This window comes from Oryza brachyantha, chromosome 2 (genome assembly GCF_000231095.2).
Source record: "Oryza brachyantha chromosome 2, ObraRS2, whole genome shotgun sequence".
NCBI classification, from domain to species: Eukaryota; Viridiplantae; Streptophyta; class Magnoliopsida; order Poales; family Poaceae; genus Oryza; species Oryza brachyantha.
Genome location: NC_023164.2, coordinates 19,688,907 through 19,826,594, shown reverse-complemented (window position 1 = coordinate 19,826,594; position 137,688 = coordinate 19,688,907). Strand labels below are relative to the sequence as shown.

The 137,688-nt window shown below is 42.5% G+C and overlaps 18 protein-coding genes across 27 annotated transcripts in view; 8 read left to right on the top strand and 10 right to left on the bottom strand.

Annotated features, from left to right (window-relative positions):
* The window catches only part of LOC102707287 (anaphase-promoting complex subunit 8-like), a 5,293-nt gene extending 1,956 nt beyond the window's left edge, over positions 1–3,337 (bottom strand). For both annotated transcript variants that reach the window (XM_006648840.3, XM_015834190.2), the window contains exons 1-3: positions 3,120–3,337; positions 2,671–3,040; positions 1–520 (exon numbers count right to left, since the gene is read on the bottom strand). The exon at positions 1–520 is cut by the window's left edge and continues 731 nt beyond it. In XM_006648840.3, the coding sequence (XP_006648903.2) occupies positions 1–520; positions 2,671–3,040; positions 3,120–3,208 (979 nt within the window). In that variant the 5' untranslated portion in view covers positions 3,209–3,337. The remainder of the gene's footprint in view (positions 521–2,670; positions 3,041–3,119) is intronic.
* Positions 3,338–5,888: 2,551 nt separating this feature from the next.
* LOC102707007 (ceramide kinase) lies at positions 5,889–11,899 on the top strand. The gene is made up of 13 exons (XM_006648839.2): positions 5,889–6,089; positions 6,918–7,076; positions 7,204–7,371; positions 7,479–7,571; positions 7,744–7,836; positions 8,371–8,632; positions 8,715–8,741; positions 8,854–8,938; positions 9,337–9,486; positions 9,901–10,002; positions 10,075–10,461; positions 10,969–11,035; positions 11,118–11,899. The coding sequence occupies exons 1-13, from the start codon at positions 5,994–5,996 to the stop codon at positions 11,253–11,255; spliced, it is 1,827 nt and encodes a 608-aa protein (XP_006648902.1). The 5' UTR covers positions 5,889–5,993; the 3' UTR covers positions 11,256–11,899.
* A 1,684-nt stretch (positions 11,900–13,583) lies between these two features.
* On the top strand, positions 13,584–14,983 carry LOC102706729. Its single transcript, XM_006648838.3, has one exon. The coding sequence runs from the start codon at positions 13,729–13,731 to the stop codon at positions 14,656–14,658; it is 930 nt and encodes a 309-aa protein (XP_006648901.1). The 5' UTR covers positions 13,584–13,728; the 3' UTR covers positions 14,659–14,983.
* A 3,690-nt stretch (positions 14,984–18,673) lies between these two features.
* LOC102717868 (putative kinase-like protein TMKL1) lies at positions 18,674–21,917 on the top strand. The gene is made up of 2 exons (XM_006647562.3): positions 18,674–19,705; positions 21,008–21,917. The coding sequence occupies exons 1-2, from the start codon at positions 19,048–19,050 to the stop codon at positions 21,586–21,588; spliced, it is 1,239 nt and encodes a 412-aa protein (XP_006647625.1). The 5' UTR covers positions 18,674–19,047; the 3' UTR covers positions 21,589–21,917.
* A 3,260-nt stretch (positions 21,918–25,177) lies between these two features.
* Positions 25,178–29,655, bottom strand: LOC102706452 (cationic amino acid transporter 9, chloroplastic). Its single transcript, XM_006648837.3, has 8 exons — positions 29,285–29,655; positions 28,505–28,914; positions 27,179–27,355; positions 26,810–27,034; positions 26,536–26,712; positions 26,193–26,429; positions 25,825–25,914; positions 25,178–25,639 (listed from the first exon to the last, which is right to left on the bottom strand). The coding sequence occupies exons 1-8, from the start codon at positions 29,637–29,639 to the stop codon at positions 25,487–25,489; spliced, it is 1,824 nt and encodes a 607-aa protein (XP_006648900.2). The 5' UTR covers positions 29,640–29,655; the 3' UTR covers positions 25,178–25,486.
* A 4,035-nt stretch (positions 29,656–33,690) lies between these two features.
* LOC102706172 (putative lipase C4A8.10) lies at positions 33,691–38,221 on the top strand. The gene is made up of 10 exons (XM_040520674.1): positions 33,691–33,915; positions 34,368–34,435; positions 35,263–35,333; positions 35,420–35,653; positions 36,292–36,455; positions 36,538–36,593; positions 36,688–36,740; positions 36,839–36,953; positions 37,712–37,809; positions 37,971–38,221. The coding sequence occupies exons 1-10, from the start codon at positions 33,785–33,787 to the stop codon at positions 38,040–38,042; spliced, it is 1,062 nt and encodes a 353-aa protein (XP_040376608.1). The 5' UTR covers positions 33,691–33,784; the 3' UTR covers positions 38,043–38,221.
* Positions 38,222–39,309: 1,088 nt separating this feature from the next.
* Positions 39,310–42,863, bottom strand: LOC102717590 (deSI-like protein At4g17486). Of its 2 annotated transcripts, none has more exons than XM_015833343.2 (4): positions 42,561–42,863; positions 41,647–41,934; positions 41,483–41,563; positions 39,310–39,737 (listed from the first exon to the last, which is right to left on the bottom strand). In XM_015833343.2, the coding sequence occupies exons 1-4, from the start codon at positions 42,676–42,678 to the stop codon at positions 39,682–39,684; spliced, it is 543 nt and encodes a 180-aa protein (XP_015688829.1). In that variant the 5' UTR covers positions 42,679–42,863; the 3' UTR covers positions 39,310–39,681. The 2 variants fall into 2 exon arrangements, with proteins under 2 accessions (XP_015688829.1, XP_006647624.1); XM_006647561.3 differs by lacking the exon at positions 39,310–39,737 and adding an exon at positions 40,710–41,365 and having other exon boundaries at positions 42,561–42,862.
* Positions 42,864–44,674: 1,811 nt separating this feature from the next.
* On the top strand, positions 44,675–48,245 carry LOC102717315 (3-isopropylmalate dehydratase small subunit 1-like). Its single transcript, XM_015833916.2, has 2 exons — positions 44,675–45,506; positions 47,970–48,245. The coding sequence occupies exon 1, from the start codon at positions 44,738–44,740 to the stop codon at positions 45,497–45,499; it is 762 nt and encodes a 253-aa protein (XP_015689402.2). The 5' UTR covers positions 44,675–44,737; the 3' UTR covers positions 45,500–45,506; positions 47,970–48,245.
* A 9,420-nt stretch (positions 48,246–57,665) lies between these two features.
* LOC102705887 (ethylene-responsive transcription factor 5) lies at positions 57,666–59,223 on the bottom strand. Its single transcript, XM_040521123.1, has one exon. It carries the CDS (start codon positions 59,134–59,136, stop codon positions 58,144–58,146), a length of 993 nt encoding a protein of 330 aa, XP_040377057.1. The 5' UTR covers positions 59,137–59,223; the 3' UTR covers positions 57,666–58,143.
* Positions 59,224–72,944: 13,721 nt separating this feature from the next.
* LOC102705603 lies at positions 72,945–75,626 on the bottom strand. 2 transcript variants are annotated; one of them, XM_015833385.2, is made up of 3 exons: positions 75,453–75,585; positions 75,073–75,363; positions 72,945–73,757 (listed from the first exon to the last, which is right to left on the bottom strand). In XM_015833385.2, exons 1-3 carry the CDS (start codon positions 75,552–75,554, stop codon positions 73,203–73,205), a joined length of 948 nt encoding a protein of 315 aa, XP_015688871.1. In that variant the 5' UTR covers positions 75,555–75,585; the 3' UTR covers positions 72,945–73,202. The 2 variants fall into 2 exon arrangements, with proteins under 2 accessions (XP_015688871.1, XP_006648897.1); XM_006648834.1 differs by having other exon boundaries at positions 73,133–73,787; positions 75,453–75,626.
* A 3,436-nt stretch (positions 75,627–79,062) lies between these two features.
* Positions 79,063–80,422, top strand: LOC102717038 (ethylene-responsive transcription factor 1-like). The gene has a single exon (XM_040520723.1). It carries the CDS (start codon positions 79,130–79,132, stop codon positions 80,006–80,008), a length of 879 nt encoding a protein of 292 aa, XP_040376657.1. The 5' UTR covers positions 79,063–79,129; the 3' UTR covers positions 80,009–80,422.
* Positions 80,423–87,830: 7,408 nt separating this feature from the next.
* On the top strand, positions 87,831–90,554 carry LOC102705322 (protein ROLLING AND ERECT LEAF 2-like). Its single transcript, XM_040520722.1, has 3 exons — positions 87,831–88,613; positions 88,994–89,145; positions 89,220–90,554. The coding sequence occupies exons 1-3, from the start codon at positions 88,070–88,072 to the stop codon at positions 90,219–90,221; spliced, it is 1,698 nt and encodes a 565-aa protein (XP_040376656.1). The 5' UTR covers positions 87,831–88,069; the 3' UTR covers positions 90,222–90,554.
* Positions 90,555–90,613: 59 nt separating this feature from the next.
* LOC102716756 (ubiquitin carboxyl-terminal hydrolase 3-like) lies at positions 90,614–95,957 on the bottom strand. The gene is made up of 9 exons (XM_006647560.3): positions 95,764–95,957; positions 95,459–95,590; positions 95,315–95,368; positions 93,364–93,469; positions 92,755–92,813; positions 92,594–92,668; positions 92,123–92,171; positions 91,944–92,020; positions 90,614–90,881 (listed from the first exon to the last, which is right to left on the bottom strand). The coding sequence occupies exons 1-9, from the start codon at positions 95,812–95,814 to the stop codon at positions 90,795–90,797; spliced, it is 690 nt and encodes a 229-aa protein (XP_006647623.1). The 5' UTR covers positions 95,815–95,957; the 3' UTR covers positions 90,614–90,794.
* Positions 95,958–102,419: 6,462 nt separating this feature from the next.
* LOC102716189 (transcription initiation factor TFIID subunit 4b-like) lies at positions 102,420–110,236 on the top strand. The gene is made up of 13 exons (XM_006647558.3): positions 102,420–102,778; positions 105,182–105,699; positions 105,798–105,893; positions 106,068–106,766; positions 107,746–107,849; positions 107,960–108,047; positions 108,126–108,261; positions 108,359–108,414; positions 108,488–108,544; positions 108,631–108,774; positions 109,383–109,448; positions 109,511–109,763; positions 109,861–110,236. The coding sequence occupies exons 2-13, from the start codon at positions 105,220–105,222 to the stop codon at positions 110,034–110,036; spliced, it is 2,355 nt and encodes a 784-aa protein (XP_006647621.1). The 5' UTR covers positions 102,420–102,778; positions 105,182–105,219; the 3' UTR covers positions 110,037–110,236.
* A 66-nt stretch (positions 110,237–110,302) lies between these two features.
* Positions 110,303–114,142, bottom strand: LOC102716474 (serine/threonine-protein kinase D6PK). Of its 3 annotated transcripts, none has more exons than XM_015833817.2 (4): positions 113,902–114,142; positions 113,535–113,656; positions 112,152–113,445; positions 110,303–111,364 (listed from the first exon to the last, which is right to left on the bottom strand). In XM_015833817.2, the coding sequence occupies exons 3-4, from the start codon at positions 113,360–113,362 to the stop codon at positions 110,488–110,490; spliced, it is 2,088 nt and encodes a 695-aa protein (XP_015689303.2). In that variant the 5' UTR covers positions 113,363–113,445; positions 113,535–113,656; positions 113,902–114,142; the 3' UTR covers positions 110,303–110,487. The 3 variants fall into 3 exon arrangements, with proteins under 3 accessions (XP_015689303.2, XP_006647622.2, XP_040376186.1); XM_006647559.3 differs by having other exon boundaries at positions 113,545–113,656; XM_040520252.1 differs by having other exon boundaries at positions 112,152–113,656.
* A 5,079-nt stretch (positions 114,143–119,221) lies between these two features.
* LOC102715915 (probable enoyl-CoA hydratase 2, mitochondrial) lies at positions 119,222–122,365 on the bottom strand. Of its 2 annotated transcripts, none has more exons than XM_006647557.2 (8): positions 122,126–122,365; positions 121,850–122,019; positions 120,963–121,037; positions 120,593–120,683; positions 120,444–120,495; positions 119,969–120,072; positions 119,758–119,834; positions 119,222–119,583 (listed from the first exon to the last, which is right to left on the bottom strand). In XM_006647557.2, the coding sequence occupies exons 1-8, from the start codon at positions 122,292–122,294 to the stop codon at positions 119,407–119,409; spliced, it is 915 nt and encodes a 304-aa protein (XP_006647620.1). In that variant the 5' UTR covers positions 122,295–122,365; the 3' UTR covers positions 119,222–119,406. The 2 variants fall into 2 exon arrangements, 1 of the variants encoding a protein (XP_006647620.1); XR_001549539.1 differs by having other exon boundaries at positions 119,495–119,583; positions 119,686–119,834; positions 122,126–122,339.
* A 358-nt stretch (positions 122,366–122,723) lies between these two features.
* LOC102715642 (probable enoyl-CoA hydratase 2, mitochondrial) lies at positions 122,724–127,937 on the bottom strand. 4 transcript variants are annotated; one of them, XM_015833840.2, is made up of 9 exons: positions 127,089–127,272; positions 126,830–126,979; positions 126,560–126,729; positions 125,721–125,795; positions 124,483–124,573; positions 124,318–124,369; positions 123,576–123,679; positions 123,426–123,502; positions 122,724–123,291 (listed from the first exon to the last, which is right to left on the bottom strand). In XM_015833840.2, the coding sequence occupies exons 3-9, from the start codon at positions 126,668–126,670 to the stop codon at positions 123,112–123,114; spliced, it is 690 nt and encodes a 229-aa protein (XP_015689326.1). In that variant the 5' UTR covers positions 126,671–126,729; positions 126,830–126,979; positions 127,089–127,272; the 3' UTR covers positions 122,724–123,111. The 4 variants fall into 4 exon arrangements, with proteins under 4 accessions (XP_015689326.1, XP_015689327.1, XP_006647619.2 ...); XM_015833841.2 differs by having other exon boundaries at positions 126,887–126,979; XM_006647556.3 differs by lacking the exons at positions 126,830–126,979; positions 127,089–127,272 and adding an exon at positions 127,660–127,937.
* Positions 127,938–128,130: 193 nt separating this feature from the next.
* LOC102715369 (phospholipase A1-Ibeta2, chloroplastic) lies at positions 128,131–130,116 on the bottom strand. The gene has a single exon (XM_006647555.3). It carries the CDS (start codon positions 129,989–129,991, stop codon positions 128,348–128,350), a length of 1,644 nt encoding a protein of 547 aa, XP_006647618.3. The 5' UTR covers positions 129,992–130,116; the 3' UTR covers positions 128,131–128,347.
* Positions 130,117–137,688: the final 7,572 nt, after the last annotated feature.

Here is a 137,688-nt window from a genome sequence, read left to right as displayed (position 1 = left end):
AATCCACACGGAAAGGATCGGTCCTAAGGAGTTCTTCAAAAATCATGTCAGCTTCATCGAGGTCTCTCATGCTATACTGCACGGTTGCTATTTGGGCCTGAATGTAGTCACTGCAACGGAAGACCCCCATTAAACGTTCATATCTTTTCAAAGCTTCTTCATGCATCTTTAATTCCAAATGTGCACTAGCAAGGAAGAAATCTTTCATCCAGTGATTCTTGAGATTTAAGTTATTCAAAATATCACTACTAGTGCAGAGATATTGTAACTCTAACCAAGCGCTCCAGTTCCAAGGGTAGTTGTTGACAGATTCCACCAGAACTGTTCTAGCTAGAGCTTCACTGCCTTTATCACGTAGAACAATGCCATACAAGTACAAACTAAATGAATCAATAGCACCAGTCCTCCGATGTGTTGAGAGCTCTCTCTCCAATGCAACTAGTTCCTGATTAACAACATTGCTTTTTCCCAGAGATCCTTCAAGCTCGACTGTTTCTTCCTCTTTCCGCTTCTCTCCAGCCTAAAAGAGAAGATAACTATGATCACCATGCATGTCGAATTTCAAAATTCTAATCAAACTATCAAGCAAACAGGAGATAGCTTCCAGTATTTGCAAGATTAGATAAACTGTACAGGAAGATAACCCGTTTACAGAATTACAGGGTCATCCTTCCACGAATCGGAGTATGTAAAGATAACCTTACCAAACACCTATTATTTTCATTAATATAAAATGTCATGCATAGCTGTTATCTAACCCAATACCCAAGCATAGCTAACCGAATGTTAGCTAAGGGACATTCTAAAATTCTTAGCATCTACTACCTCTGTCCCAAAATATAAGCATTTCTAGGTTGTTTGGGTTAAGGTTAAGAAGAAAAGACTGTTGTGCCCGTTAATAAATAAGGGATGGATGGGGGTGAAAGAGTATGTGTGTATAAAATAAGAAGAATTTCAATGGGAAGTGATTGATGGGACAATTAGTACTATGAAAAGTACCAGAAATGGTTATATTTTAGTAAAAGATTCAAATCCCAGAACTTACATTTTAGGACAGAGTGAGTAGATTTGAATTTCTTCCAAATGGTGGCACTTTGCAGATATAGATTTGTAAGAAATGGGTTTTTGGATATCTTCCTCATTGCCAGTTGGAATCTTTGGAAGCAAAGCAACACAATGCTTTGAATTTCCAGGGAGTCATGCCTAGTGTAGATTCTTGGTTCTCAGCCTCCAAGACAGATATTCTTCTGCATAGTTGCAGAATAAATCATAGTTTATCCTCTGTTCTTCCTCAGTAGCATCTTTTGTAATGATATGTCTCCCCTGTTTTATTTTGATATATATAGAATTTAACTGCTGGGCACTCTGCCTAGCAGTGTTCCCGGTCAAAAGAAAAATCTTAGCATTAAAATGTATCCCCATATATGCATGGGGGAATTTGCTAACCTTACACGATCCAATAAGTTTAGGGACTAGTGTATAGGAATGCAAACTGATGCAAGATCGACCCTACAACTGTACATCAGTACATATTAACAGTGCAAATTGCAACTTAAATAAAAAGCCAGCTAATAAAAGGACCTGCTAAAATGGAAATCAGAATGGTTCTAAATTGAATACTTCAATACTGGCCACTATTCACTAGTGGCACACTCCATTTTTAGCAACCAAAAGCAACGTAGCCACAAGAGCACAATTATATACTCTGACATCCTATAATCCTGTTTTTAGCGGATCTCAAATTAAATAGCAAAGAGGAAAAGATAAATCATTTATAGGGGTCCTCAGCCCTCCTTATTACATCAGGCAATCATGTTACTACTATATGTTAGAATCTTATCAGCCCTTACATCTCAATATTAGAATATAATGATTCAAAACCTCATTACAACAGAATCACTGTGAATTACTAAAAATACATTCCTGCGTGCTATAAATTTGTCTAATGTTAAATATTGCAGCAAACAAGCATCTCCCACTTAGTACAAGAGCAATTGAGCATTTCTGTAACATATGGAGAGGGCACCAAATAACTATGAACAAAGCAAATAAGCAACAGTTATGTGCAATAAAGAGTTTGACATTTTTTCAGATTCCAGAAATTTTACCAAATTAGGGTTTAACCTGCCCGTAAATCACTACATCATTATACCATAAGGGGTCAATTAAGACACAAATTCTAGCATCTCACCCTGCCTTCAGTAAAATCCCACTAAATCTACTAACTGTTGTTACTCCATTCAGACATCAAGATACCTATCGCACGTTCAAATCTGATGATTGGCAGATTATTGGCCCAGATTAGTCGCTCCATGCTTCTAAAAAATACAAGTTCTCAATAAACATATGTCTACTACATTGCTTAGACCACTTGTTCCTAGCTACTATTTCGTAAGTTTATCTGTCAAAATATTAATTATCACATTAATTAGGTGCATTATCCATTTCATTCCATCAGACAATCATCGCTTCCAAACGGGGCCTAATCAGATGTTTTACAGGTTGAAAAATGTGAATTGCTCTATTGGCGAAATGCAGCCATAGAAATTTGCAGCGGATCTAGTGAGACATTTCCTCAAACCACCATTTGCTCTAATAAACATCTGCAAGCTGAAACACGCCTGCGATTCTGCGAACACCAAAAGAAAAGGCAATACCATCCAAACTCACCATGTAGAGGGCATAGCACCGAAGGAAAACGGCCTTGCGGCCGGTCTGGCCGCGCAGCACGTGAGCGGCGCGCCGGTACTCACGGCAGTCGAAGTAGGTCTTGGCGAGCAGGTACTTGTCAGCCCCCGCATCGAACGCGTCGTCGTCGGGGATGGGCGTGCTTACGTACGAGACGCCGCCGAGCGGCGTCCCGGCGTCGGCCGCGCCCCCGCCCGGCCGGAGGCGGCGGCGGAAGCTGGACCCGCCGCTGCGGTGAAGGTGCAGAAGGCGCCCGCCGGATGCGGCAGAGCCCAACGAGGATGGGGTGTCCATCACCACCGACGGTGACGGTGTGGCGTCCGGCTCGATGCCGACCAGCAGCTCGGCCGCCCTGCAAGGAGGGGGAGGAGGCGGCGGAGATCATGGTTAGGGTTTTGAGGGGCCCGGTGGGTTTTAGGGGGGGCGCGTACCATTTGGCGGCGGAGTAGAGGCCGCGGTCGCCGAGCTGGCGGACGGCAGCTCGGAGCTCGACGCGGTAGGCTTCCTTGGTGGAGGCCATCGGCTTGCTCCGGGTGGTGCGGTGGCCTCCTTGGAGCAGATCGGCGCCGGAGGAGCGCAGGCTTTGAGTTTGAATTTCTGCGAAGGGGCGGAAGGGGAGGAGTAGGAAACTAGGAACCGCCAAACCGGGCCAGGCTTACGCGGACAACGGAATTTGGGCGTTTGGACTCGAGAAAATGTATGAGCATCGCCAACCGTCTTATATAAAGAACCCGTTCTAAAATTTTAAATATCTTCGATAGACTTATCAAATGTCTCTTCAAGCTAAAATTTTAGTAATTTGATCTTAAATTTACCCTTCAACAAATTAGTTCACACAACAGGTTATCCAAAGTAGTCCTCCTACTAGCCAAAGTTAACCGGCCAAACCAAACTTACCATTTCATGGGCCCTACACATGGGCTCACACAACACATCTCTCCTCCTCTCTACGTCTCTCTCCCTGCTCCTCCGTCCGTCACCGATGCCAGGCCATCGCCATCACCATCGTTGTCCATCTAGACACCGCCGTCTAGATCTGTAGCCCAAACACCGTCGTCGTCCAAGGTCATCGTCGCCGCTGTCTAGACTAGTCGATCAATATTTTATCCATTTTAGCGATCAATATTTAAATTTTAAATTAATTAAAATTTCTCTTTAAGTATTTGATTAACTCGAATCATCAGCACGGTTGAAATCACAAAAATTGGTGTGCCTATACTATGATGTAAAATTTAAATGGTAGGAATGATTATATTTTGAAATTATTCGAATGATTGAAATTATATAAATCAGTGTGCATATATTATGATACAAAATACGAATGATATAGGTATTTATATTTTGAAACCGCGGGAGTAGAATTTTGTCTCAAAATCATCCTCCCATAGCATCTTAGTCACTTGCCCGAAATTTGAGTATCCTTCTCGCTCAGCAAAAATCAGGAATTGAGTGGATTATAAACAGAAGCAAAAGTAAAAAGACGGGGATGGAAGGTAATAAAAAAACAAATTCATTAATGGGTAGGATTATTATTTTCTCCGTATAAATTTTAATAGAAAATTGTTGACTTATTGTTGACTTTTTGACACATGTACGACTATTCACTTATTAAGAGTATTATATAAATATATGAAAATATAAGTTATAATTAAAACATATTTAATAAAATAACATAGTCACAATAAATACTATTTATGTGAATTTTATTTTAAATAAAGTCAAAGGGCAGTAAACGTGTATGAAAAAAATCAACAACTTCATCTATTTCAAATTATAAGACTTTCTAGATTTATCTAAATTCATTCGTGCATTGATACATATATTTTGTATATGTTTCTAAATTCATAAAAAAAACATATAAAAATCTTATCCCCTCTTCATATATAGTTCACTCATAAAGTTGGATTTCTACAAGGTCACGTCATCATAAAATTATAGCCATTCAATCAAAGCTGATCAACTTTAGATTTATCGTCATGTGTACATGGATAATTGTTTTCGGTCCATTAGATCTACTCATCCTACTCAACCCAAAATCCCACCATGAAGACATGCTCCTCCCACCTCTCCGCGTGACTCCTCCCATCAATCCACGTAGCTCCCCTCTCCATGCTGCCAACGTCGGTCCCCCTCACCTACTCCCCCCGCCCTACGGTTCTCCTCTTCCCGTCGCCCTGCACCAACTGCCAGCAACGCAATGTCTACACTACGCTGCCGTCCATGGATGAGGATTCGTCTTCGTGTCGGGCCTCTCGCCTCCCCCCGCGTGGCTCTCCTCTCCCCGTCAGCACATCAGTGGCCTTGCAAAGCATCACACACATCTTTAAGGCCATTTGGAGTCCATGCCCAGTTCAACATAGAGATGCACTGTAGAACGCCTACATCCCTATGTCATTATAAATTGATCCACCCTCAAACATTTTTATTCACATTTAACTCCAATCTAAGCCAAATATCATTCATCATGCAGTACGCCAACCACTCTTGAGACTAAAACATCTCCAAGAATCCAAGACCATCGAATCTCGTCCAATCTAGCCTGAATACAACTGAGACATTAGCGACTACCGGAGATATGTATTTGTTCATTGTGTTTGCAATCCATTGCAAATTCAAATTTTTAACTGATGCTATGGTTCTCATTACAAGTCTAAAACTGTACGCATGCCAATCATTCATACTAATGTTCAAAATTTTAAATTTTCTAATATGTCTGTAGCAATGTGCAGGTATCAACTAGTTATAATATGGTACGGATATAAGACCCCGTTTAGTTCCCAAAAATATTTAGGAGAGGCGTCATATCGGCACGTATGATCACATATTTGAAATATTAAACGTAGTCAAATTACAAAACAAATTTCATATTTTGCCTGAAAACCGTGAGACGACTTTTGGGTCTAATTATTCCGTCATTAGCAAACGTTGGTTACTGTAGCACTTATGGCTAATCATGTACTAATTAGGCTTAAAAGATTTGTCTCACGATTTTCCCTATAACTATGTAATTAGTTTTAATATTTATTTATATTTAATGCTTTATTTAGATATCAAATATTTGATGTGATGTTGGTAAGAAAAATTCTTGGACTAAACGGGGCCTAATACAAGCCAATACCACATCCGGTGGCACGGATGCAATTTTCTCTTCGTCAAAAACGTGCAGCCAGTGGAAGCAGCCAACGCGGACCCAAGCGCGCAAGAACTGAAGAACCCAACTGAAAAAGGAAAAAAAGGCATTCGCACTTGCTCCTCCGGTCCTCCCTTCGCACCCGGAAGGCCAGCACCAGTAACGGGAAAAGGTCATGCAAAGCGACGGTGAGGTGCTCTTCCTGGACGGCGTCGGGGAGGTCGCCGTGGCCGTCGGCGACGAAGGCCTCTCCTTCCAGCCCCTTCACCAGGTACGCACCCGCGCTGCCGCCCATCTGCCTCTCTGCGCACTGCGCTCACCGATCTTGTCTTAGATCCTGCAGATTTAAGTGGGTTTTTGACAGGTGTTTGGAATAATTGTCCTGTCTTGGCTGACTTGTGTACGATAGAGTCAGGAAAATTTGTAGCTTTAGGTCTTGAATTGGAGAGACAGCGGGTAGATTGGGAGGCGGAGACGATGAATAATGTGCAGTGTGCTGATGTTAGAAATTTACAACAATACTGTGCCCTGTTAGAACTCTGAACATAGGTCACTTGTTCACTATTTTAGCATCAACAAGTATCAGGCGATTCATAGAAATCCTGGTTAATTAAAAAGATGTGAGGCTATATGCATAGAGGACATGACAATTTTGAAGTTCCTGTTTGGAATATAAATAGCTAGCCATTGTGGATGGTGAATGGGTGCATGACTCTTTCTGTGAACAGCATAAACATATCTTTTGAAAGGGATAACGTCGTTTTATGTACCCAATCAACAAATAGGAACACTAACAGGGTGTTTATGATTTGTGAAGCTATAGTTTTTTCCACCACAACACAAATTCACCATTGGATGACATCGTCAGTAAAGAGCTCCAAACTACAGCCCATCGTCAGTAAAGAGCTCCAGACTAATAGCCAGTGTGCAAAGACATAATCATTGAATATGACATTTTTGACATTCATTTAACTCCTATCAGCAAGGATAGTGTGATTTTTCTATTTCCTCAAGTCTTACATTCTGTACTCACAGAATCTATCAGTTTACTTTTACCATGCGCCTGTGTGGTTTCTGCTCATCATGCTACACATTGCAGGAAGTGAGTTCTTCATGTTTGTCATCTATCAGAATGCAGCCTAAGTTGGAAAACAAGCTTAAGTTTTCAGATGTTTATGCTGTAGAGCTGCTTGATGTGGGTCCTCTGTATGGACCTTGGAATACAAAAGCTGTTGTTCAAGGCAAGAGAAATACTGAGGTTATAACAACTGTTTATTTACTTTGCAGACTTCATTTTCTGTAATATCCGTGAACACGTTTGCCATATGAAATAATGTGTTATATAAGCTCTTTCAGATGAAAACAAAACGTTGTTGCTCATGCAGATGAACCGATTTGTCATTCATTCAATCACAAGATCAAGAAAAAGACCATCTCCATGGGTACCTTGTGAATATATTTTTGGTCATAAAGACTTGAGAACCTGCAAAACTTGGGTTGAGCATATGAATGTGTGCATAAGTAAGGAACAGGATAGGCCCAAGAACCTCATGGTAAATAATATGTGTTTTTCTACTCCCTGACATAGCATTTCGACTCAGACATATCGCTCAACTTTGGTCTTATATTCTTGCGTCAGCTAATATTTCACACATTGTAGGTATTTGTCCATCCATTGTGCGGAAAAGGTACAGGATGTAAGAATTGGGAAACAGTAGCTCCATTATTTGAGCGGGCAAAAGTAAAGACGAAGGTAAACTTCTGCGAATGGAAGTATGAAAAGCTATAACAGTTAGAGATAAGCATATAATATGTACGACTGATTTTCTTTTCTGATGATTTTGTGGCATTAACATTATAAGTTTGTTGTTGAAGAACTCCTGAAAGCTTCAACTCCTGATCACCTCATGTGCACATTGCTTCAGGTGATAGTCACAGAGCGAGCAGGGCATGCATATGATACTTTAGTATCTTTATCAGATAAAGATCTCAAGAAATTTGATGGCATAATTGCAGTGGTATGTAAATTTGAGTTAATCTTTTGTTCTTATTCGTTCAAAGGAATGTTCTCCCAACTCCCCTGTATTATAGGAAAGTACTGTGATGCTTATGATCACCTCTTTTTGACAACACACAAAAGGATTGTGTATTGTTCCATTTGATATTAAGCATCGCAATTACAAGATGAGTGCTAGGCCATAGATCATTTAGTTATGATCCACAATCGGCTGCATCTGGCTACAAGAGCGTGTTTATATTCTACTAATTTATTGTTTCTTTTTTAAAAAAAAAATACTTCAGGCTAGTCCTAGTAAAAGTATAAATCTTGGTTAAATTTCATGGAGAACTGGAGATTACTTAGTACATGCCTGAAGATTTTATATGGCTGTATAAACCTTTCACTAATTGCTGCTAGAGAAACAGACAAAGCTTTTATTCTTTACTTTGCGAGAAAAAAATTCCCAGTCTTGATCCACTTTTCAACTTGTTCATAAATCATAAACACACTGAAGTTCCTTGTTCTACTCTGATATCAAAATTGTACATTTTAGGGTGGTGATGGTTTATTTAACGAAATTTTGAATGGGCTACTAAGTACAAGGCACATCAATTCATACCCCCCAACTCCAGAAGGCTTCGGATATTTCGGAAGCAACATGAAGTGCCAAGATCATAGAAATAATGATCTAAGCAATAGTATGTCCACAGGAGATGATGCAAATGCCATCTTCTCTGGAAGTTCTAACACACCTGATGACCATGAGCCCCTTCTTTCAATCGCACCATCGACAGGATTGGAAATTTTGTCATCAAGTATGTCTTTGATTTCACATCTACCTCATATTATACAAAGAAAATTCTCTTATAAGTAAGTTTTTGTGTTCCTTATTTTCAGATTCTAGTGATGAACCATGCAATGAAGGTCAGTGCATAATCCTAACTCAGTCTTCTGTGTTGTCTTAAAATTGCTAAACTTTAAGGGTTACTGACTCACGTAGAGTTCCTATTTCATGTTCCACTTTATGCTACTGCAGTTCAGGTGCCTTTGGTCTCCTTTCCAAATAATTGGTTTAGGCTTGGAATAATTCCTTCTGGCTCGACAGATGCTATTGTTCTCAGGTATTGATCAATTATTTATCTATTCTTACTGATTTTTATTGCTAGGATTATAACGTTTATTTAACCTTGGCAATTCAATTCTGTTAAAAACTATAAATATGTTCCATTGCATGCAAGTTGATTATGAACTTATGATCCTCTATCATGCTGGACAGTTTATGTTCAATAGTGCCGGATATTTGATAACCCACAAACCTGCTAAAATAATATCAAGTTGATCCTTCGACGTTGGATATTTTCTTCTATCAATCTTTAAATCTGTTGAACTCCAGGAGCACATGCTAATATTAACCATTTGCTATCTTGTGATGACAAAGATGAGTTCAATGCTGCATACAAATTATTGATCATCACTTTCAGCTCTTTTGTGGTTGTTGACGCGCTGTTGGTTTTTGCAGTACAACTGGGGAGCGAGATCCTATGACTTCTGCTCTGCTTATTATCCTCGGCAGAAGGATATCACTTGATATAGCTCAAGTTGTCAGATGGAAAAGTAGCCCATCAGCTGAGATTTTACCAACGGTTCGTTATGCTGCTTCATTTGCAGGGTATGCTACTGTCTCTCAGATATGATATAAAGCTAATGCTTATATTTATTGGGAAGGGCATCATGAATTTGATATCTGATCACATTTATGTTATATGTGGCTGTGGCATTGTGCATTGCCAGCATAGGCATCCTGTGGCAATGTTAACATCAGCCCATAAAAGGGCTTAAAGTTGTGGATAAATATACAGAGCTTCAACCTTCAGTTGAAGTCACTTTTGAAAAGTTAATGCAAGCTAGATTGTTAAGTTATTAACCTTATATCAGTCTTTTAGGAAACATATTATTTCCTTGTTTCTTCCTGCACATCACAGGCAGTCATGGATTGCATTGAACATATATTTTGGATATGACCATCTGCAAATTTCCTCTTCTGCATAGCTGCTGAAACCCAGTTGTTTAAATCTGATTACAGATATGGATTCTATGGAGAAGTTATAAGGGAGAGTGAAAAGTACAGGTGGATGGGCCCTGCGCGATATGACTTCTCTGGAACCATGGTGTTTTTGAAGCACAGGTGATTAACAGTGAATTTGTTCTGGTATCTACCTACTCATTTTGAAATTAACAGTCTCTAGTCGTTTTTCAGATCTTATGAGGCACAAGTGGCTTTTCTTGAGAATGGAAACACTAATTCACTTACAGCATCGGCAGAGAACAATGCAAGTGCGGTCCAAACACTGCAGTATCATCAAAATAGACACCACAAAATCATCTGCCGAACAAATTGTTTTATATGCAAAGGAAGCTCAGCGTCTGAACACAATTCAGAAGATGATCTTTTGGACAGTTCCAGAACACCTTGTGAGAATCCAAAATGGGTTTGGTCCAAGGGGCGTTTTCTCAGTGTTGGTGCAGCTGTAATTTCATGTCGTAACGAAAGGGCCCCTGATGGTCTAGTGGCTGATGCACACCTATCTGATGGTTTTCTTCATCTTCTGCTCATTAGAGATTGTCCTCTTCCCTTTTACTTATGGTGAGAACTCTGTTACAAGAGGTCCAGCTTCTCGCATGGTATACTATGTTGGAAAGGTGCTTTTCAGCAGAAGATAAAAAGTTAACTTACCTTAGGAATGGGAGTGGGTCAATACATGGATATCCATTAGCCCAAGCTAGCTGAACTAAGAGTCACATAAGTGCATGTTTCGTTGATTTAGTTGAACTAAAGTGGGTTAATGGGTATCTATATATCGACCCACCATCCCTGTTGACCTATTTTTAGACTGGTTGCACTCGAGTAACTCAAGACCATTGCATAGATATTGTAACTCGAGTAACTCACTAGAGTGAACATCACTGCACAGGTATCACATGTGTCACAGAAATAGGAATGCAAAAAAAAAATGACTACTATATTTCCACTTTTATGTAGTTTACACAAGCTAAAGAATAATGCTAAATTCACTCAGAAATCAGTAGATTCGGTAATTATCTCCATTTGTCGAGTACTCCTATGTTCTTACGCGTCCTGACTTAACTGTAGGCATCTAACACAATTTACCAAGAAGGGCTCAGATCCTCTGAGCTTCAAGTTTGTCGAACATCATAAGGTAACATTTTCTTTTCTTTTCCTTTTTTCTTTCTTTTACTTCCATGTTACAATATCCAACCATGATCTTCCGATTTCTGCAGACAGAAGCATTTACTTTTATATCGCCACATGACGAAAGCGTCTGGAACTTGGACGGAGAACTTTTTCAGGCCTCCGAGGTATCTGTCCAAGCCTGCCGAGGCCTTGTCAACCTCTTCGCAGCAGGACCGGAGGTTTAAAGCAATGCGCCATGAAGCTGTTCCCTGCAAAAGGCCCATGCTGTACTCCTGTATGCTGTACTGTACAGAGGCCCCCTGGTCGGTGTGCTGAAGCTGTGTTTGTGGAGAAATGGAAAATATAGGTCCTCCAGATTATGAAGCGAAGAAACCTGGGCTGCTTCAATTTTGCCACCGAGAGTAGTTTTGGTTAGAAACAGCGAAATGCTGTACTACATGCTGCTTGATCTAGAAGTGATTCCGATGTCCGGATGGAGTAGTGTGAGCATCTTTGATGTACATCAACACCTACCCTGGGGCAACAATAATATTCTTGGTTGAATGGTTGGTGGATCTGCAGATGGTCGCAGTTTCGTCCACCTTGGCATAGCTGCACCGTGCTCCGTGTGCCGGCGGAGCGTCCGGGTCTCCGGTTGGCCGTGTTTTCGGCTGCTGCTGCTGCTAGATGGCTTCACACATGGGCTTGTAGACAGTAGACATAAGCTTGTATTGAAACAGAGTGCTCTTAACTTGTAGGGCTACGTTATTTTTTTCATTGTCAAATCTGGATTATCACGGACATATCTTCTAAATTTCTGAACAGTCTGTTTTGTTAAAAAAAAATAGGCAAAATTTGATATGGGGCATCGAAAAAACGTGTAATTAGCCAGTGGACACCGTAAGATCACGAATTTGCTGTAAGACATCACAAAAATATGGTAATTAGCTGGTAGACATCCCGACCATTATTTTATTAATTTCGGAGTCAAATTTTAAAAATGGCGAGATTGCCCTCAGTGGCCGGGTCACCGCCGCCCTCGCCGTAGCTGGGTCGCTGCCACCACCGCCTGCTCAATCGCGTTGTAGGCTAGGATTTGGGTGTGGTGCAATGTCAAGACCGACTGGGTCTGGTTCTACCGACTCGGCATAACAGGTTGGCCACCGAGGGTAATCTCGTTATTTTTAAAAATTTAAATTATGAAATTAATAAAATAATGGCTAGAGTGTCTACCAGTTAATTACCATATTTTCATGGTGCCTTGCAGCAAATTCATGATCTTACGGTGTCTACCGAGTAATTACACGTTTTTTATGCCCTGTAGCAAATTTTGCTAAAAAAAAGAATAGAAAAACTTCTGATCTGATATTTCTAAAGTAAAATTTTAATGTTACAGTAATTAATTCGGTCGTTCATTTTTCTCAAAAAATTCATCATAAAATCAGATACTCAAAAAATTATCATAAAATCAGATAATAAGAGTGTGTAAGCTTGGATTGAAACAGAGTACTCTTCACCGGTGCCTTTCCCTCTCAATTCGGGTCCTACCTTGATTGATCAGTGTGTTGAGCAACCGGGAGTCCGGGACTGCCCAGAGTACAGCCGACTGAAACAGAGCATTTCATGGATCCACTGTAGGAACTAGGCGAATAGTACTTCTGTAATATGCACGTCAGCAGCAGATCAGCCAGACTAATTTTTTTTTTCAACTGCGAGGGGGCGACCGGCCGTGCGAATCATTGCGGCGAGCCCCGGGGGAATGATCGCCAGTGATGGCGGGTGTCGGCCGCCACGGAGCAAAGACAAAGCGACCGCCGCGACCGACGGTGTGTCGGTGTGCCTTTGTAGCCAAGCGTGTAAACTTCCCCTTAAACCCGACGAATCGCCGGAGTGGCCCCCATGCCGTCGTGGCCGGCGTCGTCTTTCGCTTTGCGCTTCTCTCGAGAAATCAACCGGTTCTATCTTTTGTCTTTCTCACAGAACAATCGCCCCTCGCATGCCAAGATCTGCCAAAGAAACGATAAAAACAATGTGCAAAAGAAGTTTTGGTTAGCTTTATTAAAGTTCCATCTCCACATTTTCGCTTATACTTATGTGCAAAATTTAAAGTTTTAACATTAAATTTAGAGTTTATTTTAGATTTTTTTGTCAAGGTTTATTTTTCAGTATTGGTTTTTAGCTCACTAATAATAGGTATATAAAATTTTTAGTCACAAATATACCATTCGGCAATCCTTTCTTTCAAGCGAGGGATGAAAGAGATTTAATTTATTGACACCTGTAAGATTGATGTTCGATTATTTGACATCAGGACTCACCGTCATCGAGCTAACTCATATGTCATATATGACGAGTGTCGACATAAATAATTGAATAATGAAAAAAAAAATCAAATTATCAAATTTATCAGCCGGATACAGTAACAGTGCCGTGTGGACGTGATTAATTATGCCAAAGTGACCACGCGGACGAGAAGAGCAGCCTTCCAAAGTTGAAACCGCGACGTGATTTTTTTTTTTAATTCACCGTTGCTTTGCAGCCAAGGCTTAGCCGCGTGCGTCTCCTCGCGGCAAAGCAAGGGATCCCGGAACAGTAGCAGCAGCTCGACCGGTTGCCGCCAAAGCACGGCGACACCGGCAACCCCGGGGTGAGTCGTGACGCGCAGACGTACCACCTTCTCGATCCGCGTGACCGCGCGCGTCCGCGGGCGAGCTAGCAATGGCCGCCGTCGACGCAGCCGCAGCGTCTCCCAGCACGCAAGCTATCCGTGTCGTGGTGGCGAACGGGAAGCGGGCTTCCTCGGCCCTCGTGCCCGTGGCCGTGCTGCTCGCCGTCGCCGTCGGGGCCGTCTCCCTGCTGCCCTCCCTGGCTCAGGCGGTGTGGGAGGTGCCACACCTGTTTCTTCTCGGTGTCGTCATCTCCTACGGCGTCTTCGCCCAGAAGAACTCCGCGGGTGGCGACGGTGGCGATGGTGGTGGCGGCGGTGGAGACGGTGCCCGGGCGTGGAACTCTCGGTACCTCGCCGACGATCCCCTCGTCGTGGTCGCCGCCACCGACAATGCGGAGAGCGACGACGACGGCGCGTGCGGCGGGAAGCCGCTTTCCTTGCCTGTGCGGAGGCTGAAGCCACCGCCACCGCCGCCGGCGCCGGCGCTCGAGGCCGAAGCCGGCGGCGACGCCAGCGACGACGACGGCATTGGCGCAGATACGGACAGCTCCGCGTCGACGGCAGGGTTCTGGGGCGCCGGCCCTTCGCCGCCCTCTGTTCTCGACGCCGTCTGCAGGTCCCGGAAATCCACTGCTGCCACGACGGATCAGCCATCCACTACGTCGAAGGGCTTCCCGGATTACGGTTCCCCGGTGCCTCCCGGCGACCATTCGTTCAGCGACGACGGCCAAGTCACCGACTGGGACGACGACGACGACGACGCTGACGACATGGGCGCGTCGACGCAAAGGACGACGTCGTACCATGACGACTACAACGGTGACTTCGCCAACGACGACGGCGGCGACATGTCCGTCGACGAGGAGCTTTCGGAGCTGGCGGCCAAGGCGGCGCCGGATCAGGTGGAGGACGAGGTGGACAGGAAGGCCGACGAGTTCATCGCCAAGTTCAGGGAGCAAATCAGGTTGCAGAGGTTGTAGGCTTGCACGTAGCCGTCGACGACGACGCATGCGTACGTGCATGCATGCGCCGGAGTAAACCCATTACACGTACGTGCCATTACGAATGGACGATTGATCATGACATGAACCTGTGAGCAGCTGATTTGTTCATCTGTAAACGTCATGTTTCTTGTATCATTTTTTCTCACTTAATTGTTTTGTTTTGAGACCCTTTTTTTTGTGATTTGATGCCGTTAGGAGCCGGATAAAAAAGGTTGTAAATGAACGGAAAATAACGTTCTTCCAATGCATCCATCGTATAGCTGCGGCCTTTTTCTTCTCGCTTCTGATACGGAACAACGAGTTTTACCGAGCAAAAGGGTCAAGGCGCCTTATCTCTCCACGGTTAAATCACCAAACTATTTTTCTGGAGTTTTGGACTTTTCTGGAGTATGGTATGTAGGACTAAAGTTAATACCAACGAATCATATCAAATAGTCGAACTATATTGCATACAGTGCCGACAAAAGAACCAAATTTCATCTCGGTGCAATTTATATCTATTGCTCTTAGAATTCAAATCCCTCCATAAAAGAGAATTCAAATCGTATTTTTCTTTCCAAAAATAAAAAAATCCCTAACTGATATAAACCATTCACGACATAATTTTAAGAATTTCTGTGATGATTTCTTGGTGAGCAAAAATGTGGCCATCTGTCCTTGTTTAAGAGGAACAAGTATGGTGGCCCGCGCATATTGCTCGGCTAGTATCGTTGTAGTTATATAGGGTATCTTATCTTGATGATAATTAGTTTTTAAGTATTAATTTGAATTTAAATTTTCTAAATTATATATTTTATATGAAACCTTATTTACCAGTATTCTAAATTATACTTATACATAAACTCTTTTCTACATAATATTTAATTTATAATTCAAATTTTAGATATTTATAAATTGTATTTATATATTGTCGTTTTCTCCTAATTTTTTCCTAATTTGTAAACAAAATTTTAGTTATTTCCAAATTGTATTGATAGATGGATTTTTCCCTCGATATCAATTATTTTAAAATTTTTAATCGAGATTTGAATTTTTCTAATTGTATTTACACGTGGACTCGTTTTATTTTTCTTTATTTCTAATTCTTAAGTTGTATTTATAGATAGACTCTTCCCTCAATATCAAGTATATTAAAATTTTTAATCGAGATTTAAATTTTTCTAAACTGTATTTATATCTGGTCTTTTTTTTATAGTATGCCGTGCTTAGAGTCCAGGGAGAGCCTACGCTTGATTTCCTTCCTTGTACCAAAGGAATTTCATCTTTCTCTTGCCGATCCCAGCCCGATTGATTTCTCTTTTTTTTCTTCGATTAATCTCAGAATTTTTAGCCCGTGAGAGAAAACGTGGAGGTTTCTTTTCCTATTACTTTATATATATAATAGATTAACATTATACTTTCGTGTGTGTAACTTGTCTCGTGAATTATCTCTAGTTCAAATTTCTGATCATGTTATCTATAATTACCCTTTCATCCTCGCATTTTTCTTATTTATTGAGGAGCACTAAAATATTTGCTTCTCAACTTTAATCTATGCTAAATAAACTAGAAATGTTTATATTTTGGAACAAATAAAGCACTTATTGGATATTATAGTGTTTGTCCGAACAAAAAATAACAACAATCATGTGAGGATATATATTGTGCTATATCTTTTTTCAATGGATTGATAGTTCACCTCCCTCTAATCATACTAGCTAAATACATACGTTTTGCTACAGAGAAATGTGAATTATACACATATTAGTATTGTTTAAAACTTGTATTTTAGAGAAGAAAACAGAACCAGGACTATTATTAAATATTTTTTATATATAAAGAGATAGTTGGTAAAACAATATATAATATAGTTGTTGGATGATAGGCTCGTGGTCACCACCATTACCATTCTAGCCGTTCTCCGAACCCAATCTATCCACACTCTACTAATTAACTGACTCCATCTGTGGATAACATCGTTAGTTCCATCCCATGCTTTTTTTTGTTTTTACTTTTTCCTAGTGTTGACATTGCAATGACTCCATCCTTACCATCCTCCCCAACACGAATCCTTCGAACCAACCTAAAAATTGTCGTTAGACAATCCAATTACCTAGTGACTCTAGTAATACTACAACTCATCTTATCACTATCTGTGATGAGATTCTCTGACGTAAAGTCAGAGAGACCCAGAGGTTGACATGTGGACCCATATATAGTGAGGCCCACGTATCAGTGACAACGTTCCTCTGACTTTGCGTCAGAGGAACTACGTTCCTGTATACACCACCTACCTAGCTTAAGAGGCAGGCAGGTTAGGAGCTGACAATGATGCCAATAATGATACCTAACGTAGTAACCTAATTCAATAGCTTATTAGAGTTAAAAGGGGGGAGTTGGGCAATATGCGAATTAATCTTCAAATGAATAGATGTATGAAGTACATGTCCACATGTTGTTTAGCAATTATAAATAACTATTGGAGCTTTATCCGACGATGATTGTTCGAAAGAAAAACAATCGATGGAAGTACACCGATCCCTTAATATAATTTATGTACAGTATGCAGGCATCAACGAAATAAATCATTATGGAGAATTTGCATATGTACATACAACGAAAGTCTGAAAGAGACTGTTTATTTAGAGTTTGGACCAAGATTACTTATTGGTAGCAGTTGCTAAAAGTGAGATGTGATGGAAGGTTTCTGCGTTCAAACAACGTAATATAACGCATCCATGCCCATCGACTTTGTACCTCATGCTTCATGAGGGAATACGATTGTACAACAACAAGATAGAAAAGACTGATGTGCTGCATCTCTTGGAAGCTAGTCGGACGCGCGGGCCTGGGCAAATTTCTTTCATCGTTTTGCAACTAGGCAGGTATCTTACGGATGAAATCAACACCGTTCGATGAGATCTACTCTGAGAATTGCACCAAATAACACTATTACATGACCGTTTGTCATATTAAAAAATTATATAATTATTAATCTTGTTGTTATGATTTGTTTTGTTATTAAAGTTACTTTAAGAATAATAGATAGTTTTACATATTTACACAAACTATGGAATAAAACAGATGTTTAAATATAGATATAAAGTCCACAGTATCAAATAAAAAAATAAAAGTATCAAGTATAGTATAGAACAATAAATAAAACACTGATCTCAAGGCTGAACCCAACAACAATGGGGCTAGGTGCGCATTCTTTAGCCAGTTAGTTCCACCCAAAACGAAAATGATTAATCAAGAATTAACTATAAAACATTGAAAAATATATTTATTTGATTTTAAAAAACTTCTATAAAAAAATTTCTTATGAAACATATCATTTAGTACTATAAAATGTGTACTAATATTATTAGGTAAGTACGGGCCTATGTGTCAGTGCATTGGAAAGCTGTATAGCTTGCAATCTTCCCTCGATAATAAAAAACCTAATAAAAGTCTATGAAATTTTGAGGTTTTAACGTGGGACAGGAGCCGATCCCAAGTGAAATTTTATTTTATATTTTTCAGTTGAAGCAATAAATTTGATCAAAAGTTAATCAAAACCTGGCAAAAACCATCACACGCAGGTGAAGTTTTAACCCTGCTATCAGTACACGTTGCAGTTGACTAGTTGGGTGCGCGAGTAGTTACCGAAACGGCTAAACAGAAACACCCACCCATGTAAACCACGGGCCAGCCACGAGCAGCCAACCACGGTTGGTGCCGGTCCCTCCCTCCCACGCCGTCCTCCCTCCCTGCATGTGTCTCGTCTCCGCCACCACCGCCGTCCCGGTCCAATCCAAGCCGAAGTGTCCAACGCCGCGAGCGCCCCGATAGATATAGGATACCTTCCACCACTTCTCCGGCCCCGCCCTCCCTCCCTAACCGCCGCTGCCAATTTCAACGGGTGAAATTTGCCCACTCGCCGTCTCGTCCTCCACAGCTGCGTACTGCTGCTGCTGCTGTACCTACCTACGTACTACTACGTGGCTCCAAAAGAAAAAGGCGAAAAGGGCCATGGGCGGAGCGGAGAGGAGAAGAGGAGCTCAAGGCAAGCTGGACTGAAAGGAAAAAGGCCAGCCTCGCCACTCATCACACTCACACCCAGTCGTCGTCGTCGGCGTCACACTCCCACAGTGATAAAGAAAAGGGCGAAAAGCCTCGAGACGACAAGAATCTCAAGCCACCACCTTCTCTTCTCTTCTCCTCGCCGCCGCTGCCGCCTTCCCTTCCGTTCCCTCCACCCGAGGGGAAAAAGCAAGCAAGAAAGCAACTTGTGCGGAGCAAGGCAAGGCAAGGTGACGCTTTCGTGTGCAGCGGAGTGTACCAGTACCGCCGCCGTTGGCTTCCGCCTCCGTTTTATCCAAGAATCAACGCGGAGGAGCGAGCATGGCGGACGCGGATGCGGCCGCGACGGTGCCGCCGCCGGGGGACGAGCCGGAGGCGAAGGGGAGGAGCAACTCCATCCTGCTTCCCATTCTCGGGATACTGCTGGTGTACCTGCTGTACCGGTACCTCCGCCCGCGCCTCCGCGGGCTGCGGCTCGACCGGTTCACCTCGCGCCTCCCGGCGTGCCTCCGCCGGAGCAGGACGGGCAACACCATGCTGCCGTACTTCCAGCCGATCGCCGACCGCCTCGGCGCGCTGCAGCCGTACCTTGCACCCATCGCCGACCGGCTTGGCGTGGGCGCGCAGAGCGGCGTCGGGCCCCCGTACGGCAGGGCGGACGCGCTCGTGAAATTCCCCGGCGGGGAGGCGCTCTCGGTGGCCGCCATCCTCGAGGCCCCGGGGGAGGTGGTGGCCAAGTCGTCGCACAGCACTCTGTACCGCGCCGCCATGCGCTCCGGGGAGGCGGCGGTGCTGCTCCGGTTCGTGCGCCCCGCGTGCGCGCTCAACTCCGAGGAGGCCTCCGCCGCCGCGCGGCGGGTCGGCGCGGTGAGCCACCCGAACCTCGTGCCGCTCCGCGCGTTCTACGTCGGGCCGAGGGGGGAGAGGCTGCTTGTGCACCCCTTCTACGCCGCCGGCTCGCTCCGGCGATTCTTGCAAGGTTCGTCTACATGCATCTCTGCTTTTTACCTGCCTCGTCCTAGTAACAAATGTGGAACCTTTTCCTCTTCTCCTTCTTTCTCTCGTTTTCTTTTGCAATTTTAGCACTTCTTTGCGGTATTTTTCTTCAATTACTAGCTGCATTGTTCAAATATAGTTTACTATTTACTGGTTATACTATTCGGGTATGGGGATCAAGGTCAGAGTTTTAGATTCAGAGATCTTGGACCTGCATTTTATAACCTTGGGGAGAAAATTTCCACGTACACCACGAAATGTTAGGCCATGATGCATGCTGCAATATCAAGTGTCGTAGTAATCTGTACTGCAGAGTTGCATCAAAAGCACGTTGGCTGCAATGCAATGTAGATATCGATACTAAACTGCCTGTCCAGGATGTATATCATCTTCATCTTCAGTATCTACCAATGTGAAAACTGCAATTTTTTCGCTGTAAAAGAGGTAGTGCAATTCCATTTTAAAAAGCAACAGCGTGCTTTTAAATGCCAAAACTCGCATGAGAGTGAAAGAATATAGCTGGAAATGAAGTATACTTGTAAGGTGCAACAGATCTATCAAGATTTTGTTGCAATGCAAAAGGCACAGTGAAGTTTCTAGGAGAGTTTGAAGACAAGAAAATCAGTAGGACAATCGGTTTCAGTTTTCAGTGATTTGAGTCGAAGTGGAATGGTGCACTGTGCACAGTCATGCTCGGACATCGAAGTGTTAATTCTACTCTATCTCTTGCTAGATTGTGGCACAAAGTATTTTGTCAACTCTTGTGGTGATGACCTTTTCCTCTTGTTTCGCTTGAAACTTGACATGGCAGTGTACTGGTGACATGGTCCTGAGTCCTTATGTTTGTTGAAGTCATTAGTTAACCTTTAGCTACCATAATCATTAGGACACAACAAGTTCCCTGTGTTCAATTAATCAGTCAGGCTTTTGAAGAAAGGCCCTTTAAATACAAGTGCTGCTGCTTCTTGATTGAAGAGAAGAGCACACATTTATATATTTGATATTTCAAGTTAACTCCCAGAATTTTGTAATGGAGTATTTTCAAACCACCGCATTTGTTTCCACCTCTTCAAAAAAAGTATCGTTATACTATGTTGAACCTACATCTTCAGTAAATTATGTTGAACTATCAGTTTATTGAGCTTATGGATGAAAACTCACTATATCAATTGATGATTGAACTTTGGTTAACAATAGTGATCAATAAGGTTTTTATTAGGCATCTTATGGCATTCATTGTGACTGTAGCTAACCACGCACTGGTTTTCTGTTGCTATTGAAACAGAGGGAATTGTTGAGTCACAAAGATGGAATATAATTTGCAAGCTCTCTATCAGTATTGTCAAGGGACTGGATTACCTGCATACAGGACTGGAGAAACCAATCATTCACGGTAACCTCAAGACGAACAACATTCTGCTCGATGCTAATTACGAGTGCAAGATATCAGACTTTGGCCTCTACCTTCTGCTGAATCCTGCTGGTGCCCAAGAGATGCTTGAAGCTTCAGCAGCTCAGGGTTACAAGGCACCTGAGCTGATCAAGATGAGGGATGCCACTAGGGAGAGTGATATCTACAGCTTGGGAGTAGTTCTGCTTGAGATGCTTGCTCAGAAGGAGTCAGCGAACGATATCACGCCAAACCCTCGCGACATCCTATTGCCTGTCTCGTTCAAAAATTTGGTTCTTGAGAGGAAGATTTCCGATGCATTCAGCTCCGATCTCGTCAGGCAGAGCAAGAAGTCAGGGAAGGAAAAGAATCTGAATGCATTCTTCGAGTTGGCAACAACTTGCTGTAGCCCTTCACCATCATTGAGACCCAACACGAAGTATATACTCAAAAAGCTCGAAGAGATAGCAAAATAAATTAAAGTGGGCAGGTTTACCAGCTTGCTATTTAATCAGCTTTGCATTATAGCAGAGCAACATATACAGCAATGATGAGTGGAGCATTTAGCCTGGCCAAGGCTATGAACCTGCTGAATTTGTGCTGGATCATAACCAAAGAGCTGGTATAGCCTTGAGATGAACTCAGAGGAGCTCGTCTGTACATGCACGCTGGGGGTACTCTAGGATCATTGTTTTTTCTTGTATATTACCTGAAACCGAAAAATGTAGAGCTGTTCATAGATCAGTGTACCCCTCAAGAACTGTAACACACTGTTACTGGAATGTATATGTTGTACTTTAATGCATGAGAACACTCCATGTGGCTGGAATGTTCGCCTCCTTACGCCCTGAAATATGAAATTACTGTTGAGATTACGATGCTCCCACCCCTCTCGGTGCATGTGCGTGTGTGCTGCGTATACTGACAACCACAGAAGGTGATTCCCTTTCAATGGCGCCATTGGCTCCTTCCCTGTGCTGGTCCTTGCAAGGTTGGAGATTTGTCATTATCAGTAAACAAATAATTCACTCTGATAACCCTGTAACTAACCCACGATGGTTCGTCGTTTTTGATAGCCTGTCTTAGCGGCGTCTAGTCACTCGTACACTCATACTCCATGGTTTAACTATGTGGTTTTCTAGATTGCTCACCAGTGGCCTCAAACCGATCCCGTTTCTTTCGCCGACACAAGGATACATGTGCGATCATTACATCTTTTCTCATCGTTCCATTTCGAAGTTAGCATCACAGGCGGTGATCGAAAAAAAGCCAAATAATATATTTATAAACAAAAAATAATTTATAAATAAAACTTTTACATATGTATTCTTAGCGATCTAAAAATAAAATAAATGCTAGAAAATAAACTTCGGTAAAAATTTTTAAAATAAACTTTAAATTTAAGTCTAAAATTTAGATTTTGTTTTATAAACATAATTATAGACGAAGAAAACCAGCGTGACAGAATACAAACATCCAAAATACTCTCCCCGTCTCTGATCTGCTGATGGGTACAGCCGTACAAGCGTACAGCCCGGAGTATTAATACTCCCGTATTAATATCGGCACGCATCGCTACCATTCGATCCAGATTTCGATCGACGACATCTTCTTCTTCACTGACCAACATAGCCTTTACTTTGTGTCAGAATCAGGTTGGTGTGAGTGCTAGGAGGTGTCGTAGATGTGCTAAACTTTTTAGTCTCATGTCACATCGATGTTTGGATACTAATTTAAAGTATTAAACATAGACTAATAAAAAAATAATTTTATAAATGAGAGCTAATCCACGAGACGAACTTTTTAAGCCTAATTAATTCATAATTAGCAAATGTTTACTGTAGCATCCCACAGGCTAATCATGGATTAATTAGGCTCATTAGATTCATCACACGAATTAGTTCAAGATTATGAATGTGTCAAACATTTCGATGTGACAGTGACTAAGAAAAATTTAGTCTTTCCAAAAAAAAAAAAAGAGAAGCCGGGTTGGTGAACGACGCACCAGAAGGCCGCGAATCATGCGGTTTTTTTCTTTCCACCGGGTTCGCCACCGCGTCTCGCTCACGGCGGGCCAGACCCCCCACCCCCATCCATCATCACCCCCACGGTGGCGCGAAAGAAAGCGCGCGGTGCACGTGAGCGAGGCCTGTCCCGGCGCAAACGGAAGCAACGCAGCCTCCAAACTCCCATGGCCAGTGCTAGCCTCCTGGCCCTCCTCCAAGCTCCAACCGTGGGCCGGCCGAACGCATCGACCGTCCTCTCCTGCGTCTCTAATTCCAGATCTTGTCTGCACGTAAAGATTGCCATGAACGGACCTGTCTACTTGCTACCTAGCCGTGAATCCATGGTCGATCTGTATCACACCATCTCACAACAACAGGCGTCTTTTTGCTTGGCGAAGGAAAAAGGCAATACAATATGTAAAACAATTTATGAAAGTAACTTTCATATACATGTTCTTATCCGTCTAAAAAGTTAAGACTAAAAAATAAACTACAATAAAATTATTTTAAAATTAACTGTAAATTTAATTTAAATTTTGGCTTACAAAAATAAATAAAAACAAAAATCATCTCTTAAAATTATTTTTCCTCCGTTCTACATTATAAGACTTTCTAATCTTAACTAGATTCATATGTGTAGAAATAAATCTAGACCCCATATAAAAACATATATTAATAAATTGATAAATCTAGATAAACTGAAACTTTTTTATAACATGATATCACGGAATAGATGAGTACTCAACAGAGCCAGTAGAGCCAGTAGTTACTGCCAGCTGAGCACTGGTACTCATACCGTATTGTAAGAGCATGTACAATAGCAGGCTATAAGACAGCTATGAACATATTTTAAAGAGATAAGAGATGAGAGAGAAGAAGAGTATGCTATTAATTTATAAATTTATAGCCAGCTGTAGCACGGACTCTAATACATAATGTGTGTATGACATGTGGGATATGGTAGTATATATTTTATAGGCATGTTGTATGAGTTAGCTATTAAATTGACTATAGATGGATTAGAGTTGGCTATTCTATTAAACTTGCTCTAAGTAAGTGGCAGGTTTAACCACTTGCAAGTGGCAACCTGTGGCGATAGATATGATATCATATGATGCAGGGTACCGGGCAGAGATTAGGTGGTGCGTGCAGTGCGGGCGTGGCCTGGCCGCGCGCGACGATGATGCGTCGCGCATGTGAGCGGCATGTGGTAGGAAGGAATGAATTGATTGCTACGCGCTGGTACTCCTTCCTGCTGCTGCTGCTCCTACCCCTTCACGATTCGCTGCGCTGTGGCTGTCGCTTGGCCGGTGTCGCACTGTTGCTGCCCGCACCGCAGCTGGTACGCGTGTACGGGCGTTAAGTTGGATAGAGCGGCAAGTACCGGAGTTAAGTAACTTAAACTCTGTACCTGCACTGCACGAACTAGTGTATTATGTATAGAACGTACTGCAATTCTGCAATTATCGCTGTCCCAGAATTATTAAGTGTGAAGCTGGTACTGATGTTATTATAAGCCTTTGGGAGCCAGCAGCCCAGCATCGGACGTACAGTACACACAAAATCGCCGTGTTCTAACTGTCCATCATTCAGGGTGTGTTTAGTTTATGAATCAAAAATTTTTAGATGTCACGTTGAATATTTGACTTATATATTGAAAGTAGTTTTCGGACATGAATGAAAAAACTAATTTCATAACTCACCTGAAACAGCAGGACAAGTCTTTTGAGCCTAATTAATCCGTCGTAGCATAGCACATGTGAATTACTATAGCTCTTATAACTAATCATGACACTAATTAGGCTCAAAAGATTCGTCTCGCGGTTTCTCCCTAACTGTACAATTGTTTTTTTTTACCTATGTTCAGTGCTCCATGCATGTATCGAAAGATTGAATGTGACGTTTTTAGGACAAAAAATTTGGGAACTAAACAAGGTTAATATCCCTACCAGAAGTAAAGTTCCTACAGGTTTTTTTCATGCAAATTTCATATATTTAAGACGAAGCACTAAACGAAAGAGAATAAAACAGCATAAATCTATCTTCACCCACGAAAATGTAATAAAAAAGTTCATTTCAGCACACAAAAAATTGGCAAAAGCCTTTCGTTCCTTCTTTCTAGATACAGGAGGGGAACTGTGTGTTCTTTTGGCAATCTTTGGTAACTGGTAGTATAATGATATGGTGCCAGCTAAAATTTCTTCACTAAAGACCGCGATTTACAACGTGTACAGTGTGGAAATATGGAGTGCATGGTGACAAGGCTAGGTTCAATATTCCAACTGGGTTAAAAAAAGGCCCCAGGCTGCCTAGATGTATTACATGGATTTTGGGATGAAGTCAGAGGCTTGCAAATTACAGAACTAGCTCAGGGAGCCTCAGAAGGAATTCCATGATAAGCAACGGCCGGGTGTGGGTGATCAGAACATGAAGGAACTGCATGGTACTGACCATAGCCGGCATAGACCCCCACAGCGAGGAGACTAAGGATGACAAATCTATACCAAGCTTCTTCATGGAGCTGCGAGATGTAATATGACCGCCATCAGTTATGACTCGGGATGATTCATCAGTCAACAGAAGCCAAGACATCAGAGAGGATAACAAAGCTTCCATATTTGTTTCAAACAAAAGAAAAAAGAGCTCGCGTATCTGAATCCAAAGAAAGAAAACACAAATATATCTGAGAAGTTGAATCATGCAAACCTGGGCAAAGAGAAGCATGTTGAAGAAAACAGAGACCATTGGAACGATAGGAACTCCAGGACAAGAAAAGCCAGGTGGATCCACATAGACCTGAAAATGCACGCCATGCAAGTTATTGAATAAATAACTGTACAATACCTTGGAACAGTGAATTCAATATGTACAGTTTAGTTGATTAACAAATTCATGCATGATTGCAGTTGCAACCATCAAAACAAAAGAGAGTGATCCATGTAATCACTCAAATAATGACCACAACATTATAGATCATTTGCTCCAGACTATGGAGCACATCTGAGATGAAAATGAAATGAGGTAGGTATGCAATGATCTGCTAATTAGTACTGGCCATTATAAAAGGTACTCACCTGTCGAAACTGGAGAGCAAAACCAGCAACAACAGCTATGAGAAAAGCTATTATTATGAAGGCAGTAGCATAGCTAAACCGATAGCACAGTCCTGCTACGAAACCGCTAAGAGCAATTATGACCAGGCATAGAACACCCTCCTGCCAGATTGACATACTCCCAAGGGAGTGACGACTGGTGGTCTTGTCATTCCATCGGAGTGTGATTACACAAGCTGATACAACCGAATAACCTGTCTGATCACATAAAAAAGGGGAGAAAAAGAAAACAAACAATTATGTGCCATTGCTGAACTATGATATTTCGTGTTGTAATTGCAAATATTAACTGAATTTTCCATACCAGTGTGCCAACTGAGAGAATATGAGAGAGCTCATGCACATTAAAGAGACCAGCCAAAACTGCTGCAACACAACCAACCCAGATCTGAGAGTGCAGAGGAGTATGCCGCGTTGGGTGTACTTTGGCAAATACTGAAGGTAGAAGTCCATCCCTTCCAAGCCCAAGATACAAACGTGACTGAATTCAAAGAAGGCGACATTCAGAAAGTTGATCAATTTGATTAAGGCGAAACAATCAGCCTGATCAATGATAGATAAGAAGTTGGAAGGTATACCTGAACATACAAACCAACAAGAAGTGTTGTAGTAAGACCAGCAACAGCTCCGATGCTGATCAATACAGTAACAAATTTGAGCCCCTTAGCAGCAAAAGCCTCAGCCAGAGGAGCATCTTCACCAAGTAAAGTATACGGCACCATTCCAGTAATCACCAAGCATACAGCAACATATAATAAGACACATGCTAGAAGGCTCCCTAGGATACCTATTGGCAAATCCCTCTGAAGAATTTGAATGAATGAGTAGAAAGAAAAGTTAAAGCGAAAATCCTATTATCATAATCTGTAAATAAAATGGGGAAAACGAAATGTTATCTGCAAACCCCTCAAATGAACACAACAAATATGAGTAGTTACTGAAAACACCTGTGGTTTTTTGGCCTCCTCAGCTGAATTAGCAACTGCATCAAATCCAACATATGCAAAAAAGACCACTGTAGCTCCTGTTACAACAGCTTTGAAACCATTCGGCATAAATGGTGACCAATTTGATACATCCACTTCAAACACACCAGCAAATACGACAACTATAACAATGACTATCTGCATCAAGGAAACAAGAACACCACTTCATTAGTCTAACAAAGTAAAATTAACCTTCAGTGCATGGATTATAAATTACTCATTAGTTCATTTCTTATATTAAATTTCAGAAAACCCCACATTTTAAAGTCAGATCTGTAGAAAACCACAGATGTTATGACTTGTGGCACATAACCGCCTAACCGGTTAACCACAAGTTTTATGGTCTAAGTGTTTCATAAAACCCCACCCTTATTCAAATCTCAACTAATTTTTACATACCTGTAACAATATTATTCAAACTAGTAAAGATTTAAACCAACAACCTTAATCAAGCTGTTACGGCCCAACCTGAGCCAGCCGTGGCCCAAGCAGCACCACTCCTCCTCACGTATGCACGGCAGTGGTGCAGATTGAGTGGCTAGTCCACGATATTGTTTTCCTTAGATATTTTGATTGCTTTCCATAAGTTTACAATTCAGTTATGGTAGGGTTGTGATTGATTTCCATAAGTTCACAATTTAGTTATGGTAGGGCTTTCCATAAGTTTACAATTTAGTTATGGTAGGGTTGTGTACGATGGGGTTTAAATACCTCAAGACTCTTGGGAAATTAATCAAGCAAGGCAATTATCTTTGTCTAGCTTCACGTGCCATATACAGCTCACGCCTTTTTTCCTCACCACGCTCACACGCCGCTGCCTCTCAGCGCCGCCACGGCTCCTCTCCAGCGTTGGGGTTATCGTCCCCGACCTCCGGTCTCTCACCCCTACAACCTACGTAGCCATGGTAGGACTACTGGTCCTATCATAAGCAATCCATCATTAAAAAAATTACATGACGCTATGCTTTAAAAGTTTAAGTGACTGCATGTTCAACTATAGCATGTTTCGTGAAGTTTTATAACCATAATACCTAGGGTTATGTACCATCATGACTTTTGTGCAACTTTGACTGCAAAACATGGGAGTTTCTTGAATTTTACTCTATATTTCCTGAAGGGATGTAAATCATGCAAAAGCTGCCTTGTGCGTGCAGAAATTTCTATATCATAATTCATAGAACGACCAATGATAATGCTATAAGATAAGCCCGCTTAAACACTTCAAAACTGTAAAGTTATGAATCCTGGTACAAGGAAAAACCCATCTTAGCATAAAAGCGGCCTTACCTTCAATGTAGTCATAAAGGTATTTACAGCTGATGATTCTTTGACTCCATAGCAGAGAATTGCAGTTAAGATGATGAGAAGAATTGGAGCTAATATATTTACTGATACAACGCCACCAAAAAACTCTTCCCCATGACCTATCCAAGTAGGAATATGACCCTTCAAGAGCGGAATTAGCTCAAGGAATTGGACAAAATAGCTTGCCAAGCTACGAGCAATGCTTGCCGCCCCAATATGATAATCAAGCATCAATTGAGTGAAAACCAGGAACGCTGTGAGCTCATTAAATGCCGCATACGTGTACAAATATGCTCCCCCAACCACAGCAGGAAATCGAGATGCAAGCTCAGCATAGCAAAGCGCATTGAGCACACATGCAGCTCCAGCAAGAACAAAACTGATTGTAACACCTGTTTAGAGCACCCATGTAAGTTTTAACAGAAATGAACAAACTGCAACGAAACAATTGATTTGATCAACTGTTAATCACTCGCACCCTGATGAACTAAAATAAGGCAGTATGTAAATAGCCACCATGTCAATCTGCTTATAGCAGATTTAGTGATTAACTATTGACTATGAGCAGCATGATCTGCATGGAAATTCCCTAATGCATGGTTGGCTGGCTACACTGGTGAATTCTTGCAATAGATATGTCATTCAGGTTGCCGATTGTCCCACGGACTTGGCACCAACAAGTTGTACTGCAACCGCGGACCAAGTATCACTGCGCTGACTAAACCGAACCGAACGAGGAAGCGAGAAGCGTTTGGGCCTGACCCGGGCCGGCGTCGCGGGCGACGGTTCCGGTGACGACGAAGATCCCGGCGCCGATGGACGCGCCGATCCCGAGGAGCACGAGCTCGAAGACGCCGAGCTGCCGCACGAGGCCCTCGCCGGAGGCGGCGTGGGTCGCGTGGGCGGAGATGGGCTTACGCCGTAGCGCGGCGGCACAGAAGCCGGAGAGGAAGCCACCGGCAGCGGCGGCGGCGGAGGAGGATGGGGGCCTGTGGCTGGCGCCTTCTTCCGCCATGGCGGCTGCGTGGAGCGGGTGGCGCTGGCGCCGTGTCGTCTTGGCCCTCCGCGTTGGCGCCCGCGCCCAGACGGGGAGGAGTGACGTCGGCTCTTGCGTCATGGGGTGGGGTGGTCGGGATCGGGCTTGCGCACAGAAGATCCCCGGGTTCGGGCTGGTAGCCTGGTACGCGTCGTTGCTGGGCTCGCCTTGTATAGCTCTACACTTGAGGCCCGTTAGGCCATTAGTAGCTTTCTCTCTCCGCGGGAGGCCCATTGATAGCATTTCTGTGGGGGCCCATTTGCCAGCTTTTGTGGAAGGCCTATTGTAGCTTTTTTCTGGGATGAGTTGGGCCCCTTCTCAGAGCAAAAATTGGGCCGGTGACCAAAAATGCCACAAGGCCGTCGATGACAGACCAGCGTTCTTCACAAATGTTCTCTCTCTCTCTCTTTTTTCTCAACATTACAGGGCTGGTTGGTTGCCTAAGTTTACCAAGTCAGAAGTTATGCACGTCATAATTAAAGTACGTGTTTAATTCATACCACAACCTACCACAGTTTCTTAGTTCGTTCAATGGTAGTCATGTTTTACCTAACTTGTGACACTCATTTTTTTTTCGCCACACGTTCTATGGCATAATTAGATGTGACGAGCTTAGTCACAAACCAAAAAGCCCTAATACTACCTATCTCCAACAATATAAGATTGATTGAAGTATTTTGAAAAGATTTAAGGTTGAGATACTAGAGAGCGGTAATTGGCTATGGAAAAGTAAGTGAGAAAAATAAATAAATGATGTGTAATTGGTTGAGATAAGTAGATAGATGAAGGCGTCCTTGTAAGGTTAAACAAATTTCAGACTCTAAATGTTATTATAGTTTTGGACGGAAGAAGCATATATAAATGTTGTAAGGTTGCGTTTAGATAGCAAAACAAAAATTTTTGCTAGTCTCATCGGACGTTTAACTGATGTCGGAAGAGATTTTTAAACATGAATAAAAAACAAATTTCATGGCTCGCCTAGAAACTGTGAGACGAATTTTTTGAGCCTAATTAATCCGTCATTTGCGTATGTGGGTTACTGCAGTACTTATGGCTAATCATAGACTAATTAGGCATAAAAGTTTCGTCTCACGATTTCTCACATAACTGTGCAATTAGTTTTTCATTTCATCTATGTTTAATGCTCTATTTAGGTCTCTAAAGATTTGATACGATGTTTTAGAGAGAAAATTTTTAGGAACTAAGGAGGTGTTTAGATTGAGAAAATTTTTACGAGAAGTGTCAGTCAAATGTTTGACCGGATGTCGGAAAGGGTTTTTGGACATGAATAAAAAACGAATTTCACGGCTAGCCCAGAAACCGTGAGACGAATCTTTTGAGCCTAATTAATCCATCATTAGCACATGTTGGTTACTATAGTACTTATGGCTAATCATGGAATAATTAGGCTCAAGAGATTCGTCTTAAGATTTCTTCCAGAACTGTGTAATGTGTAATTAGTTTTTTAGTTCATCTATGTTTAATGCTTTATTTAGATGTCAAAAATTTGATGGGATATTTTTTTAAAAAAAATTGAGAACTAAACAAGACCTAAACATGCCCTAAGCGTGTAACCCTGGCAGAAGGCCACATCAGTTTTGTCAGGCAAAATCGTCAAAAATAATCTTCTTCTTTCTTCTTTTTTGGCTCGGAAGTCTCACAGACTTTGCCACAAGTCCAAAAGACAACACGCGACTTCCTCTCCTCACAGTTCGACCGAATGGTGTAGCGCACTACCAGCGGCAAAAGCTAGCAGCAAGCAGAGCGACGACCATCGTTTGGCACCCCGATCGATCGAGAGCTAGCCGGTGGTCGGTTTTCAGGTGTTTCAACGCTTCCCGCCGCCGCTGACGCTGACGCCGACGCCGGCGAAAAATAATTAGACACCGAGCCGCGGTTGGCTGGCCGTTGGCAAACCGCTCTAGATTCTAAAAATCAAGCAGCAGAGCGTATACGGATTCGTGAAATCGTGGACATGGCGAAGGACGGACAGCTCACAGCTGCAGTAGTTAGTTTGGCGCCGGGTTTGGGATACCATCCACTACGTACAGAAGCTGGCCAATGATTGGCTTAAGGCGTATCGGATTGGGATTCTCTAGCGTTACTTTGTTTTTAAACGTAGCGGCTGACATGTTAGTTACTAAATTAGAGGAGATTATGTCAGAGCAGCATTCTTCGTACCCACATGCCTTGCCGTTGACGCGGAAGCTAGGAACGGATAAGACACAGGAAGCGAGACCAGAAGATTCAAGAACCCAGCTTGCAGACCATGAGCATGCGACGAAACGGACCCAATCAACGAAAGGATTGGATTATTAGGCAAACACTGGCGTCGATGCCATGCCAATGTTTCTGTTGCCACCCGTAACCTGCCAGGCTGCAAGGACATACGTATATATATCGATGCCCTGACGATGATCCAGCCATGGTGATCAAGTTAAGCAATTGATTCGGATTTCGGAGTATTTAGAGCTAATTTCAGTTGGCATCCGGCTGGGATAGAGGTGATCGGGGGCGGTGACGAGGATGCCAGCGCTGGAGCTGTGGTCGAAAGGTCCCAAACGGCCAACCGAATGGGGACACACCTACGGACCACTAACGTGGCGCCGCGGCCTCGCGATTCTTATCGTCTTCATCGGTCGCTGTCCCCATTTAATCTCTCGTCATCTCGACTTTATCGCGATCGCATCGCCTCTGTCACACGGTCACACATGCAAATTCTTGTGTTAATTAATTAAGATGCATGTGTCCTGTGTGTATGGGCAGTTATAATCTGTACTTTATTTAAAAAGAAACAGTCCGGCTGGGTACCTGTAATGGTCATTTCATTTGCATTACTCGGTAATGAAACGGCAGTTTCGAATCATGGGCCTCATTTTTTTTTGGCTTTTGAATGAAAAATATCAAAAGATGTATATGCAAATAAAAAATAATTTACGAATAAAATTTTTATATATGTGTTCTTAAGTATCTAAATTAAATTTTAAAGTAAATTAAATTAACTGTAATTTTAAAATTAAAAATTTAATTTTGTTTATAAGTACAAACGAATAAACAAGGCTGCATGATTAGTTCGGGTGGAGATGCTCCCAGGCATACGCATGCACACGGACGACATGGAAGTTAAATTATATAGGACGCTGAGGATTCTAGTGACGAGGAGCTAGCTCACTAATTCCAGTATTCCATGGTCGCATTCGAGGATTAGTGCACGCAATTATGTCGTCTTAGCTCGCACACTATATTTGCGTGCACTGAACAAGCGTGGTTGCGATATTAATCGGGCGAATCATATCATCCTCTATAGCTGTCAACCATCAACTCCTTGCAATGCCTTCCACACAACACTAGCTTTTAGTTAATTTGTAGTTTACGGTTCATTAAGCTCTGATAATTTTAATTCCATTCCCCCTTCTTTTTTGCGTCAAGTAGTAAAATTTAACCCAAGAAGTTACTATTATATTGTTTTACAAACTATGTTAAGTCTCCACAGGAAACCATAGAGTTAAGATACACAATAGTAATACAGAGAAGCGTTTTAACCATCGATGTCACTTGTCAGTACTCCATGAAACATGGATTTCTCTGTCAGTTGTCGCTTTAAGTTAATTTATGGTCGAGCTTGCCTGGTACGACCAAGAAACCGCCTAATAACGGGTCATTTAGTTGTGGTTCATGCTTCCACACACTACCAGTTAGAGACAAGTTCGTCTTTTCATATAGTCCACGATCTATATAATAGTTATTAATAAACAGAAGAAAATTTGAAACCAACGTGTATATAATTCATGGTGGTTTTAACTTTTAACTGATGAAAGGGTCACACTAATTTTTCTTATAAGATACCTAGGTGAAAATTCTACTTCACCAAACAATGCAAACGTTTCCTTTTACCCACCTTGTTCGAGTTTCCAGGCCGAAACAGTTGCCCACTTGCAGGACCTCCAACTCACTGACGTGTGGACCCCACGGTCCCATGCCCCACCTGTCAGCCTCCAACGGACAAATCCCCTCGCGGCCGTTTCCGCTCGTCGTCTCCGCCTCCGCGAGGGACTCGAGCTTTCCTCGCCTCCCCGCTATAAGACGCGCCTCCCCCCCACCCCACCTCTCGCCTTCTCGGCTTCTCCTCTCCGCTTCCCGGCCTCCCCTTCCCCCCTTGGCGCGCGCGCGCGCTCGCGTGCAGTGGTGGCCGCCTCGTGTGTGGGGGGCGCCTGGCGCGGGGGTGCATGGGTGACCTGGGAGGAGGGGCCTGGCGCGAGGCGGACGCGGAGGAGGAGGCGGAGGCGGCGCCGGCGCCGGACGGTGGGCGCGTCGGGCCCGACCACCTGGTGGTCATGGTGCACGGGATCGTCGGGAGGTACGGGATGCTGAGCTCGTGTGGCGGGACTCGTCTGCGTGATCCCGTTTCTGGTTTTGATTTCGCAATTTTTGGCTGCTTAGTTGCTTCCGCTCGGGGACGCTCTCTGAATCCAGTACTTTCTGGTTTACTTTTTCTGGTTTACTCTCTGGTTGGCTCGGTCGCTCTCTGAGTTCAGTATTTCCTGAATTCTCGTCAGCAAGGCATCGCTACGCACTTGGTTTATGCTCGTAACAGGCTGAAGTTGAGCGATATCCCTTGTACGCTTGGCATACTTACATAGTGGGTAGGTTCGCGTCTCCGATCAAGCACGCAAAATTAGATCCATGCCAATCGCTTGAGCATCGAGAGCATATTTAACTATTCCAACCGTTGCCAACTGTTTTTGTTTTCCTGTATATCGGTTCGATTGTCTGTTCCATGTATTAATCTCTCTCCATTCATCTGTGCAGTGCAGCGGATTGGAAGTTTGGGGCTGAGCAATTTGAAAAGCTGCTGTCAGACAAAGTTGTAGTTCACTGTAAGCTCTCCCTATTCGTGAGTATGTTTTATCATTTCTGAATGGGGTACGCTGATCAATTATACTACCACTTTTCCATATATACTTCAGTAAGACTATTTTATCTTATCAAGAAAGCAATACCTGTTACACATAGTACGATGGGAATGTGTGCCCAATGGCCATCTCTTATTGTTGCCATAATTTTTGTTTTTCTATTTTGGTGATCATCTGCTATTGATACTGAAACAGAGAAGAACGAAACTTTACCTCATCTTCCATGTTTTTTGGAATATTCTCTCCCTATAGATTTTTTTGAGGGGTAAGGTGTTGCCTTCCAAGTGCATTCTTAATATAAATATGGGTACCATTAGCTGAGCAAATGCTCAGCAGACTACTTGTAAGACTACAAGAGGAACACACGCCCATCTATGCGATTACAACAGACATTAAGCCTTGCGGATCACCCAGACAATATCCTCTCTTGTTCAGTTCAAACAACCATTGAAGATCCTAACATTGCACTCTTTCCAAATCATTCATTGCAACAGGATCACCAAGTTGTGTTGCACATGTAGAATTATGTACCTACCTGAGCAACAGTTAAAAACTTATGATTCATCAAGGGATTATTGCAGATCAGTGTGCTGCTTTTCATATGTGAATCACAAATTGAAATAGGAATTTGGTTACCGTAGTCAATGCACAGTTATATGTGTATTTGTGTTTGCATTTCTGCATTAGAGGTTGGAATCATATAGCACATTTTCCAAATACAGATGTATGGATGTTTTCCTGCTTTTAACCATTTCATTATGGTTACCTTCAGTGATATATTAATTTTGTAGGTAGCAATCGCAACATGTACAAGCTAACTTTGGATGGCATTGATGTGATGGGTGAGCGTTTGGCACAGGAGGTCAGTGCTTTCATTGTGCACATTCCTTATTTGCTGAGTATGTATGTCCTTTTTCCCTAAATTGATGACGAGATTTAACAAGGTAGATTATTGAAGAAACCAACAAAAGACCACAGATCAAAAGGATCTCTTTTGTTGCACATTCAGTCGGAGGATTGGTTGCAAGATATGCTATTGGAAGACTCTATAGACCACCTAAACAAACATCCCAAATTTCTCCAAATCTGAACAACACTAATAGGGGCACTATACATGGGCTTGAAGCAGTGAACTTCATAACTGTTGCATCACCGCATCTTGGTTCTAGAGGAAACAGACAGGTACTGTTTAAACATTGTCTTACTGTACTTATTTCAAGAATTGACGAATCATATAAAACTTTCTAGGCTGAAAGATAATACAATAGCTTATCATGAATTCCTATACTTGCTCAAACATTCATGCTTTAGGCTCCAGCACTTGTACATTTTCTTTAAACTAGCATATTGCCCATGCATTGCAACGGGGTTTTATTAAAGGAATTATGGTTAACGTGCTGTCATTATTTTCTGCATATATCATCTCTTGATTGCTGCATTTATTTGTTACTGATACGTGGGCTATTGATTATAGAGTCCTTTTTCCTCCCAAAAAGTAGAGAGATAGTGAGGTGGTTGACATGTAGGTCCCATAGTCATTTTCCATTAAAAAAATAGTGGGTTATTGGTGGGGTAGGTGGGTGGCAGATTTACCATTGACCACCACCACTACTTTTTGTAGGAGTATAGATTAACCAAACATGTGCTAGTCTGTACTCAGTAATGTTGCTAAGGTTTCTTTCATCAATATTGTGATGCCAAGATCAATCATGCTATCAACAGAGAAACCTCTTTTTCTAAATATACTTAAGGGACACTTTGGTTAATTTTAGGTTCAGGTCGAAACATCATTTTTATTTGTTTTGAAATTTGATATGCAGGTCCCTTTCCTTTTCGGATTTACTGTGATAGAAACTTTTGCCAGCTACATCATTCATTTGATATTCGGAAAAACTGGGAAGCACCTGTTTCTCACAGACAATGATGATGGGAAGCCTCCATTGTTGCTACGCATGGTGGATGATTGGGGGGACGCACAGTTCATGTATGTTTTCCCCGACCAATTGGATCTATATTCTTGGATCATGATTACTCTGACTGTTAAGCTTATTGTCTTCTGGTTTTAGGTCTGCTTTGCAAGTATTCAAACGAAGAGTTGCATACTCCAATGTTGGTCATGATCGTATCCTTTTCTTTTACTACTAATAAAAGACTAAATATATATTCAGTACTAAATATTGTTTAAAATATCATTCCATAACTGGATGTTGACTAAGATATTGTTGGGTGGAGAACATCATCCATTAGGCGAAATTCAGAGCTACCAAAGGTTTACCCCGATGTCTTCTTTTTTTGGTGACTTTGTTAGTTTGGCTTGTATACTGAACCTTGAATTTTCTTTTGTTAATGTGAACCTTGCTATTTCAGTGGACTGATTCAGCAAGCAAGATTTACCCACATATTGTATATGAAGAACTATCCAAAGCTGAAACCCTGAATCTCTGTACTGATGTTGCCGATATGGACAGTTGCATGCTAGAAGGTTTGTATTATGGCTTTGATTTTTGATGGATCAGTCATGATTATATTTAAAATTGCTAAATTTGTCCTTCTGAATGGAAATATTTGTTATGCCAAATTGCAATAGCAGTATTTTTGATAAATATGCAGTGCTGCAGGTATAAACTCTTTTCACTGTTTTATGTATGCTACCAAAATATGATTTATATTTTCCAAATTTGATTGTTTGTTGTTTTTACCTGTTGAAACAAAAGAGATTTGCCGAATGCTACTTATTATGCATGTTTGTATGACATACGATGACATCTTTATTTAGTTATGTTCTTTGGAAAATAGAAACAAGCTATTTCTTCTAAGTTTGCTAAGGCTCTTGGGATATCCAGGACATGGAGCGTGCCATGTCCCATACATGGCCCCCCCTGACTACAAAATGCACATGCTTGCTATTCTTGTGACTTAATAATATTTGTGTAACAAAGTCCATATATATGGTTACAAATGAGACCATGCACAACGACAGTACTCTGATTAGGTCTGTCTGTTTACTAACATGGGTATGGTGTTCCAAAAGTTGAATGTTATGGTTGGACTATCCTTGTTTTCCGGGGTGCTTTCAGTCTTTTATGTGAATTGAAACAATACCATTACAATAGTTTCCTGTCCAAGAGATCATAAATCTCCAGCCATATTATGACCTGATCTCCCCTTATTTCCTATGCCATGTGTTATGTCCTCATAACGGAAGTGTGCATGTGAGCTAACTTCTACTGAAATTTCCAGAACGGCTTTTAAGAGGTCTGAAGCGTGTGTCGTGGGAAAAGGTGGATGTAAGCTTCCACAACAGCAAAGTAAGATCTGCAGCACATAGTGTGATTCAGGTATCTATCTCTTTGGCTGTCGAAGCCTTATTGTTTTATATGCTGTGTACAAACGTAGTTCGGCACTATTTGCTTATAGTTTTCTTTCAACTTTGCAGCCAGTTTCTGTTTGTTGACTTAGTGCTGAGACTAAACCATGCTAATGAATGAAATTTGGACAGGTCAAAGATCCCGTTATGCATGGCGAGGGTGCCGATGTCATAAACCATATGATCGACCATTTCGTCCTATAGCAAAACAGCTCGGATCTCTAGAAACAAGCTTGAGCCAGGACACGTCAGTTGCTAACCGCTGATTTACCGAGCCTGGTGAGCAAGTTTATCGCAAAACCCAGGTTTCAATTGTCTGTTAAACGGCGCTAGAAAAAGAGAAACTTGTAGATACAGAGGAGAAAGACCAAAAAAAAAAAAAACACTTGCTGAATGTCTCGTCGTTCACTATGTACTGTGATAATATATGTTGTACGTTGTTAACTGTAATGGCTGGTATGTCTTGTAAATGCCCATAACTAATTTATTTAAATCTGAGTGTTGACGTGGCCTGCATTGGTTCCAGAAAACTTGGTATGATGCTCCTTACATGTCTATGCATATGCGTTTTGTGAAGTCTGCCGGTTTATACTAGGAATTTAGCTCACGATAGACTCTGGTCGACCGGAGCTGTTGGTCCTTAGCATTTGATAGGCTTAATTTGGTGGGCCGAAACTTCTGGTCCTTAGTGCACGATAGATCGGAACTTAAGCACACAACAGACTCTAGTGGACTACACTTCTAATCCTTTACTGGGACTTTCGGAGGCAGAGTACACAACAAACCCAACCAAAGTGAGTGTATGCCACTCTTTTAAAAAGATGACCTTTGAGCACATGAGGATTTCTGATTCACTGTTTGTAGCCACTCTTTTAGTAACATGACTCCCCTTGATTTATTTTTATTTTCTAAATATTTTTACTAAATAATTTTATTACTAAATCTTGGAGAAAAATATTTTAACTACATGAACCTTTTGCCCACGTCAATGTTGGTGGTGTGGCAAAACAATACTGTCACACGGAGGTTTTGGCATCAACGTCGGTAGCGTGGCAACATTGTCTTGCCACGCCACTGACAATAGCGTGGCAAGCCTGTCACGCCAACCAGTTCGCGTGACAGGGTTGTCTTGCCATGTTATCAACATTGGCGTGGCCAAAAGGTTTATATGGTAAAAATATTTTTCTCTAAGGTTTAGTAATAAAAATATTTATTAAAATGGTTTAAAAAATAAAAAATCACTCTCCTAGGACTCGATGTCAAATGTTAAAGAAAATTTAAACAAGCTTCAGACCTTTCGTCGTCTTTCTTTGATTTGTTCTTCGAGCAAGTTCAATAATCAATAGTATAGCCAATTACTAGCTCCAATTTATTTATAGTCAATCTAATAGCCAATTCATATAATAGTTACCTACAAAACATCAATACATGGTCTCACATGTCATACACAGATTTTATCTTGGAGCCCGTGTGCAGTTAGCTATAAATTAATAACTCACCTCCCTTCTTTCTCTCCTCTTATCTTTTTAAAATATGTTTATTGCTGGCGTGTAGCCTGCTTAACTTGTGTCATAGACTCATACCTATACACCTGGAATTAATTTATGCACCCTGGAATTAATTTATGCACTTATCTCACAGATATCGTTAGTCCCTTAACCGTTTTTGTTATTAATCAACCAAACCCCACTTAGAGGGTTTGATGTACTTTCAGTTCTCCTTCTGTCTAACCAATGTTAGGCGGAATGTTGTAGGCTAAATAACGATGCTAAAAGAGGTCTAGTGCGTCAAATTGTTGAGGATTCTAGCTTTTATGTACTTTTCTCCCTCTTCCTCATGCTCTTCAGCCTGGCGATGGATGTGCAAAGCAGTAAGCACTCCAGGGTGTCATCTTTTCACCTTTCAAATAAAAAAAAGACAAACGATATATTTATAAATAAAAAATAATTTATAAATATAATTTTTATATACGTATTCATAATAATCTAAAAGCCAAGCTGAAAAATAAACTACGATAAAAAAACTCAAAATCAACTTAAAATTTAAGGTTAAAAATTTAAATTTTGTTTTATAAGCGCATACAAAAGCTAAAAGATAGGGGTGCTGTTCACCACGGCCAGGGATGATGCATTGTGACTGAGGAGGTGCTGCCAGGACTGCTCCATATCTTCTCAAAGAGGCAAGCCCATCATTTCGCTTCTACTAATTTTTAACTTTAAATTTAGATTTAGAGTTAATATTAGGATATTTTTATCGTAGTTTATTTTAAACTTTTACTAGATCGTTAAGAATACATATGTGAAAGTTTTATTCACAGAAAATTTTTCAGTTGCAAAGATATCATTTGACTTTTCAAAAAACGCCAAATGATTAGGAAATCCTCTGCTCCGATCGAACAAGTGCCGTTGTGTCTAAGGCCCCGTTTAGTTCCCAAAAATTTTTAACCAAAAACATCACATCAAATCTTTGGACACATAAATAGAGTATTAAACATAGATAAATCAAAAAACTAATTACACAGTTATGTGAGAAATCGTGAGATAAATCTTTTGAGCCTAATTAGTACATGATTAGCCATAAGTGCTATAGTAACCCACGTGCGCTAATGATGGATTAATTAGGCTTAAAAGATTCGTCTCGCGGTTTACATGCCAGCTGTGAAATTTATTTTTTCATTCTTGTCCAAAAACCCCTTCCGACGTCCAGTTAAATATCTGATATGACACGCAAAAATTTTCATTTCACTAAACACTCCCTAAGCATCTTCTCTGCGCAGTTAAACCCGGCAAGGAAGAGCTGCAAACTTTGTAATTTTTATGCAGGGGTTTTTGCCTCTTGTACTGTTCTCTCTGTTTAATTTATAAATTCAACTGCTGGGCCCATAGCCTGGTAGTATTTCACTCAAAAAAAGGAAGAGCTGCAACCAGAAGGTGGAGGGTTGGAAACCGAAGATGCTCCAACCAGAAGGCAGAAGGGTCCTAACCTAATCAACTCAGTACAAGCTTTACGAAGGCTCATCAAGCAATTTTTTGTTTTTTCTCTTACAAAGGCTAACATGATATAGAACCCATATTATGATTCTTATTCCAGCTCTGCCATGACATACAGACTAATGTCATGCAATTGCCACCGAAGTAGCACGGATGACAACAATCTTCAGGACGATACAACAGTCTCACTCTACAAATAGTGAAACAGCAGGATGCTGGAAAGAAGGCCAATTCCTATCTGTATACAGTGTACCTACTTGGACAGCAAACTCTGAAAAAGAAATCAGTATCGCCAATGGAAGCTCTGCTCAACGGTGTTGTCCTATGAAGCCACCTAGGAACACTTCAGCATCCCAAGTGCAGCAGTTGCAGTCACAATATAGCATGTTTTGTAAAAACACGAAAAGACTCAAAGAAGATCTTTGGCTAGCTTTGGTGGTACATCTACAGAATGCAGGTCATTAGATGGTGCTGGCAGCAAGTGCTTGTCCTCCTCATCGCTGTCACTAATTGTGGATATTGAATCCAAATCATCGTCTGGATCATATTTTGAAAGAAAACTAATCAATCAAGCAACAAACAGTACAACACATGTGGCAATGGTTTCTTTTCTGGAAGGAATCAGCAGAGAAGAAAAATCAGGAAGATACTGACCAGTTATCGCACGAAGAGTTGGGACACGCCCAACAGGAGAAACTTGGACACTTTCTGGTAGAAGACAGTCAAAAAATGAACCTAGAGATTCAAGAAAAAAAAATCATTTGCATATGATTTTCACCAATTCATCAGGAAGGAAAAAACATGCTAGCGATACCAACCTACTCTTGCTAGCCGATTCACCCAGCCAGGTATGGGTTTTCCAGTCAAGTTTTTACATACATCATCAGTGAAGTGGTTGCAGTTCTTTGAAATCAAATGATATGAGTTGCCATGATATTTCCCTGCAAGCTTTTCAATGAATGAGCGGAACTCTTCCTGAGACATGTCGGTAGTGCCTAGCCACAGTGACTTTCTATAGACAAAGCCAGGGCAACTTTTCGATTCCACCTCAAAAACACCACTTGATGGGAAATCATGGGCTCCAAATCCATATTCCATGCCATGAACTGCTCATTTGAGACAAAAATGCTAAACAATTTTAGTTCAAACTTATGTACATTTCGTAGTTACTAAACATAAACCATGGAATTCAGATAGTAGTGAAATAGGGTCAATAAAAGAAATTTTCAAATAGACCGGAGTGCTTGATTCAGCCGGATGGTAGAGATAGCGCTATGACTCCTTATGTTCAGTGATCTTATGGAATTGCTAGGCAGAATGGCAAACCACCGTTGTTTTAGTACTTTTTCTCTGGAATCCCGAGAATAGCGATAGTTTCCTTCGCAAAATATCATGTACAAAAATTAATCACACCGTCCCACGACGAAAAATTGTCTCAGTTTTCCTCTTTCCCCATTATTACTGTACGTGGATCATACAGGGAAAAATGGATTCACTCTCCTACCACTCCTACCAATCTACAATTAATTGAAGTGATCATCCATCCCAAAGTAGCCACAAGAACATCTTTTTCGTAATAAAGCATCATAATAATCGATAATTTTGTTCCGAAAAGTAACAAGTATTGTTTTTTTTTTACCCATATGGCATGTCAGCCAATAATACACGACGAGGAATTGGCCCAATCAGCCGCGAGAAGAGGGAAACGGATAAGGAACGCATGCAATCGAACCTTCGATTCCCGAGTGGAAGACGCCGAAGCCGAGCCAGTAGAGGTAATCGTTGGCGGGCGTCAGGTCGTAGACGTTGAGCAGCACCGGAGTCACCGTGCCTTCTCTCCCGGCGTCCATCTCCTCCCCGCCGGCGGCGAAGCCCGCGAGCCTCCCTACAGATCTCGCAGCCGCCCGCCCACCATCAATTGGCAGGGCTAGGGCGTGGATCCATGCGGCGGACGAGGCGTCCAGACGAGGCGGCCACCTTTCCCCCCACGATTTTTTTCTTTCTTTTCCTCTTTTGCTTTGAAATTAAGGAATAATAATAATAAGCGGATTTTCTTTTCACCATGTGTTGCTATGTTTACTCGCTGTTTATTTTCTTTTGTCTACGTTTGTGGGCCTTCGTGATCCATTTGAGGCCCAACCAAATGTTCCGCACGTGGCGGACAGCCTCGCCGAAATTTACATTATTAAGTATTTATAAAAAAACACTTGTTTCAAAACTTATTTAAAAAATAAGTTGTTTTGCTCTGCCATGCCACACCTAAAGACACGGGATCCATCATCCCCGTGCTAGGGCTCGACATGTACCTTGTATGGCCTATTCAGGAGTACAGAGACAAGGGATCTCTACACTGTTAGGATGGGGCAGAGCAAATAGTCTATTTTTAAAATTATTTTTTCAATTAGTTCTTTTCGTAATTTGTTCTTGAAAGAACCAAATAATAGAAAAAGCTCACAAGAGGTCTCTAAATTTAAAGACGAGTTTGCTTTTCGTCCCTTAGTCAAAAATATACACCCCTAAATTCACCAAATCTGTTCACAAAAGGTCCGTCGATAGTATTCTCGATAGTATTGACCCACTTTTTTGACCAGCTTTATCGACGTAGTACCCAGTAGATCCTACATGTCATTTTTTTTATTTTTTACTCTCTCCTCTCCCTTCATCTGCCATCTCTCTCTTCTTCCTATCTCCCATGTTTCTCCAGAGCGCTACCAGCGGGGGCGGGGGCGAGCGGCGTGCAGCGGTTGCGCGGGTGAGCGCGTGCAGCGGTGGCGCGTGCCCGAGTGAGTGGCGGTCGGAGCACAGCGGTGGTGAGCGCATGCAACGTGCAGCGGTGGCGAGTGCGTGCAGCTAGTGGTGGCGAGCGGCCTGCTGACGTGATTAAATTTTTTTGTCGATTTTTGTATGATGTGAATAGCTTGTCTTATATGCTGATGTGATTTCAGGGCTATGTTTGATCTTACCTTTCTGAATTCCGGAAGGTCGTGGTAGTACTGGAAATTGGCGATCCTCTTGAACTGCGAGGCGCCCGCCTGTGTGCAGATGGATGCCTCGGGGTGGTTCTTGCTCCATTCCTCGATCACGTCCAGAGAAAGCTGTGACATTTACAGAGCAACAAAATCAGACGAGCACTTAATCGAGAACGATGCTTGATTTTGTGACGAAAAATTATCATGTGTCTAACTAGCTACCTGGTTCTCGGCGAGACCCATCTGGATGACACCGCCACGGTTGTGCCGCGGGTCGAACGGGTTCATGTCGTAGGCCTTCCATCCGTCGAAGTACGATGAGTTCTCGCCGTGGCCATTGCTGGTGGCCTTCATCGAGAGAAGGTGACTGCCCTGGTACGCCATTTAATTTGGTTCTGGATTCCAACGATAGATCAGAAGCTCGGACCCTGACGACTAGACCGGAAAGGAGAAGGTGGCCTGCTGCCTTCGCTGCACGCCGCTCGCCCCCACCCTCGCCGGAAGCGCTCTTGAGAAATAGGGAAGAGGGGAAGAAGAGAGACAGAGGGGGAGAGGAAGGGAGACGAGAGACTTAAAAAATAAAAAAACCATGACATATGAGATTCATCAGACGTCACGTCAGTAAAACCGGTTAAAAAATAAGTCAATATTTTTAAGAGATCTTTTGTGAATGGATTCTGTGAGTTTATAGGCGTATATTTAGCTAAAGGACGAAAAACGAATCCGCCTTCCGGTTTTGGGATCTCTCGTGGACTTTCTTCATGCAAAAATCAGAAATTTACGCTGAGCCCATCATACCGTTCCGGCCCAAATATTTTATGCCGCCTCGGCCCGTAATGCCGTTCACGGCAAGGAAGGAGAGGGGGGTGTGTAGCCGTCGTTTTTTGCTCCACGCCGCCGGCCCTAAGCCTCTCTCGGTTCCCCACCCACTCTGAACGCTATGGCGGCGGCGGCCGCGGTTCCGGCTCTATGTTTGGCTGAGGCGGCGGCGGTGACAACAGTTCTGGCACCGCGTCCGACGTCGTTGAGGACGTTCAGCAGCAGGAGCTGTGTCGCTTCTATCCGCCGCTCTGCCCTGAAATGCCACCCAAGTCGGCCCCTCACCACGGTGGCCGCCGCGGCTGCGGCGGGGGGCTCGCCCTCGACCGCCGTATTCCACGGCGAGTGCTTCGTCGTGGGGGATAACATCGACACCGACCAGATCATCCCGGCCGAGCACCTGACCCTGGTGCCGTCCAAGCCCGACGAGTACCGCAAGCTCGGTTCTTTCGCCTTCGTCGGCCTCCCTACCGCGGCCTACCCGACGCCGTTCGTCGCCCCCGGCGAGGAGAAGACCCACTATGCCGTCGTCATCGGCGGCGCCAACTTCGGCTGCGGGTCCTCCCGCGAGCACGCGCCCGTTGCCCTCGGGGCCGCCGGCGCCCGCGCTGTGGTGGCCGAGGGCTACGCGCGTATCTTCTTCCGCAACTCCGTGGCCACTGGTGAGGTCTACCCATTAGAGCTAGCGGACACTGGAGCCTGGAAGGAGTGCAAGACCGGGGATGTGGTGACGGTGGAACTTGATAACTGCGTCATGATTAACCACACATCCGGCAAGCAGTACAAGCTGAAGCCTATTGGTGATGCCGGCCCAGTAATTGAGGCTGGCGGGATCTTCGCCTATGCCAGGAAGACCGGAATGATTGCATCAAAGTCTGCGTGAGGGGAAGGTGGGGCATTTCGATCATCATATTTTGCTCTAATGCCTTATTAAGCTACAACATTTCAACTTTGATGGTGGCTCTTAGTGCTTACTGGCAGGGGTGGATCCAGCAAAAAATAGTAAGGGGTCTGACCGGACGATCAAAGTAGTCTAACATAAATTGAAACATGTTGTCTCATATGTTTCAATTTTTCTAGATACACTTGCTAACATATCCATGGAAGAAATTTGTAGGGGGTGGTTCCAGCGCCGATCTGGTAGTATGTTAGTTCCGCCGCTCCGCCGCTGCTTACTGGTAGTATGTTAGTTCTGGAGAATTTAGAGTATCTACCACTAAATTCGTTTACCTTAACTTTTTTACCACTCAATCTGCAGGTACTCTATAATATATCATCAAAATTATTAATTAGTCTATTTGGTACCACTTTCTCTATTTATCATCTATTTAACATTTCTTAATTTCACTTATACAGTTTTCTTAGATTTATAGACATCTTTGCCCTAGGGCCCACCAGTCAGATTAAAAAAGAAAGGATCGATCTGGTTGGATCGGTCTCTCTGTTCAGGCACCCGCCGCCATGACGTTCTTCGTCGGCATGGGCGCCAACGAGCGGACCATCGGCCCACCACCCCGCCGTAGAGCGCCGCCCCACTGGTCCGCCGCCGACCGCCACTCCACCTCCCACGTTGGTTCGGTGCATGGACTCCTGGCTCCCCTGTGCGTGGCGAGAAAGATCGATCCAACCAGAGCGATACTTTCTTTTTGATCTGACCGGTGGGCTCTAGGGGCAAAAATCTCCATAAATCTAAGAAAGTTGTATAAATGAAATTAAGAAATGTTAAATAGATTAAAAATAGAGAAAGTGGTACCAAATAGACTAATTAACCGTCTTGATGATACATTATAGAGTACATGTAGATTGGGTGGTAAAAAAGTTAAGGTAAACGAATTTAATGGTAAATACTCTAAATTCTCGTTATTCTGCTAGGCTGCTACTACGACCCACGGTTCATTGGTAAAAGGATTAACGGTCAGGGAGCAACAGATTTATGTTAGAACAGTGCCTGCTGTTCACCAACTGACACCCCCCTCTTTTCATGCTTATAAACCAAAAAATGAATTTTCAACCTTAAATTTAGTGTTTATTTTGAGTTTTTTTACCTAATTTAATATCGAACATTGACTTTTAAATCGCTAAGAATACATATATAAAAATTTTATTCATAAATTATTTTTCGTTTGTAAATATATAGTTTGGCTTTTTCCATGAAAGACCCAAACAATCACCCCCTGAACTTATATCTTTGAAATGCAATTCATTCTAGTGTAAGTGTGTATGGACAGCTGCCTTTAATATTTTCCAGCTCTAGTGCAATCCTACCATTTACAATTGCTTTTTGTAGGTAACTTGGTTTAGAGTACAATAGTTGTGTGGTTTTAGATATTATTGTTCCCTGAGAGAAATTCTTCCATGATAATCTAGTATATAATGCATAGAGCACTTGGAAATCACCACAAATCGGAACTACTCCAATGTTGGAATGACAAAATATGTATATTTACGTATAACACACTTTGGTGTTGTATGTTGCTCTTGGAATGGTTTGCTGGTTTCCATCTCTAAACAATCTATTCGATTTGAGACTGCATTTCTGACTGTTTCTGCATGTTCTCCTATGCTGATGATTGTCTGATGAACTTTTTTCCACTCATTTTGACATAATGCTTGGCCGAAATTTCAGACCTGAAAAGTGAAACTTGAAACCTTAGTCATGCAGAGATAAATTGATGCAATGTTGAATAGTTCATTTCTTGGAAAGCTGTGGCTTCCCAAAGGCTAGTAATTTTTCAGCAAAGAGCAAACAGATTGAATTTCTCTCCTACCTTTGCTATATCATGAAACAAACTTCAATCACCAAACAGTTCAATCCCTTATGAATTGTTTGAAAGTGACATCTGCCCTTCATCTGAATTATATAACGATCATCCTTCTATGGCAAGGTTGGCATCTCCCTTTATTTTTTGTCAATGAACTTCTAAGGTTTATAGAAGTATTTTACATGTGTTTATGATATTGTTTGTCCAATTTCTCACACCATTCTATTCATAAATTAGATTATTGTGATGTTTCATTGTAAAAACTAATTCCCTGATGTGGAAAGCTGAATCTACACAGATTCAGCAATAAATCTGAACCGCAAATTCAATTTCATGTTATCTGCTGTAACTGGATAGTCATCGTTTTTTCCCCAGTGGTCATTACCAAGGACCATATTCTTTGGATGACCTTGGCTGAATTCCAGACAACCGAAAGCTGAGAGTACCTTAGTTTAATTTCATTAAACATCGTTTCAATTTGATTCGGAATTGGATTCAGAGTTGCACCTAAGCAACTTGCTTTACGTCAAGTTTTTTCTTTCTTTCACAATTTTAATGGCACATGCTGACAATGTGGCATTGAACTTACAGGGAGTTTATTCTGCTGGCAAGATAGTCGAGGCCTCTGCAAGTAGCAAGACTGGATTGAGGATTTGAAGTTATTTCAGTTCTGTTTGCAATATTCCATCAGTTATACTGCTGTTTTGCATAGGTTTTGTGTCTGTTTCTGAAAATAAAAGTTACAGCGTACTGAACTATGATGTATTAGTCCATGTGATCTTATGTAACATGTAATACCCTCATTTGTACCTGCCGAATTGCCTATCTGTTCCAATAATATCGTTTCTTGTCAACTTGTGCCTACAACTCTTGATAGTGTTTTATGGTTGCAGTGCTGGAGCTTTCGATGTGCTATAGCCTGAAGGTATTCGCTTTTTTTGTTTGTTTATGCTCAATGAAAAATATAAATCTGAGATTAACTTAATTTTGATGATTGTAAGCAGAGTACATTTCCGCCATTAATCTATCTGAAAATAAGGCAGTCATTGGAAAGAAATGGTTTATCATCATATAGTGTCAAATAGGAGGTCTTGAATTAGGCCCAACCATGAACGTGATGCCCAGCTACGCCTCATGGATAAAACTGTTTGTAACAGGTTTAGTGAGTGAACTTCACCTATCCTTGAGGCACACCGCACATTTGCTGATGGATCAATAAGATTACAAGAGCATAGAAGTGGATCAGCTCAAATGTGTGGAACGGGGAGCGTTCGCAAAGCCCCGTAGGAACTAATCTTTACGTCTTGTTGTCCGTATATTTTCTGAACTGCTAAATGATATGTATTTTGCTAAAAAAGTTTATATAAAAGTTGTTTTAAAAATCAAATTAATCGATATTCAAGGTTACAATAGTTAATACTTAATTAATCATATACTAATGATATTTCTCCTTTTGAGTACACTGTTTAGTACAACTGGATTATGATCCTATGCAAATCCACTGTAAGTCTGTAATGAAGCCCAGGATGAGACCATCCAGGATGGGGTCATGTACTGTTCCTAAGCATGGCCCATAGTAATTAACATGCTACGACAGAGAGCAACACCGGCTACATCGCAACCATGCACAAAATGTCATTTCGCGTTTTCCTGAAAAAAAAAAGAACAAAAGATGACCTGTAGTATGACTCTCTCGGAAAATTGACTGGAGGTAGTATCATCTTCGAAAGAGAGTGTACGATGTATATCAGATAAAACTTCATGTAATATGCTTATAATATGCATGTGCTTAGAGCACAAGGTATACAATATGCCTTTAGCAGGAGGCAACAGTGGTCATCATTTAAGCCTTTTGAGATAACTACTGAAACGATATATTTACAAACGAAAAGTAATTTATAAATAAAACTTTTATATAGGTATTCTTAGCGATCTATAAATAAATATTAAAATAAACTATAACAAAAAAATTTCTTAAAACAACTTTAAATTTAATGTTGAAAATTTAAACTTTACCAATAAACTTAAGAAAAAAAAGAAGATCGCAAATTGAAGACGTGACGTTGTCATCCCTCTCATACGTGACGTGATAGCTACGACCTTGTTCGTCTGGAAACGGTATACGCCTTGGACGTATGGTCTCTCGCTCTCATACGTAACGTGATAGCTACGACCTTGTCACCTTGGTCGTCTCGAAACGGGATACAACTTGGACGGCCTCTCCGAGCGGCTCAATGTGGATGTAAACTCCCAATTTTCCGGGCCAAGCTGTCGCGTTGCGGCACGTACTACACCAGAAATCTGCCCCCATGCTTACACCACCCCCGCCGCGAACGGTGAACACCCGTTGTGGAACAGCCGTGCACATACCGACAAGTGCGCCAACCTGGTCAGTCGCCAAACCGTACGTGCTATCGGCAGGTCATTTACCGCGGAGGGACCGAAACCAGACCTGGGCGGTGCGGCAATAATCGATTATTGTTGAAAGATCGTGTGAATTTAAAATTCAAAATTCAAAAAAATCGTCACTGTTTTGGAGGTCAAACCGCACGGTTTGACATGATTATCGCTCGGTTTGGTACAATTATCGTGATGATTTTGAAGACGACGATGATCACGGATTCGATCATGATAATCACGCAGTTTGGTGCGATTATCGCGTGATATTGAATACAATGATAATCATAGTTTCGGTCACAATAATATCACACGATTTTCTAGGAATATCGCACATTTTGCTACGACTATTGTGATGATTTTGAATTTTTCCGTATTGGGCCTCAGGAACAGTGAGATTTTTAATTTTTTTCCTCACCTTTTTACCTTTTTTAATTGATTCATGTCTTGTTTTAGAAAAATTCTTCACCACTAAGCTTAGGATAAATATAACTATCACCATGATTTTGGATTTTTTACTATTTTTAATTTTTTTTCAGTTGGGACGCTATTTGATAAACCATATCGGTAAAACCCATTACCATTGACGATACATGCGATTATTGTGATAATACAGTTTTGTGAACCCTGGTTATGAATGATTGGTTGATTTTTTTCCAAACGACATATTTATAAATAAAAAATAATTTGTAAATAAAATTTTATATATGTATTCTTAGCGATTTAACAACTAATGCTGAAAAATAAAATAAAAGAAAAACTTTAAATTTAAATTTGGCCTGTAGTGAAAAATGGGAGCGACACGTGACAACGTCCACGAGGCCGACATGGTCGCGTAACACAGCCACTTCTCAGGTCGCTCACACGCACGGTTAGTTCCTCGCGGCGCGCTCCAGAACAGCGAGAGGATGCCGCCCGAGATCTAACCTGCAACAGCGATGAGCCGCGCGGTGATTGCGTCAAGGATTAGCGGAAAACGACCGGGCCAGCCCGCGCGACCGGGCACCGGGCGGCTGTGCAGATCTCGGCTGCCTGCCTCCAACCAAAACCCGCCGCGCGCGCGCGGCGTACGTGTGCGCGGCAGGCAATAGCAACAGCGGTTGTGCGGCCGCGCGCGCCTTGCCGGCGTTTACACACACCCAGCTATGCATACATCACCAGAAAAATAAAAGGGTTTCGCGGGCTCTTTTCCGATTATTGGTCTCGCACAGGCTCTTTTTGTTGGAGATCGACGAGGGTGTCTGTGTGTGTATACGGGGTTGACCTCGAACCGGCTTGCTAGTTGCCATTAATGGACTCGCAGATTGGTTACTACTGCTACTGTATCGACCGAAAACGATCGACAGCCGGGGCAGTTACTGTAGACACTGACAAGGTCTCGCATGCCGTCCATCTGCATCATCATCTCATGAGTCCGATTTACGAGCGTATACAGCGACTACACGACGTAGCGTCTCGACTACTGCTCACTCCACAGCGCCAACGTTGCGTGAGGACTTGTTTTTTTTTGTTGTTGAAGCTGCCTGCCGCCAAGCTGCAGCTAGTAGCTGACTAGTAAAACTGGTGGCTTGGCATGCACCTGTTTCGTTCTGATTGTCAATGTTGTTGTTGGGGATCGGATGCCGTCTGCCTCTTCTGCTCCACGTTTGGTTTACAGTGTGCCATGCGGCGTCTCTCTCTCTCTCTCTCTCTCTCTACGGAGGCTGGACAGTTTGGATGCATGCACGCGTACAAAACTCGTGTGGTCCGTGATTATTTGTCACACAACAGCGCTCTTGCCAGAAATTATTAGTACTTACACATTTTTTTAGTGTGTACTCCTGAACGTTCTTCCAACGCAATACATGTCAGAGTTACAGCCGAGTAGCTGGGCTTCAACCCATGTGATCATGAAGGGCTTCACGTATTTCACATGCGTAATATTGTCCGTAAATTGTAAAGTGCGCAGACACGTGTAGTCAATCTGCTGCATGCAGATTGAAGCTACCAATCATTCAAGCAGACAGCTCCCGTCCTGTTTTTTCTTTTTTTCTCCAATGGCGAGAGAGACATGATGGAGTAGAAACTGAAGTCAAACTTTACTCGATAGTCTGCTGGGCACTGTACATGTACGGCAGAAGTCGTCTCCTGAGTCCTGATTACAACGTCTGACGACAGTTCATGATCGCAAGTCAACCATTGAATTATTCGTTAGAAGGCAGTTAATCGCACAAGACAGTGGATCAAGCTAAGAGAAATGCACAACAGAAAGTAAAGGACTCCTGGTTAATATTTTTCTTGGCCCTGTGTCTGCATGCAGTCCCTTTCTTTCAGCAGCTTGCTGCAAGAGCTCGTTGTCACCGTCGTCTACTAGCTACGGTCTCAATCTGCCAACGGTGAGCAGATTCTCCAACAAGATTTCTGACTTTTTTTTTTGCAGTTTGACACGTAAAAACAGCGAGAGAGAGATTGGAATGCAGGCGATTTATTGCAGGTTAGCTGCTTCAGTCCTCAGATCGTTATCGCTTTGACCTTGATGGCGTAGCGATGTAGGGAAGGGTTCGGTTTCCTCTCAACTTTCTGTTTCTGAATTGCCTCCGGCATCCAGCTCATGATTATGAAACGAAGAAAGTTGAAGCCAAAATGAAGTGAATTCTATGGGATCGTGCCTCATTCCGGAGTTCAATCTGTCAAACAGTCGCAAAATTACAGTGGTCGCTGACTTTTGCTCCGACAAAATTCATAATGAGAACGTTGAGATAAGGAAGATTCAATCGCAAGAAACTTTTTTTTTGGCGGGGACAATCACAAGAAACTTAGAGTATTCGATATGCAGAAAAATAAGATTTTCACTAGAGCCTACTGGAACGTTGTTTCGTAGTACATAAATTAACATACTCCTGATAATAGTAACCTTCAAGGTGTCAAATTTAATTTCTGTGTACTGAACCATGGTTATGGTTAACTGACTTTAGGCTGTGCTGAAACATCATTCAGTTTTACCTTGAACCGGCTAATGCCTGATTGGCTCTGACCATACTCTCCCCAAGTCCAATGCCGGACCATCAACTTGTCAAAAGGCTGTATGAAATAGCCCTGCTACTCTACTGGTACCATTTGCCATCAGCATCAGCATTGTAGTAGTAGTAGTATATGATATGAAACGTCAAAACTCTCCTGTGCCTCTTTAACTAACTGCCTACGAACGCAGCAACAGCGACAAGGCCAACGCGATCACCTCACCTGCTGCTTCGCACACTGTAAGCAACCAGAGAGCAGGTAAGCTATAACCCAGCTGTAAACATATTTTAAAGAGATAAAAGAGAAGAAAGAAAAGCAGTGAGCTACTAATAATTTAGAATCAGCTGTAGTACGGGCTCCAAGACACAGTGTATGTATGATATATGAGACTATGTATTAATGCTTTGTAGATAACTATTGTATGAATTGACTATTAGATTAATAGTATATGAATTGAAGCCATTAGTTGACTATATTATTGAACTTGCTCTCAGCCGCAAACAGCTTGACCGGTCTGCTGCTGCGGTCAAATTTCAGGGTTTTCTTCGCCTGGTTGACGCCGCTCGCTCTTGATCGATCCGGGCCGCCAGTAAGTTTTTGCGGCTTTTTACGTCGGTTTTTGCTGCTACCAACGTCGTCGTCGTCGACGCCTTCTTTCTGACGACGACGGACGAGCTCGGGGTTGGGCGTATCGAACTTTGGACGTGTTGGTTACGGCCTAGTGTGTTGTAGAGCGATTACTTTTTGGTCAGAGAAATTGCGAGTGCATCATTCAGAGCCCATGCGTCTCTCTGCGTATAGTATATAGCCTTTGCCTTGTCTCGGATGGAGTAGCTAGAGAGCCTATGGCAGCCTGTTCGGCTCTGCTCCATAAAGATTCGGAACCAATTTGACATGTTTTTCGATCTGCATGTTTTTAATATGGTTTTCGCTGGTCTCTTTCACACAAGCATACTCCATGTTTCGACTTTCTCCCAAAATAAACCATACTGTATCCAGAGAAAATTGTACTGGTGAAGGGAATAAGACTGCCGATTCTCTAAAGGTAGTAGTATCAAGCGGCTTTTGCATATTTACCATGAGTTTTTTAATATTACAAAATGTCATGAAAATAATAGTTTTAGTGGTATTTTTATAATTTTTTAAGTTAGAGTATTACAATAATAATTTAAAATAGCATCAAATTTATAACTGTCCCTAGGATCCCCGGTTGGATAGTTGAAGGATAAAACTTCTTGATTCATGTAATGATTATAGGTACAAAGATATGATGATTTATTCTTTAACCAAGTTAAAAACATATAAAAATAATTTATTTAGGGATAGAGGAGGCACGCAACTACAACAATTTCTGTTGGTTTTCCGTAATGAGAAGCAAGCGAATGACCAGTATGGGATATTTTTCCTATGACCGTAATGAGGAAGTACTCAACGCATCGATCGATCAATGCTTCATTTCTTGACCAACATTATGACATACCTCATGCATCGGGATCGATGCATGCGAGCTATTACAAACGAAGTTCTCCCTAGCTAGTTACTTTGATTTCTTCAAACTTTGAGTCGTTGACTGTTGAAATTGAACTTAGTACTTTATGTTCGTTAGAATGATGCAAGGTTACTCTAATCAAATTTCTTCTCAGCCAAAGTACATGGAGACAATGCGTACTTATCCTTTCTATCAGTTGAGTCAGGTGCAGGATGATTGATTGGCTTAATTTTTCAGCATGTTTGTAAACGAAAAATAATTTATGAATAAAAATTTTATATACGTGTTCTTAGCGATCTAAAGCTAATGCTGAAAAATAAACTATGATGAAAAAATGACAGAATCAACTCCAAACTTAAGATTAAAAATTTAAATTTAGTTTTTAAGTATAAGCTGTAAGATCATAAGCATGATTAATATTTTCTGATGAACAATTGGCTTGTGATTTGGTTTATAAATTGAATTTGGTTTGGAAACAATTAAGGTGTTGGTGCGAGTGTGTGTAACTAATGTCAGTCAGGTTGCGATATCTGTGCTCGGAAACGGTTGGTTTGTCTCTAGTTGTGCAGGTGACTTGAGGTCAATATCGATCAATGGCGGTGGGATCGTAACTAGGCTCAGGGAGAAGCTGAGGTCCGGACGATCGAGAATGCCAGGTGACGATATTGAATACGAGTTGGCACATGGTGGAGCAACACCGTGTGGGATGAAATCGTAACGGGCTTCACATGTTGTGTGTGTAAGCGCCGGAAAAATCGGGAAGTAAATCGGATCAAAACTGGATGAGAAAAGGAAAGGAATTTGCTACAGGTGCGGACACTGTAGTAGCGTCGGATATTGTAGCGCATGATACTGTAGCAACCGGATTACTGTAGCGCGTGGCACTGTAGCAACCGGATCGGATTACTGTAGCGTGGCGGGTACTGTAGCAGTCGGACTACTGTAGCACGGCTGATTTTGGCATGTTGGATTTGATTAGGAAAACTAAGAGATAAGTCATATTAGTATAAGGAGTCCTACTCCTATTTGGTGATAGACTTTTCGATATAAATAGAGACCGAGGGGTATGCCCCCGGTGTGCTTTTGTGAGACTTAGTTGTTGATTGTAGATCGACGATTTTGATAGGAGTGCTGTTGGTGCACTTTGTAAATACCAGTTGATGCAATAAAGTCAAGATCATTCAATCTACGTTTTCGACTTTCATCTACTGATGATTTTTTGGATTCCGACGATCCGATCGACGTCATAGGAGTGGCGCGATTCGATGATCTGCTCGGCGGCACATGAGCGGCGCGATCAAGGTAGCGGCGACACAGGAGCGACGTGATCAAGGTAGCAAGTCTTCGTCAATTTCTTCGACAGAGGTAATCCTTTATTCCACGAAAGATTTTTGGGTTTTGTTTTTCCCTACCATTCACCCCCCTCTGTTAGGTTTGTTTGATCTTGTTCGATTCTACGTAAGCAAAAACAAAAAGATGAACCAAGAGTGTTGACAAATGGATCACGGGAGTAAGGTTAATTCACTGCATTTATTTGTCCACGTAAGTATTCGCTCCATTCTCAATGAGATAAAATGTTGCATACTAACATATAAACCTCAATATCTTAATTCAGTATCAAAACTATTATATTTGATATCTGGAGACAATATCAGTATTTTGCATAAATAAAAATGATTTTTATAGTTATATTTTGATTACATATGTTTCATCTAAATATAAATTATATATGTTAGAAAAACAAAGGATCAAAACATGTTTATTAGTGGATCAGTATTTTCTAAATCCCTCAGCTGTTCCCTCGCTAGGGGCAAAAACAAAAGCACCAAAAAAAAGATAGTATTGGCAGCTTCATGTCATCTTCCTTAACCTGTGTTCAGTACTAATCCATGGGACATCATTCTCGATGTAATTAAAATTAAATCATGATCAATTAGGTTATTCCAGTCGTAGAAAGGAACTGATGCTGAGCAACCATGTGGCAGTAAACTCAGTTTGTTATCTGGATTCTGTTTTGACTTATGACGATATTATAACTTAAATATTATGTTACCAACACGTAATCTTGACAAGGGTTGACATGATCGCATTTATGCAGCTTATCAAAACGGTTTTAAGCTTCGTGCAAGGCCCATTTTTAATTTGAGTTGATGTTAGTTCACAAGACTCCATTAGTCAAGTAAACACAAGTATTTTCCCCAGTTCCCCCTCTGTGTGCAGTGCACACCTTTGTCTGTTAATTTCTGATATCATATATCATTAGCTTTTATTTTTAGACGTAGTGCCCTTTGGTCATACATAGTTTGGCTAGTACGTCCGTATGACATCATGACACATGAGGTCTGGAATTTTTATCTTTACAACCTATTTTTTCGCTTCTGTTTATTCTTATAAATTTAAATTTAAATTTTTAACTTAAAATTTAAAGTTGATTTTAGAGTTTTTTCACCGAAGTTTATTTTCAAGCCTTGGTTTTTAGATAACTAAGAATACATCTATAAAAGTTTTATTCGTGAACTATTTTTCGTTTGCAAATACGTCGTTTCGTGTTTTTTAAAAAAGTCAAACAATAATCCTCTTATTGACCACATAAAAACTCATTCAATCCATAAATTAAACATGGTTTGCCGCAAATGTATGCCTTCAGTCGTATTTATCGGTGTCACCGGTTTGAAACACACTTCATTCAGACCACCACACCGTACCCAATAGGCACGTACGTACTACTACAAGATAGACCGTACGTGTGCTTTCTTTCAGAACTACTGGTGACAATTTGGAACTAGCTAATTAATTACACACATATGAACAATTACACACATATGAACACGTCCATGAAAACAAAATAAAATCAAATGGGAACATTGTTTGGAATGAAAACACAGATATTCGACCTTTGCTAGCTGTGTGCATCACACGCGATGACTCATATTGCAGATGAAACCGATGCATGCACACGTATAGTATGTGATAAATTACGTATGCACACGTACCAGATGATGACATACAGGTCTTGCGTGAATTTGACCAGCACTGTTTTGTTTCTGCAGGAATATAATTGGCATCAAAATGGAGACGGTGGAATATAATTTCGATGGGTACGCATAAAAAACTACAACTCTCATGCCAGAGCTAGACCGCGTTCGTTCACCCTTTTTAACACCCTCTTTTTTCACGCGTTCCCGAACCACTAAACGATGTATTTTTTATATTCTATAAAAAAGTTATTTAAAAAACTCATATTAATCTATTTTATATTTTCAATAATTAATAATTATGTACTAATATATTACTATGTTTTTCGTATCAATTAAGTTAACTTACCCATCTCTCTGCCGAACACAGCCTGACAGCCCTAGTCGATCCAAAGCACAGAGAATACATTGTATTTTTCTCGCAAAAGAAAAAGCAAGATACATGGCATTTACAGCATCCATGATGACTAAAATCTTGTGGGTTGTACATGTCTCCTATGTGGCTACTTGAAGTCATAATCAAATTTATGGCACAAAATGGCAAACACAACTGGATAGACATCGATAGATCTGATCCAAAACAAAACAAAAAGAATACAGAAAACAAGTAGTACACATTTTTTTCCTTCATTTAATTTACAATGTTATCTCCCATCCTATACTATTCTCTATTGCTCCCTCTTTATTTTCTGGATCTTAACATCTATGTCGATGCATATATTCACCCGTCACATGCATGCGCTAATTATACTATCTTTTCTTTCTCTGTACAACAGTATACTGCTCCAAGCCAATCCCTGAGACGTGTCCAAAGCAGAAGGCCGTCGAGAGCTAGAAGCCACTTTGTTAATTGCCGTGCTGATCCTAATTAATCATGTTTTTAGGAGATCATTTAGCGGCTTGATTAGCTCACGGTGACCTCCGGAAAACCCATTTGCGGGTGCGGCGAGAGCGGCGAGAGGCTGCCGAAGAAGCATTCCCACTGCTCCCATGCCCAGCTCGACGGCGTCAGCGGGACGAACAGCTCGCCGCCGCCGCCGCTGGCGGCTGCCTCCGACGAGGGGGAGGGCGACGTCGAGGATGATGTCACTGTTGAGGTTGTCGTTGTTGACGCCAGGGAAGAGTTGGCTGGTGATGGGTACGCCTCGGTCTTGACGGATTTTGAGGAATCCCCGTCCCCGATCACCTCGACGTCCGGGTCGGCCGCCGTCTCGTGGCGCTTCCGCTTGCCGTGGGGTGGCGGCGGCGGCGGGGCCAGGAAGTCGGCGCCGCGGGAGCCCACCTCGTTGGGGAAGTTGAGGATGGCCTTAGCGCCGCGCATCCGGAAGGCGGCGCGGTCGTAGGCGCGCGCCGCCTCGATGGCCGTGTCGTACGTGCCGAGCCACACCCGCGAGCCGCGCTTCTTGGGGTCGCGGATCTCCGCCGCGAACTTGCCCCACGGCCGCTGCCGCACGCCGCGGTACTTCCGGAAATCGTTCGGGTCTGCGGCCGCCTGTGCCTGCAGCAGAGCAGGGTGCGCCGCCGCCGCTGCCGCCGCCTCCGCCGCGCCAGCCCAGGCGTGCGACGTCGGAGGCAGCGTGATCGTACGGGGCGGCCTCCGGGGGTCCGACACCGGGGACGGCTCGCCCCCGAACCGTATCATCACCGGCTCCCCCGCCGCCCGGAACGCCGCCTCGCCAGCAGCAACACCCATATACTGATCATTTCCCAGGTCCATGTACCCAGCCAGCATCGTCGGCTGCTGCTGGTGCAAGAACGCCGCCGCGGGCTGGAACCCCTGCTGCTCGGCGTACGCGGCGCCATGTTCCTGAGCTACCGGAAGGCACGCGTCGGGCCCGAGCAGCAGCTCATGGATGAGCTGAAGGCTGAAGTCATCGATGTTGCCGCTGGAGTCCATGGTGTCTGGTCGGCTCGCCCGCTCGCGATGCAGAAGCACAGGTGGTCGTCGAGAGGAAGACGAGAGGGACTCGGGAGTTTGGATGTGTGCGCGCAATTGAATCTGCGAGGAGAAAGCGAGGATGGGGTGATGTACTTATAGGGGGCGGCCGAGGCGGCCGGAAAGAATAGTTTTATCCTTTTCCGCGTTCCGGCAAAAAGAGCGTAATTAGAGAGAGTTTTGCACTAACATGATTTGACGAGCTACATGTAGGCACTGCTTATAATTACTCGGGCCGTGTGATATGTGACCCGGGCGGAATGGGATGAATTTGTAATAGTTGGATTAGAAATAGATGTATTAGATCTGATTGCTACAGTAATGATACAGTACTAAAAATATTGTAGCTAAAGTATTTGCGTCGCATATTTTTTCCGTTGTTCCACTCACATGAACAGCTATTCTCTGCTGTAATGGGTCCGGACTCAACCCGAGCGGTGCTGATGGGTATCCCGGAAATAGAAATGGGTGAGTTGTGCTCTTCTCTTGTTGTTGGGTTGGATATATTACAAGTTTTTTAAAGTTATCTTATGTTAAAATATCAAACGTAAAATAATAATATTTTTAATACAAAATAAATTTGCTATAGAAAACCAATAAATTTGTGGTGTTAATTTAGTGTTGATGTTAATACATTTTTATATAAATTTGGTTAAATTTGACTTAGAATAAACTCAAAATGATTTATGACATGAGACAAAGGAGTAAGTTCGTAAACGATGAGACCCCTTGAAGCACTTGCTATCTTTCTTTCAATGTTAAATATATAATTATAATCTTTGAAAATTCATAAAGCATAATAAAGTAGGTCATTGTGTTATGCACTGCTTGATGAACGTGCAGAATCGAAGTCAATCACTACATGAAAAAAAATATATAACTAACAAATTATGTATGTAGTCACCGTTTTATTCAACTTTTTGTACACGTGGACTTACTTTTTTATTTTGCGTATTGATATGTCACGTAACAATTTTTGCATTCCCTCTCTGTTTCAGATTATAAAACTTTTTGACCATGTCTAGATTCATATATATGCTAATAAATCTAGACACATATATAAAACATATACATTGAGACATAGATAAATCTAGATGAAGACAAAAAGTTTTATAATCTGGAACGGAGGGAATAATCTTTTTCTCGAAATTGTGTTTATGACATTCAAAACAAGGGTGTTTATTGCTTATAAATTAACATGCAAAACAAGGGTATTTGAACCGTGACATTCTAATTAATATAAATGTGTGCACCGATCTGTTGATATCTTCCATAGGGTGGTACTTACCTAAGCCAATTCGCTAGAACGACAAGCTTGCCATCAGCCAAGCTGGTTTGGAAGAATTGGGCCCCATCCAAAATTACAGGGGTCATCGTTTGATTTTTCTAAAGAAAAATTAAAACTATATTATTTTAATGAATAATATTTATATATACATTATTAGTGATCTAAAAGAAAATATTAAAATAAACTATGATAAAAAACGCAAAATAAACTTCAAATTAGATTAAAAATTCAAATTCATCTTATTAACATAAAAAAAAATTAGGCCGACAGTATTCGTGTGGCTAATGTACTTTGGATCTCGAACAGGCTAAGGAATAGCCAAACAATTAGTTTTGCCCCTATATTACAGCAACTTAGAAACACGGTGGCTCATAATTTGGCCTTTTTATAAAAAAAATCAAACGGTATATTTATAAATAAAAATTAATTTATAAATAAAAGTTTTATATATGTGTTCTTAGCGATCTAAATGCTAAGACTAAAAAAATAAAAATACGATAAAAAAACCTCCAAAATCAACTATAAATTTAAGTAAAAAATTTAAATTTTGATTTATAAGATAAGTAGAAGCAAAAGGATAGGTGAAAAGTAACACAGTCTCGTTTAAAAAAAGTACGGTACATTCCGTGAGATGAGTGCTTTTACTTCATCTCCCGGTCAAAACTTAAAAAGGGATCATGCTTGAAACTAATAATTGTAAAGGATTGCTAGATAGGGAGAAACATGTTAGATATGAATATGATTGGGTTAATTGAACCGGTGAGAGACTTGATCGTACTCATTATACACGCATATGTTCCTGCGAAAGTCAATCCGTACTTCTTTTTTTTTTTGAGTGGAAGACAAACTCAACACACAAACATTTCAGTTTCAGTTCACATCGTTACAAATTCTCTACGCCCATTGAACATGCACGTTTGTGCAGTGTACCAACAAATTTCGGGAGGAATTAATTGTGGCACAGACAAATCAGCCCATGGAAAACGTAAGTATTTATGTACTCTACCAAAAATAAATCAACTCTTGTCTGGAGAGCATGATGTCCACGTGTAAATCATTAATTTGTACAAGCCGACAAAGTGGTTTGTAGCAAATTTTTCTGTTTTGAATTAGAACCCGTACGGCCTTTTATCTGGAAGGTCATTCTCATCATTTCTTTGCTTACCAAAATCAGCCGCAGGAAAATTTGAAATGTCCCTTACAGAACCATGTTTTTCATACACTCACTGATTAGCTATGGTCATTTGTCACAATACACACTACAGACTTTGACAATACATATTATCTCAACGAGTAGGAAGGTGAGGTGTTGCTTTTATCGAATATTCAGGCTATCCTTGTCAGTAATCGGTTAGAAAAATAATGCCTTCTGTTGCTCATGGTAACATCTTTTAGGAAGAATTGTCCGGATTAACTAAGAGTACATACCGAGATATTTATAGGGACCGAAATTTAAACCAGGATACGTTGGGTTGAGTCATGTATTCATTACTCTTTTAACTCTTTGTGACATTCCTCTGGAGAGTTATTAAAAATATTATTTGTTAACTGTATACTTCTCTGACCAAATTTTAAGCCCTTTTCCCGTCAAGCTAAGAACCTACGAGCATGTTATTAGAAATTACCAATGTCATTTCTTCTGAAATGTATTGAGAGATATCGTAGTTTTAATAAATTCTGATACCTCTTCATGTATCAACGAGAAATTTATGATTATGCTACTCTTAATGGTGGGTTTGCCCAAATACCACTACCCAATAGTGATTAGATAAAATGTCAATTTCAATCAGGGCTACATGCTAAAATACCTCTTTGGACAAATTTTGACCTTGGCTTGCCTTCAACCTCTTCCAATGCTATGGACAAAGTGAACAAGCTCCTTCCTATATGATGGTGAGGTATGAGGGCCAATGGATGAGATTAGGAGTGCACAACATCAACCTCATTGAGCCCTAGTGCGGCAACCAGATTCCACCAAATGCAAGCGTGACAAGAAAAACAACCAGGAAGGTGATGAATGGTAGACAATAATGTGAGGCAAGGAGCAAAATATGGTGGCCTACTCTAATTTCAGCGCGTTGTTGACAGAAATGACCTCCTTGCCAAAATAGACCGCCTCGTTGGTTTCTTGCGCCGCTGGACGGTGATGCGTACATAGTTGCAACGCTGGAAGAGAAGGAACGTGACGTGCCAAATCCGATTGGAGACTAGGTAGAACTTGTTGTTGTAGTTGCCTTGCTAGCCGTAGAGGATTCCGCTAGAACTAGGCAACAATGAAGATGACGGTCATTGCCTTCTTGCACCTAAACTTATCGTTATTAGCAAGCTAGTCGGAGTTGGGAGAAGCTCTAGAAAGGGGAGTTGGGGATAATTTTGTCTAAAGTAGCATCTAGTGTGTAGTCTTGGTTGAGAGTGATATTTTATCAAATTCTTATTGCACAGTGGCATTTGGACGAAACCTGCCTTGAGGATGATAATCCCAAACTTATCTAGACAGCGCCAAAAAAATATGCGGTACCTTAAATGAGAAACACTATGGCGTTCTCTACTAATAGTATAATACTTCTAGTATAATCGATCTTGAATGTCTATTTTAATATTTTACCAATTCAAGATTATGGGTAATAGTATTTATGATTTTTATCAATTCTTTATAGGAGGTTTTATCCATTCATCAGTTCATATCGATATATAGCATGCGCTCGATAACCTATCCTTTCGCACGCGTACAAATTAAGACATAAATATGCACCGTAAAATCACTCTGGCTACCTCACACCGGCCTATGTATTTCATTGTTCGATATTGTACAGAAAGGGAATATACTGAACATATTGATCAGTGAGACGTTGCGTGCAAGTGGCACAAACCAGTTCTCTCCATAAACACGTGGGTTTTTTCACGTTTTCAAATCCCATTCACATTAACTTTAATCCCTATATAGACACGAAGATGTAAGGCACACTGGCACGTACTACGCACACAACATGTGCCATCTTGCTACGTACTACTCCCTTCGTTTCACAATATAAGATGTTTTAGCTAAGCTTATATTTATCCATTAACCAATGTATATTGTTTATATATATGTCTAGATTCATTGACATATATATAAAGCTAGGGAACGCTAAAAAGTCTTACATTATGAAACAGAGGTAGTAGTTCCTATGCGTGTTGCACTTGTGTATTTCTAAATCTCTGTAGACATAGCAGCAGCTAGCTAGCTAGCCAGCAGCTGCATGGTTAGGCCACTCGACACGACGACCGGTCGTTGGCCTCTACTTGCGCGCGCGGATCGGCCGAGCGCGCGATACGACCACCGGCCAAGCAAGCAGGAGGCGCTAGCTAGCGCTGTAAAAACCGGTGTTACGACCACCGCGAAAGGGAAGGCGGCGAAAAAACCGGTGCAGTGGATCTGTGGATCGATGTCACGACTCTCGCTTGCCAGTGTACGTGACACCGTTTCACTGGTAAGAGAGGTCAGAGCGAGAGCGCTCGCCTTAGTCTCCCTCCCCGTCGCTAGTCGCATTGGTCTATCTCCCTGCTTTAAATTTGGTCTCGCAACTTGGCAAATACTAGCGCTGCTTACCTGATCGGTGATGTTCCAATCGCGACGTGCCAGCAGCTGCAGCTACCATCGAGTACGTTTTTCTGTAGCAATCACCGAGGGCCGGCCTCGATGAGCAGGACTGTGCAGTCGCTGGCTAGCTAACACTTGTCCCAGGCGTCGGACTTTTTGCCCCGGATCGGAGGCGCCGCGCGCTGGCTGGATCGATCGGTCATCCAGGGTGCGTTGCGAGTTAAGATGAGATGGTGATTGATCGTGCGCTTAATTATTTTTCTGTCTCTATTGGGTTTGTGTGGCGGTGTGCGTGCGTGCACATGCACGGGTGATAGCCGACATGGGCTAGCTACTGCCTACTGTTGGGTGTCCCTGCCAAAGAGAGGCTGGTGTGTCTGATCTTTTAGGCTATAAATATATTTTAAGAAGATAATATAGGAGAGAAGAGCAGCGGACTACTAATTTATAGCCAGCTGCAGCACGGACTCCAAGACACATGTGTGTATGATAGGTGAGACCGAATATTAGTTGTGTAGTTTATGATATTATATGAATTGGCAAATAAGTTGACTATAGACAAGTTAGAGCCAACAGTTGGCATACTATTGAACTTGCTCTTACGGGAGATTTTTCTTACTTTGCACGTACACTCTCTAAACTACTAAGGCCTTAAAGGAAATTCATAGGAATTTTAGAGGATTTCGTTCCTATAGAAAATTTTCCTACAAAGCCATTTGAATCAAAGGAATGAATCCTATGAAATCCTATAAAATTCCTATGGAATGTCTTTTCCTATACAAGTTTTAGAGGAAATTTAACAAGAGGTAGAACCTCATGGAAAAAATCCTTTGAGTCTTTATCTCTTCTCAAATTTCCGTGTTTTTCTTGTGGTCCAATCAAACGACCATTCCTACGTTTTTCCCTATGTTTTACAATCCTCTATTTTACACTTACATTTCTGCCAGAATCATACGTTTTCCTATTCCTCCGTTTTTTCATTCATGTGATTCAAATGGGCCTAAATGGTATTTTTTGAAAAATAAATTATATTGAAGTTGATCACATCGTATTTACGGCTGTTTACTTGGTGACAAAAGTTTGGTACATAGAACCTTAGGCATGTCACAATTTCTTAACAAAAATATATTGTTGATATTTAAATTTAATCTCAAAAATGCATTTTTACTTTATTTCGTCCTACATAAATGATCACTTTAGTCAATTTTAGATAAATTAGTACTCAAGCAACAATTATACATGCTCTTATTTAATTTGCTTTATTTTCTTATAGTTCAACTATTTTGGAAAAAATATTTAGTTAAAATGGTCATACATTTTAGGACGGATGAAATATCATACAACTTAATTTTTCCCCTCCAATCACTTTCCACTTAAACTTATTCACATAATAAGTAATTTATCTTTTATACTAGTTTTTGCTTCTAAACTCTATTTGCTCTGTTCCAAAATATAAGATATAACTACTTTCTTTTCATCTATCTCATGACATAGGCGTGTATCTAAACATGCATTAACTATCACATCTCTACTCTAGGTTTAATTTAAATTTTTTCACCATTAAAACGCTCAATCACACTATATGCATGAATAGATATACCAATGCAATTTAAATGAGGAGTTGTTATTACTCTTTTTAGTCTTTCTGTTAGGGTTACTTGCGTCTTATATTCCGTAACTGTAACAGAGGCAGTGCCTATTTGGAAGTATTTGGTCGAGTGGTACCGTTGTGCAAATTCACACTTAATAGCACATTATCCTACATTACACATTGTTTTCTAGCCAAAATTTGCAATGGTTTGTGGCTAACAAATTATCAGATGCACTTTGTATGACCTTATCACATGCTCCCTCCATATTTAAATATATGACGATGGTTAGTTCAAAAAATAGGAGGGAGTATATAACAACCCATAACAAATTAGGTTGCCACAAAGTTAGTCTCCATCCAAACAATCCCCAAGTTTGGAGGGTTGCTCGACTAACTATGAATTAATTAAGGGAGGAAAAATTTAAATGATCCTTTGATTTTTTAGGAAAAAATAGAAACGTTACTAGGATCTAGATCATATACAAAAATTTCCTATCTGGTTAATGATGGGGCCACAATCCTATTAAATTCCTACAGAATACAGAACAATGTGATTTTTGAGGGAGGTAGCATAGGATACAGCCTTATGGAAACTTTAATCGGCATCTTTTCATTCCTGCCTATACTTATAAACCAAAATTTAAATTTTGAAGCTTAAATTTGGTGTTGCCTTTAGTATTTTTATTGTACTTTATTTTTTAGCATTTACTTTTAGATTGCTAGGAACATGTATATAAAGTTTTATTTGTAACTTATTTTTCATTTGTAAATATGCTATTTGGTTTTTCCATTCACCCCTTTTTTGTTTAAGCCTACCCCTCTTCCCTAATTTGTACTTTTTATGCCGGCATGTATTTTCATGTGTTTAGTTCTTTATTTTACACTTGTATTTCTATCAAAAACTATATGTCTTTTTTTATTTTTGTGTTTTTTTTAATCTTGCACTTAAAAAGAGTATCCTAACAGCAGTCAGGTAAGACAATTCTTGGCCGAAGGAGGGGCAGACTGTTCAGGGTCATCTGAAAATTATTGGAAACAAGCTACAGTATTCCTTCGGCCAGACGGCATAAACTGTGGAATCCACGAGATTGGTTACCATAATTTCCACGAGATTCGAATTACTACGTTCTGTACGTACGTGGTACGGAATTGTGCATGCATCCTACTACTAAAATACCTTACAGGTACGGCACAAAGGGCCAGGAATGTCCAGCACCTATACGTACTTGCTGCATCCGCCTCTTTTATTTTGATATCGTCAATTTTTGAGCTGAGTTTGCTATTGATCTTATTAAAAATATATAACTATCATTCATTTTATTATAATTTAAGTTATCACTAAATAAATTTTAATAATATTATGTATTTATAATAAAATTTAGATAAGACAAAATACTCAAATCTAATAAAAAACGGACCGTGTCAAATAGAAAAAAAAATCATAGGAAGTACTGCCTAGAGCGCACGACGAAATCGACGGCATGTAGCGCCGTACGTTCAGGCCTACTCTAGGTACGCGTACCAAATATCTAAATAAAGTATTAAACATATATTAATCAAAAAACTAATTACATAGTTATGGAAGAAATCTTGATACGAATCTTTTGAGCCTAATTAGACCATAATTAGTTAAAACTGCTAGAGTAACCAACATGTGCTAATGACGGATTAATTAGGCTCAAAAGATTCGTCTCGCGGTTTTTAGGCTAGCCGTGAAATTTTTTTTTATTCGTATCCGAAAACCCCCTCTAACATTCGGTCAAACATTTAACGTGACGCTTCTCCTAAAAATTTTCTCGATCTTAACACCACCTAAATGTTCGTACGTACACTGTTCAGAAACGTGCCTTCTAGTTAGGACGTCGGATTGATTATCCGGAACCCCTTCTCGCTGCAGTACGCGCCAACGATTAAATGAGACGGCGCCGGACTCGGCTTACCGGCTGGCGGCCACGAGCCACACTGACCCTTTCGATCGCCAACGTGTCGAGCAGACGACGGTGGCGCGCGCGGCCGGCCGGCCGTCCGTCAGATCGACCGGTTGCCGCCTTGCCGCAAAGCGAGCCCCACGTACGGCCGCTACCCCGCACTTGCTAGCTTTCCACCGCGCGCTGCTGCTTGACACGTATCGGCTCTGTGTTCTCACTGTTTCCCACGGATGGCACAGCATGCGCGTGCGCGCTGCCGCCAATGGATTTGCTCTGATAGTGGATTGTTAAAAGTCAGCAGGTGGCCATATAAATCATGTGGGGTACCATCTGTGTTTTTAAGGCACGACTATTCAGAAAATGAGTTTTTTCTTATTTCTAAACCTCGTACAAATAAACAGAACAATTTTTTTCTACGTTTTAACCGATTTTTATAATTTGTTTCAGAGGTAGATGTTTATTCTTATTTATGAATAAACCTTTTTTTTTTGCTAGCATTATCGGCGATGAGACGAGAGTTCTAGTGTCTTCGCACGCTAGCACTGATACTGTTATTCCTATAGTCACTAATATTAAGTGGGTTGGCAAAAAAAAATTAGCTCTAAGCCTATTGTAACTATCTTATTTATACATAGGTCATGGTGTCTCTTGACAGTACTGATAACCAGTCATGGTGTCTCTTGACAGTACTGATAACCTATTTGTAAAAAAAAAACATATTTCCCTTAAACTAATTGATCCGATCATCACTTAATATCGTAAACTATTTCCAGGCTCATTCTACCCTCTAAACAATTGAAAATTATTCATTTCATTATTTAATAGCATTTATCTTTTTTTGTTATTGTTAATGTAAGTTGTATTTTAGCCGATTTTTTGAAGCCATAGAGACACCATTATGGAAGTTCAAAAATAATTTTCATTTTTTTGACTATTTTCTTGAACTTTAGAATATTGATGTTCAAATTAATCTAAAGCGCTTCTAACCTATGTAAACAGTTTTTAAAAAAATTGTAAAAGATGGTGAGATGTAAGTTGTAGTACATCTATCATCCTAACAAAATTTAAGTGCCAACTATGACTAATCTAGAGCGAAAAAGGTAGTGATAGAGAGTAAAGTGAATTGTTTTCAATAGAGGGGATAAGTGCTTCGTCAAAATAGTTCGATGGAGTAAAATGATTTTTTTTTTCTTTGTAAAATGAGTTATTTCAAATAGGATATCAATGTCAACCTGCTTGGTGTAGACTCCTTCATGTCAACACTCAGCTGCCATAGGGGATAAGGGTGTTGTGCCAACAATAACATTCGACCTTGGCGCCAATTACCTTGAAGGAAATGGTTTATTTTTAGACTAATTTTTTTAAGAACCTAATTATAAACAATTATTTAAAAGTGATCAAAATGAAAAAAGAATCTAGTAAGTAGATTGTGTCATACAAGTTGTAATAGAGTGTAAACAAACCAAAATCGGATTGATAAAATCTTAAATTTATATTCGAAAAGCAATGTGGAAAGACATAAAATCATAGTGTAACGAGGGATGCATGTTGGTTAGCTAAACGTCCCACGTCTCAAAATAAGGGGAAAAGAAGCTTGGTGCCTATTGCCATGCCACAGGACTCCCTATTTATTTATCAGCATTTTTTCTTAAAAATTGTCAAACATAAATATAATATAATATAATTATTAATATCATAACTGCTATATAACTATGATATAATTCGTATGTAACTTTAGAGAAGATATGCAAAGTAGGGAACACAAATATTGAATACTATTCATCCACACGCCTCGTAATGTTACTAGTTCGTACTAATCTTAAAGGAAAAATCACTTTTGAAAATTTTAAAAAATGTTCCACTACTAGAAATCTTATAGGTGGCATTTGATTTATGCAAAAAATTTAAATTTTACGTTATATTATAAAATTTGTGACGTCCGTGTGATGTAAATTTATTTATCAACTATCACACGTCTCTAGTCATATTCCGTGACAAGAGTTCTTTTATTAATCTAGCGACGATTATTCTTCCCGGTGGAGTCTACGTTCTACGACCAACGAGGTCGAGGCGTGGCCTGCGCCTGGGTTGGGACCTGGGGTAGCCGGGGGTAGGACCAGGAGGAACCAAGTCAAACGGTGGAGCGGACTTCACCACCTGGTTCACTGTGTCGGGTCCCCCTTGACCCCGCCCAGGATCGCTCGCGCGCGGCACGCGCGCCAAACGCCAAGTTAGTGCCGGCCAACCACACCCGCGCCCACGCCCACGCACACGCACGCACAGACTTCTACGACCACGTCCTACGGGAGGAGCACACGCGCGCGCTCCCGGCGCACGGGCCTCCTACATCCGGTTTCGTCGCGCGCGATCCTTCCTGGGTTCGGTCACTGCGGATCGGGCGGCGACGATGCGGGTGCGAAGGAGGCGGCGGTGCTGCCGGCCTCCCTCGCCTCCCCGCACGCACCGTACAGCACGGCAGCGCACCACGGCACGGCGTGCCAAGTCGCGGGTCGCGCCATGCGCTTTTCGCGTTAGCTCCTTAGGAACACCAATGTGTGTAGCACAATAATATGGGACCCTATATAAGTTAGCTATAACTATTTCTATTACCACAATGCTTAAGTTTGCATGGAGAATAAATGTGGGCCCATTACACTGCCAAACCAGCCATTTTGGAATAGAGAAGAGAGAGAATAATTCTTTTGACTTTTTTATTCTCTTGTGGTGCACCTTAAGCTTATGGTTGTTTTTTTGTTATTGCCTAGCTTATGGCCAATGCCACAATGCTTATGATGCACCTTAAGGATCTTAATGCTACCTTTTTGCAACATTGTGGTTGCCCTTATGCAGAGGCTGCCATCTTTTTGCATTTTAGAAAAAACGAACGGTATATTTACAAACGAAAAATAATTTAAGAATATAATTTTTTATACACGTGTTTTTAGCGATATAAAATCGAAGGCTGAAAAAATAAGTTATGATGAAAAAACTTCAAAATAAACTCTAAATTTAAAAATAAAAATTTAAATTTTGTCTTATAACTCTAAATTCAAAATCGAAGGCTAAAAATAAAGTATTTCCATGATAGAGCTCGTACTCCTGTTTTCAAAGCTAGTATAGTTTTTTTAACAATTGTTGAGTTATGATCCAAATCCCTAGTATGAGAGGCCGACTTCGACGGAGCGAAGCGGAGGCTCATCGCCGGACTCATGGATTTTAGGGTTTCACCTTATATATACCTCTTGTAAGCCGACGTGTGGCGTTATAAGCTCATCTCGAAATAATGAAGATATTTTGCTGGCGGGCACCCATGGTTTTTTCTCTCCTACCTTAGGAGGGTTTTTCACGTTAAATCTCATGTCTTCTGGGATTGATCTAGTATATTCATCGTTTATTTGCCGATCATTATTCTAACGCTAATACTCAATGTGGCACCAGATTATTATTATTTTTAATTATTTTTGTTCAGATAGCAGAGCACCAGTTCAATCATCGGCGGCTCAACGCGTTCGCTTACCAGTATTGCTCAACTGGATTGACTTCTCTGTAGTGTGTACCATGATCTTTATTCCGTCCTAAGTTGTAGCAGAAGATTAATAGCCATGGTCATACAGTAGCTAGATTAATTTATAAGCGAACAGTCCCTATACAAAGATTAGCTATCAGATCCCGGTAATTAAGTGGTTACATTCACAAGGATTGTGCTGAATAGACAGGCAGAGAAAAGGTTACGATCGGAATATGCAGTGTAAAAAATGAGCAGTTAACGCCTACCATTGTCGTACCCTGCTAGAAACCACGGCATCCACATCATCCTGTCACATTGCCTCATGGGTAATAACGAGAAGAATAGCTAGAATAATTCACCTATGCTTTGATTTGAAGCCAGTACCAATCCTGGTTCAGCGAAAACTCTATCGGCGTTGCAGGAAAATGCCCATCAAGTTGTCACACGCTGTCCAGTGAAATTACTAAAAGAAAGCAGCATTGCTTTGAACGCATAAATCTATCGCTTCCCATGTCAACCTCAGAAGTTCAAACCAATGCAGCAATGCAGGCTCTCAGGGACTCCTCAAGTCCGGAACTCTGAACTCTGAAGCCAACGCCGAGAGGTCACCACGCAATGCATACGAGCTCAATCGCTTCGCAGAAGCCCAAACAACCTGACGCATTTGATACGCTACAAGTCTACAACTTCAGAAAAGGAAAAAAAAGAAATACAGAAAGGATACTATCCCTGACCGTGATTCACCAAACTGACCGTTTCAAGAGGTGATCACGGGAGCAAACCAGTGGCACCCCCCGCGGAAAAGCAGTTTTTTGGACTCGCGTCGATGGCGTCTAGCGTTTGATCCGTTCGTGCGGTTTTACTCGAGTTTTGTCCCGCAGCGAGAGAGGTCGCGGATTGCGCCGAGACCCAAAAGAAAAACCTGAACCCCGGCAGCTTCTGCAACGACACCGATCGCAAGGGTCCAAGCTCCGTGATCCGGTCGCGGCCGCCCGGACATGATTCTGAGGCATAATTTAGCCCAAACTGCATTCCAGGGATTTGGACACGTCGTATTAAGATACTGCGAAGTGATCCGTCGGACTGTCAACCGATCGAGGAATGAAAGGCAGCAGGGCTGGCTTTAGCTTAATTTTGTTAATTCGGAGGCCACTTGGTCGAGCAGACTGTTTGACTGGTTCAGGGGTTCGCCAGAGAGTGAGACAAGAACAGCTGAGAGTGTAGCTGGAATCACGGATCAGCACAAGTATACTATAGTGCCACTTCTTTGCTAACAGAACCACTAGTGGTGTTACGTAGTGCTTATGGGCAATGCTTTGTTGGCTGGGTCATTTAATTTAAAGTTGTGTGGACGGCGAGATTATTCCTTTTGACTTCAAATGATTAACCGCTCGGCATGCGCATCGGAGTTCAGCCAACAGTGGAACTTGAAGCTTCTTTGTGATATCTGATGAGGGAAATTGGTCAGAAGTTGAATTTGGATGGAATTCAGCTTGTACCAGGTTAATTCAAGGACTTTCAGTGTTACAATGAGAGATTGTGCTGGGCCTCCATTAAGGACGCAGTTTCATCGAAATGTCGTAGCTAAATACAATTGTCTTGATACATTTGACAAGTACACTGGAGCCAGCTGATCGCAAGATACCATGCGCCGTTAATCTGCCAATGCAAATACCGGAGACTTCTCAGTTGAATCGTAGAAAAAAAATTGACAAATAAATAAAAGTACCTGGGACAACATAACGTACCAGAATGGTAAGCCGGCAGGTCATCCGTAATCCAAACGAGTCAGCAGTTCATCATGACCACAACTTGAGGTCAGAATGGAAAAAAATACGTTTGCTGGAAAGCTCCTATTACCATTTACAATTTTGGGTGCAGCGTGGACATTTATCCCAAATGGAAAGGTAGGTAAGTACAGAACATATTTTGACATATTTCATGGATCATTAGACATGAGGAATTCAAGTTGATTGATGGTTCTCCCTAGGTATACAAAACAACTGATGGAATGAGACATCGTGAAGTCAGCTCGGATGAAAGTATCGAAGACCCTCGGATATATTCACATTCTGGTATTCTTTACATGTTCCTGAAGGGAGTACAAAGCTACAGATCGTTTACATGGAGAGTCAGCCTATATCCATTACTTCCAAAATTTCAAAATGCATGAGCAGACTACGAGGTTTGCCATCAAAATATCTCTTTTCGGATAGCAAAAGTCTCCCTTCACACCTTTGAGCTTCATCTTGAAGCAATTGCAGCATTATGTCTTTCTCCATCTGGATCCATGAGCGGTTGGGATCAGACCACTGCCTTGGAGTACCATGAAGGACAAAACGGATATTCATACTATTACGTATAACATAATTTGCTATCTCCTTGATCACTGCATGATCAGTAATGTATGCTCCAGCACGATTGAGGCCAACATCCACATAATGAAATTCAGACACACTAGACAAAAACTCAGTAGCTGAAACAGGAACAAGGAGATTACACGTTAAAACAGGAGGGCTTGATCGTGAAACATCAACTGATATTTTTGCTGATTCTGAGTCCAAACAAGCAAGTTCTGTCACAAGCTGGTTGACAACAACTCCTCCCTTACTGAACCCAAGGATGACAGTCTTCGGAGGACAGTATGACAACAGTGATGCTGCAGGATCCTGATTGCCTGCTGAACCCTTCATTGCAGACTTAATCATAGTTTGTATCTGGTAACCATAAATTGTGCATGGAAGAAATAAACAAGGATGGATTTAAAAAAACAGAGTCCTAGGTGAACTCTACCATGACAAAATAATTCTAGAATGAAAACACAACCAGGAGAGTTTAGAATGAAAGCACAACTTGGCATAATGAAATGGACACGGTAAAAAAAAAAACATACGATAGTTTCACATGATTGATGAATGAAAGGAAAACTAGAATAGTAAGATATTGCAATAAACCATTAACCATCTCGGTAGGTAGACAACCATCAAGACAGGAATTGCATGAGAGCAAATGGAAACTAACATATCATGCATTTGTTTTCTCCAATGATGGGAAGCGTTAATTTTCCGAGCAACATAGTTGAAGTTTAGTACACTGCAGCAGTAAGTCTGTGTATTCAATATGCTAAGCATTATGATAGGAAAAAGGAAATACAAAAATATCGGCTCAAGCAGTCAAAAGGTGAATCAAGCAAGGAACACAGAAACTATCATTCCTGTTAGAAAGAGGGAAAAAAGAGGTACCCCAAAACCCAATCCACAAATGCGAGCTAAAGTAATAAGCTCTTATCCCAAATAAAGGATTAAGAAATGGTCTTAGAGGCTGATCCATATCCATAAAGTAACCTTAAGCCTTGATATAACGACAACTTGAGAAAAAGCTACCATTTTCGTTCTAGAGGCTAAAAATTTCCACATAATCGAAGAAAAAGAAAAATTATTTGAGCCATTGGATCGTAGTGGGTCCAGACTTTAGCAGTGTAGATTGATAAATATAGTTGTATATAAAATACAATTGTATATATAAATAGGTAAAAAGGAGTTGTATATCAAATTTAATTCCACTTTGAAAATATATTGTATACAAATTATAACTATATGCGTAAAACAAAAAACAAGCTAAGGGTTGTATTTTCAGTTTTCATATAGAAATCACAATTGCATTACAACATACAGTTGTACATCAAATTAGATTCTAATTTTATCTAGTTCTGCGGAATTGACATAATGTTACCTCACAATTCTGTGTTTGTAACCAAAAGTAGGCAAAATTATGCATTGTATCCTAAGTATAACTAAAACTAGTGATGAATAATATGGTTCATGAATTCATGATTGCATCAGTAATTCAATTATGGCCCTCTATATGGAAGTATCTAAACATACTATTATTTAGATATTAAGATATACCAACTATACGAGCGAATAAATGCTTTACTGTAATGATTATCATTGCACATTGGAAAAAAAAAAAGGCATGCCCGAATATTTATCAATGTTATACCTCGCGAATGCAATGTGCTAAGATGTTGGTAATCCCAGCCGCCGCCGGGAAGCCAGTGGGGTCATACCGCTTAGGGTCGCCCATGGCGTTCACGGACGGAACGAGCTCCCGGTAAACTGCAAACGACCCAGCGAGGCAGGCGGCATCCACCACCCACGCGTTGGCCTCCCCGGTGAGCTTCCCGGCGAGGAGCCGAGCGAGGTAGGCGGCGTCGGACAGCCGATCGATCGCCGGCTCCCCGCTGCCCCGTACGCGGTCGCCCGTGAAGAGGATCGCGTTGGCGCACGGAACCTGGCAGAATCAGTCCGTGGATGAGAGAGAGAGAGAGAGGGGCAGCGCCCACAGAGGAAGGAAACAACGGCTTAGGGGATTGGACTTACGGCGAGGGTTTTGGCCGGAGAGAGGACGAGCGAGGCGGCGACGCGGAAGGGAGGGCCGCCTCGGGAGAGCGGGACGTGGAGGACGCCCGTCCACCGGTCCATTCCGGCACCGCCGCCGCCGTAGTTGGTGCGAGGCGCAGCCGGTGAGCAGAAGGAGAAGGCCTTGTTACCCATCCGCTTCTAGCGACGTCCTCCCGTCTCCTCTACTTGGGCCTCCCAAAAATGCTAGGCTTGTCGGTCTCGAGAGATCAGCCCATGGCCACAACTGGGCTACGAAAATCTCAGGCCCATGGAGTTAGAGCCAGACAATTGGGTCGCCCGGTGCTCTATTTGGGCCGAAATATTTTTCCTCGTCCACCAGGCTGGATGCGTGTGCCGGCACGAAGCCCAGTTTGCAACTGCTGAGTTGGAGAGTGAAGGAAAAGATTCAAGAAGATTACATAATACGAGGTGAACCATTAGTGGTCGATTGAGTTTTAAATGTTTTAAATTTTAAAATTGGGTTTATTTGATTTCTAAGTTAACTTTTATGTATAACCATTTAGCAAAAAAAAACAAACTATTGATGCCAATGAGAAAGTTTTTCTAATTTTTGTTGCTGCCAAACATGGCCGAACCTCTTTGGGGTGCTCTTTCCCTTTCAGCAGATGGATCATGCCTTCATCAACGGCGGACACCACAGCCACCAGAGTCTCTATCCACGACACTTCACACGGAGGCCCTGAGATGTCTCATGTCCCCAAAACCAGAAAACGTCACTAGCTTATACTACATCCGTCTCATAATAACCTTATTTTTCGTTTTCCTGTGTTCAACGTTTGACTTTTCGTCTTATTTAAAAAATTTGTGCAAAAAACTAAAAAAATTAGTCACGTATAAAATATTATGTATATTTTATCATCTGGTAATAATAAAAATATTAATTGCAAAAAAATTTTAAATAAAACAAATGATCAAACATTGGAAACGAAAAAATAAAAAATAAGATTCTCCGGGCACCACCATCCACCAGCACCATGTCGTCGCTATCCGTCGCTCGTGGAGCCGTACGTTGTATCGGATGGAAATCTGGAATAAGCGTGGAATTGGGAGTAACTTGTGACTGACAGATCCGGCGAGAAGGGGAGAGAGACATGGATGCCCATTTTTGACTTATTCTTGAAATAAGTGAAACAATAACCTATTTATAAATATGAGGTTGTCTCCGATGTATTTTATACATACCATTAATTTATTTTTATTGCACGGCTGTGATTAAATTATACTAATAATAATATTAGGTGTAGTAGAAATTTGAAGGGGTAATATCGTCCTTTTATTATGATCTTTATGGCAAAAAATTATAAATTTATAAAATACTGCTAATCAACTAATTAATATAGTAAAAAAATATTTTTATAATCTACAGTAAAATGCATTGGAGAATTGCCCTATAAATATATATGTGTTCCTAGCTATCTATGAGTTAATGCTAGGAAATAAATTATGATAAAAAATATTAAAATTAACTCTAGATTTAAGATTAAATATTTAAATTTTAGCAAATAAACATATTCGAAAAAAATTGAGAAAAGGAGGGAGCTGCTGTCCACTGTGATTTGTCTCCACGAAGCATCCAAGAAAGAGGGAGACCATCGGCATGCGTATGCACGAGGTCGTTCGGCCCCATGCCCGCGACCTTGCGCTTGATTTTGTTTTTTCTCCACGCACGAATGGTCAGCACAACACGTGAGGATTTGTCCAAAAGTCTATCCAGAACGGGGTTTTTTTCCTTCGTTTTTTGATCGGATGGAAAGCGACGCTAGTTTGTTCTTCTTCTTCTGGTCGTAATCTCTAGGTCTTAGGTCGATTCTTCAGTCGATCCAGGGGGCAGGTTCAGTGAACCCAGAGAAAGGGTTGGGCTCAGTCGGCCGCAGCTGGTAATCCGTTTCAGTGTCCAGACAAGGCAAACGGCAAACCACATCTGAACCTGTTTCTAAGTTCCTGTGGATTCCTTAGTCCTTCAAGCGTTGTGCTGTGCATGGATCGATAGCCGATAGGAGCGCAATCTGAAATATCGTGGATGCCTTTAAAACCAATCGACAGACTGGTGCATGATTATCATGTGATTGGTTTATCGTCATGATAATCGCAGTCTCCACCGTTGATATACTGCCGGCTCTGTATTCCCTGTGTTACTAGTAGCTGTTGATGCATTCTCTCTCTAAAGAAAAAGGGAAGAAAAGTAGCTGATGATGATGTAACGTCAACCCCTCTTCCCTTGCGACCTTTCCAAACTTCTAATGGAGAAGCAGAGCCGATGATCCATCCATCTAGAAGAGTCAAGCTCAAGTTTACTAGCGGTAACCGGCAAGTAGCCAACGACAACGATGCTGTCGCGTGTAAAAAAACCCCATGGCACCACGGTAGTTTTTCCGCGCAACTGTGGTAGGTAATTCGAACATGTGGTGGCCTGGTGGGAAGCGAAGCGTGCAAGGCTTGGAGTTGGGAGCAATCAGAAGAGGAAACCCCGGTGAAGTTTCACCTGTGGCCGTGCACGCCCGTCCCCATCGATCGCAACAACACGATTGCGACCAGATTGTGTGGCTGGTTTTTTTGTTTTTCTTCGGCCGTGGAGCAACGACGGTTGGAGTCGGGCGAATCGACGAAGAGCTCGAGTCACCAAATCCTTTTCTCTTTGCCCTCACGGGGTGGTGCGTCAATCAGAAAACTGAAAAGTTCAATGAAAAGAATTTCGTGCGTACACACATTTGTGGGTTGCTTTTTTTTCTTTTTGTTCCCTTTCCGTTGTGAAAATTATCGAGCCGCTTTTTTCACCTCTTGCACCACGATATTTCAAGCTTCAGCATTAAAAAAAGACAAAAAAAAACCAAATGATATATTAGCAAATAAAACAATTTAACAGTAAAACTTTTATATACAGGCTTCGTTCAAGACAGAAGGTCACAAAAGCTAATTAGCCACACGAAAAACAATAAATGTAATTAGCACATGATTAATTAAGTATTATTTATTAAAATTTTGAAAAATATAGTTATTTGATCTTTTAAAATAATTTCTATATGAAATTTTTTTGCACGAAATACATCATTTAGTAGTTTGAAAAACGTACTAACAAAAAACAAGGAGAAGTCCAGCCAACTTATGGCTGAAAACTAAACTAAACCGAAAAAAACTCAACTCTACATTTAAACTACATTTAAAGTTAAAAATTAAAATTCTAAAACATAAGTTTAAGTGAAAAGAAGTGTCTATATAATTTGATGATGTAGTCCTACATATATATATATATATATATATATAAGGACCATCCTTTTCTAAAACAAAGTAATTTTATTTTGTGTCAGGGGTATTATTAAAGTAACTGCTAATTCATTTTTTTAACTTTAAATAACTAAAATCCTTCCGTTCATCAATTTCAGCAAAATTTACGGGCGTAGATCAGCATAAGTCACAATCCAATGACAGAACAATTTTATCAACGGTTAATTAAATCACGTGGGGAATAATAACGCAGGAAAGTTCAACGAAACCAGAAGCTGGACGACAAAAGACGACGCACTCCCACTCCACTATATAAATCCGGCGCGAACCCGACTCCTCCACAATTCCGCTAAATCCGAGTCAAAACAAATCAAGTACAAACAGAAATCGAATCCAAGCGATAATTCGGAAAGATGCTGCTTAATCCGGCGTCCGAGGCGACCGCGCTGGAGAGCATCCGGCACCACCTCCTGGAGGAGGAGACGCCGGCGCCGGCGCCGGCGAGGCGGCCGGTGTACTGCCGGAGCAGCAGCTTCGGAAGCCTCGTGGCCGACCAGTGGAGCGAGTCGCTCCCGTTCCGGCCCAACGACGCCGAGGATATGGTGGTCTACGGCGCGCTCCGCGACGCCTTCTCCTCCGGCTGGCTCCCCGACGGTTCCTTCGCCGCCGTCAAGCCCGAGTCGCCGGACTCCTACGACGGATCCTCCATCGGCAGCTTTCTCGCGTCGTCGTCCGGGCCGGAGACGCCCGGGGAGGTGACGTCGACGGAGGAGGCGATGACGCCCGGGAGGGAGGAGGCGGAGGGCGAGGGCGAGGCCGTGGCGGTGGCGTCGAGGGGGAAGCACTACCGCGGGGTGAGGCAGCGGCCGTGGGGCAAGTTCGCGGCGGAGATCAGGGACCCGGCCAAGAACGGCGCCCGCGTGTGGCTCGGCACGTTCGACTCCGCCGAGGAAGCCGCCGTGGCGTACGACCGCGCCGCCTACCGCATGCGCGGCTCCCGCGCGCTCCTCAACTTCCCTCTCCGCATCGGCTCCGAGATCGCCGCCGCGGCCGCAGCAGCCGCGGGCAACAAGCGGCCATATCCCCTGCCGGCGAGCTCCGACTCCTCTTCCCCTTCATCCTCCTCGTCCTCCTCCTCCGGGACACCGAAGCGGAGGAAGAGAGGCGAGGCCGCGGCCGCGTCCATGGCCATGGCCCTCGTGCCACCTCCACCGGCGCAGGCACCAGTCCAGCTGGCCCTCCCGCCTCAGCCGTGGTTCACCGCCGGTCCGGTCCAGCAGCTAGTGAGCTAAGTGGCGATCTGGTAGTGGCAATTAGCCATCGTGCGCATGATCAAAGCTGCTTGATGGATCAAGCGAGTTCAGAAATCAGAACAGAGCATAACTCAGTTCTTGAACAGAGCACGCTCTCCAAGGATGAACAGAGCATCTGGAAGGGGGGCAATGCCCTGCTCCAAGAAATGTGACGAGTTCCACAGGCAATTCCGCCATTGTTCCTCCGTCGAGTCGAGCTGTTCGTCGATGATTGCCGCAGCGGACCAGGAAAAAAATGAAAAAAAAAAGGATTGGTTGTGAAATGTGGTGATGGTTTGTAAGACTTGCACAAAATTTTAAAAAGGAAAAAAGAAGACTTTGCACAAACCGTCTCTAGATTCTAAAAGGGAGAATAATCTTTGGTCTTTGGTATAATAGTCGCCCTATCAGTCATCGGTTTCAAACAATAGCAGGTTGCTGTTTTATCGTTTAGCGAACGTCAGATCTCACTTAAGTAGTGGTTCAATCTCAACCATCTAAACACATTAAAAAAAACCCAGCGTACACCAAACTGGCAAACTGTAAATGGATGAGAAAATTGCAAATCTCCACCATGATGTAGCAAAGACAAAAGTATGTCAAAGGTTGCAGATGAATTCTCAAATCACAAGAATTAATTACTACCAAGTGAGAAACAGTCCAGGCTTATAGGTAAGGCCTACCCAGAGGTTTATTGTTGCTTGTTTAGGAGTTGATAGAAGTAGTGTTCTGCGTTCATCTCTCTGGTGTTCTGATGAAGAAATTAAACTTAAGAAACCATGTTTGACTGAGATGAAAGGTTGCACGTTTGACACTTTGACTGAGAAACCATGGGGCGCGAGGTCGATACAGATACCCAATGAAACTTCGAAACTGGAGATTTTGGGGGTCAACAGATGGAGACCTGGACATGAACCTGGACAGCAAAATCAAATCGAATTAGCTAATCCTACATGTCATAGCCCTTAATTAAACTTAGCAAAATGGTCGGCACGTGCAATACTGGCACGCACTGGCGAATTAACTAATCGCCCAATTGCTGACTAAAAGCCAGTCATTCGGTGCGATCCTGATGGTTGGTGGAGCAAGAGGGCAAGTTGATGATGAGCACGATGAAGTCAGGATATTCTTTGTAATTGCGCGGGAATAAAATATGAATTAACAATAAAGCAGCCAAAAAAGGCAAAGCAAAAGTGTTTAATGAACCAGCCTTGTGCTTATCCACGATAATGGAGGGAGTGTCATTAACAGTTTGAAGAAGGGTTGCGTGGATTTGAACTGATCCCCGTCGTAATCAGTTGCCCGGCAACATGCACAATGTCCAGTGAAAATTCACAAAGTATTTTTTTTTCACTGGCTACTGTTGAAGTTCCATTCCTATAATAAGATGACTCGATAGCTAGAAACTCCCATACGTCCAAAATTGTGCACGGGTACTGCTTCATCTTTTTTTTTAATAATAGATGATGTTATTGGTTTCATGGCACAGGTTTGACCATCTAAAATATTAATAAAATAATAGAAAAATGAATTATCACGTTCGCTCTAATGTGTTAGAAAATCTCACATGAATCAAAAATAAAAAAATATAATTCAATTAGAAATAGAAATTTAGAATTAAAAATAAAGAAAAAATAAATTAGAGTGCATGTATGAAAATGACATTTTAGAAAACTGTGAAATAAGGATTACATACAATAATAGAATAGTTAATGTTGAGAGAAGTGTCTATGTAGAAATACAATCTAGGAACATTTAATATTATGAGAAAGAGTCAATACAGAAAAATAGTTTAGAAGTATCACATTAATAGAAAAAATAGAATCGATTAGAAACTAAAATACGTAACTAAAAATAAACAAAAGTAACAATAGCCCATGTATAAATACATTTTAGAAAAATCCAAAATTTGATTAAAATTAAAGAAATCATACTAAGTGAAGAGTTCATCTAGAAACACACTTTAGAAACATCTAAAGTTCTAGTTAAAAATAAATAATATTAACATGGAAATGCAGTTTATAAGTATCACTTTAACCTAAAATAAAACAAAATTAGACTCTAGAAATACAAATTCAGAATTAGAAGTAACAAAAAGTATAAAAAGGGTCCATTTATAAATAATTTTTGAAAAAATCTGAAATTTTGATTAGAATTTTAAAAAATTAATATTAAGTGAAAAGTCCATTTAGAAATATATTTTAGAAACATCTAAAATTCTGGTTGAAAGTAAATAATATTAAGAAAAAGAGTCAACGTAACAATTACTACTATTATGCAGAAAGTTAGTTTGTGGAGTACAGTTTAGAATCCAAGTAGAATTACAAACTGAGAATGACAAAATAAGGAAGCCACATATAAATACAATTTACAAAAACATGAAATTAAAACATAAAATAGTTAATATTAAGATAAAACTCATGTATAAATATAAATTTGTAAAGAACAGAATTTGGATAAAAACAACAGAATAATTTATATTCAAAGAAGAACATGAAGAAACAATTCAGAAACATCTCAAATTCGGATTAAATTGATTAAGTGAAAGAGTCTGGATGCAAATACAATTTATAAATATCTAAAATTTAGTATAAAATATTTTTCATTGAGAAAAGAGTTATGTATGAGTATAATGTAGAAATATTTTAAATCTAACGGAAAACAAGTAATATTGAGAGAAGATTCCATATTTTGCCTATATTAATTGAATGCTCTTCTAGGAATCCCACATTAATACTACAAGGTAAAACTAACTAGAAATTCTTACATAAATTGAAATTTCTTAGAATTCATGTGTTAACCAAATAAAAGAAAAATTCCAATGTGACAATGGAGTTCCTAACTAGATTCCGAAACGTGAGCAACACAACGAAATAAAGAAACCTGATAACAACAAAGTGTTGATAATGATGAACATCACAAAATCAGGTTATAAGCTACTATTATGAATAAATTGTACATATATTAATTTTAGTAGGTTGACTAATATCATTAGAGATAGTTAGAAGATGTTACAAAATATAAATTTAGAGGGGGGAAGAGAAACAAATATATCATAAAATTTATGTATATTGAATTATTATATTATTAAGAGAATACTAAAGATCCACCATGTTTTTATGGACATATAAATTACTATATTAATTAGAATATCATCATATTAGTTTAATATGTGACGACAGAGGTTAAAATTATATTACCGTTTAATTTTTATACTAAAATGTGAACGTATATGTGTGCTATTTTATTAAAAAATATAGGTACTTGCCACGTAATTTGTGTCAGCCATTGAGTTCGCATTATTGAAAGTATTTATTAAAATATGAAACGTAAGTTATAATTAAATGATAACTAATAAGTAGTCAAATTTATTAGATAAGAGAAATGATCGTTAAAAAGAAGATGCAAGTAACGACAGTCGTGGTTGTCCTCGGATATGCAAGGAAAATGAATGGATTGGTTGGACCTTTGTCTCTCCTCCGAAGCAAAGAGCCGAGCCGAGCCGAGGGACGCACATTCTAGATTTCCAAGTTGACGAAGAGGTTATTCTCGCCATCAACCCAGCGGAGCCTGGATCTCGCTGCTGACGGATCAAAGCGATGGCGACAAGTGACGACCAGTCCATGAACGGATCCGCACGTGCAGAGCGGGTGGAGGAGACCGTGCTGATCACGACCGTTGACCGACGTTCATCCTTCCGACAGGCGGGCCCCATCTAGGATCCAGCCAGTAGTGGCCCGACACGTGGATGGTTGCACTGCATCTCCTCCACCACCTAGCGAAGCAGCCGGAGCAACCAGCGAAGAAGCAAATAAACTGTAATTCACCAGAGCCCTTGTGCAGTTGTGGATTTTTTGTAGTTGGTCTGTGATGACTTGCGGCTCAAACGCTTAGAGCAAGTTTAAATGGTAGCGGTGGATCCTAACTCTAGTTTGTACGTAAACAACTCATTGAGTAAGAGATATATAGAATACACCATCTCTATATTAGCTTTAAAATACATTAGTTTTAACCATTTCTCCTTCAATCTACTCTTTCTCTTAGTGCCTGTATAGAGTTTGCCCTTTACATACGAGGCAGCTCCTCTCTTTTTTTTTCTCCACGTCACCAGTTAATCACATATTCTATCTTAGTGCATATGGATAATTCTACAAAGAGAAAAAAAAGTCAAAAGTTTAGAATAGGTATCGCGTCGGTATGATTTAAGTGAAATAAATAATGCTGATGTGATTTACATGCTACCAACATGATTTGCATGATTTTCTATACTTTAAATTTCTTTCCAGGTACAACATGATTTATGTATTTTTTTTACAAATTTGCACGGTGGTGTGAAGAAATAGTTTGAAGTCAGCAACCTATGCATCGACGGAACCTTCTCTCAGGTTTGGGATAAAATCTGCAATAGATCAGGCCGAGCAACTATCTGCTGATCTCTGTCCTCCACGATGGACAATCATAAAAAAGGAAGATTTATGTAACAAAGAAAAAACCATGATCATACCGAGTAACCCTAAAGATGGAAGATTTGAGTAGGAAGGAAAAAACACGATCACCTATGCCTCCTACTAACCAAATGCACTGTATTTTTTTTTTTTAGATTGATACATTTTTGAAAGATGAAGGTATTGAGACTAAGGCACAATTGCCATTAAATTAACTATATAATTGCACCATAATTATCGATTATAATATTTTTTCCATACCTCATCTCTTACTAGATCAATAGCCAACGTTGCACAGCCTCTCCATACCTATACATTTCTCGCACACACCGTAAAATCTCTCAAATTACATTAGATTTGTTTTTCAAAATTCAGCTACCTCACTGGATCAACATCAAGACGAGACGACACCACGCTCGGAGTCCACCACGAGAAACATCAAGACCAACAACACCGTCCTCATTAGATCAGGCATCAACCTCATCAGGAAGCCCATGACTCTCAAGATCAACATACGAGCCGACCATCACGGCCATTGCCAACGGATCGATTAGAAAGATGCAGGCCATTGCACACCACGATACAACAATGGACATGGTGACTTCATCGACAACGACATCAACCGTGTCATCTGCGACAGAAATGTCTGCATCAACTCGACATCACTACTACAATGGCCTCCTACATAGTGTACAGAGTTCAACCAAAATTGGTGATCTGACTCCACACCATCCTCTAGTGTATGTAAGATGGCCAAAGAATATCCTCCAAAATATGCAAGACATATTAAATGGCATTCTCTAACATCTGCAAGGTAACTTGTTTACGATTATAGCTCCATCTCTAAAACATAGCAATTTTTTACCTTCGTCAATATAGGGCTACATTAGCTACCATAACTACATCGATCACCACTATTGCATGACCAGGTAGATCAATATATGTCTACATCAAATCATCAATGGCAACTCTAGTTGAAACATCCGTGTCATTGTTATCGCCCATGGCAGACACTCCCACTATGACTTCGGGAGGGAGCAAGCGAGCATTCACAGCTTAATTTAAGAGATTTGCATAGAAAGTAACAAAAGTAATCTCGATGTACCGGTACCTCGTGGTACCAAATCATTTCTGATCATTGGATCATCAGTGACATCCTACTCAGCTAGATCCAACAGTGGAAAACGATTTGGTATCTCGAGGTACCGGTACCTCGAGGTACTTTTTGTTAGACCGAAGCAAATCTCTAATTTTAATTACCTTGCTAACCAAAAATTTAAACTCACATGACAGAAAATCTAGGGGTGATTTTTTTGAGTGTTTTAAAAAATCAAATGACATTTATAAATAAAAAAATTCATATATGCATTCTTAACGATCTAAGACTGAAAAATAAATTTCGGTGAAAACCCCTTAAAATCAACTTCAAAATTAAGGTAAAAAGTTTAAATTTTGGCTTCTGAGCATAAGTAAAAAGATGGAATGATAGGTTTGGACCTAATGTTTCATGCAACAGATCAGTTAAAAATTCATGGAACAAGACGTCAATACGGATCAGCGTCCACTCAAAATAGAACTTCGCTCCTAGCTAATACCAACTCGTCCGACATTATCCTCTGCGCTCCGAAGTCCGAACCGCAGAGCTTCCTGCCTCAGTAAACACCTCGTCGGTCCTCGCCTTTTCTCCTCCTGGCGAAAGAGCTGCGCTATCTCCCCCTTTGTCGGCACCCAAAGCTTAAATCAAGGATAGAGAACCCGCAGCGGCAGAAAATTTGCAAAAATCGCCTTTCGGACGATCGATCATTCACCCGTCCGTCCGTGTGTGCGTTTGTGGATTCAAACGCGCGAGCCTTTTTGCAAAAAGCACGGCCGGAGCCACGCAAGCCAAAGCTTTCTCCAAAGCGAACCGCACCGAGACGCGAAGAAAGCTGGGGGGGCACAAGGGCAGCAACAGTGGAAGGTGACACCGCGACACGCCAGGGCGGCCGCGCGCGAGCGAGCTAAGGATAAGCGTCACGTACGTAGATCCTTCGCGCGACTCGATCGATCGGCGATGAGATCCTACGCTTTTCTTCTTCTTTTTTTTTTTCTTCTTTTTCTTCCCCTTCTCGAACCGACAGCCCACGATTCATCAGCGTCGACGCGACGACGACGACTCGGCGAAGCCGACCACAATCGCCACCACGTAGGCAGGCGGTGGTGCAGTGAAGTACCGTGCTTGTGCATGGGAAGTGTGATCCACATCTACTCGTTTCCACAAAAATGGTTTTTTAAAAGATGGATTATAATAAATCGGGCTATTGATAAGAAATGATCTTTCACTTCCAACTCTATGTATAAAATGATCGTCTTTATAGAAGGGTGATAGATAAAAGAGATGCTAATGATGTGGAAATTTCCATTGCGTCTAAAATATTTATTGTGGTTGGTTTGGAAAATTAACGTTCAGTCTTTAGGACAGCTGAAAATAAATGAGTTGGCAGGGTTCAGAATTCTGCCAACTTTGTGGTTGTTAGGAAGATTCATATATGTCATATTTTTTTAAAATTTCCATTGTGTCTAAAATATTTATTGTGGTTGGTTTGGAAAATTAACATTCAGTCTATAGGACAGCTGAAAATAAATGAGTTGGCAGGGTTCAGAATTCTGCCAACTTTGTGGTTGTTAGGAAGATTCATATGTCATATTTTTTTCTAGTGTCCTATTACTGTTTTTAGTTGGCGTATTTGTAGAGATGCTCTGGATTGGATTAGATGCTCAGCTAATTTTGATGAGTTTGTTGACGGTAATTTCTGGCCCCATAGATTTAGCTTTCAAGTTCATTTTGGTTGGCTGGTTGCCTGTTGCTAGCAACTTTGGTCTACTATAAATAACATGATTTTTAGGAATAGATTTACTTCAGTTAAACAAAAAGTACCTCGAGGTACCGGTAACTTAAGGTACTAAATTATTTCTCACCATTAGATCTAGCTGAGTAGGATGTGTGTTGTTAGGATGTACCGGTAACTCGAGATATTTTTTTGTTACTTTTTATTAGACCTTAAAATTGCTCCTACCGCATTGCGCATGCTCTCGTTTTTATGTACGTATACGCAGAAACGCAGACTACACCGGGAATTTGGGCTGTTGATTTAGCCCGGGGTTTAACGGAGTTAACCACGTACGTGGCCGCATGGGAGCGGGCGGGCATGGGCTAACCGAACCCTGAAATGCGTCGCGTTTTGGTTCGTAAGCATCTGAATATGCGACATGCTCGTCCTCCTTTTTCCCACCGCTTTCCTATCATTCCTTCCTTTGCCTTTCTTTTGTTCGATCTCCATTATGTTGTGTTCATAAACAACCAACCAAACGCGGCCATTCCGACGAGCGGCGATACCGATAAGTACGTCCCCCTCTTTGACACCACACTACCCCTTAGCTCCTAAACCTACTTAGCTTAGCTGCTTTGCTCGAATCAAATCACCTCCGATCATTAGTCCCACCTCGGCCGCGCAACCTCAGCTCGTCCAGCTTAACGACTCGATCGGGAGTGTCCGCGTCGCGCCAGCTTTTTTGCCCTGCCCGGCCGGCCGGCCGCGAACGGAAGGAGACGCCGCGGCAGTAGTAAGTAATAATAATGGGCGCCGCCGCGTCGCGCCAGGAGGACGCCGAGCGAGTGGCCGCGCGGCGGGAGCACATGAGGCGGTGCAGGGAGAGGCGGCGGCTGATGCGGGAGGCGGTGCGGCTGCGCCGCCACCTCGCGGCCTCGCACGCCGGGTACCTCCGGTCGCTCGTCGGCGCCGCGTCCGCGCTCACCCGATTCGCGGTCGGCGAGCCGCTCCCGGTGTCCGACCACACCCCGCCCGCCGTGATCGTCCACCGCCCCGTCGTCGCGCCCTCCACGCCGCCGCCGCTCCTCCGGTCCATCGACGAGGACCAGCGGCGGCGGCGGGCGCGGGAGGCCGGCGAGGCTGTCGGCCACGTTCTTGATGGCGAGGCCGGGGCGCCGTCGGTCACGCGAGAGGAAGGCGGCGGCGGCGGTGGCGAGGAGGTGAGGATCGTGGCGAGGCACCGCAGCCTCGCGGAGGTCGCGGCGGGGTTGGAGGAGTACTTCCTCAAGGCCAGCGTCGCCGGCGACGCTGTCTCGAGCTTCCTCGAGGCCAGCAACACCGAGTTCAAGCGTGAGCCACTATCTATTTAGCACACTCACATTTACTTCTACTGTAGTCTGTACGTGATTATTAGTCAATACTCTATTTGCTTCGAAATATAACTATTCGTATAACTGGACATTGAGATTAAGAAAATAGGTGAGAATGATTAGGTTGTGATTGATTGAGGTAAGAAGGTAAGTGGATAACTAATTTCATTTTAAGGTAAATGGTGGATGGTATATAAATAGTTTCATTTTGGAAGAAGTACAGTAGAACAACCGTGTGACTTTTTTACGTGTTGCGTACTTGCATCTATGCTCACTTAAAAGGCAAAAATGACGAAGCACGAGTTGCAGAGCAGAGAAGCTTCTTGCCGCTGATCCCCGCATGAACTGATTTTGTTGCAGGAGGACCGAACAGCATCTTGGGCGCGCTTTGCTGCCTGTCGGCGCCATCGGTTGCGCACGACCGCGTCGACAGCATCAATGGCGGCCAGAGGCATAGCTCCACCTTGCAGCAGCTGTTGGCATGGGAGAAGAAGCTGTATCGTGAGGTCAAGGTAATAGCAACATACCCAGATAGATGAAAGAACTTGGCTGATGGCCAGTCGAGTGATGCGATGTCGCAATGCAGGCGAGAGAGCGGCTGCAGGTCCAGCACGACAAGAAGCTGGAGGAGTTGAGTGCCCAGGAGTACAGCAGGAAGGTCGGCGTGGACGTCCTGAAGCTCAAGGACGCGTGGGAGAAGGCGAAAGTGCAGCTCGAGACGGCGACGCAGGCCGTGAACGCGAGCTCCGCCGCCATCGCGGAGCTCCGCGACGGGCAGCTCGCGCGCCAGCTGCTGGGGCTCTGCCACGCCACGTTCGACATGTGGAAGGCGATGGGGCAGCACCACGAGGCGCAGGGCCTGATCGCGCAGCAGCTCCGCGGGCTGAGCAGCCGGACGTCCATGGAGCCCACGACGGAGATCCACCACGAGGCCACGCGGGCGGTCGAGGCCGCCATGTCGTCCTGGTGCGCCGCCCTGGACCACCTGGCCAAGCACCAGCGCGACTACGTCCACGCCCTGCACGGCTGGCTCAGGCTGACACTGCAGGCGCCGGCCGACGGCGCCGAGGCGGCCTCCCCGTTCGCCACCGAGGTCGCCGCGTTCGTCGAGCTGTGGGGGCAGGCGCTCGATCGCGTGCACTGCGCCGACGTGGTCAGGTCGATCAAGAGCTTCGCCGGCGCCGTCCGGTCGCTGTACGGCCTCCAGAGCGACGAGCTGCGGGTGGCGCGACGCGTCAGCCAGTACTCCCGCGAGGCCGACCGCAAGTCGCGGACGCTGCGGCAGGTGGAGAAGAGCTACTACGAATCGTACGCGCCGATGGGCCTCTCCCTGTGGAACCGGGGGATGAGGCACTGGGGGGACGACGGCAACGAGGTGGCGCAGCGGAGGGACGAGATCGCCGCGTGCCGGAGGATGGCGGAGGACGAGATGCGGAAGCACGCCAAGGCCATCGACGCGACGAGGGCCGCGGCGGTGACCGGCGTGCAGGGGAAGCTGCCCGCCGTGTTCCAGTCGATGGCCGTGTTCTCGGCGTCGCTCGCGCGTGCGCTACAGGCCGTATGCAGGCAGGGCACCCATGTGCAGTAGATACATTAGTTCACTTGTTATTTCCGTTGGAAATTTCCATTTGGCGTTTTCCTCTTTACTCCACAATACGAGTATACACGCAGAAAGATACATGAAGCTCTGATAGGACGTAGGGATACAAAAGAAATAAGAGAATAAAAATCAAGACCTTTTACAGAGTTATTATTGATTTTAAGCAGGAAATATTCAGCGGAGAGCATATATGTTTTCGATCAAGCACGTCTACTGTTTTACTTGCCGATTGGAAAATTTTGTATTGTCTTGACAATAATGTGAGATAGGTCATACGCAATAGATCCATCTTGTATCAGTGAATGAAAACAACCAAACAATATGATGGAAGCTGCACCATTTTCGCTAACACCATTCAATAAAAAAAGGGGAACATATTAAAATCAGAGATAAGCCTATCTCGATTAACAAAACGTGAATATATCAGTCAAACACATTGGTCATATGATCTAAAACTTGTGCAAAGAGCAAACTACTTTTATTCAACTGTAGTATCTTCTCCCCCTTTTTTTCCTTCGTTGTATGCCTATGGAAAGGAAAAGGTCTAACGCTCATTTTATCTTACATAACTTTAGAAAGAGCCATCACGTTGAAGTTCATTGAGTCAGGGTTCGACGAAATTCTGGCTTTGATAACTTTTGCAGCATCCTGAGAGAAAAAAATAGCAAAATATGAAAAAGGAAAGAACACCCTAAGTCCATGAATCATAAGCATTCTGATGCAAGGCATTAAGGCAAATGCTAAAACATAATGTGATATGGCTGGAACTTTAGGGTTAATCCCCTTTTAGATATTTCGTATTGCTTGATTGACGTTCCTGGGATACCTTTATATACTGAGGTGCCTTTAAAAGGAAGAAAGGAAACAACTAATAACCTGATACTACTAGGGCCGTGTTCGACCACCCCAAGTTAGATATCTCACACCCTTTTTTCGCGCGCACGCTTCCCGAACGGCTAAACGGTATATTTTTTGCGAAAATTTTCTATAGAAAAGTTGTTTTAAAAATTCATATTAATCTATTTTATATTTTTTTAATAATTAATAATTAATTAATCATGTACTAATCTATTACTCCCTTCATATTTTTATGTATGACACCGTTGACTTTTAGGATTACGTTTGATCATTCGTCTTATTCAAAATTTATATCCAAATATGCAAAATTATAATGCATACTTAAAGTTCCTATAATAATAAATCATATTATAACAAAATAATTAATAATTGTATAATTTTTTTGAATAAGACGAATGGTCAAACGTGGACCTAAAAGTTAATGGCGTCATATGAAAAAATATAGAAGGAGTAGAGTACTACGTTTTCCGCGCTAGATAACTAACCCCTCTCCCTTTCAAACGAAGGCAGCCTAGGACGCTCAACCAAAACTCTAGGAAACTTTCAAACTATAGTAGCCTGATGCTTCTAGGACTCTAGCAAAACTATAGGAAACTCTATCAGAGAGTCCATTTCCATCTGCTACAGACTTGCCAAATCTAACTTGACATAATTGCACTGTGGCCGATACTCTATGCTATAACCTCCAGCCATAACATAATGTATCAGTTCCATTTGACAACAGGATAATAACAAAGGACTATTTCATTAAAAAAAACTACTACCACTCAAATAAATGTATAACATACAAAGAATCCTTCTAAAAACAGAAGATGGCAGACAAGCAACTTACAAGGAAATGCAAAATGTTACCTGTAACAAAGTATCTGGTGATGAAGGGCCATGACATGTTGGTTGCGATTTTCGTCCATCAAGCTCATAAAGTTCACCTGCATGCCCCCAAAGGAAAAATGAAATGACCAGCAAGCAAACAGATTATTGATACTTGAAACAAAGATTTGTCATTTAAGTAAATGCTATAAGATACATACCATCAACACATGAGAAACATACAAAATGCTCATTCACCTCAACGTTAGCCTGCACAAGAATGATATTAGGAATTTAGGATGGCAGCAAAAAGTAAGGATAATATCACTATATGCCCAAACTGGGCACATTTCTTATCTTCCACAATCTTTTTTTTTTTGTATAAAGGAGGTTGGTACCCCTCTAGTCTCATCTTGTAAATTTATTTTCTACAGTTGCACTTATGTGGTATTGTATTTGGTTTTTCATTGTTCCCTCTTAAATTTTATTCTGCGATATGAACTTGTACACAGAGGGCGGACAAGCTCTTGTATAATGGCATCCTAACAGCAGCATTTACCATCACAATGAGTTATTTGTACTAAGAATGTTATATATCATGGTTGCAAGATATACATTTAACTGGTCTACTCAATAGAATGCTGTTGGCACTATATTAGTGAACATAAAGAAAGGGTGATGCAAGTGATTACATCAGTGTCACCAGCTGAAGCAGCAACAGAATGAGCATCCTCCATCTCATCATCCTCCTCAAGAAAGGCAGCACGCTGAAAATAGCAAAAACTGTTCATATTATGCCAATGCAAAAGTAAATAAGGAAGGCCACAATGAATTTGCACGTGCAGAAATTAACCTGGACTGGATCCATATCAGCTGTTTGTTTATAAAACCTATCAAAATAAGATCCTTCAACTGCAAAGAAGAAAGTAGACATCAGATATTGTTACAAATTAAAACAGTTTAAGATAAAAAAAACTAGGTCATACACTCATATTTAAGCCAACACATTAAGGAAGTTCAACAGCCATCAAACTGATTAAGTACATCAATTTCCTCCTGGACATGCTGATTGTGTAATATATATGCCCTCAAGCCATTCACACCATTTCATCAAATATGTGTGTATTTCAGTATGTACATTAAAAATGGAGAATACTGTGAAGTTTCACAAACCAGGAAACTATTTATGTTATACTATAAAAAGAAGCTATGAGAAAAAAAATACTGACTGAGATACTTGCTATTTACTGTCCAGGTGAACTAATATAATTCAATCCCTGAATATGCATCACCTGATAATCATTTTCCTCTTTATTGGATTATTTCTATCTGATAGCTTTCCTTATTTACTATACAGACAGAAGTACAGCATGTTGGGACACAGTTAATGGCTCAAGGGTAACCAAACAATGGTTATCCGTTATCTAACAGCTAAATGAGGATACAACATTACAGTAATTACCCAGCTTGAGTTTGGATGCAGCATTTCCTATTGCATGAATGACACCAACTGTTCCACATGCGTTGCCAACAGTCTGCTTCGTAAAGTATACCCTCTTGCTCAAGTCCTGCATATCAAGTATTCAAGTTATTGGGTTAAGAAACTAAATGGTACATGAATTCACCACCCGGGAACAAAAGTTTCATGTAACTTAACATGTGCCATTTCAAATGAGTAAAGTGCAAATTGCCATGCCATTTGGCACTCTGTATTGATTAAAAGTAGACATCCACAATACTATCATATATGTTTTGACACTTTTAATATGCAGGGTGAAGGAAATAGAAACCAATGGGTGTCCCTCAAAAAAGGGAAGAGCAGATTAGCATTTATTAATTAGAATATGAAACATTATTAGTGAACCAAAAATAGAATGTATCAAGTACAGTAAAAATACTAACATGAAAGTTGAACCACAATCTGTACAGTGTATACTATACTGCTATCTTCTTATGCATTCTCCCTAAGAAAAACGATGGTTCAAAGGATGCCAAACATGCACAACAGTCAGGCCATCACATAGCCTATATAATCATCACAATTTTGCTAAAAATTCTGCCACGTCTTATATAACATGTGACTAAGTGATTTGGCAGCAAACAAAACAGTACATTAACCTGTTGTGGAGCTTCTAGCAAGACTAAATGACTATGGTAATGTGACTTCAAACGGTCAAACCTAAAAGAATCTACATCAGGTCATCTGCAGAAATTATAGAATCACTTGGATTCTTGAGGACTGAACTTCCAAATCGAGATATAACATGAGAGTTGGAACTGCAGTCCATATGATAGCAGCATGTCCATCGACAACCCATTTATAGTGCATGAACAAATGGAAAATCAGAAATTAGGCACCCAAATCCCCATCTAGTATTGGAAGCAATCAATCTATGCCTTGGTTGAGCACACAGTTTAAGTAAGATACTGCAGCATATCATGTTTAAAAATTCCAAGTTACAAAGGATAGATAATTCCATTATCATTTGCCTGCATCATCATATTTTTGACACAGTACAGTCATCATTTCTATAAATACTGCAAAAGAATTAATACCAAAGCAATTTCATTATAAAACTAATACGGAGGACCATGTTTACAGCAGAGAGTTGCCGTGCATCCATGCACACACTGTTTTGTTAGCAAAAGCAAATAAATGCGACTTCTATTGTAAAAGAAATGTTATTGACAACCATGATAAAGTGAGGTATCTTAATATTTAAAACAGCTTATAAATTATAGATAGTTACTGGTAGAGTGGTAGTGGTTCCAGCCATATCTGGAGTTCACTTTATGGAAGTGAAAGCAGAACTGCAAAAGGCATTCTTGCATTTCACGATACCATGATACTATTGAGGTTCAATTTCCTAAATATCTCGCAACTAACGCATCTGGTTCAGAAAATGCTACTCTACTCTCGTGTAGACTTGACTAGCAAAAAAATTCTATACAGTTACATTGCAATCCTCTGCGTATAGAGTGAGATTATCACAAATGAAACGAGGATACAAATCATGCACAACATTCAGTGAACAACTTCAACCTTTTCTAGAGCTCTAGTCCTCTACAAGATTACAGCTGTTGCAAGTTACAAACAGAAGTCATAGAAACAAATAAATCACTACGCAACATTAATTGTACGGAATAACATAGCATAAAGTAGGCCGGACTCCAATCAAACTGTGGATGACCTATCCTGACTCCTAAGTCCTGATCCCGTGCAGTGATTTAACTGGAATTACAAATCCGATTCACAAAACAGCTTAACTAAAACCAAGGAAAGCGTAATAGCACAATTTGTAGTTCAGTCAGTGCACATACAGCACAATGCATCAAATCGGGGCCAAGTCATTATGGAGAGCACATTAGATGCGCTATGCGGAGAAAACAAAGCAGATGGGCTACATCCGTACCTTGTCCCCAACCGTGGAAGTGGCAGAAGCGCCCGATTCCTCCTCCTCGTCGTCCTGATCACCCCGAGAAGCAGCATTCATCACCCCTCCACATCATGCAAGTCAAAAACCTCAAAGCAGAAGCAGAACGCGAGGGGGGCTTACCAACGAAGTGAGCGGGTAGAGGAAAAGGACGGCGAGCACGGGCTGGGGCACCATCGCGAGCAACTCGTCGTCGAGGCCGTAGACGTCGCAGAACTGCGCCTCCCCTTCGGCGACCCCCAGCCCCCACATGAACTGCGCACGCAAAATCACCGCGCCCACCCACCCGCCGCACGGGCGGAGGCGGCGCCACCCGTGGCCGTAAGCGAGGAGGACTAGAGGAGCGCGCGAGGCGCTGCCAAAACGGAAGGAGAAGGCGGGAACCCTTGCGCTGGGCGCGCGGGCGGAGGCGGCGGAGAGACGCTCACCTGGTTCATGACGTCGGGGTTGGCCTCGAGAGGGATCCACCGCTTCCCCATCTTCTTCTCGGCGCGCGGCGAGGAGGAGGAGGAGGAGCTTGGCGAAATGGCGAGAGAGATGGGAGGGAGACCAGGCGAGGCGTTGCGGCGAATCGGGGAGGGTAGCGGCTTTTGCGTGCGTGGGGGCGGGGCGCCGGGCGGTGAACCGGATGCGCACTGGCGTACGCTGTACGCCTGCGCGGCTATGCGGCGCCCGAGCTGGTGCCGCCCAAGGCGTACGGTCGCGTCTGGTATGGTTTGCAATTGGGATCTTTAGTTAGAGCAACTCCAACAAGGTGTCCATCCTAACTTGTTATTTTTATTTTTATTTTTTGGTAATCGTAAAAAACTGTCTTCAACAGTTTGCCATTCGGGTTGTCAAGTTTTAGCAACTTGTCATATCCTCTCGTTTGCACGTATATATGAGAGTCCAGATTTCACTTGCCCTCCAGGAAGTACGACACTATATTTCTCTCGCGTCTCCGCCTGGAAATTTAACATGCGACGTTTTTCTTTTTCGTGGAGTCCCGGCGTTGCTGTTCAGTCGCCCTGGTCACTGTCCAATAGCCGAGCCGCCACCACTCAACGTCCCGCCGCCGCAAAGGCCCGTTCCCGGCCATCTCCAGCCCCTTCGCACCGGCGCCCCGGCGCCCGTTCACCCTGCGCCAGCTCGCCCGTCCTGCGCTCGCTCGTCCGACGGTTCGAGCCCCTCCGCCACACGCCGCCTTCACGGTCGGCTACACCGCCACCGTGGCGATGATGAGGAACGACTCGCCCGCCATCGGCTCTGGCTCCAACCAGTCGTCCAACACCGGCGAGGAGGCGGCGTCCAACATTGAGGTCGTTGAGGACCCAGATCTCGTCGGCCTCCGCGCCATCTGCGTGCCCAAGCGCAAGATGCCGCTCCCCGTCAAGAACCACAAGAAGGTGAGCTGTCTTGCGGCCTAGTGTCAAGTGTGCTTGCTTTGCTTCTTTTTTTACTTTTCAGTTTAGGGGAGAAAGTTTCAGGCTTTCTCGTGATGCTTGATTCGTGGTCACGAGGAGGTTTTCAACCAAGATCAGATCTTTGCGGCACCTGGATTAATTGGACACTGTACACTATGTCAACATCGTTAGTTCTTATTTTCTCTATCAGTGCAATACAACTCAAGTGCAGGCAAAGTTTGCATCTTACATCCAATCTTTCGTATTTCGATCGATAGAGCGTTGGTGCTTGTGAGCTGCGATCCGATTTGTCATCTTGGCTGTTGACCTGTGTTCTTCCAGTGATCTATGAAAAGATTCCATAAAATTGAGATTTCTTTCTGTTTTTTTGTTGATTAGTTCTGATATATTATTTGCTCATTCATGCTCTATTTCTTAGAGAAGTGCAATCGAAACACTACCAGCAGCGCGGGACAGGGCGTCACGGGGGCGGTGGCGTCACGGGGCGGCGATGAAGGACCGGCGCGGCGAGGCCAGCACGGGAGGGACGTCGCGGCTGCCACTGCTTGGGGCGACGAGAGCGACAATAGAGATGGCGATCTCCCTCAACTTCATGACTTAATCTGTTTTTGGCAAGTGAAATATCCCTAACGGTTGGAGATAAAACAATTTTCTCTTTGCCATTTTGTTTACAAACTTGCTAAAACATCATATTTGGGAAACATAATTTGGGTAACTGTTGGAGTTGCTCTAAGACCATCTCTCACACACAGCCCAAATTAGACTCTACAAATATCTATTTGGTCACTTCCCATTTCATTTAGTCACTTAAATCTATTTTTTACTCCAGCAGTCTCTCCATTCACCCTCTCTATTCTGAGTCTATGATAGTTAGGCCCCACATGTCATCATCCACTCTTTCTATTTATCTCCCTCTTCCTCCATCTCTCACTTTCTCATTCTCTCTCCCACTGTTTAACTGAGGCAAGCGGCGGTGGATGGCGCGGGCGGTGGCCGTGGCCTGGGACGGTGGCCTCGCCCCGACGACGCCCGACCCAATGACGACCCGACGACGCCCCGACGATGACCCGAGCGGCAGACAATGACTCGAGCACCCGCCGCCGGCCTCCTCGCCGCGCTCCCGAGGGCCGGACTTCGAGGGCGGCGGCGCTCGAGCCGCCGCCGCAGGTGACGCGCGCTGCTGTCGCCTTGCCATGGGCTACGTGCACGACTGCCCCTCCACCTCCAGCCCCGCCGCGAACACTTCTTGACGCCGCGACCACCCACCCTTGCAGTCGTGTGGCCGCCGTTGAAGAGGGAGCGTTGGTCGCGCTCATCGAGGTCGGCCGCCTTCGCGGCGGCAGCGCGCGCGAAGGTCCGCATCGGGGAAGCTTCGCGAACAAGGCGTGTGCCGAGCAGGTCGCCGTCGGCTGGCCCGCCTGGCTCTCCGCCATCGCTGGTGTTCGGCCTTGCGTCGTTGCCTCTCGGGCGTCGCTGGGAGGAGAGATGCCGCTCGGGCATGCTGGGAGGAGGAGAGAGGGAGAGTTTCCACAGATAGCAAGCCAGTTTGGGGGCTGGTTTGGCCAGCCGGATGGCTTGGCCATCCAGTTGACCAGTCTGTTTGAGGACTTTTTTTTATCAAAATGGTCAAATTTTGGCTTGGAGAGAGATGGGGCATTTGTTGGAGATGCTCTAACAAGTGAGCCTTGCTCACATACAGGTGGCCCCTATAGCCTGTAGGGTCCACCCGTTAGTGAGCAGTATTGTAGAAAATCCATACTCACATGCTTGGCTTATCGTTTCGTGAGTTAGAATCCCGTGCCAATGATATCATCGGTAGTTAAGATAATCGTGTAAAAACTGCATAAATTTAAATTAAAGTTTTTAAATAAAACTATCGTATTTTTAGTCAAATTACATGATATGAAATGATTATCACATGGTAAATAGCAATTATCGTCGTGGTTTGGTGGAAACAATAATCACATCAGTTTTTGCAATATCAAAAATTATTTTTTTATGAAAACTATGCAATATGTCGTGATTATCGCGATATATCGTCATGAAACTTTTAGAGTTTTTCTAACTTAAATCACAATTTATAGTTATCGTGCTTGCCGTATGGCCAGTTATCGAATCATTCGTTTTAAACCGAAACTTCCATTAATTCATAGACTCATCTAATGGGCCGAGGACATGCATGCCTTGTCGTCGGCGGGCTCTTCTCTATGGGCCTAATCCAAGCGCTCGTAGGACGGGTCAGCCCTAAATCTCTCTCGTCGGCCTAGCCTGCTGCCGCCGCCGCCGCTTGCCCTTGCACCACACGCACTCGTCAGCCTGTGGTGGAGACCGGTGTCAGCACTTTTCGGCACTACTCTTCCCTCTGCCAGCGAGCAGCCCCGCGCCCCACCGCACCTGCACCTCCTCGCCAAAGCAAATTCACGTGGTTCCACGGCAGCGGGCCATGTGGGGATCACGGTGATCTCCGCGCGGCAGCTGGCCCTCGCTGCTCCCGTGGTTATCTAAAGGCTTCGTTGTCGAGCTTGCTAGCAGGTCCCCGAGCTTGCTGAAGGGGACACGGCTAGCAGGTCCCCGAGCTTGCTGCTTGCTACTTGCTACTTGCTACTCCTCCATGTATACATGGCCATCTAGGCCGCCCGACACGGCACGACACGGGCACGAATAGGTACGGCCCGTTAAGGCACGAGCACAATAGGCACGATTGGCTAGTCGTGCCGTGCAGTGCCACGTGCCGTGCTTTGCAATAAGCCCAGGCACGACACGGAGATGTTTTATACGTGTCGTGCCAGCCCGTTAGGCCCGATGTGCCCGTGCCGGCCCGAACTCCGGACACAGATTTCAAAATACAAAAATAAACAGCTAGTCAATAGTTCAAAAATAAAAAAAACATTTGTTGACAATGAAAAGCACCCAATGATCCAGTCTAGACATCCATTATTAACTAGACAACCAAAATTATATAACTCCTCAAATTCATAATTTTAGGCATAGAAATCCCACATATAAAGCTATAAGAAACAAACATGCATATGAAATGGGCCATATCGGGCCATCCACATTAACGGGTCGTGCTCGTGTTGGCCCAACGTGCCAGGGTTACGGCCTAAGTACGGCACATAGTCACGGGCCAGGCCGGCACGGGCACGCGATTGTTCGTGACGGGTCATGCTTGGACCATGCTTTATCAGGCCGTGCCCGTGCCCCCCACTAAAACCTGGGACATATGGCCATGTATACCTACATGGTCTCCCCTCCGCCGGATGCCGGGGCGGAGGCCAACGCCTCCTCTAGCGGTATCAATCAACCCTTCCCTGCTTAGCTTAGGGTGATGCTGACATGCTTCTGTAATTTGCTGGGAATGATCAGGGGTTCGCCTATTTACATGATTATGATGTCTTAATATGGTTCCGGTTTGTTGATTAAGTTAGGTAAATGTGATTCCTTTACTCATCCATGTGTTGGTAGCCTGCTGAGGTGGTGATCCATACATACGTACTCTTGCTGCCTGCTGCGGTGCTGGGAACCTGGATTAAACTAGGTTAGCAGCAGCATGGAAATACTCCACACTTTCTTGTTGCTATAATAAGTAACCATTTGGACTCCATAAGAGAAATTGGTTCCTTAGTGTCTCGCATGCTGTCTTGTGTCATCTTATTGAATCAACAATGCACTAAATTGGTAATTCTTGGTAATTCTGATGATACCCTATTACATGTTATCAGATTGTGGATACAGGTAATAATTAAAAATGAATTTATTTGGTAGTAGGCTTAAACTCCATCCCTTGACCAAAAATAGAGTTTTTATTTTTACACAGCAGTAGTAGTTTCTTCAAGAAATGTGAACGCTTGCACTAGTGTTGTTTTGGCAAAGTCGGAGGTGACCCAACAAATAAAGCATGTAATAGAACTTGAAAATGACTATACATAATAAGGAGTGATTTATTCTTTGCAGTCGAAATATGTACTAAACATCCTTTCCCCATCATATATAGTTTGGTTGACACATTTTATATTCTATATTTTTATACTTTCCTAGTGTGGCAGAAACGATTATCATGCAGTAAATAGTGATTATTGTCACCGTTTGGCAGAAACGATAAGTGAGGTATATAGGATGATAATCTTGACAGTTTTCACAACATAATAATCACAGTTTTCTATGAAAACCACATGATATGTCATGGTATATCATTATGAAACTTTTAGTTTTTATTTCAAAAATATTAAATTCTTGTGGTAACCAAAAATCACAGTTTCCTGTGCCTTACCATATGGCATGTTATTGCCGCGATATTACAACTCCATCGTAGTCGAGTCGTTGCTAAACTCCAAATTCTAATTTTGGTTTTCTATCATTTTGCCCTCAATCCAAACGGGGCTTTAATAAGGGATGGCAACGGGTCAGGTAAGGTGTGGGTAAAGGGTTTACCTGCCCGTGACCTTAACTTTTACCTACCTGTTAGTATACCCACAGGTATAATTTCGTACCCACGCTCGCGCCCACCGGGTATCCACCAAGTTTGGGGTAACCGTCGTGTTTCGATAAATCATATCATAGTGATCACAATAGCAAGAATAATTTAAATCTAGCACAAAATTCTTACCATATCAACTAGCAATGATGTATATCAACTAATCAACTAATTAAATCAAATAACAATGTCACATCTCGCATGCATATTATTGTCCACCATGTTTTTTTTCACCATGCACATGCATATTGTTAGAAGTCTGAAATTTACAAGCCATAACAATATTATTATTATTCATAATTCATACTGAAGCTGCACAACATACATAGATTCAACATATGTTTTAGGATTTTCTATGGATAGACTACTTTACATGTTGCATGAAGGTAGTTTATTTATATTTTATAGGATTGCGGTTACCTATCGGGTACCTGCGGGCAAAGACTTGTACCCGCACCCGACCCGTATATTTGCGGATACCCGACTCACGTGTACCCACAGGTAAGATTTCTTACCCATGTCAGTGCCCATAGGGTACGAGACCTATGGGTAGCCGTACCGTCGGTCCAACTGTCATCCCTAGCTTTAATGGGCCGAGGTCCTGCATCCCTCGTCCCCGAGGGGCTCTTCTCTATGGGCCTACTTCAAGCGTTCGCAAGCCGGGTCAGGCCTAAATCTCTCTCATCGGCCTAGCCTGCTGTCAACGTCATTAGCCTCTACACCGCGCTCATGCGTCGGCCCGTGGCGAAGATTGGCGCCAACACTTTTCGACGCTGCTCTCCCCTCTACAACGAGCAACCCCCGTCACGCATCCGCCTCCTCGCCAAAACAAATTCTCGTGGCTACGATCTATGCGCAGAAGCTGCCCCTCGCTACTCCCGTGGCTATCTAAAAACCCCGGTGTCCATCGTGGAACCCTACATCATCGGAGGGGATGCGACTAGCTAGTCTCCGAGCTTGATGCTTGCTACTTGCTACTTCTCCATGGTTTCCCCTCCGTTAGAGGCTGAGGTAGACGCTAGGGCATCTTCTAGCGGTATCAATTAGCTATTTTCTGCTTAGCTTAAAATGATACTGACTTATTTTTAGAAATCTATTTAGTTATCTATATCATCTTTTATATCAATATCAAAAATACATGCTTAGTCGGCCGTGGCCAAAACCAACAGAAAAAACCCCATAGTCAGGCCGAGGAGAGATGGTGCAATCGAGCTTCTCTCGTCGACCTGGCACAGCGCGTGCGCACTCGCTGCACCCAACCGTGCAAAGCAGTGACGGGGTCGCACGTCTCCCCTCTCACTTCTCTCCCCACCGAAGAAGCTAGGGTTTTGGTGCTGTCGTCGTGCTCGTCTCGCCTCCTCGCCGGGCTCACCGCGCCCTCCTCCACCGGGATTGAGTGCCGGCCGTGTCCTCCGCCGGTCCCCCTCCATCTCTCCCGCCGGTCGTCATCCGTCTCTCCCGCCGGTCGCCCTCCGTCTCCCGCGCCGGTCGTCGTCCGTCTCCCGCCGGTCGCCCTCCATCTGTCTCTCCCGCCGGTTGTCCCATTCCCCTTCTTCCTCTCTTCCGGTAAGTGCAAAGGTGGAGACCTCTCTTCCCCTTCCCCTTTCCCTTTCCTCCTCGATTTTTTCTCCTCCTCTTGATTTACTGTCATGTGAGCTTCTTCCAGATCTACTAAAAGCTTCTGCATTTTCTGGGTTGATTTGTGTGGATTGAAATGTTCAAGACTTGCACTGTTGACCTCCTAAATTTCAGTTGTTTATTTGGGGTGTCTGTTTCTAGGGGCTTCACATCGAATGTTTGGACACTTATTATAAATAAATAGTAAACGTAGACTATTAATAAAACCCATCCATAATCTTGGACTAATTCATGAGACGAATCTAATGAGCTTAATTAATCCATGATTAGCCTATGTGGTGCTACAGTAAACATTTGCTAATTATATATTAATTAGGCTTAAAAAATTCGTCTCGCAGATTAGCACTCATTTATGAAATTAGTTTTTTTATTAGTCTATGTTTAATACTTCAAATTAGTATCCAAATATCCGACATGACATGGGGCTAAAAAGTTTAGCCTAAACAACCCCTTGGTCTGATTAGTTATTGTTTCCCCCAGATCTAGTCACTTTTAAGTTTGCTACACATGGATATTTGTTGTCTCATGGATTGTGTTTAGTGTCAGAGTAGAATTTTGGTGCTATTTATTTTTTCCATGGTCGATGATCATATGCTACCGGAGGTAGCATCACTTCAATATACAAGTTCTTGAGGTAACCTAACCACTCACAAGAGAAGGCATTTATACTTAGGATGTGTCTAATCCAACCAAACAGCATCTCCTCCATGCAACCTTTTGCTGCAGGCAACCAAACACCATCTAACTATATTTGGCTCATTAAATACATGCAACCAAACAAGTACATCTGTATGTCTATAGACAGGCCAAACTCAGACTGGATAAGAGAGATGAGCCAGGCCAGGGGGATACGGGCAACCAAACAGGCCCTAATTCGCTGGGAAGGATCAGGGGTTCGCCTGTTTGCATGATCATGATTTTAATATGCTTTTGGTTTGTTGATTAATTTCGGTAAATGTGATTCCTTCACTCATCCATGTGCTGGTAGCCTGCTGAGCTGGTGATCCATTCATACATGCTCTTGCTGCCTGCTGCGGTGTTGGGAACCTGGATTAATAATAGTTTTCACTAGCCAGGTTAGCAGCAGCATGAAAATACTCCACACTTTCCTGCTGCTATACTAAGTAACCATTTGGACTCAATAAGAGAAATTTGTGTCTTGGTTCCTTAGTGCCTTGCATGCTGTCTTGTGTCATCTTATTGAATTAACCATGCACTGAATTGGTAATTCTGATGATACCCTGGTACATGTTATCAGATTGTGGATACAGTTAATAATTACAAAGGAATTTATTTGGTACTAGGCTTAAACTCCATCCCTTGACCAAAAATAGAATTTTTATTTTTAAACAGCAGCATTAGTTTCTTCAAGAAGAGAGTTTTCATATTGTGAGCATACGATTAAGAAAACAATGGTCAAACACGTGCATTGGAGACTATGTTGTTCTCCTAAATGACAAATAATAAAGAGCAAAGGTCGTAAATCATATATAACTGCATTAACTAATTCTAAGGAATGATAGAATGCTAAGAGTTGTTATTTAGCATTTTGGGAATAGATTGAAGTATCAATAGGTAAGGGACAGAGTTCAAATTTCGTATTTTGAGGAGCTCGTAACAACAATTCTCATGGAAAAAAATGTGAACGTTTGCAGCAGTGTTGTTTTGGCAAAGTTGGAGGTGACCCAACAAATAAAGCATGTAATAGAACTTGAAAATGACTATACATATCAAGGATTGATTTATGCTTTGCAGTCGAAATATATACTAAACATCCTTTCCCCATCATATATAGTTTGGTTGACACATTTTATATTCTGTATTTTTATATTTTCCTAGTGTTGAACATGTCATATTGTGTCTCTACACTTATTTGACCATCTAAAGCACTCTAAAACACACAATTCACGTTTCGTCTGCTTATTGAGTCATTAAAGAAGTTCTGTCTATTATGGGTGTGCTTTCTCAGTAACAGGAGGTGCCAAATCATTATATTTGTAATATATTATACTTTATAATTTTATGATTAAAATTGCAAATTAAAGTTCAATTGTTTTAAATTTCATGTAACTTTAAACATGTTCTGCCACCGTACCTTTTTCCTAGGATCATGTATTTTGCTTATTTCTGTCTGTCTGTGTCCTGTAGTCTCTGTTTATGCACATGCGTTCCTTGAGTTCTTATCTTGTTTACTTTGCCTTTGTAAACCCTGTGTTCATTTTTCTTACAGTTACTATTGTTTTGGACTTCACATCTCATAGCTCTTGAATTATATGATTGCCCCATTTTGTTGTTGAGAGTATATGAATGATATCCAATTTTTCATTTCAGGTACTTTGCCTCAGAATAACAGTGATGTGTCAAAATCTATGGTAGGTCAGCTGCAAGCATCTGAGCAGGAAGGAAATGCCCAAGCAAACCAACAATTGGTGCAACAACATGTGAATTTAGCTGGACAGTTGTCTCAACCAAACTTGGTAACTGAAGGTTTGGCAAATGAAATACCTACCCAATTAGCGGAACCCAATCACCAGCCAGAACAAGAAGCGCCCCATTCTGAAAACCATCAAATACAGGCAGAGACAAACAGCTTCCAGTTGGCTGAAAAAGAAACAGGCTATGCTGGTCTACCAAATTATGCAGGCCCCAAGGCGGATGTGGCTCAGACTTCAGGAGATCAACAAGAAGTAAAGCAAATGGTTGGTCAGCAAGCGCCACCTGGTGCCCAGGATGCAAGGAAGCGGGGATATCAACCTTCTATACCATTTAATATGTTGATTCCAATCCTGCAGGCTCATCTTGACAGAGACAAGGATATGCAGCTTCAAACTGTGTGGGCAAAACTTAGGGTGTGTTTCCATTTCACTCTATTATTAGTTACTTAGTTCTTGTGTGTCACGAACTACTGAAATGAAACTAACTCAGCCGTGCTATTCTGTGTTTGTAGCGTAATGAAGTTCATAAAGATGATTTCTTGAGAGTCATCAGGAACATCGTTGGAGATCAAATGCTCAAGCAGGCAGCCCATAAAGTTTTTGCACAGGTGGATGAATTGTGTTAACTTCATTTCTGTCATTTGTTTCCTTGATAACTGACTACCAAATATTCATCAAGTTTGATGAATGTGAAGCTACTCATAATTACCGTGTTGGACATGGGATAATTATGTAAGAAATATCTTGTGCCCGCAATGCTTCATTTTAATTTTTTTTTTCAGATGCAAGCCCAGGCACAAAGAAGTGGCCAGGCAAATGTAAATCAGCAGGCTAATGTAAATCAGCAGGCTAATGCAAATCAGTACTCTTTACCATCACAAGTATCGTCCAGCGGTTCAGCTCAATTACATGATCAACAAGTTCACATGTCCACCACACCTAACCAGGGCCAGAAAAGCCAAGCATTATCTTCATCTCAAGCCTTTGTGCCATCTGGCCCTCAGGTACAAAGCAGTATGACTGCTCTTGATAATTCTATCCAACGGCCAGATGTGAAGGGGATGCATGCTATGCCAAACCGACCACCTGCTATGAACTCAGCAATTTCTGCACAAATGATTAACAAACAGCAGCAACCCACACAAGTACAGCAAGCCTCACAGCAAATATATGGGACAACTAACCGCGCTGACCAGCCATCCACTAGGCCAACCAGTGGTTCTACACCTCTTACATCACTGAGTTCAGAATCAGAAATAAGGCCTTCTTTGCATCCTCATGGAATGGTTCCTGCAAAAATTGGGACAGTTCCTACTCATCCGATGACACAACACAATGCAGCTGCGCAGCAAATGCAACAAAACAAAGATTCGAAAAGTAATGCTTCTAATCCAAGAAGTAATGCAAAAGATTCGGGGTCTGCAGGTAAGGCTCGCCAAGTTGGCGTTGGAGGTTCTTCAGCAAAATCACAAGGAAAGCAGGTAATTTGATTCCCACATCATCTCACCTATCTATTCTACGATGTCTTCAAACCAACTCTCAAATTTATTTTTCATTTATGCAATTCCCCATGTTACAAAGGGATAATTACATGCACAAAGAAAATCCTACAAGTTTATTTGCTTTCCATCACAAGTAGATTTTTATTGGATTCGACACAATTATATTTCTGATGAGTGCCATAAGAAACAGAAAGGTTGACCCAGAATCAATTTTTGTAAGCTCTGATGTTATAATTCTTCTAATAGAAGATTGATTAAGATTTCCTATGATACCCTGCAATTTGATTGTATTGCTATCTTGGGGGAATGGAAGTATTTAGTACCAGAATAGATAATTTCCATTGTACTGGGAGTTTTACTTTTTGTTGTTACACTAAATTGCATACAAATTCACTCAGTAATCACCCTTTATCTTTGCTCATATCACCATTTCTTTATCATTTTAAGAATCTGGTTTGATAGTCTATGTGCAAGGTCCTGCTGTTACACACACAGGGTTGTTTCATTGGTATCAAGGTGTTTGCTAAGTAAGTGAACGCTATCTATACAAAAAAAGGGAGGGAGAGTGGTTGGGCGATTGGATCATTGGAGAGGGCTAAACACTAGCTACAACTTTTTGGTTCTTCGTTTGTTTCTCATCCTTCTCTTCTCGATCTATTTCTTCTCCAGTTTCCGCTACTTCCTGCTGCATCCTGGTCAACCAGGTGATGCTTGCACGCTTGATTACCTTTTTTTATGCAATGGTATATATCAGAAAATTGTGCCTTATTATCCAATGAGTAACATGTGATTTAATCGGGAAGTGGCTGAAAGTGTATTTGATTGATTTCCAGCTGCATGGTTATGCAAGCATACTTTGCATTTTTTTCCATACCTTAATAGGTTTATAGCAAACATGAAACTGTTATATGCATCTTCACATTTAGATGTATGTATAACAATCTGACTGGACTGTCAGGCCCCCCCTAACGTGTCCGCATCACCTGCTGCAAGGACTAACAAGAAATCCGCCGGGCAGAAAAAGTCATTAGACACAGCAGGATCTACACCGCCACCTCCTAGGTTTTTGCAGTTCATTTCATATGCTCCGTTTATTATCAGAATTCTAAATGCACTATCCAGCACTTGCAATTTTTTGGATAATCCTAACGTATTTTCCTTTTTGCCACTAGCAAAAAGCAGAAGACTTCTGGAACCTTCCAGGAACAAAGCATTGACCAACTTAATGATGTCACTGCTGTTAGTGGTGTTAATCTTAGGGTAACCATCTCCTATATGATGTTTGTTTTTGTTTTTGTACACTTTATTTACACTAATCTGTACTGTTTAACTCAACAGGAAGAAGAAGAACAGCTACTCTCTGCCCCAAAGGAAGAGAGCTGGGCCTCGGAAGAAGCACGAAGAATTGCACAGGAAGAAGATGAGAAACTTTTTCTGCAAAAAGGCCCACTTCTGAAGAAGCTAGCAGAAATCAGTTAGTACCTTTAAATTTCATATTGATGCTGTGAAACCATATTACATAACAATATATACTATCAGAGCAAAGCTAACTGCTGGAATATTTTTCGCAGTTCCTAAATGCAATTTGAAGAACATGGGCAATGATGTTGAGCATTGTTTATCAATGGTAAGTTATTAATATGATTGTCCTTAAGAATCATTTTGGAGTAATGTGGTATATCTGATGTTTATTCCTTCAGTGCGTGGAGGAGCGACTGCAAAGATTTATCAGTACTCTTATAAGAGTTTCGAAGCAGGTCAGTTATTTTTACACAACATTCATTTATTAAATTTATGGTATTGTTGTTATTCTGATATACTAGCCATGATTTTCTTATTCTAGAGAATTGACACAGAAAAGACTGGCCATCGACTAGTTATAACGTCAGATGTTGGAAGGCAAATTTTCCGAATGAACCAGAAAGCTAAAGAAGAATGGGATAAAAAACAAGCAGAAGAAACAGACAAGAACAAGAAACAAAATGAGGTGTTCCATAATCTCCAATTTATTTCCTTATGCAAAGTTTTGCATGAAATGCTTGTTCCATTGAACTGCCACATTATTACGGAGTATTAGTTAGTTGATTGATGGCACATCATCTTATGTTATTGTTCACTACCTTTATGCTGTTCTAATAATATTCTTTGTTGTTCGTCCATTCTGTTTTCGTACTGAAATTTCTAAACACCTCTATCTCTCTCTCTTTCACACACTCATATGTCCCCCCTCCTGTACAATTCATCGCTTTTTCTTATATTTTGGTTAGTTTCCGAATGGAAATAAGAAATTTTAATAAATCTATTTCTATTTTGAATTTTGACACGAAACAGAGCAAGATTGCTGGTTGTATTACATAAAATTTGACCCAAACTATTACTAGAGGATTTGTTTGTTCTGTGTGAAACAGTTAGGAAGCCTCTAGCACTAGGATTGATGTAAAACAATATCAAGCCATAATTGCGTTATCTGTTTACAAGCAGGACCATATCAGATTTATATATTTCCACTGTTGAAGATGATACAGTTTTGATGGTTACAAACAATCCATCAAGTGTGATGTCACGACTAGCGATACTAACCATATCCTTACACAGGTTGATGGCAGTGGTACTGCAGAATTAGACAAAGAAAAAGAGGAAACTCGTCCAAAGAATGCAAAGGTAACTTTTGTAATGCAGTTTAGCGGCAACACTGTTTTCCTAATATGCTTGACCTCTTACAGCCCAACAAAGAAGAAGATGACAAGATGAGAACAACAGCTGCTAATGTTGCTGCCCGACAGGCAGTTGGAGGAAGTGATATGCTGTCCAAATGGCAACTGATGGCTGAACAAGCTAGACAGAAACGCGAAGGCATTGATCCAGCTTCTGCTTCACAGCGCGGGACAGCTTCCAGGCCATTGCATATGGCTGGAAAAGGTCCCGCAGACCACCGCGAAGCTTCAAAGAGGACCCATCCCGCAGCGTTTGGAACTGGTAAAGGAACAGTCTTTGCACCACTTTGTTTTCCGCCCTTTCATATTGTGCTCGAAAATGCTGCAACTTCAGTATCCACGTCATATTGTTATTGCAGGAAGCATGAACAGGCAAGGTAGGGGTCCATTCGCAGCGTCTCAACCAAAAGGACCACAGCGAACCATTTCTATGAAAGATGTAATATGTGTCCTTGAGAGGGAGCCTCAGATGACGAAGTCGAGGCTGATATATCGGCTCTATGAGCGGCGACCTGGAGATACCACCAGAGATTAGGCTTGAACAGTTATTTATTTGGTGTATGTATGCCCATTTCGTGTAACAATATCGAGTCACAATATCTAGCTGACATGATTACGCCATAAAGTATGAACAGTTCAACGCATACTGCCAACAAAATGGTTCTGTAAAGATTATTACAGTGTAACATATGACAACATAGCTGACTGCTGCCTGCTGGGGCATGTTCTTGCTCATTTGTTCTCGTGTAATAATTCGGTGCTCAGTGCAGTCCTGCCAATGATAATTTCGAGAAAACAGTTGTTCTGATATGATTTCTTTCCCTGGTTCCCAAAGTGTTAGATACATTGCACACTAAAATCGCGCTAAATCTAACACTGGTTACACTAATCCAGGAACACTACATGCAATTTGCAATACCAAATCTAAAAAAATGCACACGCGAGTGAGAGTGAGGCTGGGGATTCAGCAATTTCATTGTAATAATCTAAAAGAACTCGAAGTCGAGGTACTTCCCGCCGGATTTCACCTCGGCGCCGACCACCCTCTTGCCGCCGCCGCCCGCCACCGGCTCGGCCACGCCGTACTTGGCCGGCAGCTCGGCCTCGACGTGCCTCGGCACCTCGGGGGGCGTGCTGCACCGGATGAGCGCCCAGTTGACGCCCTCGAAGAAGGGGTGCTGCTTGATCTCGGCGGCGCCCCGCTTCACGCCCAGCCGCTGCTGCGGCTCCTTCACCAGGAGGCCCCTGATGAGGTCCCGGCCCGCGTAGCTCGTCGACGGCGACTCCGGGAACCGCAGCTGCTGGCCGACCACGTTGAAGAGCGTGGCGCGGTTGCCCGACCCCTTGAACGGCGTCTTGCCGTAGAGGAGCTCGTGCAGGAAGATGCCGAACGTCCACCAGTCGACGGCGCTGCCGTGGCCTTCCCCCTTGATGATCTCCGGCGCCAGGTACTCGTGCGTCCCCACGAAGGACATCGACCGCGCCGCCGTCGGCTCCGCGACGAGCTCCGGCAGCAGGGCGGCGCTGCACTGCCCAGGCTCGGACCTCGGCTTCCTGCCCTGCCTCTTGCTCCTCTGGCCGAACAGCCTGGGCATGAAGCACGCCGGCTGGATGCAGACTGAAGAAGGCTCAATGCAGGCTGGCTGCACGCAGAACGAGCCGCCGGCTCTCCTGGGATCGGACTCCGACGCCGACGCTCTGATGAGCGTCGGCGACACCGTGCAACGCAGCGAGAGGTCGAAGTCGGAGAGCATGATGTGGCCGTCGTCGCGCACCAGGACGTTCTCCGGCTTCAGGTCCCTGTAGACGACGCCCAGCATGTGCAGGTACTCCAGAGCTAGGAGCACTTCAGCGGCATAAAACCTGCTCAGTTTTCACACCCCAACCACATCAGCACTTTTAACTAGCAGAAATAGGATGGTTAAAAACGATGACAAGAATCTCGCTAAGTACTATTATGACCTTTTCGGTTTGGAGGAAAAACAAAGGATTTGATTCCTATGAAAGTCATTTGATTTATAGGAATGAAGTATAAGAAAACCAAAAAACAATTTCCTGTCTTATAAGTTGTATAGAGAAAATATAGAAAAACTTTCCTCCACTCGAACCACAACCTATGTATTGATGTGAGTATGCATTCCTATTCCTCCAGTTTTTCTATTCCCATGGATTGAAATTCCTCCAAACCGAATAGACCCTTAGTAGTTATTGAACACAAGAAGTTACCAAGCCACTGTAAACGCAGCAGAGCAACACAGCATTCTAAATCGTCATGCCATTAGATGTCATAACTATACTGCATGTACTATTGCATATGTCCCAATCAGTACAAATTGATGTGTACGCATCACGAGCCCTGCGTTCATAAATAATGTAGTACTGTACTCCATGGCTGTCTAGTGATAATATTTCATCATGCTGATTTCTCCAATATCCATCACTAAACAGCCAGGTAATGGTTTAAGAAAATTTAATAGTTATAGGAAAATTAAAGTATTGTGGAATGTAGTACTGTAGTTAAGATAGCATTGAACACTAACATTAAAGGAATGGTAAATAACATGTCACGAACTAGGATAAATCGAATAGAAGGCAATGGTAGGCAGAAAAATATACACTGATCATGTGTAAATTTACACAAGAAATTCACCTTGCTGCATACTCAGAGAAGTGCTTCCGCGGTTGTCGCTGCCGCAGCGTGTGCAGATCACCACCAGGACAGAATTCCATTACTAGACATGAGAACCTGTCTGTCTCAAAGTGTGTATACAGAGTAGGAAGGAATGGATGATCCAAAAGCTGCAGAATTTCCCTTTCGGTTTGAGCTCTGTTCAACTTCTTTCGGCTTGCTAAGGAAGCCTTGTCCATTACTTTCATTGCAAAGTAGCACCTTGTCCCACTCAACTCTGAGAGGTAGACGCTGCCAATGTCGCCACAGCCAAGACGCTTGAGCAATCTAAAATGGCTCATCCCAAGCACATTGCCTCGGCCCCGGACGGCTAGAATAGCTCTCCATCTAGGATCATTGCCCTTGTGAGGCTTGTTAGCACTTCCTGTGATATTACTCCAGTTGCTGTCGTCACTAACGCCGCTACTATCACTCGCCCGACTCATGCTGGTCTTTGTGCTTTCCATTGAGTTACCTCGAGCGCTACCCTTTGTACTCTCAGATGTCTTCTCCACATTAAGAATGGATTCACTAGTTAGAACTCCACTTCTACATGTGCTAGTGGAGCTTTCCCTGATGCTTGTGGCAGCAACCACCCCAGTGCTATCACTGCTACTGTGAGGGCTGACATTGCCGCTGGGAGGGAAGGAGGCATCCCAGACGAAGTCCTTCTCCTCCGAGGCCTGAGTTGACGAAACAGTTTCGACATGCTCTGGAACATGGGCTACATGGCATGGTCCTACCACAGCACCGTTCACCTTCCTCTCTTCAACCAATCCATTGACATTGTGCGTGCCAACAATCACATCAGGCTTTGCAACCATGGCATGGACTGAGAGGTCCTCCATGGATGCTCCTTTAGCCGGTAGACCTCGCATCAAGCACTCCGGCGGCTCAGGCTTCTCCTCGTCGATTGCAACATACACCGTGCTCATAAGATCCACATCAATTGGCTCCGGGGGGTGGCTGACCCCAGAGAATGAACTCCGACCGCACTCATCTGATGAGTCCTCGCTCCGGAAGCTCTCCTCACCTTCTGCCAACAGATCTTTCTCATGCTGCTTCTGTGGACTCCCCACTTCCCCTGATGGATTCAGCACAACTGATTTAAGCAACTCTACATTATTTGGCAGCTGAGCAGTGGCCACCGAAGGGCCCTTTGGCTCCACAGTCTTATCAGCTACCTCCATCATCGAACTTTAGCATCACCAGAGCTCAACCACCGAGAAACGTCTGGCCACCTCTAGATGATTATTCCCCCACAAAAATGGTGAAACTGAAACAAGTTTTCAGGATTAAAAAAATTCTTAGAAACGAGCAAGCTCCAAGAAGTAGGGACCCTGCAAGCCAACCAATTTCAAGAACCTGAAGAAACCTGCAACTTGTCTGCAATCGAAAGGATTCCAGCCACCAAGAACCCACAGCCTGCTCTCGACCAATCTATTGGTGCCAAAGAAGGCAAATGTAGGAGCCGGGAGCACTCAGTTCTGCACAGAAATGCACAACAAGCAGCTTAATACGCCAAATTGGACATGGATTCGTGAAGGGAACTCCAATCCACTAAACTAGGACTAAGTTTCTTTGAGTCCTAAAAATCCTAAAGCAAAACTAAGCACATTAGGATCTCCGCCCACACAAACGAAGAGCAAAGGAAAAAAAAAAAGATTGCTACTTTCCAAGAAACCTGAACGAGCCTGACCATGAGGAAGAAGCTGGACGGCAAAAAACTCACCTTGGACGACTAAAGATGGAGATCCCGAAGCGGCTTGAGCTCAGCTCCGTTTGTCTCTCCCAGCCATTCTCCAGCGTCGCCTTCCTCCACTGATATGCTGCTGGCTCATTCAGTAACCTCCCACTAGCTCGCACTCGAACCACGTACTCCCCTGCCGCGTGATTTGAGGAGATCGAAGTGGAGCGGGGAAAGCAGACGCGAATACGAGACGCGAGTGGTGGAACGGTGGAGCCGAGGAACCGAGGAAGTGGGGGAGCAAACTTAACAGCAAGCTACCAGTAACAAATTTAAAGGAAATAAAATTGCGATGGAACAAAAATGGAGAAGGCATCCAGCCCTCCACGAGAGAGAGAGAGAAACAGTGATAATTTAAAGTTCTTTTTCAACGTGGTAGCTCCTTGTTTCCCACATGGTTTGATTTGAACTTTTCCCTTTTTATGTAAAATATATTAATCTATTGTTAAGAGAGAGATATATATAAATAACTTTCAACGTCACTTTTGAGTATTTACGAAGCTTAAAAAAAAAACTAGTTTCTTACTGTCTTATACGGACTACGGAGTACGTAGTAGTAATCCGATTTGAACCGCTTACGTTTGTCACTGGATACTACACATTTTTTAAAATTTTAACTGCTTGTTTCTAAATAAAAGGATATTTCCACTCAAAAGTATGCCATATAAGCATTTGTGCTCAAAGTGCAACGATACAATTTTCATTAAATATAAATTAATCATTTAAATTTTATGCATGGTAAAAAAATTGAAACATTATAGTCAATAGTAACGAGTAAACAAGGACGAGAGCATGATAATACTATGTAACATCATAAATTTTACCCAACATGCCTAAATTTTCAAATTAGAGAATTTTATATAAAAATATCTTTCCAACAGATTTTCTAACCACCCTCTAAGAATTGGAGGTTCCTTCCCCAGCAAAGTCGGTCTCCACGAGGACCACGAGTGAGGAGCAACGTTCACACCTAATTTTATATTACAGCTACTCTCCACGCGTAGAAAATGTTTCCGTCTCAATAAAAAACTTATTTCTAATGGTAGATTTGAATGGGCACATTTTTTTATGTCTAGAGAGTCATTTTTAGTTAATATTTTAGATGGATGATTTTTTTTCACATGTTAAATATTTGTTTAGGATTCGTAAGACAAAATTTGGGAGAAATTTAACCAATCTATTTGTGATGCTCTTAGGCAGCATGGAAACATAATGCAAATTCTCCCCTACTTTGAGGTATAAAATAGACATTTCTATGTTATGTTACTAAAAGATAAGATACACACTATTAGAGAGATATGTGTGCGCCACAGCAACAAAATAATTATGTGTTATTATACTAACATGTGACATGGGTCTAGAAATCGAAATGAGAGGTGTGATAAGCTTTAATAAAAACTCCAGTAAAACATGACATGGTGTGATAAGGGTATTACTAACCCATAACACTAGATGTAATCTCCATAAACTCCACATCATCAAGAAACTAGTACTAGACACTACTCTTTCAATGCAAACAACATTATTCCATACTTAATTTAATGCTACTTATCTCACATGATATCTTGAATGTTCTGTAGAAACTATGTCTCATGCAAGACATGGTTTCATTCTCTTTCATCATTTATCACTTGCCGCATCATCTTTCATCCTAGATGATAACTTAATTAATGTTATGGATACCATCTTAGACATTGTGTTGGGAATGCCTTAGGATCAAAAATAAGAAGTGTGATAAGCTTTAAATAGGAGCTCTATTAAACATCACTAGTAAGCCTAACTGTTCTGAGACAGCTGCCTGATTTGGTTGGTGAGGGTGGGGGAAGGGGCATCCTTCGTCGTGGATAAGAGAAACTTGACTATACGAACCTCAGGAGGTTAGAATTGATCGATGTAGTAATTATAAAATACAAACTGAATCAATGAAATAAAAAAAACAACCAGATCTAATTATTCATAAAGTGGTATCGACGTAAAAAGTTACATATCAATCTACTCCCATATAAAATCACTTAAAAGGGTCTCATAACCTAAGAAGCTTTAACTAGTAGGGCTGAGACCACTGGTAGGCCACACATCTCAACTGAGCCTAATAAATAAGTTTATATGGTCATTGCATCTCAAACAATCTGGGTTCTCTCACTTAAAACGCTTCACAAAGCTCCATAAAACCTCGCGAGACCATAGTTCCCGTGGCCACGTCAACTCCGATAAGGTGTGGCTACTAACCATGTCATTGTTGTTAGGTGTGGCCTAAAAATCTCCTAAATACTGGGATGAATTTGCAGCTAAATGTTTAAAAACATTGAAGATAAACACTTTCATCTGTTCTGTATCACTAAGAGTTTCTATTGTTTAGATTTATTTATCATATCTAGATCTACCTATTTTATATATGTATTTAGATTTATTAATATCCGTATGAATTGTGAAACTAATTAAAACGGGATAGTCTTATGTTACATTATATTATGGAGGGAGTACGATTTGTGTACCACTCCATTCCAAAAATTAAAAGTTTTTGCAATATAAATACATAGCGAAAATTCTTTATATTCTGTACAGAGGTAGTACCATCTTATATAAAATTCATGAAAACCGGTTGGGCGGCCACGGACGGAGGCACACGGTCCGCACGGAGGCCACATTAGGAGTACTGTACTATACTGCGTAACTACGAAGTGAACTGATAACTGCATACTCTTTCATACCGGCCAAGGACGCTGGGCCCACTTGCCTGGTTCTCCAGGGCCAAAGGGACCCCACATGTCACCATATTTTCACGGCAGCGGAAGCAACCCACTAAACGCTGACACTTTATGGCTCCAAATCGCTTTCTCCTCGAGTGTTTTGGCCATGTGGTCATGTTTGGGGAGGTTAGTTTCTCGCAAGATGTCGAGAAGTTAAGAAACTCTTCTAAATAATATTTAGATTTTAAGAATTTAAAGTTTTATAGAATCCAGATAACGAATATAAGTTAGAAGCTCAAAAACATCAGCTTTTCTAGAATATTAATCTCTCCGATCAGGGCATTTATATGCACTTGTTGTGCGCGTGGTTTGTAAACCAAATCTATCTAATTATCTCCGCTTAACACGAAGAGATGTTGCCCAAAGGCCGCGCTCTCTTTCTGTCTCTCCGTCCGTGTTGCTGATGTGGCATTTGACTGGCTTAGCTGTCAGGTCAAAGAAGCTGACGTGTTACGTCACACTAGTATTACAGTGGGAGCTAAGCTAGGTCTGCTTGGAACTGATTCAGCTGAATGGCATACAGTGCCATGCCTGCAGATTACTGCATAATCCTCCTGTACACCGGTCTCAGGACTTCAGTCTTCACCACGCACAGCTGAAAGTGTTGCATGCAGCAGCAGCCAGCGGGGCTTCCGGTTTGCAGAATTCATATCTTTCGGTAAAACCGCAGGGTTTCTGCACGCATCCTTCTGACCATCTGATAGTATGATCCCAGCTCACGGCTCTAGGAAAACATCACGCAATCTGTCAAGCATCAGAGAAATGGAGGAACTCTGAGCGCGTATCATGATCAAGGGAGGAGGAGGAGGAGGAGGAGGAGGAGGAGGATCGCAAGGTAGAATGATGATTAGCTCTGCTGCTGAAGATCCTAAATACCACTATCAGCTGTGGCCCCCTCATTAGACCAAAGCTGTTAAACCCATCGGGATTACCCTTCTGCAGAAGCAATAATCAATCAATGGCCCGCATGCATGCAGCGGCAGGGCCAGTGATTCAGGTTCTTGACATGAAGAACATGGCGTGTGTCCCTGCCGATGGCCGTGCCAGCCATGATCTATAGGCATTGGAATCGGAGAAAGCTTGCAGGCTTGTAGCTGAGACCAAGAAGCTGTGGTCTTCGTGAGGCGTTCGTCCGTCCGTCCATTGCGCTCATCAGTGGCATGAGTGGAATGAGGAATGAATAATGATGCCTGGTTGCTTCGGCCAGCCAGATCAAAGCATGTGAGAATCTGAAGGCTGTGAGGGGCTCATCTCTTTGCTCTGCTTTACTAGCCACCGCCATGAGAGAGAGAGAGAGAGAGAGAGAGAGAGAAGCCAAGGGAGCTCAAGACTTGGGGCATGCTTGTGTGTTTTGCCTTCCAAAGCTCATCAGTCATCATGGCCTCCTTGCATGGCAGACAGGCCTGGCAGTCTCTCGAACAGCACATTCATGTTCCTGATCATTTTTGTTTTGCATGTTTTTAGCCGGGCCGTTTTGTTTTCCCTGTTATTTGGGTCCTGTAATTAAACAGCTATACTCCTTAACGGATGACAGAACTCTCCCAGATACCTCTCCCTTTAATTTGTTTCACATGTTTGTTCATTGTCTCCGAAAGTGCAATTGCATAGTGTTTGTTCAGTGACCTTTTTTTTACTATCTTAAAACAATATGTTAAGGTAACATATTTTTCAGCGTAAAAATTTAGTTGCTTGACTTATCAAGGATGGTAAAAAAACACTTGTTCAGTGATTGAGGAGAGCGTACCTGTTGCAACTTTTGCACTTTCTACACCTACACTTGCTAAGTCTTTACAAGAGGGAAAGACTGATTAATTGACACCATCAGATATCATCTTGAAGGATGACATTGCTAATTATTCACTTGATTTTACCCACACCTCACACATTTTACCATTTTTCTTCCCATTGGCCTGAAATTTCAATCTGAAAAGCCTCTGATGCACTCTTCCTTTGTCACTTTGTTTCTTTGCTTCCCCAAGACCAGTAATCTTTAGCTCAAGCCGTCAGAGTGAGCAGCAAGCTCTCTTCTCACGCTATGCATTTATCACCCCCATGTCCTCTCCAAACATCACAAATCAGTATCTGTATCAATCCATCATTTGTATCATTGTATGCTATTGTTTATATTTGTGTCTGTTCTTCTCCAAGCACCTGTTTCTAATTTGTTTATTGTAATGTTAGGGCTTGTTTGGTTGGACTTTGGATGTATGGAGGAAAGGAAATAAACTTTGCAAAAGTTGCAATAAACTGTTCCATACTTCCAATCTGTCTTAACTAGGCCTCAGTTCCAGCCAAGCAAAAGGTGATGCAGGCCAATGAATTTTGCAATACTATACTGCTGGCAGGTTAGTCAGGTAGGCTCCTTTATGTCACCCATTAGTCGTCAAAGTTTTCTTTGCGCCGCCTTTTCCTAGCCGGCAAGACAACCTGCAATGACATGACAAAACTGCAACATCTTTACAAGCCACTAATGCTTTTCAAGGGCAAATAAGGCGGTCTAAAACTACAGTAGTTGCAGTTTTCATATTGCAGTAAAGAGAACACCAGGCAATCCAGACAGTGAGAACATGTGTAGCCCCCATTAACTTGGTAAAATGTAGCATGCATTGGCAGATACATCTTGTTCTTGATACATGTATGGAGAAAGATATGAACATAGTAGAAGCTTAGCTGCAGCTGGATGCGTGAAGCTTAGCTGAAAACAAATTGCAATTTTAACACCATCTACAAGACTACAGCCTTATTTCCCTGTGTATACAGGTTTCCGTTTCTCAGCAAATGCAGCTAGACCTTCAAGACGATCTTGAGTGTGCAGAACTTGCTCGTAGCATTCTTCTTCGACAGCCAATCCGCTAGACAGATCTACCTCCATACCTTGATTGATAGCCTTCTTAGCCATTCTTATTGCTAACGGACCCTGAAAGAAAGAATGGTGCTTAGAACGTCTACGAGGATGTACCAGTGATCTTGTTGGATTTAATTCAGCAAGTTCATAATGCCAGAAGCTGCTCTACCATACCATGATATCAGAAAGGAAAAAATGACTCAAATAGATCAAATATAGCCTGTTACTCATTCAGAAGCTTCTTACTTTCTGATTTATCTCTTGGGCAAGTTCAAGAGCTTTTCTATAAGCCTCCCCAGGGGGCACAGAGTAATTTACTACCCCTGCAATGCAAACATACATGTCATAGATATTCTTCAAAGAATTTTTATTAGCTTTTATTAAGAAATGCCACAAGTACAATTGAAATGTAAGGAGGCTCGTGTCAGGAGAATAAATGGTGCCAAGCCAGCCTTACCCATAGTTACAGCTTCTACAGCATTGAATCTACGACCAGTGAATATTAATTCCTTTGCTCTGGACTTTCCAACAATCCTAGGAAGACGCTGTGTTCCCCCAGCTCTATATATTGATACAAAGTGATGTTAACAGCAGAAGCACATCATTTTGCTCAAGACCTTTCGATAAAGTTCAAACTAGTTCCACTATGTTATGTTATTCAAGTACAATAGACCAATATAGAAGACTTTTCTATTTAGATAATAGATTACACAGGATGCAGTTCCCCACTTTGTTAAGTACGGGATTGCGGCACTAGAGCAAGAGAATTGTGAAAAAAAAAAGGGAACAGATTTGACAAGTATTGGTAGGTATGACTAAATTCACAAAACAAACAATACTCCAGTCTCCAGTAATCCAGTATTATTTGATAAAGTGTCAGCTACATTTATAAAAATTACTTACAAAAGTAAAGCGTCATCTTGGACACATACCCAGGAATAATAGCAAGGCCAGTTTCCGGCAAGCTAAATGTTGCATTTTCCCCTGAAAACATAAGAATTGAAATGTTCGAATTTTGGACAGAATGAAGAAGACTTCATAAGATGGATGAAATCTGGTCACTGCAGGTTGAAAGAAATACCACATATACGGAGATCACAAGAAAGAGCCAATTCTAGCCCACCACCAAAGGCAGCTCCTTCAATGATGGCAATTGTAGGAATTGACAATGCCTGATTATACAAGATGCATTCTGTAAGTATTCTCAACATACTTTTGAAAAACAGCACTCACAACAAGGCTTTAGCAAACCATTAGCTAGAAATACAAAAGTTGGTTTTGCATAACTACTTATAATTTGAACAGTGGATATCATAGTCTGGAAGAAGGTTAACAGGAAAATCTGAGATACAATGAATGTAGCAAAATATATTTGAATCATGCTATCTGAGATACAGTGAAATAACTTCAGTAAACCAAGCTATGGTATCATAGCTTGGTTTGACGCAGACCTCAAAGGATAGGAACGTAGCTCTTAGGGAATTGACAAATTCGCGGACTTCGCTAGGGCTCATTAACCTCCTTTCCTGTAAACAAATGAAGGACAGTGCTTATGATCAGCACATGACAAAGGGACAGAAGTACTTATAAAGCATTCAACAATTTCTTATACTATAGGTAAAATGTTTTTAGTTCCACAACTGATATGAAAGTTATGTATGCCAAAGTGGATGAAACTTATTTCAAATGTTCAATAATTCAAACAAAATTCTAATATCAAGACTATCGAACTCCACAATTATGATTTGATTAATTGGTGTTATATACTTGAACTTACTAACTACTGACCGTAGCTAGCCCTAAACAGCATTTCAACCATCCATCTCATAACTCATATAACACATATGAGGACATATGCATCCTTCTTAATAAGTCAGATTGCCATAGCCTACTATTAACCTCATATTTCTAAACTTGTCAACAAAATTTTAAAACATAGTTCCAATCCATTAGCTTCTCCCCATCCGATATTTTTTGGGGACTAGATTCTCTATGCTGTAAAAACTCATTTAGCCTTGATTAGTGTGAAGCTCCTGAGCATTTTGACTATCAGTTTTCCAGACTAATGTTTTCAATTACTCCATCATCTAAAATTGGAAAGATCAATTAAAATACCACATTAACTCCAAATTGGAAACAAGAAGTGAGCCAATCCTTGTCTACTCCCCGACTTTTTTTTCCTCGAAGATTTGCACGTCAATATATTAGGTCTACTCCTCGACTCTTTTAGCAACTGCCTAGCTTGTCAGAAACATTAGAGTCGAATGTCACAAACAGAGTAATCCTACTGAGCACATGATTATCGAGCTTGTAGCAGGGAACTGATAAAAGATTTCACCTTGAGGTCAGCGCCCGCGCAGAAAACCTTCGGGACGGAGCTCGCTAGCAGCACGACGTTCGCCGTCGCGTCGGCCTCCACCTTCTCGATCGCGCTCCGCAGCCCCTGGAGCATCTCCTTCCCAATAGCGTTCCTGGCCTCCGGCCGCTTCAGGCTCATCTCCACGATCCCTGAAGCCGATTACAGCTATACAACACTATCTCCCGCAAGAGGAAGGCAAAAAAAGAAGAAACAAAGAGGACAGGTTAAACGAGGTGTGGCAGCAGTCGCACGAACCGGAGTCGGGCGCCGAGAGCTTCTGGAGGCGCACGGGCTCCGGCTGGGCGAGGATTTGGAGGGCGCGGGAGAAGAGAGCCAGATGGGCGGAGGCGCAGGCGGTTCCCGCCGTGGCGCGGCGGCCGGTGAGGTGGCCGGAGACGGCGAGGATCCCCCGGAGGCTGCGCATGGTGGAGCAGCAGCTGGGGAGAGTGAGAGAGGCGGGTCAGGATGGGAGACCGCGCTGACGAGGAGTCGAGTCGAGTCGAGACAGAAAGACAGAAGCAAGGAGCAGTTCTGACCGTTGGATGGCCAACCGCGGCTGCGATCGCGTAGGCACGTGGGCCGGAGAGACTTTTGCTTACAAAACCTCTCGACATGGCCCATTGGGCCACCACGGTCCATGGCAACGATACCAACGGCAAGAAAGCCCAGGACACAGCCGGAATTTTTTTAATACTAGCATATTACCCATACGTTGCAACGAGATCTTATTAAAAATAACATTAGTATATTATTAAAGTAGATAAATAAAGTGGTTTGATATATATGTCTAAGTTATTTTTCTCTAGGTGGCAGATTCACCACCACCACTACTCCCTTCTATAGCAGTAGATTTATTTTACTAAAAATTAGCAAATCTAACCCACCAATGACGAGCTAGATAAATATAGTTATATTTGCTATTTTGAAAACAAAAATCTATTTTTGAATTTATTAAATAAAATAAATAAAAAAGAGAAAAAAAATCTCCTTCTCGCCGGAAAGATCTCCATGGTCGCCGGGAAATTGAGCAGCTGGGGATCACCTCGGCTGTCGCCGCCGCCGTCGCTGTGATCGGTCCGGCAGCCGCACGTCTAGCGCCAAATAGGCAAGTGCAAAGGAATCCGTCGACTTCAAATTTCCTTTTTTTTTTTATTTACTCTCGACTAAAGTCACCAGGACTGAGGTAACCAAGATGATCACCACGAGGTCCACGACTGGACCCTGGACACCATGGCACGGCACTACTTCCCGGAGTACACAGGTTTCCTCCTCTCGGCAAATGCGGCCAGGCCTTCAAGGCGATCCTCCGTGTTCAGCAGCTGCTCGTAGCATTCGCCTTCGACAGCCAACGCCGACGGCATGTCTGCTGCCTGCATACCTTGATCAATGGCCTTCTTGGCCATTCTGATCCCCAGAGGACCCTGCATGAAAGAGCAGGGTTCAGAAAAGCTACAGGTTGTGAAGAAACACCTCTGAATCAAGATCTTCATATGGCCAAGTTGTGGCTTCTGTTTTATTTGAAAAGTTTGAGTTCAAAATCAAGGATGAATCTTGCCTTCTGGGTTATCTCGTGGGCGAGTTCGAGAGCCTTTTCATAGGCCTCCCCTGCTGGAACGCAGTAGTTTGCTAGCCCTGCGGTTAAAACATCCAATTTGATCTCATTCGAAGTAGTGTGGAGGAGGAAACCGTGAAAAGGTGTTCTTACCCATCATTACAGCTTCAGATGCATTGCACCTACGGCCGGTGAATATTATCTCCTTCGCTCTAGATCTTCCAACAATCCTAGGAAGACGCTGCGTGCCCCCAGCTCTAATAGTGCAGCAAATGATGAAGTTTATCTGTTCAGTCATAATCATTTTATTTATAAAAATGCCACTCATTTTGAGCTATCACCCTTTTTGTCAACATAAAAGAGTCGTTTATATGCAGACTAAGAGATATTGGAGTAAGCATAATGATGATTAGGTTTTCCTTGATCTGGAGGTATCAATAGCACTCACAAGTGCACAACAATTGAATCCCTACAATTTTAGTGGTAACCTAGAAGAACATTATCCACTGAATTTTTTATTGAAATTCTTGTAGTGGATCAGATTATCTTTTCATTGTCAAGCATAAGCAAATTTCATTAATATAGAAATTATTTTCAATGAAATTTAATATGAATATTAGTTCCACTAAGTATTTCTCTTTTTGAGCAAAATGAATCTTTCCTGTCTGTTGGAGTCTGATTGCAGTGGGATGGGGATGGAAAACTCTAAAAGAATGAAGATTTTGCTTATTCTAGTAGGTAAATGGACAAGGCAAGAAGTACTACATTTAGTTTCAGATTATTTTGACGATTTCTTTTTTTTTGAAACATTATTTTGGCTAACGCGTAGGTCTCATATTTTGACGATTTCACAAAAAGTTACTATATTAAAAAGTATGGGGTCCTAGATGCATACCCAGGAATGATAGCAAGCCCTGTTTCTGGCAGGCCAAGAGTTGCATCTTCTCCTGCAGTGATGAACACATTAGTTTAAATATTCGAATTATAGACGAACAATGCTTATGTCCATAACATGGAAAATATTGAATTGTTCATATACTAGGAAAAAAAAAGCAAGTACCACATATACGGAGGTCGCATGAAAGTGCCAGTTCTAGCCCACCGCCCAAAGCAGCTCCTTCAATGACAGCAATTGTTGAAATAGGGAGTGCCTGATAAAAAAAGATGTGGTATTTATGTACACATAAATATGAATGTGCCATGTATATCATCTGAAATTAGTGGGCATAATCTATTATATATATAAAGTAATAGAAAAATGAGCCACTACGTTTACTCTCACATGCTAGAAAATCCCACACTAATCGAAGAAAAATAAGATAAAAGAAAAGATAAGGATTTTTTTGTTGGATCGGACAACTCCTAAAAAAGAACGTGATTTTTTAAAAAAGGAAAACTGCCCACATAGTTTGTTACAACCGTGGAAAATAAGAGGAATTTTTTTTGGATCGGACAACTCTTAAAAAAGGAACGTGCAACTCCTAAAAAAGAACGTGATTTTTTTAAAGGAAAACTTTGTTACAACCGTGGAGAATAAGAGGAAACAATTTTTGGAATCGGACTAGGATTTTTTTTTAAAAAAAAAACTATGTGAAATAAGAGAAAAGAAGAAAAATATGTTTGTGTGGAATCGGACAAGGATCTATTATATATAAATTCTAAGATTAATCGAAGAAAAGTAAGAGAAAAGATAAATCAGACGAATATTTGCTATAACAGAAAAGATCAGGTCAACAAATCATATTTTCAATTGGATGAAAGATCAATTAGAGACGAATAATAGAAAGATCAAGTCGACATATCAAATTTCTATTTTCTCCATACGTAACAACAGATCAGATCAATAGCAATTAAAACTGAAAGAGAAAATATCAATCGGACATATGTATAAGAAATTTCATACCGAAGTAATATATATAAAGAGAAGGTGACAATATCAGTATGAAGATGCAGGGAAGAAGAGATATTATGACATAAATTTTATGCAAGTTTGATCTAGTGTAGTATTATTCTTAGATCTATTATATTAGTAAGATAATATAGGAGTCATTGTTTTATATTGCGTAGAGAATGACATGTAAAAGTTTGATCTAAGTTAGGTCCAAGTTTAAATCTATATTACCACTTTTAATATTTATATTTTATATGAAACTATATTTAATATTATATAAGAAATTTCATAACGAAGTTAGCCGCGCAGTATGCACGGGCCATGATGCTAGTTTCTCAAAAGACACCTATCCACTAATATGATTGAAAGGGGGGAAAAAGCTTGTTTAAATTCTGAATGATACGGACCTCAAAGGCTGAGAATGTAGACCTCAAGGAGTTCGCATATTCTCTTACTCCAGAAGAGCTCATTAGTTTCCGTTCCTGTCATGAACTGTCGATCTGTTATCTTAGCCATGTGGATCGTAAATTTGTAAGAAACAAAAAAAAAACAGTTGGCAGAAACGGTTTAACATATTTTTGCTTACATCATCTCATGATTTTAATACAGTTCATGGAATGACTTTGATTTTACAACTGATCGGAAGGTCAATATTTGGGTTAATGACAACTACTAGTATGACAAGTCATAAATTGGTTGAGAAATCAATATCATCTGAACTGTGCAAGATTATTTTCATTAGGTGATGGTACCAAGGTTTAAAGGCTTAAAAAGATATATCTGATTAATTGTAGCTATTCCTCTCTAGAACACACCCCAAGCAGGCCAAACTATTCATTGACCACATTGTTTCTTCTTCCTTTTCTTTTTATGAAGCATGACATCCTCCTTTTCTCTTATGTATTCTTTCAGACAGGGACTTCTTCATATGCTGTCCCTGACTTTCAATCATATGAGTTTTCTATTTTCTCCATGATTAACTTTTCTCATGACGCACCTTCACAATACACCCTTCTTTTTTTCTGAACTTCGTTTTCAGCACTACATCAACTTCATGAATTATTTCCTGACAGTTTTTCACAGCTAACCTTGGGTCATTGGTCCTTCAGAATTCACAGGTGCATCTCAACTGTTCTCACAGCCATTCTACTCAAATATGAAAACACTAAACGATCTTTCATCTGTACTATTATATGTACTAGTCTACAAACTCACGCTCGCATTACCAAGGAGAACAGATAGAGACCTTGAGATCGGCGCCTGCGCAGAAAGCTCCAGGCACGGAGCTCGTTACCAGGACGACCTTCACAGTCTCGTCGGCCTCAAGCTTCTCCACCGCGCCCAGCAGCATCCTCATGGTCTCCCAATTGATGGCGTTCTTGACCTCCGGACGCTCCAGTCTCAGCTCTACGATTCCTGAGTCCGCCGCAATTTTGGAACAGCAAAAAAGGGAGAATTTTTCAGAGCGACTCTTTCAGAAAGGAGGGAGTTTATTTTCAGAAAATTTAGGCAATACGGCTAAAAGCTACGCTAATCCCAAGGTTAAAGGAATCAGAAGACCAGTAGACGAGACATCAGATTGTGAGAGACATCTTTAACAGTCTTGCGCTCGACATTGTTGCTATCACTGGGTTGCATCACACTGTCAAGAGATAATTGAAGGGAGCTGCAGTAAAGACACACTGTCAATTGAGCTGCTTGCTACTGCTGGAAGGGATCAAGAAGTTGACGGCTTTGAAGGCAAAGTACAACGTCTCCAGATCGAGTCACGCCACCTAGCAGATCATCCGAGGATCGGCACCGGCGGGCGAGCAGCAAGTAGGCGCCAACCCCGTCTGAGAAGGAGAGGGAGAGGCCACCAGGCGGTGAAGAGGCAACGGGACGGCGCCGACCTCCGGCGACCGTCGAGTGCTCTTATGCGGTAAAGCCCCAAGTTTTAGCAGAACAGCCCCTCCATCGGGCAGATATCGATTTAGCGATCCTAATTTTTGCAATAATATCCCTAGGTTTAGTAGGTTGGACCGCTATCATCTGCAGTGCAGCCTGGACACGGTCCTATCATTTGCAACTAATAAAGAAAAAAAAAAGACACTGTTTCGATGTTTTGTGTTGTGGCGGTGAGCCGGTGTGTTTTGGGGCATCAGGATTCCGGAGAGAGCAGACGGCGCCGCCATCTGCTTTCTTCTTCCCTCGATTCCAGGCCAGAGTTAGGAACAGCAATTTAGAACGGCGCAGTCTGCTCTCTTTGCCCAGGATTAAGGAACGGCAAAAGGTGCGAGATTTACCGCTACTCCCACAAAAAAAAGGCGAGATTTTGGAGAAGATAAGGGGCTCACGATCACGAACCGCAGTCGGGTTCCGAGAGCTTGTGGAGACTGACGGGCTCCGGCCGCGCCAAGATCCGGAGGGCGCGGGCGAAGGTGCGGGTCGACGGAGCGCCGCGGCCGGAGGCGGCGAGGAGGCACCGCAGGCTGCGCATTCTGGAGGTGGGGCGGATGGGGAACACACTGATGCGCTCAGGGCCGTGCGGTGAGATACATCCGAGATACATCCACACACGTAAGACACGCGACGCATCACCTATGAACAGTCAGGCACAGAAGCTTGGAATTGTAAAACTGGACAGGATTGATTCACCATTTTCTCCTGTTGATGTTTCTGGAAGACATTGATAGTGGAAGACGTTACTTGGCGGCCAAACCGTTGATAATTTCTACTTCCCTCTTGGTAAAAAGCAAAGTGAAGCAGTCAATACTTTTCAGCGACAAAAGATATTACTACTACCTTCTCTTCAGTAAAAACAACGTATAGTAGGGAAGCAGTCAATAATTCAGTGATAAAGATACAAGCTTTCGCTTGCATTGTGATGTTCTTGCAGTATGGATTTCATGTATGTACATACGTAAGTCAAATGAGATGGAAACAAGGGGGAATCCTTTTTTCCCGATGACACCCCGACTAACGAAAGAATTGTTGGTCTGCTTCTACAAAAATTTACATAAGGGCCCTTGAAGAAGACGTCAATCTCGTCGTCTCACGAGGAGGGGCTGGCGACGGCGCAGTTCCCGTAGGCCATGCTCCGGCCGACGTCCACCGGCGCGGAGGGGTCGACGCCGAGCTCGCGGGCGCGGTTCACGTACTCCTTCTTCACGTTGCCCCTCTGCATCTGCAGCAGCCGAATCACGCTGCGCCGGGCGTCGTGCCGGAACGGGCGCCCCGTCCCCGTGAACCCGTCGATGAGGTGCAGGTACGCCTCCAGGTCGTGCCGGCAAGCCGGGCCGGCGTCGGGGCGGAGGCACGGTGAGTTCTTGCTGTCGATGCGCAGCTCCGCGCCCACGTGCTGGTACTGCTCCTTGGTGAGCGGTAGCCGCGGTGCCACGCCGGGCACCTTGGTGACCACGTCGCCGGCGTTGACGATGCGCAGGACGTTCACCTTGCCGCTCTTCTGGAGCTTGTCCACGAACGCGGCGTTCCCCACCTTCGGCCCGCCGAAGGAGACCACCGCGACCGGCGGCGCGTCGGGGACGGTGGTGGCGATCTCGTCGGCCACGAGGAGCGCCAGGGCACCGCCGAGGCTGTGGCCGACGACCGTGATGCTGAGCTCCTCGCCCTTGTACTTCTCCATGAGCCGCCTCACCTCGCCCATGACCTCTTCCGAGAGGCTCTTCACCTTCTCCCCGGCCGTCTTGTACAGGCTCAGAAACCCCCGCGCCACCTTGGGATCCTGCGCGTCGCCGCTGGCTTCGCCGCTCTCGCCGTCGAGCGGCACGAGCGAGGCGCGCAGGTTCTCGGCCCACTCGAGGCAGGTGGCCGTCCCACGCAGCACGATGGCGATGTCGCGGCGGCCCATGCGGGCGACCTCCCGCTCGGACTCGCACACGGCGACGTAGCCGATCCAGTTTGACTGCTGCGTGAGCCACTCGGGGGTGTTGGGGCGCTTGGCCCACGGCGGCATGGACAGCGCCGAGGTGGCGAAGAGGCTCCGCGTCGGGCGGTACGAGCGGTCGGGGAGCATGAGGCCGCGGTGCCTCGCCGACGCGGTGGGCAGCGAGTGGAAGGCCTGGTACGCCGCCTGGACGAAGTCGCCGTAGCGGAGGAGCTCACGGCGGAGGTCGGAGTCGAGCGGGTCGAGGAGGCCGGCCCAGCCGTCTTCCCCGTGGAGGCTGCGCCAGCGCTGCGCGATGGTGCTCCTCGGCGAGGCGCGCGGCGAGTCCGCGGAGAGGAGCTGCTGCATGTGCATGAGGCTGCGCGGCGACATGTGCTCGTCGACGGCGGCGCGCGCCCTCATCCCGGGCATCGGCACAAAGAAGGACAGGTTCAGCGCGTTGAGCAGGCCGTGCCTCACGTTGAGCGGCTCCAGCTCCCCGCCATCCTGCTGCTGCTTGCTCGCCGCCGCGTGGCTCGCCGGCCTCGGCGCCTGGGGCGGCTTCCCAAGCACCCGGTCAAGGTTGGCTATATGCGCCCTGGAAGCCTCTGTCGCCGCGGAGCCCCCACCAGCAGCAGGTGCGCCGGAGCCTGACCGGATCGCCTGAGAGCTCGGGTTCAGCGGCGACTGCTCCCGCCGTGGCGCCGCCGCCCGCTGCTGCTGCTGCTGCGGCGGCGGCGAGGCATGCCGCGGCACGACCCCGTGCACCTGCGCGGCGGCGGGGGGCGCGGTCACCGCGGCTGCTATTGGCATCTGCTCCTTGGTCAACGTAACACGCCCGCTGCTACCTCGCTTCGCTTGCCCTCGTCGACGAACCAACCGCACCAGTACCCACTCGAACTCCAATCACAAGCCGCAGCGCGTTGCGTTGCGTTGCGATGCGATGCGATGGACACGAGACGGCTTCCGGCGGGAGGCTGTTTTATAGCGGGTGGGGGTGGGGAGCGCAGACCACCAACGCGGCGGCCAATATGAAACGAGCAAGTGGCTGGCTGGATGGCAGCTTTGACGTCGCGATGCCATGGCAACGAGGGGAGACGAGACGGAGTCACCCCCTTGCCTGTGCCGCTGCCCTACTTCGCGGACTCGCGCGGGGTGGGGGGCGCGGTTTGCTGCTGCTGGCTGGGTGACTGGCTACCGCGGTCGCGCGTACGTACGTGTGCCCGACTTTTCCAAAGTCTTCGATAACATTACTGCCGGGTGACGTGAGTACGCGGTGGCGCCTATAGCGAGCAGGGCTTGCCTCGATTTGCGCGCGTCGTGTCAACCTCTTCGTATATATGTTGTTTTCTTTTTACGTGGAACGACCATGTTGCCGTTTCTTGTCAGAAATCGTGCGTTCCGAACTACCTCAGGTTTACGGAATATGTTCTTTGATATATTCGGGGAAGGATACCGACAACGTAAACTACTACAAAATTACCAAATGAGACTCTCACACTTGGCGTAGAAAAGTCAGAGATGAATAATATCATGATTTTAAATGTATTTTTAGCTATTTGATTCACAACCAACACACGAGAATTATTAGTACCAATGAACGTGCATGTGATACAAGACATTTACTGTTTTCACTTTATCTACCGTGTTTGAAGTCATAATACGGTAGCATAAGACTCATTTTACTGTGTGTTTTTACGATTTTTTTTAACAAAGTCAGAGAATCTAGATTACAAAATTACTACAATTCAACGAGAGACTTTTTAAGTTCCAGCACTACTCAATAGGGTTTACAGATGTAATTGGTCAATGAATATGGTACTGGAGGGTCACCTACGTTAATGGGCAAAAAACCAATTGTTGAGGTTTAGCTTATTCTTTTAAAACTATTGGTTTATATGATTCTCAATTTATACAGCACAACCAAACATACTTAACCCTAAACTATTCGATCTAGATGAATTACCCCCAAATGCAATTCGGAATTGTTTGTCCTATATACCAGTAATTTGACCACTATGATAATCCATTAGCAAAAGGTCAATTAATTGGTGGGGCCTGCCTATTAAAGCCCACCAACATCATATCTAGCTCTCTCGATATTGGTGTCTCCTACCCATTGAGCTCCTCCCAACCTATGTAGGTTGCAGATGCACCGACATCATCTTGAGCTCCAATGCTCCATCTGCGTCCTTCAGGCACCGTTTGTTGTGCAACCCTGAGAGTCAAGTCTTCAACCACCAGAAAGCTTGAACCACATCGCTAAGAGCTTAAATCCTTTTGCTGTTGAGTTTCACTAAGCTTTGTCTGCCTCTTCCTCCTTCAAGTGTGAGATAAAAGGAAGCGGGAATATACCAAATCCATTGAGAGGCAAGGAGAGGGTTGGTTGCTGGCCAACATCTTTGTCCCTATTTCAATCTCTCCCTTTAATCCCTCCTCTAACATCAAGGACATTTGCAAGGTAGGCTTGTTGAGACCAAGAACGGAGCCAGCTTGCAACACGGAAAGCTTGACGGGCCAACCAACCTCAACATCGTTGCTCTCTCCATTGTCCCATGCTCCTGTTCTCCCTTACCAACGGGGACAGTTCTCGCTGAGCTCAATGATGGACAAGCACTCCTATTGAGGCCCCTTTCTTTTGACATTCCCTTCTGTAAATAACTTGCCGTGAACATGCCACCTAAGGTGGTGGTGGCGAGATGAGAGAGAGGAGAGACTGGGGAAGAAGAAGATACACAGGATGACATGTGGGCCTATTCTATTTTCTAAAAATTTATTTTCTCAAATCACATACTACATTGACATGTGGACCAAACCATTGTCATGCATCGCCATGTAGGAGATAGCACCTTAAAGTAAGTTAGAGAGGATATTTCGTCTTGTTTGAAGAATTTGAGGGTGTGAAATGCCTGGTATTTAAATTGAGTGGGGTAAATCTGACTAACACAAAAGTTTATGGGGTTAATTTTGAACTTTTCTCTATTTTAAAACCCTGGTACTCTACAAATCATGATGCATTTAACACATAACAATGTTTATATAAGTGAAGAATCATTCAAAAGTAGACTCATGCAAAACTAGCTACTCCCCTCGTTTTATACTTCAAGGCACTTAAGGTTTGTGGTAAGTCAAACATATTCAAATTTGATGAAATTTATAGAAAAATGTACTAGTATCTACAACACCAAATTAGTTTAACGACATTCACCATTGAATATGTTTTTATAGCTAGTATAGTTTTTTGTGTTAAAAATATTGATATATTTTTCTATAAATTTGACCAAACTTCAAAAAAAATTGACTTAGTATAAACCGAAAGTGGTATGAAATGGAGGGAGTAGCTATTGGTGTTGTTGCCAGTGTGGCTTGTGCTACCAAAACTACATAATACAGTAGGTAGTTTTGCACGGTTGCATCGAAACAGTTGATGAACAAGCCTCCTCCAACATGCCAAAACCTCTTCCATGTCAGGAAATCCTAATTGATTTCGAGTCAGAGCGAATGTTTGGGAACTTAGTAGTTGTAAATTTACTTATTAGAGATTGAAAAGAAGCTAACACATTAGTTAGAGCAGCATAATAATCATCATATTAGTAAAAAAATGTATTTGCACCATTAGACTGTGATATGTCCAATCTACAGATTATAAAAGAAGAGATTGAACATAAGCCATATTTATATATGCATACAAATTATATTGAAAAAAATACAAGTGATAATTATACAAAATATAACAGTATTTATGAAACAAACAATTGTTGTAATTAAATTTAATTATATTTTTAAATCTAGCTCTACATAAAAGGAACATTCCAAGTGTTACACGATATGTTTCTCTCTTTATATCATACAAATTCTAGGTGGTCCAGATCATGCCAAGATTCATGTTGTTTTTTGAAAACTCGTATATTTAATTTATTGGCAAAATTTAGAATAATGTACATAAGTGGATGCAATTCATAAGCACAACTCACTTGGACACAACTAGTTAGGAAGCCCCTCTGTAATAGGTAAATTGCAATTTTGATCAACATTTGGTAGAAAAGGACCTAAAGAGAATATGAAAAGGCAATTAGGTCATTCTTCCTCGCTTGCTTGCGACACCGTCAACGAAGGCTAGGAACTTGATTTTGACGAAGCTTGAAACAAGGTGAGCTGCATGAAATGAAGCATATGAACTAACCCTAAAGGGGCCTCCTATGTGCGGAGGTTCAACTGTTGGCAACGAAGAGAAGCTTGATCCACACCATCGAAGGTTTCTGCTAAAGATCTTGCACAAGTTCAACACAAAAGTAGCGAATGTACAACAATCGACCAGATCCGTACTATTGACGAGAAAGACAAAAGAAACACAACGAGACACAAGGGAAATCAAGGTCCCTACCAGAGGATGGCCTCCTCTCATTGGACGTTAAGGTCCTCTCAACGAATCGTGACTACTTTAACCACCTCTTGAGGAATCCTCACCAAAGATCATGAAGGAGACTGCTTCCCTTAGACAAAGCTTGCCAGAGAAATCTTGTTGGTGCAACCTTCCAATGTGCAAAACCAATAACACCCTAGTCAATAGCTAGGGGAGGAAACCTAGCGTCGTAACTCGCTAGAGATGAACACCACAACAACAGGACAAGGATAGCTAGTGTCAAGAACCATCGCGATGACCAAAATGACTAAAAGCACAGGAAGAACCCAAGAGAATAGGGGAGCCTGAGTAATCGTACTACTACTACTAAAGTGCGAGACTAGACCCCCCCTCCTCCCTCCACCGGTGGAAAGATGCCAAAGGAGAGGAGTATGATGGGTTGGATAGTGAGAAGATGTACTATAGATAAGGAGAGGTTCATGGGGGAGTTTCGTGAAATAGATGTTAGACCTACTCTACGAGTTGCCTTCTTTGGAACTACTAAAAGATTCACGTTGATTCCCCCACCAAAATTTCTCCAACCTCTCTCATGTCATGTCTTTCTCCCCATTGACATCAACCTCAACATTTCACCCACACATGCCACCACCACCTCCCATCCTAGCATACACACTACCACTGCCACTTGTCCTCATCAGCAGCGGTAGGCCCTATACGACTAGTCTCCTTCCTCCTCTCTCATTGCTCCTCTTACATTTAAGTTCCCTAGTCTCGCTTTTTTTTCCTATCTCCAATGAACCCTTCATCAAAGACGCAGTCATCGTCCCCCCAACGCACACACATCCTGTTTTAGCCCTGTAGCTCTAATAGAAACGTCGCCGCCCCCAACCATCTCTCTTAGCAGGGAAACCCTCTTACTCCCCTGATCCCTTCCTCTACCCCAACCCCTCGGGGGCTTGCTAAACCTAGAAGAGGAGGCCATGAACCTCGATTCGTGAACCACACCCGAAGGCTAGAGATTATTACTATTTCATTAAAATCTGGTAAGCGATGTATAACCTCTTTGATGTGAAAAAATAGGTAGAAAAATCCATAGTTGGACTAAAGCGAAGATCGGGCGATGTAATCTGGACCTTGTCCGAAGTTTTACTCGAGGAAACAAAATAGCGTCAAGTCCCCCCTGTCCTGATGTTTTAGTATTGTGGTCGAGGCACGTGTGCCCACACCGACATACAATTCAGAAGGGCCCCAATCGCATGGCCGGTGCGTGCAATGGCGGAGCCACCTATATGGTGAGCTACGGCGGCCACCATACCTAGCCGCCGGCAGAACCCCCTCGCCATACTCAGTGCTATACGCCGCGCAAAAGATGATTTATAAGTATTGTGATTTATATTCGCATGATGATTTATAAATTAATGCATTATAGCTTTATTTTATTTTACATATGTGGTTCTTATATACAAATTAGAACTTAGGCTGCGTTTGGGGTAAGGGGATAAGTTAACTTATCCCGCGCGAAAAACGTAATAATAGATTAGTACATAATTAATCAACTATTAATTGTTAAAAATATAAAATAGATTAATATTATTTTTTCAAACAACTTTTATATAGAAAATTTTTACAAAAAATACACTGTTTAGCAGTTTGGAAAGCGTGCGTGCGGAAAACGAGAAGCATAAGTTAATTTATATGGGGGCCGAACACGGTCTTAGTAGTATTAAGTTTGCCATAGATAGATTTTTCGTCCCGACTCCGCCAATGGGTGCCTGCCTAAGTCGACTTTGATCTCCGCATGCGGTTTCTGGTCTACATCACGCAAGTAATGCGTGGCGTTCGTATTCACACAGGGATGATGCGTGGCGCTACTGTCGACGACCAGCGGATGCTACGTACAAACACCAGATTACTTGATTAAAAAAAATTGGCGTTGCTAATTTCTCCGTCAAACCACCGTGTTTCCGGCCGGCCGGCCGACCCTGGATCCATCTCGACCACGCTGATCCCGTCTCTTCGGCTTTGACTTTGTATGGTGATCAGAGGTACTCGCTCCGTCCCACGCTAAGGCCTCGTTTAGTTCCTAATTTTTTTAAAAAATATCATATTTATTTTTTGAACACTTAAATAAAGCATTAAACATAGATGAATCAAAAAAACTAATTGCACAGTTATGAAAGAAATCTTGAGACGAATCTTTTGAGCCTAATTAGCCTATGATTAGTCATAAGTGCTACAGTAACCAACATATGCTGATAACGGATTTTGCGGTTTCTAGACTAGCCGTGAAATTCGTTTTTCCATTGGTGTCCAAAAACCCCTTTCGACATCTGGTCAAACATTTGACGTGACACTTCTCTCAAAAATTTTCTCAATCTAAACACCACCTATGCCAACTTTTCGGTTCCCGTGTCGAGCGTTTGATCATCCGTCTTATTTAAATTTTTTTAAAAAATAGTCACACGTTAAGTACTATTCATGATTTATCATCTAATAAAATAAAAATATTAATCGTAAATTTTTTTTAATAATACGAAGAGTTAAATATTATAGGTAAAAAGTGAAAAATTGGTTTGTTTTGGGAGACAGGGAGTAGATAGAAGCATTTAAGAAATACTATTATCATTAGTTAATTATATGTTTAAGCATCAACTAATATTGACGATTGATTGAGGAACACCTCTTATTATAATTATCGACTTTGTAAGACTAACGTCAAAGGTTTCAAGTCAAATATAAAAGGGAGCTGGTATGGATTAGTACTTTCAAGAGCACCAAGTACGAACGGAGGATCGGCTTGTGAAATTTGTGTTTGAAACGCATATGCGTTTGAATTGGAATTTATATGGGGTTGATTATTCGGAGTAGCTATCAGGACCACGCTATATAGTTGATCAGTCTGATTACCATGTGTTAGGAGGCTATTTTTCTAAGAAAAACATGAGTTTGACAGACTAGGTAGTGGGCGATCAATCTGCTAATGCTCGTGAAAGGCATTTTTCTGAAGAAAAGTGCATTTCTTATGTGTTCTTTTCCCCCTTTATTTTTGTAAAGCACTTTTATTTCAATAAAGTATGTCCGATCTTTGTGGCTACTTCCTCTTTAAGTTAGGTAATAGTTCAGTATCCTGTAATGGAGCATGGTTCATCTTTTTTTTTCCTCTCTCTCAGTAGTCCGTACCGAACAATGTTTTGCGCATTTCGATCACACAGTCTCGATCAGGAAAAAAAAAAACTACGATCACCTTGACACCTTATATTTAAAGCAGATAAAGAAGGGCTAGAGGCCAACAGAGACGTTCTGGTCGATCCTGAATGATGCCAGATTACCTGCAGTATTCCATTTCTTAATTCAGATTCAGTAACCTATTAATGGTGGGCACAAGATGAGCAAGAGCAGCTAGCTAGTAGCCACTTAAACTAGATGGGATATTCAATTATTCAAGGGGTGTTTAGATTGAGAAATTTTTGGAAAAAGTGTCATGCCAAATGTTCGATCAAATGTCGGTTTGGGTTTTTGGACACGAATAAAAAAGCGAATTTCACGGTTATCCTGGAAACCGCGAGACGAATCTTTTGAGTCTAATTAATCTGTCATTAGCACATATTGGTTACTGTAGCACTTATGGCTAATCATGGACTAATTAGGCTCAAAAGATTCGTCTCAACATTTCTTCCGTAACTGTGCAATTGTTTTTTGCTTCATCTATGTTTAATGCTTTATTTAGATGTCAAAAATTCGATTTGATATTTTTGAAAAAAAAATAGGAACTAAACAAAGGCCTCATTTCAATAGCGTGAACAATACAGGGGGGTTTGACGTGATTGGACGGGCTGGCAGTGTCATACAAATAAACATGAAAATTGATCGGGTGAGTTGGCCACGTACGCTAACCACCAAAGCAGGCAACTCAATCAATAGGGTGAATCCATTGGACCAAGTTGTGTTAATTGTCTTCGTCCCCCACTGACATCGCCACAGGGTTAATGGACAACTGCTTGAGGTTGATCGACGCAGCTGATACGGAACGCTACATGGAAACGGTTTCACCCGGGCAGCTACATCTGATGTTTCCACATGCCGTACTACATGCTAGTACTAGCTATAACTGTTTACTGCAAATTACACCATGAGAGGGCCGTGATGC

What these genes read in the sequence shown, in the direction of transcription:
- LOC102707007 (XM_006648839.2), top strand. Translation starts at nt 5,994, where the DNA reads ATGCAAAGCGACGGTGAGGTGCTCTTCCTGGACGGCGTCGGGGAGGTC. An exon ending in ATTGGAAATTTTGTCATCAA is followed by an intron (nt 8,633 to 8,714) that starts GTATGTCTTTGA and finishes CCTTATTTTCAG; the next exon opens with ATTCTAGTGATGAACCATGC. An exon ending in TATGCTGCTTCATTTGCAGG is followed by an intron (nt 9,487 to 9,900) that starts GTATGCTACTGT and finishes ATCTGATTACAG; the next exon opens with ATATGGATTCTATGGAGAAG.
- LOC102706729 (XM_006648838.3), top strand. Translation starts at nt 13,729, where the DNA reads ATGGCCGCCGTCGACGCAGCCGCAGCGTCTCCCAGCACGCAAGCTATC.
- LOC102717868 (XM_006647562.3), top strand. Translation starts at nt 19,048, where the DNA reads ATGGCGGACGCGGATGCGGCCGCGACGGTGCCGCCGCCGGGGGACGAG. An exon ending in GCTCCGGCGATTCTTGCAAG is followed by an intron (nt 19,706 to 21,007) that starts GTTCGTCTACAT and finishes CTATTGAAACAG; the next exon opens with AGGGAATTGTTGAGTCACAA.
- LOC102706452 (XM_006648837.3), bottom strand. Translation starts at nt 29,639, where the DNA reads ATGACGCAAGAGCCGACGTCACTCCTCCCCGTCTGGGCGCGGGCGCCA. An exon ending in CGCCCGCGACGCCGGCCCGG is followed by an intron (nt 28,915 to 29,284) that starts GTCAGGCCCAAA and finishes TGCTCTAAACAG; the next exon opens with GTGTTACAATCAGTTTTGTT. An exon ending in ACATGCTTCTCTTTGCCCAG is followed by an intron (nt 25,640 to 25,824) that starts GTTTGCATGATT and finishes TACATCTCGCAG; the next exon opens with CTCCATGAAGAAGCTTGGTA.
- LOC102706172 (XM_040520674.1), top strand. Translation starts at nt 33,785, where the DNA reads ATGGGTGACCTGGGAGGAGGGGCCTGGCGCGAGGCGGACGCGGAGGAG. An exon ending in GTTCTAGAGGAAACAGACAG is followed by an intron (nt 35,654 to 36,291) that starts GTACTGTTTAAA and finishes TTTGATATGCAG; the next exon opens with GTCCCTTTCCTTTTCGGATT. An exon ending in GAAATTCAGAGCTACCAAAG is followed by an intron (nt 36,741 to 36,838) that starts GTTTACCCCGAT and finishes TTGCTATTTCAG; the next exon opens with TGGACTGATTCAGCAAGCAA.
- LOC102717590 (XM_006647561.3), bottom strand. Translation starts at nt 42,678, where the DNA reads ATGGACGCCGGGAGAGAAGGCACGGTGACTCCGGTGCTGCTCAACGTC. An exon ending in CTTCCACTCGGGAATCGAAG is followed by an intron (nt 41,935 to 42,560) that starts GTTCGATTGCAT and finishes TCAAATGAGCAG; the next exon opens with TTCATGGCATGGAATATGGA. An exon ending in GAATCGGCTAGCAAGAGTAG is followed by an intron (nt 41,564 to 41,646) that starts GTTGGTATCGCT and finishes TTGAATCTCTAG; the next exon opens with GTTCATTTTTTGACTGTCTT.
- LOC102717315 (XM_015833916.2), top strand. Translation starts at nt 44,738, where the DNA reads ATGGCGGCGGCGGCCGCGGTTCCGGCTCTATGTTTGGCTGAGGCGGCG.
- LOC102705887 (XM_040521123.1), bottom strand. Translation starts at nt 59,136, where the DNA reads ATGGACTCCAGCGGCAACATCGATGACTTCAGCCTTCAGCTCATCCAT.
- LOC102705603 (XM_006648834.1), bottom strand. Translation starts at nt 75,626, where the DNA reads ATGGGTAACAAGGCCTTCTCCTTCTGCTCACCGGCTGCGCCTCGCACC. An exon ending in CTCCGGCCAAAACCCTCGCC is followed by an intron (nt 75,364 to 75,452) that starts GTAAGTCCAATC and finishes TGATTCTGCCAG; the next exon opens with GTTCCGTGCGCCAACGCGAT. An exon ending in TAGCACATTGCATTCGCGAG is followed by an intron (nt 73,788 to 75,072) that starts GTATAACATTGA and finishes TATGGTTACCAG; the next exon opens with ATACAAACTATGATTAAGTC.
- LOC102717038 (XM_040520723.1), top strand. Translation starts at nt 79,130, where the DNA reads ATGCTGCTTAATCCGGCGTCCGAGGCGACCGCGCTGGAGAGCATCCGG.
- LOC102705322 (XM_040520722.1), top strand. Translation starts at nt 88,070, where the DNA reads ATGGGCGCCGCCGCGTCGCGCCAGGAGGACGCCGAGCGAGTGGCCGCG. An exon ending in CAGCAACACCGAGTTCAAGC is followed by an intron (nt 88,614 to 88,993) that starts GTGAGCCACTAT and finishes ATTTTGTTGCAG; the next exon opens with GAGGACCGAACAGCATCTTG. An exon ending in AGCTGTATCGTGAGGTCAAG is followed by an intron (nt 89,146 to 89,219) that starts GTAATAGCAACA and finishes GTCGCAATGCAG; the next exon opens with GCGAGAGAGCGGCTGCAGGT.
- LOC102716756 (XM_006647560.3), bottom strand. Translation starts at nt 95,814, where the DNA reads ATGGGGAAGCGGTGGATCCCTCTCGAGGCCAACCCCGACGTCATGAAC. An exon ending in TGCATCCAAACTCAAGCTGG is followed by an intron (nt 92,814 to 93,363) that starts GTAATTACTGTA and finishes TCTTCTTTGCAG; the next exon opens with TTGAAGGATCTTATTTTGAT. An exon ending in CTGATATGGATCCAGTCCAG is followed by an intron (nt 92,669 to 92,754) that starts GTTAATTTCTGC and finishes TGCTATTTTCAG; the next exon opens with CGTGCTGCCTTTCTTGAGGA.
- LOC102716189 (XM_006647558.3), top strand. Translation starts at nt 105,220, where the DNA reads ATGGTAGGTCAGCTGCAAGCATCTGAGCAGGAAGGAAATGCCCAAGCA. An exon ending in CTGTGTGGGCAAAACTTAGG is followed by an intron (nt 105,700 to 105,797) that starts GTGTGTTTCCAT and finishes CTGTGTTTGTAG; the next exon opens with CGTAATGAAGTTCATAAAGA. An exon ending in CCCATAAAGTTTTTGCACAG is followed by an intron (nt 105,894 to 106,067) that starts GTGGATGAATTG and finishes TTTTTTTTTCAG; the next exon opens with ATGCAAGCCCAGGCACAAAG.
- LOC102716474 (XM_040520252.1), bottom strand. Translation starts at nt 113,362, where the DNA reads ATGATGGAGGTAGCTGATAAGACTGTGGAGCCAAAGGGCCCTTCGGTG. An exon ending in TTCTCTGAGTATGCAGCAAG is followed by an intron (nt 111,365 to 112,151) that starts GTGAATTTCTTG and finishes AAAACTGAGCAG; the next exon opens with GTTTTATGCCGCTGAAGTGC.
- LOC102715915 (XM_006647557.2), bottom strand. Translation starts at nt 122,294, where the DNA reads ATGCGCAGCCTCCGGGGGATCCTCGCCGTCTCCGGCCACCTCACCGGC. An exon ending in CTACGTTCCTATCCTTTGAG is followed by an intron (nt 120,684 to 120,962) that starts GTCTGCGTCAAA and finishes TTGTATAATCAG; the next exon opens with GCATTGTCAATTCCTACAAT. An exon ending in GGCCTTGCTATTATTCCTGG is followed by an intron (nt 120,073 to 120,443) that starts GTATGTGTCCAA and finishes ATCAATATATAG; the next exon opens with AGCTGGGGGAACACAGCGTC.
- LOC102715642 (XM_006647556.3), bottom strand. Translation starts at nt 127,864, where the DNA reads ATGTATCTCGGATGTATCTCACCGCACGGCCCTGAGCGCATCAGTGTG. An exon ending in GGGCTTGCTATCATTCCTGG is followed by an intron (nt 123,680 to 124,317) that starts GTATGCATCTAG and finishes CTGCACTATTAG; the next exon opens with AGCTGGGGGCACGCAGCGTC. An exon ending in CCCACGAGATAACCCAGAAG is followed by an intron (nt 123,292 to 123,425) that starts GCAAGATTCATC and finishes TCTTTCATGCAG; the next exon opens with GGTCCTCTGGGGATCAGAAT.
- LOC102715369 (XM_006647555.3), bottom strand. Translation starts at nt 129,991, where the DNA reads ATGCCAATAGCAGCCGCGGTGACCGCGCCCCCCGCCGCCGCGCAGGTG.